General features: G+C 45.2%; 12 protein-coding genes and 2 long non-coding RNA genes across 24 annotated transcripts; 8 read left to right on the top strand and 6 right to left on the bottom strand.

Moving 5' to 3' along the window:
• The first annotated feature begins 1,169 nt into the window (after positions 1–1,169).
• LOC120711313 (BTB/POZ domain-containing protein At1g30440-like) lies at positions 1,170–8,357 on the top strand. The gene is made up of 5 exons (XM_039996787.1): positions 1,170–1,828; positions 1,936–2,322; positions 5,402–5,471; positions 5,582–6,808; positions 7,576–8,357. The coding sequence occupies exons 2-5, from the start codon at positions 2,264–2,266 to the stop codon at positions 8,179–8,181; spliced, it is 1,962 nt and encodes a 653-aa protein (XP_039852721.1). The 5' UTR covers positions 1,170–1,828; positions 1,936–2,263; the 3' UTR covers positions 8,182–8,357.
• A 403-nt stretch (positions 8,358–8,760) lies between these two features.
• LOC120711317 (60S acidic ribosomal protein P0) lies at positions 8,761–11,154 on the top strand. The gene is made up of 4 exons (XM_039996800.1): positions 8,761–9,232; positions 10,028–10,126; positions 10,209–10,601; positions 10,782–11,154. Exons 1-4 carry the CDS (start codon positions 8,906–8,908, stop codon positions 10,920–10,922), a joined length of 960 nt encoding a protein of 319 aa, XP_039852734.1. The 5' UTR covers positions 8,761–8,905; the 3' UTR covers positions 10,923–11,154.
• A 208-nt stretch (positions 11,155–11,362) lies between these two features.
• On the top strand, positions 11,363–14,915 carry LOC120711314 (2-succinylbenzoate--CoA ligase, chloroplastic/peroxisomal-like). The gene is made up of 11 exons (XM_039996789.1): positions 11,363–11,687; positions 11,778–11,850; positions 11,978–12,146; positions 12,273–12,371; positions 12,477–12,574; positions 12,764–12,957; positions 13,029–13,156; positions 13,445–13,812; positions 13,905–14,113; positions 14,267–14,597; positions 14,804–14,915. Exons 1-10 carry the CDS (start codon positions 11,485–11,487, stop codon positions 14,391–14,393), a joined length of 1,668 nt encoding a protein of 555 aa, XP_039852723.1. The 5' UTR covers positions 11,363–11,484; the 3' UTR covers positions 14,394–14,597; positions 14,804–14,915.
• A 924-nt stretch (positions 14,916–15,839) lies between these two features.
• Positions 15,840–21,476, bottom strand: LOC120711315. Of its 7 annotated transcripts, none has more exons than XM_039996794.1 (7): positions 21,232–21,476; positions 20,971–21,122; positions 18,316–19,347; positions 16,698–18,223; positions 16,522–16,624; positions 16,356–16,424; positions 15,840–16,275 (listed from the first exon to the last, which is right to left on the bottom strand). In XM_039996794.1, the coding sequence occupies exon 4, from the start codon at positions 18,220–18,222 to the stop codon at positions 17,098–17,100; it is 1,125 nt and encodes a 374-aa protein (XP_039852728.1). In that variant the 5' UTR covers position 18,223; positions 18,316–19,347; positions 20,971–21,122; positions 21,232–21,476; the 3' UTR covers positions 15,840–16,275; positions 16,356–16,424; positions 16,522–16,624; positions 16,698–17,097. The 7 variants fall into 7 exon arrangements, with proteins under 7 accessions (XP_039852728.1, XP_039852727.1, XP_039852729.1 ...); XM_039996793.1 differs by having other exon boundaries at positions 20,971–21,202; positions 21,299–21,476; XM_039996795.1 differs by having other exon boundaries at positions 21,299–21,476.
• Positions 21,477–21,971: 495 nt separating this feature from the next.
• LOC120711311 (WPP domain-associated protein-like) lies at positions 21,972–31,954 on the top strand. 3 transcript variants are annotated; one of them, XM_039996783.1, is made up of 5 exons: positions 21,972–22,221; positions 22,878–24,585; positions 24,919–25,045; positions 25,246–25,347; positions 31,462–31,954. In XM_039996783.1, exons 1-5 carry the CDS (start codon positions 21,987–21,989, stop codon positions 31,510–31,512), a joined length of 2,223 nt encoding a protein of 740 aa, XP_039852717.1. In that variant the 5' UTR covers positions 21,972–21,986; the 3' UTR covers positions 31,513–31,954. The 3 variants fall into 3 exon arrangements, with proteins under 3 accessions (XP_039852717.1, XP_039852719.1, XP_039852718.1); XM_039996785.1 differs by lacking the exon at positions 21,972–22,221 and adding an exon at positions 22,233–22,306; XM_039996784.1 differs by lacking the exon at positions 21,972–22,221 and adding an exon at positions 22,407–22,561.
• A 285-nt stretch (positions 31,955–32,239) lies between these two features.
• Positions 32,240–37,279, bottom strand: LOC120711316 (N-acetyl-D-glucosamine kinase-like). 2 transcript variants are annotated; one of them, XM_039996799.1, is made up of 7 exons: positions 37,002–37,279; positions 36,130–36,277; positions 35,574–35,765; positions 33,800–33,928; positions 33,231–33,400; positions 32,985–33,115; positions 32,240–32,650 (listed from the first exon to the last, which is right to left on the bottom strand). In XM_039996799.1, the coding sequence occupies exons 1-7, from the start codon at positions 37,195–37,197 to the stop codon at positions 32,573–32,575; spliced, it is 1,044 nt and encodes a 347-aa protein (XP_039852733.1). In that variant the 5' UTR covers positions 37,198–37,279; the 3' UTR covers positions 32,240–32,572. The 2 variants fall into 2 exon arrangements, with proteins under 2 accessions (XP_039852733.1, XP_039852732.1); XM_039996798.1 differs by having other exon boundaries at positions 32,253–32,650; positions 32,985–33,118.
• Positions 37,280–42,931: 5,652 nt separating this feature from the next.
• LOC120711312 lies at positions 42,932–47,498 on the top strand. Its single transcript, XM_039996786.1, has 6 exons — positions 42,932–43,137; positions 43,242–43,617; positions 44,919–45,131; positions 45,360–45,508; positions 45,579–45,647; positions 45,852–47,498. Exons 2-6 carry the CDS (start codon positions 43,318–43,320, stop codon positions 47,182–47,184), a joined length of 2,064 nt encoding a protein of 687 aa, XP_039852720.1. The 5' UTR covers positions 42,932–43,137; positions 43,242–43,317; the 3' UTR covers positions 47,185–47,498.
• Positions 47,499–48,860: 1,362 nt separating this feature from the next.
• LOC120711318 lies at positions 48,861–50,175 on the bottom strand. Its single transcript, XR_005690237.1, has 2 exons — positions 50,054–50,175; positions 48,861–49,103 (listed from the first exon to the last, which is right to left on the bottom strand). It is a non-coding gene; the product is annotated as an uncharacterized LOC120711318 (long non-coding RNA).
• A 37,040-nt stretch (positions 50,176–87,215) lies between these two features.
• Positions 87,216–89,905, top strand: LOC120711310 (protein LOL4-like). The gene is made up of 7 exons (XM_039996782.1): positions 87,216–87,346; positions 88,013–88,126; positions 88,222–88,335; positions 88,484–88,593; positions 88,721–88,759; positions 89,193–89,255; positions 89,606–89,905. Exons 2-7 carry the CDS (start codon positions 88,015–88,017, stop codon positions 89,645–89,647), a joined length of 480 nt encoding a protein of 159 aa, XP_039852716.1. The 5' UTR covers positions 87,216–87,346; positions 88,013–88,014; the 3' UTR covers positions 89,648–89,905.
• A 3,251-nt stretch (positions 89,906–93,156) lies between these two features.
• LOC120711308 (zinc transport protein ZntB-like) lies at positions 93,157–95,791 on the top strand. The gene is made up of 4 exons (XM_039996778.1): positions 93,157–94,015; positions 94,678–94,757; positions 94,911–95,175; positions 95,276–95,791. Exons 1-4 carry the CDS (start codon positions 93,172–93,174, stop codon positions 95,527–95,529), a joined length of 1,443 nt encoding a protein of 480 aa, XP_039852712.1. The 5' UTR covers positions 93,157–93,171; the 3' UTR covers positions 95,530–95,791.
• Positions 95,792–96,271: 480 nt separating this feature from the next.
• Positions 96,272–98,470, bottom strand: LOC120711309. 2 transcript variants are annotated; one of them, XM_039996780.1, is made up of 4 exons: positions 98,196–98,470; positions 97,012–97,188; positions 96,888–96,938; positions 96,272–96,573 (listed from the first exon to the last, which is right to left on the bottom strand). In XM_039996780.1, the coding sequence occupies exons 1-3, from the start codon at positions 98,446–98,448 to the stop codon at positions 96,901–96,903; spliced, it is 468 nt and encodes a 155-aa protein (XP_039852714.1). In that variant the 5' UTR covers positions 98,449–98,470; the 3' UTR covers positions 96,272–96,573; positions 96,888–96,900. The 2 variants fall into 2 exon arrangements, with proteins under 2 accessions (XP_039852714.1, XP_039852715.1); XM_039996781.1 differs by having other exon boundaries at positions 97,024–97,188.
• Positions 98,471–101,182: 2,712 nt separating this feature from the next.
• LOC120711307 (putative receptor protein kinase CRINKLY4) lies at positions 101,183–104,880 on the top strand. The gene is made up of 2 exons (XM_039996777.1): positions 101,183–101,539; positions 101,799–104,880. The coding sequence occupies exon 2, from the start codon at positions 101,812–101,814 to the stop codon at positions 104,533–104,535; it is 2,724 nt and encodes a 907-aa protein (XP_039852711.1). The 5' UTR covers positions 101,183–101,539; positions 101,799–101,811; the 3' UTR covers positions 104,536–104,880.
• Positions 104,881–107,125: 2,245 nt separating this feature from the next.
• LOC120711306 lies at positions 107,126–108,882 on the bottom strand. Its single transcript, XR_005690236.1, has 2 exons — positions 108,676–108,882; positions 107,126–107,479 (listed from the first exon to the last, which is right to left on the bottom strand). It is a non-coding gene; the product is annotated as an uncharacterized LOC120711306 (long non-coding RNA).
• A 1,191-nt stretch (positions 108,883–110,073) lies between these two features.
• LOC120711305 (WD repeat-containing protein 26 homolog) lies at positions 110,074–115,493 on the bottom strand. The gene is made up of 5 exons (XM_039996776.1): positions 115,271–115,493; positions 113,368–114,265; positions 112,763–112,864; positions 111,381–112,010; positions 110,074–110,568 (listed from the first exon to the last, which is right to left on the bottom strand). Exons 2-5 carry the CDS (start codon positions 114,160–114,162, stop codon positions 110,305–110,307), a joined length of 1,791 nt encoding a protein of 596 aa, XP_039852710.1. The 5' UTR covers positions 114,163–114,265; positions 115,271–115,493; the 3' UTR covers positions 110,074–110,304.
• Between the last annotated feature and the right edge of the window lie 3,603 nt (positions 115,494–119,096).

Genomic DNA, 119,096 nt, shown 5'->3' with positions numbered 1-119,096 from the left:
TTTTGTCTAGATTTAATACTTCATATGCATATAAGATTTTCGTTCGATGGGATAGTTTTGAAATTTTGAAATTTGCATCTAAATAAAGGGTCAGTCCAGTGGGCGGTGGCCAAGGGTTCTAATTTCCAGCAATACAATTTCAACGTTAGGCATGCTCAATTGCTCGCTGCTTTGATAGTTTGATTGTCGAGTTCGGATTTTAAATCTGGAAATGCGTTTTTCTCCTAAAGATTTCCCGATTGTTTTTGTGGAACTGGCCGATAAAGCCGAGGAACATTCTACGCCTAATCGCTGGACTGGTCCACGATCAAGGAGACCACAAGTCCACAGCCAAAAGAAAGTCCATGGCTGTGTTTAGTTCAAAAAACTCACCCCCAAACTCCAAATTTTCCATCACATCTCCATCACATCAAAACATTAAATATAGCGAATGACTCATGCATGGAGTACTAAATGTAGTTAAATAAAAAAACTAATTACATAGTTTTGATGTACGTTGCGAGACGAATCTTTTGAGCCTAGTTAGGTCATGATAGGACAATATTTGCCACAAACAAACGAAACGTGCTACAGTGCGCTACAGTGACTGATGTGACTTTTCGCATCCACTTTTTACACTCTTTTTACACATCTAAACACACCCCATAACAGCAGCCAGCAGCAACTGATCACAACCTGACCGGGAGGGGGTGTTGGATTGGGTTGGGTGACAGGCAGGCACAGGGCGCGTTTAGTTTTCAAAAATTTTCATCTCGAAATTTGTGACTTTTCTTTTAGATACATGTATGAAGGACTAAATTTAATTAAATAACAAAACTAATTACACAGTTTGGATGTACATGACGAGATGAATCTTTTGAGCCCAATTAGTGTATGATTATCCATAAGTGCTACAGTAACCCACATGTGCTAATGATGCGGTCAAAGGTCTCAAAAGATTCGTTTCGTGGTTTTCAAGTGAGTTCTGAAATTAATTTTTTAATTAGTGTCCGAAAAACCCTCTCGACATCTGTTCAAACCGTTGACGTGACTCCAAATTTTTTTGTTTGGAACTAAACGGCCCCACCTTCCTTTCTCCGTCGTCTTCTCCATGGCTGCCGCCTGTCACATGAATGGATGGAGAGAATCCGTAATTAAAGAGGGAGGGAGCACAGCGACCAAAGTGGATTGGGCCCGCTGGTCCCGGGCCCACACGAACACCTCCTCTAGTCCTCTCTCTCCTCCCTCCTCACCTTCCATCCCTCGTCGGCTCCTCGCCGGGGCCAGGCAGGGAACAGTGGATCGATCCCCCCCCCACTCGAGAGTTGAGCTCCAGCCTCCAGCTCTTGCTCCTTCCATTCCAATCCGCCCCCTGTCCGTTGCGTTTCTTTCCCATAGAAAACCGCGAAGCTCCCCCACCCGGGCCAGTCCACCACCGCGCCGCACCACGCCAGAACAGAATGTTCTTGGATGCTCCTGCGGCCACAACATTCCCTTCCCTCCCCTGTACCCGTCGTCCCTTCCTCCGTAAACAACAGAGGAAAGGAAGGCCTCGCCCTCCCCTTCCCTAATCCGGGCCCCTAATCCTCCTCCTCCTCCTCTCCTGCAGCGTCCCGGGTTCTTGGGCTCCCAGGGGTTTCTGGTTTCTCCCTCCTCTTCCTCCTCTCTGGGTGCTGCTGGCTGGGGTTTACGGGGCGCCGCGCCGCGCCGGCCTCTTGCCTTCTTTCCTTTCCGGTTCCCGCGCAAAGTTTGGATCTTGCCGGGTCAATTGGAGCCGCCGCCGCAAGAGGAGGCGAGAGAGGGCTCTTGGGACGTCGATGGTCTGAACAGGGATTCTGCTTCGGCTCAGGTATGCCACGATTTTTCCCCTCTCTCTCTTTCCCTCACAGAAGGTCACTTTTTTTTTGACGCTCGAGTTTCTCAAGTTTTCTGCTATTTCTTCTTCTTCTGAATCAGAACTGTAGATGTGCAACTTCGTGTGGCTCTTCCGCGTAATCTTGCGGATCTTCAGGGTTGCCTTGTGACGCTCCACCTCGTGGTCTTCACTTCACCGCGGCCAGCGGCCGCACCGCTGGATTGAGCGTCTTCTCGTGGGGGAAAGCTACCCGCGCCCTTCGTCAGTGTTCTTCTGTAGAGTTCGGCTCAAGCACGTGGAGGATAAAAAAATAGGCAAAAAAAAGCTGCAACCTTGCTGCCTTTGATCTCAAGGAACCCGGCGGCCGGCTCATTGATGTAGTGTGGCGTCCTTTGTACTGGGCATTGTAGCAGCAGCTACCGCTCCGGGATGGCCTGCCAGAAGCTGGGATCCAGAGCAGATGTGTTCAGGAAGCAAGGGCAGGAATGGTATGTGCTGCTCCACACTTTCCCCACCATCACCATGTTGCCCTGCCATGCCTAATCTGTGCAATCATGCATTTCTTTTAGACTTGGCCTACATTCTATTTTGTGCGATGCTTGTAATTGACTAATTCGTTGATACAATTATTATACCTACTACCACAATAGACTACTAGTATTTGTCTATGGGCCGAACGAAAGGCGCCATGCATGATTCTAGAAGCTGCCGAACATCCGCTGCCAAACCGCTTCCTGTTGGCTTCATCTGGGGCTCTCATTATAATATGCTAATTAATTCCGGAGAGATGGCTTTAGTCAAGAGATGGGAGCCAGCTTTAAGACTACAACTTTGTTGTTTGTTTTTAGCTTATACACATTTGAAATTTCTGGACGGCATTACGAAGTAAACATAGCCTGTTAATATGAATATGCTAAGATTTCCATTTGATGCGCTCTATGCACAGCAAAATTCAATCTATTTTTGTAGGCCTACATTTTTGTTGTACTGCTCTTTTGAAGTTATTGAGGTAAAGGCATTGGTGGGTAAATAGGACTTGTACTGTGCAGAAAATCTTGTCCTAGATTTAGTATTCACAGCTGCATTTTCCCCTTTCGTGTGCAACAATTGTTTCCCTTGACTTTTGTGGCACGGATTATGTTCATATTTGTAAGTTTGTTTGCACATGGTGAGCACTAAATGAACCAAATTTAGTCCTTCACACTCTGCCATGTGCCCATGTTACCACATTATATTGATTACTCCGCGGTAGATACTGCCATACTGGCCCTGCAGTGTGTGAATATACTACTGCAAACCTGCTACTTGAGACAACTTTTTTCTCGGAAAACGCAGGAGAGCTGCGCATCATTATATATTTATATTAAGAACTAAGAAGAAGGAGGGGGTAAGAAACCCCAGGTGATACAGTTTAGGGCCTGTACCAAACCCAAACAAAGGACCCTGATTGCTATTACAAAATAAACTAACAAGATGGGGCCTGACCAAACAGAGCTAAAAACTAGAACTTATGTCACATGAGATCCAAGGGCGAGGAGCTGTGACACTCCTCAAGCCCCGGCAAAAGACCATTGATGCAGTTCTTCCTTGATACCCAAAATAACACAAGAGATATTGGGTGTAGTTCCATCGAAGACGCAGCGGTTGCGGTGCTTCCAGATGGTCCATGCTCCCAAAATAATGATGGAGTCCAATCCTTTTTTTCTGGTCTGGTTAAAAAAAAAGCTACTTGAGATAACTTATCGCAGTAGCTAGCATAAACCTTTAAGAATGATTTTTGGTTGGACAAATCTATTGTTCAGAACTGACTATTTGGAGGAGGAAAAAAAAGAGCTGGTGTGACCATTGCCTTATCAATTAATCAAGCATCCTGTTTTTCATCTTTTTTTTTATTTTCTCTTGGTAAAGTCTTCGGTTTATTCTCTCTGAAAGAGAGTAGCTGACTTTCATAGCTTAATGCTGTTCAATAATCTCTACACTTAAAACAGTATTTAATGTTTCCTAATAGCAACTGTATGTATATCAACTAAGGTGTCCACTGCCTCGACGACTCCCAACTCATTTCAATTTTATCAATTAATCCAACACCCTCTTTTTTTATCTTTTAAGTACTCTCTTGGTAAATTACTAAGTATATTATCTCTGAAATAGCTTACTTTGATAGCTTCATGCTGCTCGATGATGTCTAAACTTAAACGAGAGCATATCTAGTGCAAACCAAGGTACCTGTGCAAACTTGCAAACTATGGATCAAGGCCACAAAATTCTCATCTGATGGCTCCCTTTAGAGGTGGGTTCATTTAGCACTTAACCCCCCACCATTAGCTTTACTAATCATAGTTTTCTAGAAAATCCCTTCCCCCCTAATCCCCTTATCCCTAATCGCCTGCCCAAGCCACCTCGTCCAGGCGCCATGGACTCCGCCAGGCACGATTGTGCTGCTGTCTCGGCGATGCGCCCCATGGAGTGCTCCTCCACCGTCCGCAGGAACACCTCGTCCTTCCTGGCCAAGAACAGCTCCGTGCGCACGGGCCCCAGTTGTGCTGCTATCTGCTCAGTCCATGGCGTCGCTGGCGGAGTCCATGATGGTGGGCTTCATGGCGCCTGGACGAGGGGGCTTCACGGCGTGCTTCATGGCGGAGTCCATGGCAGCGTCCATGGCGGCGCCGGCGTTGGCTCCATGGCGGCGCCAGCGGTGTCCATGGCGGCGTCGGCGGAGTCCATGACGGCGGGCTTCATGGTGCTTGGACGAGGGGGCTTGGGTAGGCGATTAGGGATTATGGGGACTAGGGGGAGGGGGTTTTCCAGAAAACTGTGATTAGCAAAGCTAATCGTGGGGGGTTAAGGCCATTCCCAATCCATAGTGTCTATAGATGACGTCTAAAGGAAAAAAAAAGAGTAAGAAACTACTCCTAGACACAACCTCCCCAATGCATAGTTTCTATGATAAAAGGAGAAAATAGATCACATCCAATCCTCTCCTTTCTCTCTCCTTGCCTCATCCAATCACTCTTCTCCCTTTCTTGGTTCTTGTGTAGACATAGTGTCTTGCATGAGAAACCATGTCTATCTTTTTCCTCATTAACTCACTTGCCATGTCACCAAATTGCTTATATGGCATACTTATTAATGCTATGGAAACCATCCTAGTAGAAGGGTTGGGACTGGTCTAAGTGCTAAATGAACTCACCTCTAAAGGGAGCCATCAAATGAGAATCCTGTGGCCTTGATCCAGGTGCCTTGGTTTGCACTAGATAGTAGGGCAACTTAAACAGTATTTAATGTTTCCAAGTAGCAACTGTGCTACATATCAGCTAACTCAAGGTTCAAAATTTACAACTCTATCAATGTTTCCATGTCCAGGGACCAGGGATACCTCGACATGATGCCTATTGTGGATCCTTTTTAGGATTGCTGCAAGAAAATTATCTTTTATGGTTTTACGAAATGAGTGCTCTACTTATTTTCATGCATGCCTGTCTGTTAGAGTTGTCCAGATACATGTCTTACTAGAAATTGAGTTATCCAAGGAGAAAATTACTGATGACAGGTATGTCCATTGTGCAGGTATTGCACATCTGGTCTTCCTAGTGATATAACTGTGGTAGTTGGGGAGCAGTCTTTCCATCTTCACAAGGTAAAATTTCACCAGAATGAGTCACGCAGCTGTTTCTTTGTTTCACACCATTTTTTTAGCATTCATGGAACTGGCGTATTAATTCCTTTGAATTTGGGTGGCTATTTCAGTTTCCTCTATTATCAAAAAGTGGCTTGTTGGAGAGGCGTATCAGAGAGAAAATTGATAAGGGGGAAGATAGTTGGGTTGTTGATCTATCTGATATCCATGGTGGAGCAAAGGCTTTTGAACTAGCTGCTAAGTTTTGCTATGGTGTAAAGTTTGAAATGACTGCATCCAATGTCGTACACCTTCGTTGTGCTTCTGATTATCTTGAAATGACAGAAGAGATATCTGAGGGAAATTTGATCACCCAGACAGAGAACTTCCTTACCCAAACAGTGCTCAGGAGCTGGAAAGACTCGATCAAGGCGCTTCAAACTTGTGATGACGTCCTTGATATTGCCGAAAGATTGCAAATTGTAAAGAGGTGTGTAGACTCCATTGCAACTAGATCATGCAGTGATCCTGATTTATTCGGTTGGCCAGTAGCCCAGTATGGAGGCCCCATGCAGAGTCCTGGAGGGAGCCTCTTGTGGAATGGTATTAGCACTGGAGCAAGGCTCAGAAATAGCAGCCCAGATTGGTGGTATGATGACATCTCATGCTTAAGCCTTCCCTTATACAAAAAACTCATCTCAGCCATGGAGTATCGGGGCATCAGTCAGGAGATTATCGTTGGATCCCTTAACCACTACGCAAAAAGGCGTTTGCCTGGTTTGAATCGGCGTAAAAGCATCAGTGATGTCAGTAACTGTCTTTCTATAACAAGTTTAACATCCATCCCCTCTGAAGATGACCAGAAGTATCTTCTTGAGGAGATCGATAGACTACTACCTTTCCAAAGGGGTGTTACATCTTGCAAGCTACTGTTTGGCCTTCTGCGCACAGCGATTTTTCTGAAAGCCAGCCCCTCCTGCTTGTCCAATTTGGAGAGAAGGATAGGTATGCAGCTTGATAAGGCCAGTCTGGAAGATCTTTTGATACCGAACATCTCCGAGTCTGTAGAAACACTATATGATGTGGATTGTGTGCAGAGGATTGTAGATCATTTCTTGGCAATGGACCAAGAAACTGGTGGGGCCTCCCCTGGCCTTGGTGAAGATGGGCAAATCTTAGCTTCACCATCTTTAATGCCGATAACAATGGTTGCTAAGTTGATTGATGGTTATCTGGCTGAAGTTGCACCAGATGAGAACTTGAAGCTGACAAAATTCCGGTCTTTGGCAGCTGCTATACCGGAGTATGCCCGTCCAATAGATGACGGACTTTATCGTGCTATTGACATATATCTTAAGGTAACAATATTTCATTGCCGCTCTTTCTCTCCGTGAACACAGTCATACCCTCAAATGTCAAATTTTTCATATGCCGTGAGATGACAAATTGTATACATGTATTGTTTTCGATTATTGTTGTACTGCACATGCATTTCACAGTTGATCTTATCCTTCAATATGGTATCACTGCTATAATATGGTGGATATTGTTCTGACTGCCCGCTGTTCCAAAAGTCTGTCAAACTAACTGTATGAATGATGCTATACATCTGACGGAGTCATATGACTCATGTCCGACCACAGGTGCAAAGCAGGAGTATGGTCCCACAGGCCACCTGCTCTTTCACATGAGGGTTGTAACGTAGTCTGACACTCCAGAGGTTTACTGTAGTCCTAAAGCTCTGTCCCCTGAGGGATTAGTCTGCCATCAGTGGTAGACTGGGAACTTTCTCCAAATTGTATTGGTTAATGAATCAATTGTTTTTACTGCACTGTGATGTTGCTTATTGCATACTATTGTATCACTGATCAGCTACATATAGCAGCTAATGCTAGCAACAGACATATTCTGACATATAATTGATTTGAGCCTGTTTGACAAAAAAATGCTTTGGTTTGTATTACTGATGCATGTATGTTGGCTGCTAACTATTTTTATATCCCATAGGAATCAATGAAGATCTCAAGCTAAATGTAATTAGTACTATTAATGTGCCATCTTCTTGCAATAAACTGACCATGATTATGTTGAAATTGCTCATAGTTTACTTTGTTTTTGTTGCTAGGCGCATCCATATCTGTCTGAGTCGGACAAAGAAGACCTCTGCCGGGTGATGGACTGCCAGAAGCTGTCCCTGGAAGCATGCACCCACGCGGCTCAGAATGAGCGCCTCCCGCTCCGTGTCATCGTGCAGGTGCTCTTCTTCGAGCAGCTCCAGCTGCGGAGCTCCATCGCGGAATGCCTCATGATCTCCGAGCCCCTTGATGGTGGTGTCTCGCGGCAGCTAGGCGGCCAACCCGTCTCTGGCGAGCACCACCGCGGTGGCGCCGGCTGGCCCCTGGCCGCCAGGGAAAACCAGACCCTGCGTGAAGGCATGGACAGCATGAAGCAGCGGGTGGCCGAGCTGGAGAAGGAGTGCACCGCCATGCGGCAGGACATCGAGCGGCTCGGCCGCAGCCGGAGCGCCGGCAAGAGCAGGTTCCGGTTCGCGCTCGCCGCCAAGCCGCAGGTTTGCAGCACCAAGGACAAGGATGCCGCTCCGGAGACGTCAAAGACAGCGGCGGCGGCGGAGAGTGAGGACAAGGTGGCCGTGGTGAAGGGTGGTGCCGGCGGTGAGGGCGCGCCGCAGCTGAAGCTCAGGAAGCACAAGATGAAGCTGCCAACCTGTTAGCTTTTCTGCATACATTTCCTAGTACATACCCCAGATGAACTTGGCGCCTGATGGAAATATCATCTTATGCTAAAGTTTTTTTTTTGACATTTGCTAAGTGAAAAATGCATAGCACAATCAGCATCCTTTGTTCTATCTTTACAGCCATTGGATTTGCCTGCCAGCCGTTTTCAGTTTCTCATCCATCACGCACAAGTGCTCCAGTACTACTCGGTTGCCTCATTGAAAGAGATTTGTCCATGAACTTCAAAATAATTTACCAGCAGTATCCTTCGAGATTCCTGTGAAATTTCTATTCTAATTTCCAAACAAAACTATTAGTCAGGAAAAGTGTCTGAAACACTACCCTTTGAATTATTTTTTTTTCTTAACATAAACAGGGTATACAGTATTTCACTATTTTTGTTCCCGGATTATTCAAACAGCGTCCAACTTGAGGCCCAACCCGGTTGCTTCGCGAAGAACAGACGAAGAAGCCCAGCCCAATATAAAACGGGCCGTGGCCCACGGGCCCCCTAGCGCGGCCCACCCAGCCTCCTCCCTCCCTCCCTCCCCTATAGAAACCCACGGCGAGCCGCCTCTCATCCGCTAGGCTAAAGCGACGCCGCCGCCGCCGCCGTCCGCCTTGCCCTTCCTCTTCCCCGAAGGCCTGGTCCTCCTCCTACTCCTCCCACCTCCACTGACCTTCCGCTAGCTAGGGCTAGGCATCCCCCCCGCAGGAGCGATGGCGATCAAGCGGACCAAGGCGGAGAAGAAGCAGGCGTACGACCGCAAGCTGTGCAGCCTGCTGGACGAGTACACCAAGGTGCTCATCGCCCTCGCCGACAACGTCGGCTCCAAGCAGCTCCAGGACATCCGCCGCGGCCTCCGGGGCGACTCGGTGGTGCTCATGGGGAAGAACACGCTCATCCGGCGCTGCATCAAGGCCTACGCCGACAAGACCGGGAACCACACCTTCGACCCGCTCATGGACCTCCTCGTCGGCAACGTCGGGCTCATCTTCACCAAGGGCGACCTCAAGGAGGTCCGCGAGGAGGTCGCCAAGTACAAGGTGGGTTTCTGCTTCGTCGCATCTGCTTGTTACCCGCCGATGTAGTGTGATTTGGTACTGGTCAATTCAGTTTTGTTGTTCTGAATATATGGGTTGGACGATTCGGAAACTGCGCGATTTTCTATTGTTCCATGCGCTATTTGTCTCTCGTACAATGCTTGTGGATTAGTGTCACATGGCAGGTCCAAATTCACATTGAGCTGTATTGTATCAACCTATTTTTCTTTTATATGCTGCAGTTCATAGTTCCATCTGTGGTACCCGTGCCTGGTAAATTAAGGTGCACCATTATGTGTTGTAGATCTGTAGTAGTTTTTGATGATGGAGGTAGGGCTGTTGCTTTGTATGTGATAAGCCTGTACATGTGAATTGTTTTTTTTTTTTTTGGGGGGGGGGGGGGGAGGTGTTACAGATTGAGAATATTTTCTTGTTATAAGGTGCTTGCTATTCTTTTTGTGAATTTGGGTAGTTATCTTCTTTGAAACAGGTTAGCAATAATAAAAAAATAATGTTCTGCAATCTGTTGCATTGCTTTATCACTGATGCTTAGGCTTTGTGGTACCTGCCCGTGTTGGGCTGTCTGTTATTACATTGAAAATAACAGTTTTAGCATTAAAATAAAATATTCAGCAGAGGCATGTCAAGTGACATTCTAGGTTACCTGTTAAGTGTTTTCTTGTCTTAGATAGAGACAGAATCGCTATATGGCCAAAGCTTAATCAGAACATCAGTAATTACTTATAGAATACAGTATATCAATTCATTTTAATCGTGTTTTATTTTGGCTTGATACAGGTTGGCGCTCCTGCTCGTGTTGGACTGGTCGCTCCTGTTGATGTCGTTGTCCCCCCTGGCAACACTGGCCTGGATCCCTCCCAGACCTCTTTCTTCCAGGTGAGCATTGGAGGAAACACATCTCTTTAACAGTATGTTTGAAGTACCAACAGCAGAACTTCAAACCTATTGAATGTTTCAGGTGCTCAACATCCCAACCAAGATTAACAAGGGTACCGTTGAAATCATCACCCCTGTGGAGCTCATCAAGAAGGGTGACAAGGTGGGCTCATCCGAGTCTGCCTTGCTCGCTAAGCTTGGTATCCGCCCCTTCTCGTACGGTCTTCAGATCACCGATGTCTACGAGGATGGGTCGGTCTTCAGCCCTGAGGTGCTCGACCTGACTGAGGAGGACCTGATTGAGAAGTTCGCCGCTGGTGTCTCCATGGTTGCCTCTCTGTCCCTAGCGCTCTCGTACCCTACCCTTGCCGCTGCGCCCCACATGTTCATCAATGGGTACAAGAACGTGCTTGCCGTTGCTGTGGAGACGGACTACTCGTACCCGCATGCTGACAAGATCAAGGAGTACCTCAAGGTAAGCTTGCGTACGCTCAGAGATCGTTTGAGCAAGTGGATTCAAACAACTGGGAGATTGTTCTGTAATGATTTTATTTCCTTGCGCATAACCTCTCTTGCACGCCAAAGAGAGTACTATAGTGATTAATTGCAAGTGATGTTTTAACTGGTACTAATGTGTGATGTTTTTGGTTTGCAGGACCCAAGCAAGTTCGCCATCGCTGCCCCTGTCGCCGCTGCAGACTCTGGTGCCGCTGCTGCTCCCAAGGAAGAAGAGAAGGCACCTGAGCCCGCAGAGGAGTCGGACGAGGAGATGGGCTTCAGCCTGTTCGACGACTAGAGCTGCTCTAGCATAGCCCGTGCTGCTGCAAGTTTTTGGCTTTCGCTTATGATGAGACACCACAGTACTGTCACCCTATTATTTAGCGTACCTTGTTTTTAGTAGACAAAGAACTAAGTTGTGTCCCTACCTAGTGTGTAATCGACGATGGTAATGGTGATCTGGTTATGTTAAGCCTTTGGGTCTTACTGCTCGTGTCAAGAGAGATCAAATGCTCCAAAGTTATCATCTGCATCACATTTTTTAAATTGGCAAGCTTGCCAGTCAAAGCAGCATGCCTGTGTGCCTTATATAATGTTTCTTGGTCCAAGTGTGACAAATCTTTTTGTCTGTGAGCTCAAGGTGTCTGTCAGGAAGCTCCATGTTTTATATTCCAAAAATCAAAATCGCCTGGCCCTGGTTATCAGCAACATGACAGCATGGCGTCTCTCCCTATCCTGCTATCTGCCGTCTGTGGCCGCAACAGCTCTTCTCCTTGCCGCGTCTGCAAAGTCGTGTCAAACCTGCGTACAAGTACCACCGTCTGAGCTTCGCTCGCGGTCGACGGACGGAGGCGACGGCGATGGCGCGGCATTGCCAGGGTCACATCGCGCACTGCCTCGGCGGCCTCCTCACCCGCCGCGGCGGTGCCACCGTCGCTGCGGACTCAGGCGGTCGCAGCATCACCGGCGCGGAGTTCGTCGACGGCGTGCACAGGCTGGCCGTGGGGCTCATCGGCAGCGGGGTGCGCCCCGGCAACGTCGTCGCCACCGTCGCCTTCAACAGGTACGTGCAGAGAACTAGAGCGGCGGAGCTGGTTTCACTCAACATCGTTTCTGAAAATTTAGTTTCACCGTGCCATCCTCTGGCACGCAGCATCGAGTACGTCGAGCTGTTCCTCGCCGTGGCACACGTCGGAGCAATCATCGCCCCTCTCAACTACCGCTGGGTAACGAGCTTCTCCTTCTCCGGCAGCCGTTTGGAACGGCGATTGATTCGTAGTAATCTTCAGTTTCAGCAGCTACTGCTACTTATCTGCACAAGTTGAAACTGCGATTAATTTTCTTGCGAGCCAGAGCTTTGAGGAGGCGGCGCAGGCGCTGGAGCTCGTGGAGCCGATGGCGTTCATCTTTGACGGCGTCTTCAGCTCTTGGGCCCTCCGGCTGACGGACAGCAACAAGTATTCGTCCATTGGCCTCTACATCATTCTGGGGGACGCTTGCAGCACAGGCCATGCTGCAAACTGTAAGATTTTGGCTGGAGCTGGAACCTGTTGTTCATGTTGGGTTCTGTATTGAAACTTAAAAAGAAACTGCGTGATATCTAGCATATATAAAATGTCCATGTTCCGTCTTCAACATGTTTTTTCAGTTGGATCAGTTGATCACATCAAGAGAAGCGTGAGAGGACCTATAGCGACAGAGCCCATATCCGCTCCAAGGGATGTTGCTTTGATATGCTTCACATCTGGTAAATCTCCAAATTTTGTGGCTGATTTCCTACTTCAATCTGTGCCCAGTTTGAAATGAAACTGGGTTCCTAATTGATGCGACGTGGCAAGCTATTTTGATTCAGGTACTACTGGGCGACCAAAGGGTGTAGCGATAAGCCATACATCTTTGATCATTCAATCCCTAGCAAAGATCGCCATTGTTGGCTACGGTGAGGATGATGTATGCTATCAGAATCCAAGTACTCTGTGTTACAGCTTTATACCCTGAAAATTGCATTGACCTGTAGCTGGGGTTGACAATTTCATAAATCACCAAAAAGAAACTTTTGCCATGTTAATGTAATTCGGTTTCATTTCAGAATAAACATTAGTTGTATGAACTTTAATGTTTTCCCTTGTTGATCTGCAGGTCTACCTGCATACAGCACCTCTGTGCCATATCGGTGGGATCTCCTCATGCATGGCCATCCTGATGGCTGGAGGCTGTCATGTCCTGATACCGAAATTTGACGCCCAATCAGCTTTCGATGCCATCAAGGAACATGGAGTAACTTCTTTCATCACTGTCCCCGCGATCATGGCTGATCTACTGTCTTATGCTCGGTTCGTGAAAGTGCTCAAATTTTCTGAAAGCCTAGGAATGCATAATTTATTGGTGGGACTTTCTCAACCAGAAAGGAGAGGATATCAGGCCCAGTGATGACAGTGACCAAGATTCTAAATGGTGGTGGTGGATTGTCAGAGGAATTGATGGATGGAGCTTCTCAATTATTTCCTCGTGCTGCTATTTTCTCTGCTTATGGTATATCTTCTTACCAACCACTACACTGGACTTCCTTAACTGTTACTATTTGCAAGCATGAAGTAACACCTTGTCATACCTTATCCTCATCAACTCCGAAATTCTGTTGCTAATAGCTCTTCACATTTACCTACTGGGTTAAACACTTTCGGAAAGGACTAATAGAGCTAGCATCTTATTCTTATCTCATTTATGTAATGTCACTAGCATAAAAACTTGGTATGCTTATTCCTTAAAATTATATAGCAGTGCTCCTCCTGTTAAAAAAGTGTGCCTTATTTTAAACAGGGATGACTGAGGCCTGCTCATCTCTGACATTCATGGCTCTCAACAAACCAAAGCTCCAAGAACCCAACCAACCAGGCAACCATTCTGGGGGCATTTGTGTTGGTAAACCAGCACCTCATGTCGAGATAGAAATTGGCATGGATGGTAATAACCCTAGTTCTTCGCTAACTGGAAACATCTTAACCAGAGGCTTGCATACCATGGTTGGGTACTGGGCAAACAACAAGGTGGATTCATCAGATTGTGTCAGGAATGGATGGCTGGACACTGGCGACACTGGATGGATGGATAGTGCCGGTAATCTATGGCTTATTGGGCGGAAAAAGGGTCGCATCAAAACGGGAGGTGAAAATGTTTTCCCAGAAGAGGTACTTTTCCATAACAAATCAAAATTCGACATGTTCTTCAATCTTTAACTGTAAACATATGATTTGAGAATATATCACCTGAAATTGTTCAGGTTGAACTGGTGCTGTCCCAGCACCCTGGAGTAGCTAGAGTTGTGGTAGTTGGTATACCAGATAGTCGTCTTGGTGAGAAAGTTATTGCTTGTGTTAGCATCAAGGATGGCTGGAAGTGGACTGATGCAAGAGCTGAGCACCAAGGTGAAAGCAAAGAAGTCTCTCCTCAGAACCTTCATGACCACTGCAGGATGAAAAAATTGAGCAGGTGATATTGTCATGTATTCCCCAGAAATATAGTACCGTTTTGAAACAGAATGCGCAACCATTTGAATATTTTTTCCCCAAACAAAGTTCGAGAACAAATTAATTACCAATGAAGCTACCACCAGTTTACTATTGTTCTCAATTTGTGCAACAGATTTAAGGTACCAAGGTCGTATTATCAGTGGAGGCAGCCGTTCCCAGTGACCAGTACAGGCAAAATCAGAAGAGAGGAGCTCAAGAGGGAAATCTTAGCAACAATGCAAATACCCAGCAACTTGTAGTTTTTTTGAGGCAAAGATCGGTTGTATTATGAACCAAATTGTGGCTCAATTTGCTTCGAATTTAAGTCTTGGGTTTATCTGGTGTCTCAATGACGTGCTCTTTTTCTTTTTATCTTGGGAACATATCAGGTGCAAATCAACCTCTCCGTGCAAACTATGGAAACTTCAATCTAGGCCACAACTTTTTGAGTTGTGGTTGATCAGGTTAGACTTTGAGATGCTAGACAGAGAGAGAGAGAGAACATGCAAATGTGAGCGACTTTGACAACTGAAATAATATCATTTCTGAGCGCTGGTAGATAATTTTTGCAGGAGTAAATTCCCTATATATAGCACCAGAAAAAACATAATTCCCTATATAGCACTAGAAAATTTTGTCTTCCCTAACTTTTTGTTTCTCGAACACGCAGGAGAGCTGCGTATCTTTGCATTAAGAAGAAGAGATTGGCCAATTTACATCCGATCACCCACCTTGGGCCAAAATGGGTTTTGGTTAAATAGAACTCATAGAAGACTCTTACACAAAAAGATAGAAGGTAGGACCTGACCAAAACACCCTAATGGCGTCTTCACTCTACCTGTCCTACACACAGGGCCCTCAGCCCCTTAGCCCCAGCAGCTGCCCAAAGCTGCAGTTCGTCCTTATAAGCTCGCAAAGCAGCTTGGAGGCAAGGAGCTGATCCATCAAAGACACATGCATTACGGTGTTTCCAAATGATTCAAGCTCCCAGCATGACCAGAGAATTAAACCCTTTTTTTGTGCATTTTAGGGACCTTTCTCCAAGCTCTCAACCACCAATCAGCCAAAGAAACAGTTCTTCGGCTTGGGACTAATGCGACCAAATTCAAGGGCTGCAAAACAGCGAACCAGAATTGTCTAGCAAATACACATGTCGTGAGGATGTGTTGTACTGTTTCATCTTCTTGGTCGCAGAGGGGGCAGTGATCCGGGTGAGGGAGTCCTCTTTTCTGTAACCGGTCAGCTACCCTAACTGACACTGCAATTTTTATTCGATTCCTCTCTTAGCACTTCAGTTAATTGGGCTGTTATACCTAACTAACCTGAAAAGACACTTTTACCCCTCATCTTGTCTACTGAAATATTATAAGTGAATTCCCTATATAGCAACGGAAAAAACATAATTCCCTATATAGCAGTAGCACTAGAAAATTTTGTCCCTGACACTAGAATTTTTATTCGGTTCCTTTCTTAGCACTTCCGTTAACTGGACTGTTACACCTAACTTCCCTTGGAGCCAAACATAGTGTTTCATATTCTATTACTTTATGTTCAAACATGAAAGGTGCATAAATATTCAATGGCCAAAAAAATAATGATTATTGTCCTCCAATCTAATAATCCAATAGATCCAAGTTTAGGCAATTAATAAAAAAACAGATATACTCTAACATGACAATGCATATAGTAAATTCCAACACAAATAATTCATACATAGTGATAGGTTCAATCATTACAATAGGTTCAGATATGAACAAGGTTCAATCAGTGCAATAGGTTCCCATGAACAATTGAAACTTACATCAGGTTCACATGCATATCTTACAATCATGTTCATAGATACACACAACCAAGCCAATATTACAGCAGGGTCACATCCATTACATTTGATTCAAAAGTAAGCCATGTGCAATCATAAACTAAGTCTTCTTTTACTTCTTATGCCCATTGCAGGGCTAGCAGGGCCTCCCACTTTTTTGCTTCTTGTGCCCATTGCTGGGCTGTCAGATGAGAGCATAAGATTTTTTTCCTTGTTTTTTAGCTGGTTGCTTCCTTTTCTTTTTGGCCTTTGCATTCAAAGGTACAATTGTTTGCTCACTACACACAGGAATGGGATTATGCTGATTTGAGCCACTACTTGACCTACAAATATGCAGAAATAATTTAGCAAGCTAAAGTACACATGTTACATTACTAGTGCACAATAGATGTCCAAATATTACCTTTCGGATCCTGCAGATTCTGATTTGGCACTTTTTCCCTTTGTCGCAGTTGCAGATTCCAAACCTTGACTACAAAGAGAAGGAATACACTTAGAAAATGAACACAGCAAGCTATCATATCTATATACAATCATGAGAATACAACTTGTCATATAAAACTGATAACCTAGGCGGGAAAGACAGATGACACTGGTAATTCATCACCCTCAAAAGGCACAATGTTTGTCTGAGATGATTTGATGGTCTTTCTCTTCTTATTTGCTGGCCCTCTGCAGGAGCAATAATAAGATAGTGAGCATATAAAAATGATGCAATAAATAGTAGAAATAAACAAGTCATTACCTCACAGCCATTAGGGTTGAAATGTCCTCAGGGTTACCCTTCTTGCACTTGCGCCAGTGATGGCCATAATCTTTACAAATAGGGGATTTGTGCTTCCCTTCATTCCCTTTCTTCTCAGTACAACCTTTGTACCTTTCAGATTTTGGCCCACCAGCGGTGGCTTTTAAAAGTGGTGGATGCATGAAAAATCCATGATCAGATTTAGGCCACTGGGACTTGTCAACCATAGCAGGAATTACTTGGCTATAAGCTGCTCTAAACTTCTCAATAGAGTAATACATGTCCACATAGTTCTCTAGAGGTGCATTAGCGAGCGATGTGATGAATGATATAGCATGTTTGCATGGAACTCCAGAAACCTGCCATTTTCTACACGAACATGTCCTCTCCTGCAAGTTCACTACAAATCTAAAGCCGCTGCCCCCAATTCAGTAACTTCTGCAATTTTTTCAGAGCACTCGGCCACTTCCAACTCTAAATTTCTGCTGTCTTCATTCATCTTTTTGATTATGTGGGGCAAAATCAAGCCTTGCAGCTTCCTCGCAATCTTTCTCCTCAGGTTCCACTTGATCATAAGTACTTGTCTAAGCTTGTCCATTAAATCATCCAAGTTCATTGACTTGTGAGGTTCAATCCACTTGTTGAAACAATCTGCCAAGTTATTGGTTACATAGTCCACCTTGCAGATAGTGGAGAATTGACTCCTAGTCCACAACCTAGTGTGCCACTTCCTAAGATATGCGGTTCCTACGGGCTCTTCTTTCTCCATTGCAACCCAATGTTTCTCAAACAAATATGGGTTCTCTGAGTAAGCAGCAGCCCAAAGATGTTCATCAAACACCTTCAACTTTCCACGATGTGTCTTCTTGAAGTTGGTCACCAAGTTATTCATGCATTCCCTATGTTCTACTTCTGGAAACACTTCTTCTACCCCTGTCATAACTGCTTGCCCAGTATCAGTGCAAATTGCTAACCCTCTTGGTGAGCCTATGGCCTCTCTAAGATTTTGCATGAACCAGATCCAATTCTCATTAGTTTCAGAATCAAAAACACCAAAGCAAACTGGATACATCCAACTATGCCCATCAATAGCCGTTGCACTAGCCAATTGTCCCTTGAACTTGCCTGTCAAGAATGTGCTATCTACTGCTAAATACGGTCTGCAACCATTGAGAAACCCGTCTATGCAAGGCTTTAAAGCAAAGAATAGTCTTCTAAATCTGACCTTACTATTTATTGTATGATGATCAATAACCACTAAACTGCCAGGACAACAGCTCTCAATTTGTGCCTTAAATCGATACAAGTTGTCAAAACTACTATCACAATCATCATAGTACTGAATATGAGGAACCTCCTTGTAACCCGGCGGGCACTGGCCCACCATTGATTCAACAAAATCCTTAAAATTTGTCATGTCACAATCAACAAACTTCTCAAAGGAAAAACATCCGACATCCTTTCCAGCATTTTCTGGGTTGCCAAGATGTTTAATTTTCAATAAATAGCATGAGTTTGGATCCATCCTGTGAGTGAAAATAGCACTACTTGAGCATGAGCAATAGCCTGGCACTACTGTTTAACAACCAGAACTGATGCATTAAGATGGAAAACTAACCCTTGAAGGCATGCTGCAGACAGTCGTTCCTGTGCTTCATCGTCATTCCCCTCCGTTGGCCCCCGCTGCTGCAGCCAATCGCGCCTTGCCCGCCGCTCGAGCGGCCGCCTGCCCGCCACCGCTGCCGCGGGTCCCCGTCAAAATGTGTAGCCCCCTGCGCCTAGTTCGAGCCTGTGTCGTCCGGGGCCCTGCCTCCTGTCAGCCGCCGCTGCTGTAGATCTAGCGTTGGGGAGAGAACAAGGAGGGAGGCAGGGAGGGGGGAGCGGGGACTGGAACTGGAAGTTCAAGGTATATGCCACTGAAAATTATAACCATCCCTTATATGCCATTGGCCCCACATGTCATAGACACAAAAAAAATCCCCCACATGCCATTCAGTGGCATACAAGGGATGAGTTATATTTTTCAATGGCATTTAGGGAATTAACTCAAGTTCAAGGGAGGTCGGAGGGAGAGGGTTGTGAGGAAGGGAGGGGTAGTTTCGTCCATTGATCAAATTTCAATATGATACTGGAAACCTGGCGCGGCTTTTCCGCGCCCTCGGTGTGGCTTAGCCAGTGTTATGCGGTGGTAAAATATTAAGCATCATAGTACATATTACATATGTTATAGGGCAAACAACTGTTATTTCAAAGACATAATCACAATAGCTTGGGGAACCCAGTTAGTGGGCCCTCGGCCCCAGACACACTGATTTTTAAAACAGTTTCTTAGAAGTCGAAACTCTCTGATGATGGATTGAAAACCACCTGATCACCACAATCCAAGTTGTGTCCAGAGTGCTCAGGGCCAACTCCCATCAAGTCAAGATAGTATTGGTAATGAGATACCATAGTTGTGATTCTTAGTGAACATCAACAAGCGGATCCAAGATTATCAACAAAGTGACATATCAGTCTGACCTGTAAACAGGAATAGCGCCTCTGCCATAGTACTCATTGCAATCATGAAAGAAGCTCTGACTCGGGCTCAATTCATGGTTGTAGCAAAGCCCCCAAGCCATTGCACCACCATGTGATTCACTATATCCATCTGATAGAAGACATAGTTACAGTACTTATCAGCTATGATACGCGGATACTTCGCAAAACTCACGTACCGGTATCGGATACCATATCGGATACCCGTACTCCACGGATACTCCCGGATACGTATCCCGTAAGTATCGGACTATTTAGGTATTTTCAAATAATAAAAATAAATCGGATACTCGTGGGATACCTGTGGATACATGTCCGATACCTTCAAACCCTAACAACACCACTCAATCGCTTCGTATAAAGGTTCTCCGTTCAGCTGTGCCACCCTCTCATCCCCACTCGCGCAGCCGCAGGCCCGCAGCAGCCTCGCATGGCTCCCTTGCTGTCACCGCCGCTCGGCCACCCGCCCACGCCTCCTCCTGCTCCTTCCCCGCTGCTCATCGCTCCCTTGCCGTCACCGCCGCTCGGCCACCCGCCCGTGCCTCCTCCTGCTCCTTCCCCATCGCTCGTTGCTCCCTTGCCGTCACCTCCGCCCGCCCACCCGTCCGTGCCTCCTACTGCTCCAGCGACTGCACGGCCTGTCCAGACAGAGGCCCGCACATCTGTTAAAGCACTATTTAGGGTGGTGCTGCGCTGCCGGAGCTCGCCGCTGGCGGGCCGCCACGGCCGCCGGAGCGCGCCTCTGGACGGCCCGCGAGGCCGCTAGAGAGGGAGAGGATGAGCCGCGGCCTCCGGAGAGGGAGAGGAGGAGCCGCGGCCGCCGGAGTTGGCCGCTACACAGAGAAAGAGAGAGAGAGTGCCGGAGGTTGGGGAAGAAGATGACCCCATTCGTGGAACAGACGAACAGGTAAGATAAAGTTGGTTCTTTTTTCCTTTACCCCTTCTCTTTTTCTAATAATTATAGAACATATGAATATATGAGTTTATGACGCATTATAGTCCCTAGAACTTCTATTTTCTCACATTCTAGTTCCTGAAACTTTTATTTATTTTTATTTTTTATATATATTGGCGTATCCCCGTATCCTTATTTTTGGAAAAATGGCGTATCGGAGTATCCCCGTATCGCGTACCGGTATCCGTATCCGCGTATCCGGGCAACATAGCTTATCAGAAGCTACTTGGCAAAAAATCAGATTAATGTGCAGAATATTCCAAATTAGGCGTCGTGGCTATTTCTTTCTGAGATTTATGGAATCGGGTGATAGATTGCTGGGTATCAGGAAACTGTTCGGAGGGAAGTTTCTATAGCTAATGATAAATTTCTATAGCTAATATGATGATTTGGGAAATCTGTTAGCTTAGAATAATTAGAGACAATTTCAAATTAGATATGGTACCACTTAAATTATTTTTTTTCAATTAAATGACAGCCGAATAAGATCTTGTGGAGATTTATGACTGAATGGGCAATAGAACAAACCTAGCAAAGTAAAAAATGTGTGTTGTATTGACATTTCATCAAATAGTAAATAAGCATGGAAGCAGATGAGGAGTTTGGCACTTCAATCAATATGGGTTGATTACATAGATGAAATGAAATTTAGCTAACATATAAGTACTACTTGCAGAATGGGGTTCACTACACCAATTTCAGCATACAGTTTTCTATACTAGATAGCATTTTGGATCATAGTTTGGGGGAGAAGAAGCAATATGGTTTAGAAAGGCATACCTGTTACAGGAAGCTGGGATCACTTCGGATCTCGGTAAGTGGCCGGCGGAGAGGCGTGAACGGGTCGCCGGTCGGCACAACAATGTGAAGGTTGGCGTCGCCAGTCCCGTCGACGAAGACGGCGGGGTTGGCGTGGCCGTCGGCTGCGTCACCTGCGATGAGATCAAACGTCTGGGCCCTCGTGTTTCTCTTTGTATTGTATACCAGATCGAGCGTATGGGGGAAGGAACTTCTGTGTGAATTCAAGAAGTTGTGCGTTACATGTGCGGTCTTGTGGAAGGCGAAGTGTATCTGAGATTTGTGGAAGAACTGTGGTGGACAAGGATACCGGAGCAACGGAAGATATTTAGCTTGTGTTCCGGCTTGCCGTCGGCACGGCTCCTCCTCCGCTCGGGAAGTTTCTAGCGATTCAGAAGAGGAAGCGTTGCGAATTTCCTTGTTGGAGTACTAAGCACGTTCAGGAAGATTCTTGTCTCCAATACGTGCGTTCAGGAAGCTAACCTATATACGCTTGCTTTTCTCCAGCCGTTGCTTGAGAATCCAAGGGACCAAAATTGTTGTAGACGTGGCGCTACATGGGATCGATTTTCACCCAAGTGCAGGGTCAAGTTTCGTCTATTAATAAAAGATGGGCATGAGGGGAAGTGAAAATTTTCAGTGTTATATAGAGAATTATGTTCTTTTTCCGGTGGTATATAGGGAATACTCTCAAATTTAAGTCTTTGGGTTTACCTGGTGTCTCAATAACGTGTTATTTTTCTTTTTATTTTAATTTTTTTAAGTTGTGGCTGATCAGGTTAGACTTTGAGATGTTAGACAGAGAGAGAACATGCAAATGTGAGCGACTTTGACAACTGAAATAATATCATTTCTGAGCGCTGGTAGATAATTTTTGCAAGTTTCACCACAAACCTTAAAACAATTACTTTTGATAGACTTGAACGAAAACTGGAACAATTTGATTAATGAAAATTAATACATGAGTCCTGAGTCCTGACAAAAAAAACGAGAACAAAATGGAATATTGGGCCGCCAGAGCGAAAAGGGAATTTGGGCCAAAACCATGGGCCAGGGTGGAAACTATAGGGGAGGTCAGCGGATCAGCGGCGGCAACCTGCCCAGCACCACCACGACAGCGAAAGCAGGCAGTACGGAACGGCGGCGGAGGGGAAAGGTGGAGGAGGAGGAGAAAGGCGGTTGCTTTCGCTGTCACCCCACCACTGGCGGCACTGACGGCGGCAGGCGAGAAAGGTAAAGCATGTTCGTCCCCGCACCATCTTCTTTCCCCCCTTCTGCTGTTGTATTTTCGGGCAGTATTCCTTGCGTCGCCTTTTCGGTAACTGCTTCTTGCTCTATGGATTAATGGACGTAGCTCTGTTCTTGGTGATTGGGGAGGGGGAGGGGGGGGGGGCGTCGATCTCCGTTTCTCGATTCGAGCTTGGCTTGACCTCCTCTCGGAGTCAGTCTCGGGATTGGGTAGCTGGGAGTTTGGTCTTGTTTGTTTGCCTATGTCAGCTGTACTAATCTGCGCTGGTGTATGCCGCTTTCGGTCTTTGGACTGCAGTACATGTCCCTTTCATGACCCTTCATGGTTAGCTTAGCCAGATGTCCTATTCTGTTGTTTTGGACTGGGCGACTGGTTCACATGCCATTATTAGGCGTGCATATTGTGGTAGCTGATTCCAGAAATTTGTAGCCTTTGATCAGCTTGTAAACGTAGGATTTGGCTCAGAGACATGCTGCTAGAAACTTGTCATGATGTAGTTAATGTCTTGCTTATTCTTGATTTAGTTAAAATACATGTAATTAATTTCACGCTTATGCTTGTTGAGAAACTATTAGCAATCTGCTTTGCCTACATGAGGCATGATTTTAATGCACCTTTTCGTGCCTTTCTATATATGCAGTTGTGGTGACACTCAAAAGTCACACTCAGCCAGGCATGGCAGACATCTCAGATGTGTGGCCTAATGATGCCCATGGAAGTGCTGCAGTTCACTGTGAGCCTTCGTCTAATGAGAATGTGTCGTTCCTCGATGACATAGACTCGTTCTGGGAAGATGTCAATGCCAGGTTTCATGTTTCAAGGTTTGTGACTGACACAGTCATGAAGGGGATTTTAACTGATGTGCATGAAGAAGCAGCTCGGCAGATTGCTTCTAAGGATGAAGAGATAGCATCACTGAACCAAAAGCTTCAGCAGGTCGAAGATAGCAGCTTAATTTCACATGAGGGCAGGGATAAAAGATATGATGAATTTTATTATCTCCGTGAGCAACTTGATACCATTTCAAAGTCACTATTGAGTTCTGAATGGGGGTTTTTGGGATCACAGCTTAACTCAGAAGATTCAGAAGATGCTAGCAAGCAGAGGAGTGAGGAAAAATCTAGAAATGGTGTGGCAAAGAAAATATGTTCTGAAGAAGAGGTTTTTGCTGATCCAAAACTGCTGAAGCACATGAACACTGATGCTTTGATATCCTATTTTACTAAATCGATGAATGAGATGAAAAGGCAGCATGATTCAACTGTGCATGAGCAGACAGAGCAGATATTCAAACTAAAGCGCGAGCTCCTAAAAAGGGAAGGACCTAATCCTTGGCATTTACGGAACAACAAAGAACTTGACCACATGAGGAAGGAAATTGGGGAAGTCCTGTCGAAGTTGGATGTGCTCCTCTTGGAGAATAAAAGAACCTTTGTTCGCAGCAAGGCAGACACATTTCCTGGTCAACATGACAAGAGCAATGTAGTAGATTCCGATGTCATGCAGCTACAAGGTGGTGCAACTAATAACGAAGAACGTTGGTCTCTTCCAACTCAGGCTCCGCATTTTGCATCTTTAGAGGCAGATCATAAAAAGCATATTATAAGGCTCGAATCTGACATTGAAGATGCCAGTACTGCAGCCACCATTAGAGAAGAGGTAGAAAAGATTGTCATGAAAGAGTTCTTTAGTGAAATGAAAATAAGATTGCATGGTTATGAGATGGAGCTTGATATGAAGCACGACATTTGCTCAATAATTCAGAATGAGGCTGTTGCCCAAGCAATGCTTGATTCTTTGTTGTTGAAGTGCAAGGAGAAAAAGGATTGTGCTGAAGAGGAATCTAAAGAGAAGCAAAAGATTGAGAAATTGAAACGAATTGTGGATTCTTTCACTGAAATAGTGAGGGAAAAGGAAGAATTTGTGTCGCAGATCGGATTGATGGCAATGGAGGCTCGTGTGGGCTCTCTGTGCCGTGAAATTGATTTGCTAAGAGACAAAGTGGAAAAGCAAGATTCCTACATATCTGAAAAGAACAGGGAGTTTGATATCATTGTGGAAAGGTTGGAGCAAGCTCGGCACCATGTTCAGAACAATGATGCCACTTTGGGTGACTTGAATGATAGATTTAGAACTGTTTCAGCCTCTCTAAAGGAATTGGAGAAACAAAATCAAGTTCTACATAGTATCATTGAAGAAAAAGAGAAGAGATTAACATCTGCTGTTTCCAAAGACAAGGAATTGAAAGAATTCATGGAAAGTATTGTTAAATCTGTGAGAGATTTGGAAAACTTCATGATGGATCAACAAACTATTGTTGCAAATAAAGTCCAGCACAATGAATCAAGGTGCCTGTTTTTTCATTTACCTTGAACTTATTCATTCTAGGCAAATGCTGGTTATATTATTATAAGTTTCATCTTTCTCTCTATTTGGTCTTAATATTACCTCGGTAGTTTTGGGTGCTTACTACCTAGTTACAGAATGTTCTGTGAATAAAGTGGCTAGTGTGCACCTTGTAGATTGATGTGTGTGTGTCTATGATAGGCAAGGATATCCGATGGTCGTTATACTTGTATAAACCAACAAGGTCTTCCTTGCCTGTATAAATGCCTGTACTCTACAGCATCTAATCAATCTACTATTGGTCGCCATAATCTTGCTCACACTTTTTTTCTCAGGTTCCGTGTATTAAAAGAACAATGTAAATGCCTTGTAAAAGAAGGCAATCTTTTAAGGAAGAAGGCACTGCGCTACAAAGAGATATCTGAGACAAGAGGCTCTAATCTTCAGAAAGCTGAGCTCGAGGTATTTTATCTGTGAAGCTTAGCTAAGTAACTAGTAGTGATTTAGCTTCACTCTTCAGAGCTTAACCTGCAAACCATGACAAAGTCATAACCTAAGGAGGTTAAAGTTGATGTAATATGGTTCAGATTTGCATTTGGCTAAGCTAAGGATCCAGGATTTCAGCACAATAACAGAATTAATTAGTTTTATTTGGTGTTCAGGTGGATTTACTTGGTGATGAGGTTGAGGCCTTATCAGATCTTCTTGCAAAAATCTATATCGCACTCGATCATTATTCTCCAGTCCTGCAACACTATACTGGCGTAAGTTTCATTTTTATGCTGTAGCATACTTTCAGCACAATTCCTTCATTTTCTGCTTCTGTTTCTCCTACATGTTTTCTACCTAAAATCTTGGCCATAAACTGCTTCAATTGATATTTATAAACAGATGTTCATGGATATCCTTCTTAGTTAGGTTCACTCTTTAGTTGCAAGAATTAGTATGTTGTCAGTGAAGTACATTTTCCTTGTTTTCCTGCCAAAATATCTAGATTATTTTAGCCCATCTCATGTTCTCAAAAATTTCAGTGAAAAAAAATATGATGTGTGTTAGCAGCTCAATTTTCACTCTCATTGAGCTGAGAGGAGACACTCAAGTTGGGAAAGTTTTCTGGGTTTTTCTTCATTCACACTCACAATGCCATACCATCCAACGGGAGGGGTGGCCACACATATATACAGGCAGCCAAGGGGCTGCTAACTGCCTAGTCTAAGATGCTCCTGCTGTCCTAGAAAAGTAGATGCTAACTGCTGCTGTACTACTAATTGCAGCTGTCCTAGCAAACTGAAAAACAGTCCAAGATGCTGTCCTCTAGGGGCAGCACAAACCCACTGCGTGCTGCAGCAAAAAAAAGGAGATGCTGCAGCCCCACAAAGACCAAGAGTACAAGACTTGTGCGTCGTCTTGTGGGAAAGTTGGACCATCCCGGTCCTGGAGCAAAGCTCAAGGAACTTGATCCTCCCAAGGGGCTTGGTGAGCAGATCCGCAAGCTGATCCTTGGTGTTGATGTAGCTCGCCTTGATGCTTCCTTCCTCCAAGCAGCTTCGGATGAAGTGATACCTCACCCGGATGTGATTGCTCCGTTCGTGGAAAACGGGGTTCTTCGCCAAGACCAGAGCGGACTTGCTGTCCACCCTGAGCTCCACTGCTCCAGTGTCTCTGCCGAGTAGATCACCAAGCAGTCGAGCGAGCCAGAGCGCCTGAGTCGACGCGGTGGAGTCCGCTATGTACTCGGCCTCGCAGCTGGACAAGGCCACCACCTGCTGCTTGACCGACTGCCAGCTAACGAGGCACTTGCCGAGGAAGAAGAGGATCCCGCTCGTGCTCTTGCTGGTGTCGATGTCGCCGGCGTGGTCACTGTCGCTGTACCCGACGAAGTGTGCCGCTCCAGGGCACCTCGGGTAGTGGAGATCGTGGTCGAGAGTCCCCGCAACATAGCGGATGATCCTCTTCACGGCCTGCTGGTGCTCCGTCGTCGGTCGCTGCATGAACCGACTAACGTAGCCGACGGAGAACGCCAAGTCCGGCCGTGTGTGGGCGAGGTAGCGGAGGCTCCCCACAAGGCGCCGGTACTGAGTAGCGTCCACCTCCTCTGCCGTGCTGTCACGGCTCAGCTTCAGCCTCTCCTCCATTGGAGTGAGAGCTGGGTTGCAGTCGGTGAGCCCAGCGAGCTCGACGATGCGCTTGGCGTAGGCGGTCTGTCGAAGTGTGATCCCGGAGTCGTCCTGGTGCACCTCGATCCCCAGGTAGAAGGAGAGAGGCCCCAGGTTGCTCATCTGGAAGGTGGCCTTCATCTCCTCCTTGAACGCCACCACCTCCGCATCCTTGGTGCCGGTGATCACCAAGTCGTCGACGTAGACACCCACCAGCAGGGCATTTCCGCCATTGCCCCGCCGGTAGATGGCCGCCTCGTGCGGGCTTTGCTCGAAGCCCATCCCCTTGAGCGTGGAGTCCAGCTTGGCGTTCCACGCCCTCGGGGCCTGCCGCAAGCCATAGAGGGCCTTGCGCAGGCGTAGCACCTTGACCTCCTTGCCGGGGATCGCAAACCCCGGCGGCTGGTGCACGTAGACCTCCTCCCTCAAGTCGCCGTTGAGAAACGCCGACTTGACGTCCATGTGATGGACGCGCCAGCCCTCCTGGGCAGCCAGCGCAAGGAGAAGTTGCACGGACTCTATCCGTGCCACGGGAGCGAAGGCATCGTCGAAGTCGACCCCCTCCTGCTGCACGAAACCTCATGCCACCAGGCGAGCCTTGTGCTTGACGACGGTGCCGGCTTCATCCCTCTTCAGCTTGAACACCCACTTAAGGGTGATCGCGCGGTGACCACGAGGGAGGTCAGCAAGCTCCCAAGTGCTGTTCTTCTCAACCGCGTCCATCTCCGACTGCATTGCGGCACGCCATGCCACGTGTCCCTCGGCCTCTGCGAAAGACCGAGGCTCGCCGTCGTCGCACGCGAGGTGCAACTGCGCCTCGAGGTCGTGAGGCACCAGTCCCGGCACCGGCTGATCACCGAGAAGGTCCTCCATCGTACGGTACCGCAACGGCTCGCCGTCGTGGTACGCATCGACGCGCTCCTCGTCGTGAGAGAGCGGAGTAGCGAACTCCACCGGACTGTGCTCAGCACGAGCAGGTGTCGAAGTAGACGTGCCCGGAGGAGTGGCTATCGGTGCTGGAGTGCGCGGCGTCGCCGGCTGTGGTGGTGCAGCCGAGGAACTCGGCGCAGCCGGAGTCGTAGCTGAAGGGCGTGGTGCCGCCGGTGTGGCGGGCGCCGGAGTCGGTGGAGGCTCGGGGACCGGGGTAGGCATGCTCGGCGAAGAAGAGCTGCCTACTCCCCCAGCTCCCTCAAAGTGGACGTACTCGACGGTGAAGTCGTCGTACATCGGAGCCGAGCCGTCGTCCACCGCCTTGTCCCATGCCCATCCTCGCCCTTCGTCGAACACAACGTCGCGCGCCGTGCGCACACGCTGTGTCTCCGGGTCGAGAATGTGGTAGGCCTTCGAACCCTCCGCGTAGCCGATGAACACTCCCGGAGTGCTCCTGTCGTCGAGCTTGCCGATGTGGCCAAGCTCCTTGGCGAACGCGAGGCAGCCGAAGACCCGTAGGTGGGAGACCGCCGGCTTACGCCCATGCCAAACCTCATACGGCGTCATGCCGTCGAGTGCCTTGGTGGGCGAGCGGTTGATGATGTAGACGGTCGTCACCACCGCCTCTCCCCAGAAGACAGCCGGCATACCCCTCTGCTTAAGGAGGGCCCGGGTCATCCCCACAACCGTCTGGTTGTGCCGCTCGACGACGCCGTTCTGCTGCGGGCTGTACGGCGCGGAGTAGTGGCGCTGGATGCCCTCATCCGCGCAGTACGCCGTGAACTCGGCCGCCGTGAACTCACCGCTGTTGTCGGTGCGCAGCACGCGCAACTTGCGGCCGCTCTCCGCCTCCGCAGCAGCCTGAGCACGCCTGATGGCGTCCGCAGCCTCTCCCTTGCTGCCGAGGATCATCACCCACATGAAGCGGGAGAGGTCGTCGACAAGCAGCAGGAAGTAGCGCCGTCCTCCTGGTGTGACCGGTGTCACCGGGCCACACAAGTCCCCGTGTACGAGCTCGAGCCTCTCCTTGGCTCGGAAGCTCGCCTGCTGGGGGAAGGAGTGTCGCTTCTGCTTCGTTAGCACGCAGACGTCGCAGAGCTGCTCCACGTGGTCGAGGCATGGGAGGCCTCGCACCATCTCCTTGGCGCCGAGCCGCTTCAGGGCATCAAAGTGGAGGTGCCCAAAGCGCTCGTGCCACTGCCATGCCTCGTCGTCCCTGCGAGCTGCAAGACAAAGAGGCTGGGCCACCCCGACGTGGAGGATGTAGAGGCGGTTTTTCCCTCGAACCACCCTGGCGAGAAGCTGGCGACGGTAGTCCCAGATGCGGAGGACCCCGCTGTCGATCACCACGCGGGAGCCGCTCTCATCGAGCTGCCCAAGGCTGATGATGGAGTTCCGCAGCGCCGGGATGTAGTAGACTCCGGTGAGCATCCTGTGCTCTCCGGACTTGGCGGTGAAGATCACGGAGCCCACGCCCTTGATCTCCACGGTGGAGGAGTCCCCGAACCTGACGGAGCCACCTACGTCGATGTCCAGGTCGGAGAAGAACTCCCGCCGCCCTGTCATGTGCTGCGTGGCGCCGGAGTCGAGGTACCAGCCATCGACCCTGTCGTCGTAGGAGCCGTTGCCGAGGAGGACTCGGGCACGCGGCTCGTCGAGGTGGAGTAGAGCGGTGGCAGGCGGTGCCGTCGGATGCGGCTCCATGTCCCCGTGGAGTAGGAACAGAGCCGGCTCGTCATCCGGCTGGGCCTCCGCGACGTGGGCTTGGCCCCCACGCCTCCGCTGCGGGCAGTCCTTGGCCCAGTGGCCGGGCCTGCCTTGGGCCTATCGGCGGCGCCGCCCTGAGCATCTCAACGGGCGCCACCCTCGGCGCGCCCTCGTGCCCCGGCTTGGGCACCTCCGCGCCCCTTTCGCGGCTTGCCGCGCTTGCGGCCACCAGTCAAGGAAGAGGGCTCCCCCCTCCTCCTGTCACCGCGCCGGGCCTCCCACTGCTCCTGAGTAAGGTGGAGCTTCCCACCGATGGAGATGCCTCCCGAGGGAGGCTGTGGCTCGTCGCTGTCGACGACCTTGAGGCGACCTATCGCCTCCTCGATCGTCATGGTGGAGAGGTCCAGCAGAGACTCGATCGAGCGAGCGGTCTGCATGTACCTCTTGGGGACGCAGCGGAAGAGCTTCTCGACGGCTCTCTCCTCGTCGTAGGTGTCGTCACCGAACTGCACCACCTTCTGTAGCAGAGTGTTGAGACGGAGGGCGAAGTCATCAACATCCTCACCTGTCTTGAAGGCCAGGTTCTCCCACTCCTTGCGAAGTGTCTGGAGAGTGGTCTTGCGGGCGCGGTCGCTACCGATACGTGCCGCAGCGATGGAGTCCCAGGCCTCCTTGGCAGTTCGCTTCTTGGAAAGCGTGAACTGCATCTCGGGCGGGGCTGCTGCGATGAGAGCATCCAGCGCTCGTCGATCCTCATCGTAGTCGACGTCGCCGTACCGGACTGCCTCCCACATATGCCGCACCTGGAGCTTCACCTCCATGACTGCGGCCCACTCGACGTAGTTGGTCTTGGTGAGGGTGGGCCACCCACCGCCAGGACCGACGTCCCTGACCACCGCCTGGAGGCCGTGGTAGCCGGGGGCGCCGCCGCGCGCACCCTAGCCAGGAGCGCCGCCACCGCCATGCGTGCCGCCGCCAGGGGCGCCGCCTCCGCCCTGCGCGCCGCCGCCCAGGCCGCCGCCGAGCGCGCGGGCCCCTGGACCGCCGCCGCCGGGGTGGGTTGCTGCCCACCGCGCGGTCCGCTCCCGCGCTCTCTCCCTCTCCAACTCCTCAAGGTCCCCGTCGGCGGTGGTGTCGCCGGCGATGGAGCCGCTGAGGCTGCCGCGCAAGGTCTCAACCTTGACCTCCGCTGCACGCGCTGCATCCTCCGCCGCTTCTACTTCCACCTCCGCCTTGGCCGCCGCCAGCTCCGCTGCAGCCTGCCTGGCCGCCCTCGCCGCTGCTGCAGCGGCTTGTGCCGTCGCTCGCCTGCGCTCCTCTGCCGCGGCGAGCTCGGCATCTCGCTGACGCCGTGCGCTCGAGGCAACCGAGCGCTGAGACGGTGCGTCGGACATGGCGCGCCTCCAAGGGGCTGCTGCGTGGAGAAGACGCAGCCTCAGACGAGCAGCAGCTCGTCTACTCGGGTGAGGAAGGTGGAAGAGGGGCTGCTGCAGGTGCTGCTGCGCTAACTGTTGCTGCTGCGCTAGCTGTTACTGGTGCTGCAGCAGCTGCTACTGCTGCTTGGGAGGGAGAAGAACAGGAGATATCCAGTCTACAGGAAAGTACGGCCCTGATACCAGATGTTAGCAGCTCAATTTTCACTCATTGAGCTGAGAGGATGACACTCAAGTTGGGGAAGTTTTCTGGGTTTTTCTTCATTCACACAATGCCATACCATCCAACGGGAGGGGTGGCCACACATATATACAGCCAGCCAAGGGGCTGCTAACTGCCTAGTCTAAGATGCTCCTGCTGTCCTAGAAAAGTAGATGCTAACTGATACTGTCCTACTAACTGCAGCTGTCCTAGCAAACTGAAAAACAGTCCAAGATGCTGTCCTCTAGGGGCAGCACAAACCCACTGCGTGCTGCAGCAAAAAAAGGAGATGCTGACTTATTCCCTTCAATGTGACCCAGCACAGATTTTAACAAAAATTTCAGTTACCAGTAATTCTATAACTGCTAGCAATTATACTCACCCAATTTGCATCATGTATCCTTACTAGTCTTTTTGTTCATTATTAACTGTACTATCTCTTCCTTGTAGGTTATGGAGACCTTGACCATGATTAAGAAACATATTAGCATGGCAAAGTGAAATGCTTCTTCCTGTTAACACCAGGTGGTCAATGTTAACAATCATAACCGTGGTATCATTGGCTTGACATCATACTTAACCGTGGTATCCGTGGCTTGGCATTTACTTCCAGTGGTTTGAGAGAACTTTTTGTAGAAGGTTGCTAGCTTTTGTTTCCAAATTCCAACTCTAAGAATTAGGTGATGCAGAGTGGCTTGTTCCCTTTTGCAGGCAAGTAGTCTTGATAGCCTTTGACTACTTTGTAAATGACCCAACCGTAGCTATTAGGTCGAGAAAATAGCTATTAGTTGTGTTTGGCTTTTGGCGCCATGTATTTTGTCACCTGCTTTGCTTGGTTGCAAAGGTGAACTCATGTAACAGTGACCGACTTGAATGAGCAAGAGCTGTAACTGTAATGGATTCTATGTTTGAAGGATGAGTTTCAGATGATTTTACGTTGGTACGATAGTTTGACGGTCTGTGATGGTAACCTGATGAGAAATTTGTGTTCGAAAGATGGATTTTGCTATCATTCGGTCCTAGGCTCCATGCCGTCAAGAATCGACTGATTGAAATGAAGACTATTCAGAATTCCTTTTATCCCTGTCGCAGGAACGGGCATCTCAGCTATCAGAATCCATGCATTTCAATGCAAATTTGTGCAAGCTCTTCCCTTTGACATAATAACAGCAAAAAAGGCTGGCCATTAATCTCAAGTTGAACATTTCAACTAAGTTTAGAGGCCAAGTAAACTGAAGATGTAAAAAACTATCGTACATTTGAAAGATCAATTATCCATGATACACTAATACATGTTCTCCCCTCCAAACGCAAACAGCACACATACAAAGGTCACAAGAGTTAAGATCAAAGGTCTATTTTACAACTCTTTGGACACTCTACCTACTTACATCAGAAATATGTTTTCATCCCTGATCCCTGCCTTAAGTTTGCATCCCATCCAAGATATATTATTTACACAACAGCAGCCTCCATGCTGATGAATGTGTCATTGGGACCAAATGTATCATTAAGTTGGCCAACTCCTCAATGTACAAGTCACATCCTCCCATGCCGGGAATCAACTTCCATTCTCCAACTTCAATCCTTTGCGATGATGGCTCCAGGCTAGTAAGGCGGCACCAATTGCAGGTTCAACCTTGAGTTCCGTGATAAAATTTTGTTAGCTTTGTTAAAGGGGGCAATTTATCCAATTTCAAATAGACTGATGCCTACCCCCACTTTCTTGGGAATTGTTTTGATATTTGGTGGTGTTTTTCAAATTAACTGATTATTTGCTCTCGTGATGGTAGAAATATATGCACCTTTAATCCAGCTATATATGCCTTATATCATCTCAAGTTACTGAGAAAAAAAATGAATACTCCTGAGAATGGCTATATCCTTCTTTTGAATCCTTGGAATGTGTGGCTATGTGCGCAGCAGAGAAATAAAGTTCTGAAGAAGACAGGAGCAAATATACATATACTAACCTCAGGCCAAATAGGATTGGTGCCTGGGAAGACCTTGGAAATGCACTTTATGACCTCACCGCTAATATCCCACTTTTTATTTCCTTCAAGGACCCCTCCAACCAAAACAAGAGGGAATTTGTCCTTTTCATCTGCTAGATTAAAAAAACACAATCAGGTATACAGAGCATGCTTTACTACTGTGAGTTCCAACACAGCATGGTTAGCAACTTAAGAGTATAGTAGAGATCTAGCTGCATTCATTACCTTCACCACATAATCTAAGACGCCGAACAACAGCTATAACGGTATCAGCTAACTCTTGCACTGAATCATGCAAGATTTTGTTAGCTACTTCATCACCATCTTCAGCAGAAGATACCACCACAGGTACAAGTGCTGCAATACGTGCCCAAGAAGGATCTGCATATGTCCACCTGTTTAAGATACATGAGTGACAATCAAGTATAAAATTCCAAATATCAAGCTCTGGATATTAAACCATTATAAAATACTACACCGGTAATCTTTCTAGGAGCTTAAAAATATGAAATATCGAATGCAGGGATCTTACTGCAATACTGAAAAATAAAGTATGAATGCCTAATGGCAAAAGCCTGGTGAAATGATGCAGGACTGGTTAGATTTATCCTTTATGTTGACGAGCCATATTGTACCATAGAATGGTCACAGAAAGTACCGCGTGCATTTTTTTACACGAATAAACTATTGTTATGCAATAACACTAGCATACCATTTTAACATATTAAGCTATCATTCTATATCCAAGGACATATGAACTGTATACAAAAGGACCCAATAGTGTGACAACTTACCCAATGATTTCATCTGGCGAAGAAAGTTCAAGCTTCTTAAGGATATCTTGTGTAAGACTAGTTTGTGGTCCACGGCCATCATGTGCTTTTATTACTGCTGTCAGGGCCTGTGCAGCAATGCCATATCCACTGCATTAATGTACACATATAGTCACCTACAAGTTCCTTTGTCACAAGAAGTGGTAGTGGAGTCACACAATAATAGGTTTCACAAGCATAGAAACAAATTATTTAAACTACAACAGTCAATTAGTGAACAATCAAGATAATGGAGGAGGACCCATTAATTTTTGTGGGAGGCAGGAGCTGCAACACTTGAGTCAAATGGACTGCAGGAAGGAGAAATGGGCAAACTATTCGGCCAACTATTCACTCAATGGTCTCTCTCCCTAATACCACCGAATCACTCACACTGAATCCCAATTCAGTCTGGCAATTCCCCTGGCCATGCCTCCTTAACCGAAGCAAGTGGCATCTACCCAGGGCTGTCCCTGACATCACGGGCCCTGTGACATAGATAAATTTAGGCCCTGAAGAAACAACTCTGGTCATCTAAATAAGGCGCATTTTTTTTGTTAGGATAAGCCTTTGATTAACAATTACTGCATTAATACATCATTTTTGTGACACAAAAATGGTGCTATTAGATTCACATAAAAATATGTACTTATAATTATGATTTTTATTACATAAATGAAGAGTAACTATAGGGATAGCCTTGTTCTAATGAAACAAAATATACCTTGTGAATATGAACAGAGGAGTTATGTGTGTTCTTTAAAGAGTAATCCATATGACAAATGGTAGCAAAATCACATGCATAATTAAAAGCTAAATCCATGTCCTGAAGGTAGATGCTACAGTGACTTTTCATTGTCCATTATTCATTTCTATACCTCATGTGAGTGGTATGGTTATTTCATTGATTAGGATGTATCTTGAGTACAGTGAAGACAAAAATGAGGAAGTAGTGAAAATGTGCTTCATTGTTGTGGGTGTTTTTTTTGTGATGATGTTTTGGGTGAACTTGTATTTGTGTAACTGCATAAAGACTAATTAAACTGAATTTAAGTAGAAGTGGTAATGTTTGAATAACATTTGAGAATCTTGCTTTAGAAAGTTTGCTCACTAGACACTACATTAAGCTCATCTAAAAAAATTTAAGCTACTTTGTTTAAGGTTGGCTGGTTAGGCTTCACTAATATATATTACTTGAGCCATGTGAAATAGTCTTATCAAGACCTTAAGTTTCTCATATAAATATACCAAGCATCTGTCTCCATATGCAATGTTAATTTTTCTCTAAAGCACACGATGACTCCAGGTTAAGATTATGATTACAGGCCCAGAGGCCCTGCATGATGTGGGGCCCTGTGCAAATTACACATGTCTGACACCCCTAGGGACGGTCCTGATCTTCCCAATTCACAGTTCGACAACCCCCGGGACATATAATTAGTCTTTCTGCCATATGCTGGGGACTAAAAGGTGATCCATACAAGGTCTGAAAAGAGTTGTATAATCTCTACTGGGTGCGTGACGAGTGACGAAACGATTGATGCTTGTCAGTTGAACACCCCCTACTTCTATCTGGTTCTCATGTTGCAAATCAGGTATAAACTTTTGAAGAAACAGCCCATGGCAACTGAAAACACATGTATCTATTCTAAAGCCCAAAGAATGATGTTCCAACTATCCAATATCAAAATTCAAACAAGCCATTTGTCTTGAGGATCATTTGAAGTGTCTTGTTCGCATAAATAATATAACTCACCTACCCCAGTCGCCCAAAACAGGCCCAGCACCAGCTGCTCTAGCCACTTTTCCATCTTCCGTGACCCCGTAAGCAATGCTTCCAGTGCCCGCAATCAACACACAGCCATGCAGCTTTCCCATTGTACCACTAGCCAGAGCTGCTACGGAATCATTTTCCACATAAAATTTGGCATTGCCTGGGAACAGATCCCTGGAGAATAAACAAGGTTCACTTAGCAGTAAAATAGAACAAATGTGAGGGATTCCTTATTTGGTTGATAGCATTTAAGGTTGAGTGCAAATGAACAACAAAATGATAATTTTACTATCCATTAGTTGTCAGCTTGTTGTGATTCATAATGATACGCACAAAAGCAGCACCACTAACTCTAATTATCCATAGTGTCACAATGTACAAGACAATTAGCTCGGTTATTTGAGCATCCAGCAAGTATTTGGAGATATCAGCGTGAAAGATATAAAATGAAATCAAGTAGTTTACATGGATCACAACAATGCGATAATTTACGTATTAGGAGAAATAGATTTTAATTAAAGTATAAAGAAAACTATACCGGATCCATTCCAGCATCCTCTGCTGATCTGATGGGTGGTTAACTCCAGATACAGCTAAACAAACTGCACGGACAGCTGAACGATCTGTATTGGCCATTGCTAGAGCCTGTGTCATGACCTGCTCTAGAGTTTCCAATGCAGCGCTTTCTGGCAAATAGAAGACAAAGAGCTCAGTATGTCTTCGAGCAAAGAATTCTACACTATCGTACACATATTACAACATGGCAAGAAAAAAAAATTGCATATCACTGGAAAAACATTCCCATGCTCCAATCGTATACCATGTTACAGCTTACCCAAAGAAAACATATGTGATTTGTGTACAGAACTAAAGATTCTGGTTAAACATTGGGCGCAGTATTCCTTTAGAACCACAGATGAAGTGCTAGCCACAGTAGTATCAGCATGAGGTAAAGTCAATGTGTTCCCATCAGTAAAAATTACTAGACTAGACTATAGGCACCAAGCTTAGTGCGAGTAGTGGTATTATCTCTTCAGCAACTTCATTAAATGATTAACATGTAGGAACCCAAAGAATTCACAGCAAACAGGATGGACATGATAATTGGATAATATTTGAACAAAAGCTTAAAATAAAATAAGGCATACACAATCAGTGTTATGCAAGCAATTCATTTATTTTCCTGAAACTCTCCCTTAATTGCCAAGATCCGATGTTTCCTGTAAGCCTCAAGACACCCGCACGCTACAAATGACCAATAAACCGCGAACACGCAATTATTGTGACATTCACGGACACGAAATCCCCAAAATTTGACACGAAGACCCGCGGCCTATTTCGCAAGATCCGATTTTTCACACGAGGCACGCACCAGACACCCTCTGAACGGGAAGATCCTTTGGCGATTACCTCCGACGGAGTTGCGGTTGGAGCTGCCGGAAACGGCACGGGCGAGCACGGGGACGGCGGCGGGCGACTCCGGCGGCGGCATTGCGGCCGGCAGGCAGACGCAGACGGTGTTGGTGGTACCGCCGTCCACGCCCAGGATAACGCCGTCCTCACCCGCGACGGCCGCCGGGGAGTCGCCGTTCTCGTAGCCGCCCATCTCGCGCCTGGCCCCTTCCTCGCTTCTCGGGCGGCGAGATAGGAGGCGAGGGAGTCAAACCCTGACAAAGATTTTCTTTTCTTTTCGCCCGGATAGAAGAAGGATTCGTTTTGTAGCGTGTGTGCTCTAGAGTAGAGCGGTTCACCAAACCGGTGGTAATCGGTCCGGTTAGATCGCTTACCGGTCAAACCGGTCCGGTCCGATTTCGATTTGGGCCGGTATCAAACTGGCTCAAATTCAAAATTTAAATTTAAATTTGAAAAATGAAAAAAAAATTAAAAAATTTCTAAAAATATTTCAAGGTGCGACGAATCTAATGGTGTCAAATTTTCTCAAAAATTCATTCATTTAGTATAGTTTACGGGGATTTAAAGTTAAATAAAAAAACGTGCATACAAAAATATACAAATACAATGTAAAAGTAGTATAAAAGAGGGTTGGAGGGTTCATTTAGGCTAAAATATGTTATACAAATATTTATTTAGTATACTTTGCGGGCATTTGAATTTAAACCAAAAAAGAAAAAAATTGAATTTGACCTGTTACCGGTCGGCCAGTCAAACCGGCCGGTAAACCGATCAAACCGACCAGTAAGCCGTTCGAAACCGGTTGAACATGCGATTTTGAATTTGATTTTGAATTTGACCGGTTTTCACCGGTTTCCGGTCAAACCGGTCCGGTAAACCGCTACCGGACCGCGCCGGTTTTGATCGGACCGGTCGATTTACTTAACCCTGCTTGAGAGTAGATCATCTTTAAAGTCTCCTTTTTCCTCTCACGAACTTACATCCACCAACTGCCTCAAAAAAAAACTTATATCCAAAACTAATCCATGGCTAGCATGTGTACTAGCATCCAAATGGAAAAGATTTTTTTGGGTGTCTCGGTAGTCCGTACCATTTAGGTTCGTTTTTTTGAAAGCACCAAAATCACAGGGAAGTCATGTAAAATTTTAGGCACCCACACTGACCGAACTCACGACGCTGCCCAAGTAGTCTCGGAACGTGCCATACTAAAACACACGCACACCTCCACACACACATGCACGCACACCCACAGGGGGATCGAATGGCGGGCAGCCTCGCAGCCGCCGCGAGCGCTAACACTGAGCCACTGGCTGGTTCGCTTAGGTTTCTTTAGCATTGGTTCCTTTGCACAAAGGCTTGTAAAAAGTGACCAAACAGTCGCCGAAATTAGACTGAACCATCTACTTTGAGAGTCAGTCCTAAGCCTCTAGATTACATAGCTGCAACTTGGCCAAATAATTGCTACGCATTCTATTTCAAATTGTAAGTCATTTTAATTTTTTTAGAGAATCAAACTATTTTAATATTTGACTAAAATTATAGAAAAGATCACCAAGATTTATAGCACCAAATAGATGTATTAAAAAAGTATTTAGTGAAGAATCTAATAATACCTATTTAATATTATAAATGTTAGTCCTCTATTGTATAAATTTGGTCTAAAAATAGAATGACTTACAATTTACAACAGACAAATAATTAGAAACATTGTTAATAAAATAGGTCACTAAAATAAAGTCTATTTTATGGTCCCCGATTGATATCATTTTCTGTTTGTTCCGCACGACTACGATTGTGTCCCTCGCTCGCACTAGTTACTTCCATAATACTAACCCAAGTTCAAGAACTAATCCAACTTAAACAAATACTTCCTCCGCCCCACAAAGAGGGTATCTCTATCTCTACTAAATCTAAAATAACTAATGATTTCGCGGTTCGTCAATCGGAATCCTAATCAGATAAATCAATCGGATTTCTATCGGTACTAGTAGAGATGTATGTGCCACAGGCACATGTTTAAAGAATAATTATTTAAAAATAATTTGATTGCATCAAGAATTCTAAATTTAATTTATTTATTAGTATATCATATTGACCCAATCTAATCTAAAACTGTCGAATCGACGGACTCATACGAGGTTGCAGACAGTATTTCATTATAGATTTGTCTCCTTTAGAATCCAAGTGTGGTGCGTAGGAAAACTTCTTTAGCTCCTCATCTCGAGCGCTAACCGCAAATTCTGCAAATTTGATTCCATCACACAACATAGGGTCCGTATGTACTATACCAATTCTATCATCTACAACAAAAATAATAATATATATATATAACATAATTAATGATATTATTGAAATCACCTTTTTAGTGCGGATGATTCCCACATGTCTCCTGCAGCATTGCTTAGGAAGATCGAACTGCGTGGTCAGATGCCGCCAAACATCCTAAATGCGTATATGGGTTAAAAATAAATAATCCAGCGGCGTCGCACGTACCGGTCACTGGCACATTGACCGCCGCTGCTCTAGCCATATCTTCGCCCCCTATGCTCTCAGATTGCGCACCAACCACCCTGAAAAAAAAACCGAATGCAGCCTTCCCCATCAGCCACTGCTGGATCAGGATCGCGGCCACCGGAGTGCTGGAGATCAGGAAGATGGAGAAGCAAAGCTGCTCACTCACTCACTCACTCACCCACCAGCCAGACATCGAGGTTGGAATTGGAGCGACGAGTCCACCGGCGATGGAGAGGAGCACGCATCGATTCACTTGCTGGCTTGATGTAGGCGGGCGAGACGATCAATAAAAAGGGAAGGTGAAGGAATGATGCAAGCGTGATTGACGACCAGAATGATCATGGTGTAGGATGGACGTACGCAAGATTTAAATCGGCAACATTGGGTGGGCACGCGAACGTGAGAGATCACATCAAGCAATAGAGAAAGTAATCAGTGCATGAATAGGAAGCAACGCTGTATAAATAGAAATATGCGCGCGTGAGGCAGCCGATTGAGGCGCGTGGATAAATTCCTAGCTAATTGGCTTTCCATATGAGATCAATAGGTGGGTAGGGTGGGAGAGCTATGGTGAGAAAAGTTAGAGGTTTTGAGTGGAAATATTTTAGAAATAGCTGTTTTCATCTAGGCAACGTATGCTATGGAAACCAGCCTGCTGTGAAAACCCGTGCAAACCACGATAAAAAAGTCGTCTAAATTTACCAAAAAAATTACACATGCAGATGATATGATGACACACGATCTTGTAAAATATCTTGTCCAAACTCGACTTCGTTTGTGAGATATAAAAATAACAAATTTCTAACAAATCATCTGACAGCTTTCTGGGTTGAAATTTGTTATTTTTATATCTTACAAACGAAGTCGAGTTTGGACAAAATATTTTACAAGGTTGTGTATCATCATATCATCAGCATGTGTGATTTTTTTGATGAATTTAGACGACCTTTTTGCCGTGGTTTGCACGAGTTTTCACAGTAGGCTGGTTTCCATAGCATACGTTGCCTTTCATCTATTCACCATCTATCCACCATCTTGAGACCTGCGGTGCGGGGCCATCTGTAAGGGGTAAGGGTGGTCCACTTTGGGTGAGAATTGTTTTTAATTGTTTCAACTTTTATAGTATAGACATATCAATCAAAATTCTAATCCAAATCCAAACAAATCAATCCGAATTCCGATCGAAACCAGACAATCAATATATCGCGCGATCACGGTACCATTTGTACAGAGAGTGAAAGAGCACAAAATTAATAATCTCATATAGGTTTGGATTACCCATGGCAACGCCCGGACACTATACTAGTTTCTTAAAAATTCCAGACATACTAGTTATCCAAAGAAATGACTTATCAATAGTGATTGAAAACCGTGTTATTTATTTAATTTTTTAAATACTCAATGAATGCATATGCATTGGATGGGTTTTCCTATGCAATGCTTTCTTGGTATTTGATATTGTTTTAATTAGATGGATCTCATTACAAGTTAAAACTACACTCTTCATGGGTCAAAATTTAAATGCTAAAACTATATTTATTTTGGGACAGAGGTGAAAAATCACTTAGGAAAATAGACCTTCACAATAAAGAACAATATCACAAATACGCCAATTGACCCTTGGACTACATCGATGAGGATGACGCCTTCATTAACAAAGTCCTTTTTGCCGGCTTTATTTTCCAGTTTTCTGTCTTCGCAGCCATCGCCCTTTTGCTGCCGACCATCCGCAACATGTCAAGATCTTGCACATATTTTTTTTTTAACTCCATGGATCTGTGCATGCTGTATTCAGTCCTTTTTGTTACAGTTCTTACTTCACAAAGTAGTACAATTTACAATGAACAAAGTTTGGTAGATACGTATCTTTTTGAACTAATCCACGTATCTTTCCTTTCTTTTTTTCCCTTCACCTTCCTTTCATCTCTCGTGGGCTCAGAAAAAGAAAGGGGGCCGCTCCCAACCATCTCTTTGAAATTTGCCAAACATCAACTTCTCAGTTCCATATTTTGAAGAAATTAGCAGGGAACGATGGGCCTAGGTGACAAACCTACTCCCATGTATCTTTGCCCTGCTGCTCTCTGCTCCCTGGAAAATAACAGACGAATTGAATGCCTTATGCCACCAGCATACAGTTTCTTCTCCTGCATGCCGAACCTGCCCAATGTGCTCATGTTTCCACTAGTACTTTGGCTGTGTTTAGATGCGAAAAATTTGTAAAAAGTGAAGTTGAAAAGCACTGTAGCACTTTTCATTTATATGTAATAAATATTGTCCTACCAGGGGCTAACTAGGCTCAAAAAATTCATCTCGCAAGTACATCCAAACTGTGTAATAAGTTGTTTTGTTTATCTACATTTAGTGTTCTATACATACGTCATTTGCTATATTTAATATTTCGATGTGATTTCGATGTGATGGAAAGTTTGGAGGAACTACAGGCAACCCTTCAGAAAATCACAACCTGCGCGTGACTTCCGTTCTCCGGGAGTCTGCTCTTCTGCTCTGCTCCCTGCCATCTCTGGTAATGGCGACACTGAATGTGCAGTCTGGTATGCAGGGCGTGCGTGCAAAGCTCTGCATTCAATGCGTTCATGCCTCGGGCGTTTTTCAGCACCTTCTTTACTCGTGTCAAAATTTGTGGTACCTTCTTTACTCGTGCCAGATCGTGCAAGGTGAGGCTACAAATCAAATGACCGTGGCGCGTAGTGCTCATCGCACGTCAGTAATTTTTGTTTGAAGAGTAACAGGGTGGTGAAAATAAGCTGCTTGCGCTGCTAATAAAACTTCTATTTTTCAGTTACCATGCACAAATGTTAAACGGGGTGAAAGTGACACGGACAATTTTCTGAACATGAACCAATCCGAAACCATTTGATATAAGACGAGTTTTAGAGATATCCAGACAGGCATAAATTCCGATCTAACCCGTTTTCAATCTACCACCGTAGCTCCGCCAAGTTTCCCCTCTGCACATTCATCACATCTGCCATGAAATGGTTGCGGGCGTGCTTGGTTGGATTAGACAACGGATACATGGGTAGAACGTATGAATTTGATAAGAATCGGTCTGTTCGGATGGCAATAATCGGCTAGGTTGGAGCTGGAATCCGGCTGGGCTGGAGCTGGAGTCGTGGCTGCTCCCAGCCATCCGAACAGGTCGAATATCGCACGGATTTATAAGGGTGAATAATTCAACTCGAATTCGTCCGCGATTGAGAAAAAAACAAATCCTCATTTCAAAAAAATTAGTCCCAACTAGATTAACCGTTTCAGTTCATGCTCTCCATGACTCCATCACAGTTCACACGAAACCCATGAGCAACACTAACTGTGCCAAGTCACCGTTCCTTCCATTCGTGCGCCCACCCTTCGTCCCCGGCGGGGCGTGTCTCCCGTGACGCCGCGACGTCCACGTCAGCATGGGGGCCCCGTGCCCCGTCCACGTCATCCCCCCGTTCGAAATTCAAAACGCTCCCCCACGCGACGCGTGTCCTATAAGACGCCGACGGTTGCTCCGTCCGTTGGGCCGCCCGCCTCGCCTCGTCTCGGGGAGCCGCCTCGCCTCGCCGCGGCGTCGGCGCAAGCAAGCGAGCACGGCGGCTAGGGTTTCGCCGAGGTGAGCGCCTCCCCTCCCCGACGGCGCGCGTACCCCCGCGGAGAGTCACGAGGCTGGATGCTGATCGCCGATCGTCTGATCCGACCCTGGATCCTTGGGTGCAGGTGGTGACGGGCAGCCCGCCGCGCGCTCGCCAGGTGTTCGACGGAAGTCGGGGGCGCCCCGGGACCGGCCCGGCCGATGCCGAGCGGCGGGAGGCGGCTGCCGCCGTGGACGTCGCCGCGGAGCGCGGGGGCGGGGGCGGGGGCGCCGAGGTGGAGCCCCGCTGCTGGCACCCCCGCGGGCGCGGGCGGCCCGGGCTCGGGCTACGGGACGTCTCCCGTGAGCGCGGGGGGCTGCTTCGGCACGCGCGTCACGCCGCCGACGAGCGGGGGAGGGGGCGCGCGCGTGACGCCGCCGTCGGCCCGGGGGTGCTCGTCGCGGCCGCCGAGGCCGCCGCCTTCCCTGGACTCGCCCTACGTGCGGGCAAAGCAGGCGCAGGTAATTCGTGACCGCCGTGCCTCGGGTGCCATTCCTGCCACCGTTTAGGCTCAGAATTGGGTCATTCCGCGCGACAACTTGTGGGCTTAATTATGGCTATACCATAGCCGGAAATTGGTTTAAATCGTTATCTGGACTCACATATGGAACCGGCGACTGTTACTGCTACCACGAAATGGTTTAGGGATTTCTCGTCAACAAGATTGCAGTGATCAGTACCTTGACGTGCAGTCCCTTAACATTCCAATTATATCAATTCTTCTTCTAGCTTGGCAGTGTCCGCGAACACACATTTACCCCGCATTCTGATGGCATTTGGTTTGCTGTGTGTGCAGCAGGCTTATTCTTATATTTGTTTGCAAATGCGAGAGTAACATATCAGGAGATAAGGTGCAGTAGCCTTTAAGGAAAGCTTGGTTGTTTTACACACTAAAATCCCCCATCGTTTTAGGATACAAAAGGCCAGGAAACTGCATTGCACAGATAAAATTGTAGATTAAATGAGCATTAGCATGAAGCCAATACAACAACAACAAGTTTCTTGTAGGTTTCATATCCATTAGAGTGGCATTTTTTATGCTGGTTTGCCAAAACCTAACGCAACCCTCCTCCTTTACCCGGGCTTGGGACCGGCTATGTTGAGACGACTCAGGAGAGAGAGTCTTCCAGTCAGCATAGGCGGAGTTTTTTAGCATGAAGCCAATAAGTGAAACAAAACGTTGCCCCTGTGACTGTACATCATTATACGAAAAATTTGTTGTACGGTTGTACAATAAGATTGGACTGGCACTGTTAAGTCAAGATTTTTATGTGTACTGGGCTACTGGCATCAGCTGTTTCTTTTGATGTGGATGTTCATTTCCATGCTCTTCTGCTTATTTTGCACATAACATACTAATAAATAAGTTTCGCATCTTCTTCAGCTCTTCTATCTTGTAAAGAAAATTGCATTTGCCATAGTGAACATAGGAACTAGGGGTGGAATCGAGCCGAGCCTCGACTTTTTTCGAGCTTTCTTCGAAATCAATATATTCGTATTTATTATAGTCTCCCGCGTTGTTTGATATGCAACTTCAAATCGAGCATAACGAGCCGAGCCGAGCTTGCCAAAATTGACTTTTGTTCCAAATCAACTAATCTTTATTTTAAAAAAAGAACGAACGTAATCGGAGCAATTTTGAAACGAGCCACCGAGCCAGCTTAACGAGCTTTTTTTCCAGCCCTAATAGGAACTACCATAAGCTGAATATGCAAATTTTTTTTGTTTCCTTATGTTGTTTCTAACTTTCTATCCGTTCTAGGTAATTGAAAAGGACCCAAACAAGGCAATTCCATTGTTCTGGGCTGCTATAAACAGTGGTGACCGGATTGAGAGTGCATTGAAAGATATGGCCAACGTACTGAAACAAGCAAATAGGGCTGAAGAAGCCATTGAGGCAATAAGATCCTTTCGTGATCGTTGTCCCTATGAAGCTCAGGAGTCCCTTGACAATATTCTTCTTGACCTGTACAAGGTATGTCTGTCTTTTTTCAAATAAAAAGGTTAATTTTCATAAGCTAAATCTTGCCCCTATAGCTTATGCTCTGAGGTTAGGATATGGAGATAGATATGGAACACGTTTAGAATATTGCATTATCTATTGTGATTGAATCATCTTAAAATAATCAACTATCACATGAATTTTCGATGAAGATGTCACTAATACAATTTCGTGAAACCAATAATTTCCATGTTAAACCAGAAATGTGGTAGGACAGAAGAGCAGATTGAGATGTTGACGATAAAGCTGAGAATTGTTGATGAGGAGCTAGCTTCTGGCCGGTGGAAAACAAAACAGTCTAAATCTCATGGAAGGGTAGTATACCTTTCTCTCAGAGATGAAAAAGCAAGGTACTGAAATTCTTTTTATTCCTGTTCGGAATTTGACTTGTCAGAACTAAGTCCCTTGTTTCTTGTAAAGGTTACTGGGGAACCTTGCATGGGCCTATATGCAGTCTGAAAATTACGAGGAAGCAGAAATGCTCTACAGGTATATTCTGAGTTCATTCTTCTGTTTTTAGATATCATGAACTATCTAAAATGGCATATGTGGATGGACATGGACCTGGCAACTCTCCACAATACTAAGCTCATGTATGGCCATACTCGCATGTGTGCGTGTGGTGTGCTGTGTGCACCTCCCCTATATCTCAAAAGGGAAAACCATCTAATTTTGGCTACTGCTGACTTCCAGGCAAGCTCTTGCTGTAGAAGCTGACTACAACAAAGAGTGTAACTTAGCCATCTGTTTGATGAAGACTGGAAAGTTGGCTGAAGCTAAATACCTGCTCCAAGCTATACCATACAACTGCAACGATGAAAGTCATGTGAAATCTCTTTCCCGGGCCACTGAAATGCTTAGGGAACTTGAGTTGCAATCACTCCCTTCTCCCATAACTCAGATGAAGTCTAAAGAATCACGGATTTTACTTGCTGCTGGTGTGAAGATGCTTGAAGATCCACAGCCACAAATACTATCAACACCTTTGAGTCTACTGAAATGTAAAGAACCACATATTTCAGTTTCAGCAAATGCAGAGGAGCATGAGAATTGCAGTTCATGGCTTCCATCTCCCATAACTCAGTTGAAGCGCGAAGAACCACAAATTTTGGTTATTGCTGAGGCAGAAAAGAATGAAGGCTGTGCAGAGTTCCAAGATCTTTCTCGACTGTTCAATGATGCTGCTACACCTCATTCAATACTTGAGAAACTAAGAAAGCAGCTAGTTAAAGAGGCATCAAAAAATAGCATTCATGATCAGATTCAGACTCCTACAGCAACTGAATGCTTGCCCAACTCTGATGGAAATCAAGATGCTAGTGAGAATCCTGTGCAAGGGGGCAAGCAAATGACTGAAGGGGTTAGAAAAACATGGGCTGACATGGTGGACGAGGAGGAACAGCAATTGGGTGAGGACAAGTCATGGGCTGACACGGTAGCTAAGGATGAACATCAATTGGATGATGACAAGTTAACAGTGGGTGTGGGCACTACTGAGCAAACTGAAAGCAGCAAACATGCAAGTAAGCAGGAGTGCAGAATACCACCATCCTGTCAAGGAAGCAGCACCCTCCACAGACCAGTCTTGGGTGGTCACCAACAAGGCTCTTCAGCAAATTCATGGAGACGCAGCGACTCCAAAATCTCAAGGGATAACAGAGTGAACTGGGATCTTGTCAGGACCGCTCCAACATGGAGCAAGCATAAGTTACAAGATCACAGCGACCGAGTTTGCCAAAGGCCTAACACAGCTCATTTTAACGAGAACACCTCAGGCAGCAAACAAGCACCATGGAGAAGTAGTGCATCTCAGCGTGCGCTTTTTCCTGACTGGAACTCAAAGGGTGAAGGATATAGCCATGGTTGTATGCCGTTTGGTGATAATGAGCACTCTCAGGGTTCTGGTTGTACTGAGGCCTCTCGTCGGTGGCATAATAACGTGGCAGGTACAGTGACATGGAGGCCACAGAACCGTCTGCGGGTCTTCCAGGAAATCACAAATGAGATCAACCAAAATGTTGTGTAACTATATATGTCCAGTGTTCCTTGCTGTTGGTGGAAGTTCTTCTTTCCATTAGCATGTTGTTTGAACTATAGAGGGATTGGTGAAATCTGAAATGGTTCGTTTCTTTTTTGGATTCAGATCTAGAGAATACTCTCGAAATGTCATCACAGCCCATCATTCGTACTCCTAGCTAGTCGACGAATCATACCGCGATCATCATAGCTGTATATATTTTCCTTGTCACTATTGTGGCAAAGCATCTGTAAAAACTGGTGACCTGGTTACCAATTTCTCACAGTAGCCACTGTTTTTAGCGACTGAGAATCTTTTCCTCCGCTGATTTCCCATTGTCTGCACAATGTGTCTCACCATGAAAATTTCTTGGAGCCCTGCCACTACTGTTTAGATGTTAGTACATGGTTCCTTCTGTGGCTGGACATCTCCTGCATAATGGGCTGCTGCAAGATCTGAGTGTGCTCCCTCCTCTGCCCACTGCAGGGACAAGCAATGGCGAGGTCACTGCAGTTTGCAAATGGACGCAGCCGCTGAGCAGCCTCCTGCATCTGCATAGTGCTCATCCCTGTGTCATTTTCCAGCTTGTCTGCACACTGGAGCCTGGCGGATTCCATCGCTGCAGCTGCTCTGGGTGTCCTAACATGGTGGCTGTCCTTCCTCAGGGCCAGCAATGGCTGGCTGGCCGGCTGGCCGGCAGCCTCGAGCTTCATCTGCAGCCTGACCAGCAGCTGGGCCCCCGAGGCCTAGGCGATGCCGCCAGCTCAGCTGTCGTGACGTGTAGCGCTGTGTCGGCACCTCGTCGTGGGCGACAAGGCTGCCGGCGATCCTCGCCGGCGCCAGGGCTTCGCCTTCAATAATTCCGGTGCATGGTTGTTGGCCTCACACATGGAGAAGCTGTCTGCCTGCCTGGTGCTGAACCCTCATCCTGGTCCTTTGTTTATATGCACATGTATCTATATCTGATCCACATTCCTTATGCATGGAAGGTTGTCCATGGTTGGTGCCTTGGTGGTGAGATACTCTTCTTCAAGGGACGCCATGGTAGGCGGCTAGGCGCCGCGCCGACCGGAACTTTTTATCGGTTAACGGATGAATGTGAAGCAACAATATGGATCCCGGATTTGAGAATTTGAAAGGGAGTGGCCATTGCTTCTGCATTTCTCTCTTTACCTGATGATACGCTGAACAAAGATGGTGGGCATTGCCTGGTCAGTATGAGCAGTAACCACTGCACCAATGGATGCATGCGTTTGGAGGTAGGGTTGCACATGGGACGTGAGACCATATGGCACACATCTGAGGTACACACAATTACTGCTATAAACTGTGCGGCCGTCAGAGTGACAGCCGGCTGGGATCGGTGAGTGATGGTACGCCGACCATTACCTGAATCATCTGCGGATGGCTTTTTTCAGGGCGACTACTATATGGGCAACTGTTGGAGTGGCTCAATCATGTTGTGCAGCCATCTTCTTCAGTTAATTTCTTGAGAGAGAGAGAGAGAGAGAGAGAGAGAGAGAGAGAGAGAGAGAGAGGGAGGGAGGGAGGGAGAGGAGACATGGAACAGTGCGGTTTCACGTGCCGATTCTGCGATCGGAGTAGTAATTGGCAAGTTGCAGTTTACAGTCCTTAAGACTGAACCTAATGTCGAGTGATTTGACGGCATTCAGAGTAATTGGCGATTACATTACGAACAAATTTGGAATGAATTCAGACTTCAGTACACTGTTTATATACTGTACATGTATGATTTGCTCGGATATACAGATGTGGAACTAACATCACCAGTGTTCATCTTTTTTTTTTGGCTGACAAAATGAAACAGTTACATTTGAACCACACAGTGAAGATTCAAAACCTCAAGCCATGCAGCTCGTCAAATACGGGATCAACTCCTGAAATGCTGCCGGCTGCCTTTTGGTATCCTGCAGAGTGAAACACTCAAATACAAAATATGCAGCGTAATAGTGATAAAAATTATTTGAATTCATTCTCCATATAACTTGGTACAAATTAAACCCTAAGAATCAAAGCGGTCTTGATCTAATGATGTTCCTCCACCCTTTCAGGACACTTGTGGAAAACTTGCTGGTCACTGTTGGTTATCTGAACCCTGCTCCAAGATAAACTGTTTTGACCAATCCTTCCATTGCTTCCCCTCCTTCCCCTCTTCAGAAATGGTTCCGTTTGCTATGTCCAATTCGCAACACGTGATTGACTAGTAATGAGACAATAGCATTGCAAAGATTTTGAAATAAAATGCCATTGATTTCAGGCCTTGTAGCCGACCCTTATCCATTTCAATACTTATTATCTTCTGCTCGCAATGCAATGCTCCGTACAAATAAAAAAAGAAAAAATAAGTTTACATTTGCACAATATTTCGTTGTGCAGTAAACAATCAAGACTAGCCATGTTTCTATTGATTGGGTAGGTGGGTGTGGGTGAGGAAACATTTGATTGAACTCATGCAAATCTTCTATTGAAATTTCAGTTTAATGCATGAACATCAGAAAACATTCATAAACACTGGAAATTAAAAGGCATTCCTTTGAATGCGGAAGAAAAACAGCCTTCTAGAACACCATGAAAACAACCATCATACATCACCGAAGCCGGAGTCCAATCGCCATTGAGAGAATAATTGTAGTATACACATACACATTATTATCCAAAAACAACAATAAAATGCAACAGAACTAATTCTAAAAGAGGCGAGACGAGAGAACGGATCGAGAAGGAGCTCGGAAATAGAGACATGCTTGGCACCGTGCACGCCATCCATCGTAGGCAACATTAGGAGTCGAGTTGTTGCTCTAGACGAGTGGCATACAGGGAGCCAGGCACATCTCAAACCATCGTAACCTATGCTTACCTGCCAATAGAAGATCTCTCTAGAGCTCCCTTGCAGCTTGAAGCCATGGCATTGCCAATGCAAGCTACCATGTGGAAGAGTCATCTAGGGAACCAAAGCTCTTGTCCTACAGATGAGAGTGCTTGCTGGTGTGGTGAAGGGAGGAGATAGAGGTGCCCGGCCTTTATATAGGCCGTGATAGCCTACCTGATAGGTGGCGGTCTGACGGAAGATTCCGGACATACGAGAAAAATACAAATACAAAAAAATGAAGGCAGTAGACAGGCGATAGGAAGTTAGTTCATGGCCTTCTCAAAACTGCCGTGCAACTTTTACCAGTGGTGATAAAAACAAAGACACACTGTTATTCTACCAGAAGCTAGCTTCGCGCAAATTAAGCGGCCTGGAACGTAAGGCCTAACACTTCGCCTTACACTGGAAAAAGAAGGGGCCTTTTTTTCCCGATCGTTTTCTAGTAAAGAAGCAATGAATCCACTAATTTATCAGAGGGGGAAAAAAGAAGCTGATGACGACTTTTTGCATATGAATCACAAACTGAACCAACACTATCATCATTAACAAAAGTTCATTGTTTCTGAGAACACTCTTAACAATTGGCAAAGTGAGGGGGCCTAAACGATTATGCCATCTTAATGTAGATGGCTTACTGACTTCAAAACTAGCTTATTTTGACTTGCTCCTGAAGAACTCGCCACAAGGGGATAGAGACCTCCTTCACGTCTTCCTTGATGAAAGTTTGTCTTCATTGCCCGCTCCTTTATAAGGAAAAAGTTTGGATTAACTCAAGGTATGCATTATTATCAGAAGCTAAACAATGTACATATGCAAAGATTTTTTTCTGGGCTCTAGGCACGTGAAGGGTTGTAAAGTTGGATGACCAATGTTAGGCCATGTTTGGTTGGGTTGTGAAAAAATTTTGATGAGAGAGAAACGATGCTTTGACCACTAATTTAGGGTATTAAATAAAGTCTAATTACAAAATTACCTCCACAACTATGGTACTGTAGCAGTTGCTCTAGCTAATGAGGCCTTTGACCGCACGATTAGAAGATGATTGAGTGCGGTTACTGTAGCATCACTGTAGCCAATCATGATGAAACTTGGCTCATTAGATTCGTCTCGAAAAGTTACACCCATTCCTAAAAAGGTTTTGCAAATAAACTTCGTTTAGTACTTCATGCATGCATTCGTCTTTTTGTGAAAAAGTTTTGAGGCATTCATCCAAACATGGCCTTACTAATTTGTATACCTGATCCACTCGCAGTGTGTACTTGGTCGGGGTTCGTCGCACCACTATCAACATACCAATTTGTATCGGCTCCATAACCTGTTGATACCGATCAGCCATCTTGTTGTTTGTCTGGCAGAGCCGATCTAAAACATAAACCGCTACTTAAGCATTACATTGTCAGATGTACCAGGCTGTTGACCATGACACTTTGACGGACACCAGAGCGCCGTGTTCGAAAGAGTACTCTTTTTCTTCGCTTCCATGAATAGTTGGTTTGAAAATAAGAGGTGATTTTCCTTCCGCAAAGTCCACGAGAAAGTAGTCATCCATGTGCACAGCTGCCACAAAATACTGCGGGAATCTCCCGGTCGAGCTGACGAAGCTCTCACAGTCACAACAATTCTTGTCAATGAAAGCATAATAGTTCTTCTGAGCAGTGGTGTACCCACACATCTGCATGCTGAAACCGCCTTCTGGTACTTCCAACAAGTCCAGCTCTATGGTTGCCTCAAAACCCTCCCGAAATATAATATAATCAAAAGCCACAGAACCATATGGACCGCTCATAGAGCATCTGGAGAACCTCTCGTAACAAACTTGACCCTCGACGTACTCCATGCATCCATCAGCCAGAGTCTTGTCTTCTGTACCATCATCTCCCAGTGCTTTCACCCTGATATCAACTTAAAAACTCGACCGGCGGGGGAAAGACCGCCCCCACGGCTTTCAATTAAGAAGAGGCTAGTTGACCCCGGCCGAGAAAACCCCCGAAAGCCGGCTTCCGGGCTTGGACTGGCGGCACATTGGCCCTGACCGGTCCGTAACCTTCATGGGCCGGGTTCCGTCGCCCACTGGGCCGGGCCGTAGCCACATGGGCCGGGTTCCGTCGCACAAGAGCCGTGTCGCACAGCCAAGCTCAACGGAAACACAGCGAGGGGTTTTTTTCCCCAGGCGGGGTAAATCCGCCCCGGTGGGGTTCGAACCCCCCACCTGTGGAGTGCCGCCGGTTGCTTCGCACCAACTGGGCTAACAACCTTAGGCCCCTGATATCAACTTCACTCAGGCAATTAAATTTCATGGACATGCCTCTTCTAGGGCTCAACAGGCGAAGATGGCCACCTGTCTGAAAGTTTGTAAGCAAGAATATATAAACATCGTTTCACTTTCACATCTTTGCATGTGGAAATAACTATACATTATGACCTGTACGGTTGAGTTGTACGACCAATGTAATTGTGTGGGTCTAGTAGTCACTACTTTGAACCAATTGTATAGCCGAGCCAAGTGGTACAGTCTAGTCATATGTATAGGAGGGTTGTTTATACAAACAAAATCACCAAAAATTGGTGCTTAATATTGCAACACCCCCTAGATCATAAATAAGTACAGAAGCCTACGCAACATGATTTTTTTTACTACAGCTTGTAGTTTTTCAACTCTAATTGGAAAAGTATTTATAATTTTATGTTTTGAATTAGCGCAATATCCCTAATGTTCTGTAGAGTGTATTTCTAACCTAGTATTTTGAGATAATCTATGAACCCAAAAATCCAACATCCACATAGGAACTAGTAGATTCTATAATGATGTTCATGCAAATTTCTAGCATAATTAAGACCCTTACTTCAAAAGCATCACATCAAACCAAAAGTATAGATTACTTACAAGACTGATATCGAGTGGATTTTCTCGAGATCGGTTGAAAAGATAATTACGACGATAGTCCTCATCATCACGGACAGCAACAATCCCATACACCTCGACTCGACCGGACACATCCGCTAGACATGTTTGGACTTTCACATTGAAAATCTGTAGAATCTGGGTCGGACGATGAAAACAACGTTGCCCAGCACTTGGATCATTGCATTGAGTGTAGCGCATCGATGGCAAGTTAGATATAATGAAAAGGACACATGAAGAGATCAGTACTAGCGAAGTGACCATGCATAATGATGAGGTTTAAAATAAATGATACTGTTATATGGTTGTGAATTAGATTATATTATCATGTAAATCAAGATGTGCTCAATTATACCCTGAATTATGTGTTAGATAACTAGAGCAAACTCCTAGGTGTGAAATTTTTGTCAAAGTTTTGTGAGAAAGGTGTGATTACTTTTTGCACATAGGTGTACTTTTGTCAAATTTACTCTTATGGATAATGTCTGATTATATAAAAAAAATAAACACTCCACCAAAAACTATGTGATATTGTCACAAGAAGAAATAGGCACCTAAATTCAAGTTAAAGAGAACTTGAACCTGGTTTGTGGGGTGTACACCCACACTTCGCACTAACTGCTCATTTCTAGTTATTAGTAATACACCAAGTACTCACCTACTCTAATACCTTACTAATTATAAATGACATTCAAATCAGTAATGAAAATTTAAAGCTTAATAATCTAATATATACAATGTATACCAATAGGTCTAAGAGAAGTGGTAGAACATCTCCAGCAGTGTTATTTGGATGTGGCAATATCATTGTCATGAATTATTGGGGGAGATGTTTTACGGTTCCCTAATAATCTCATCCCAATACAACTTGGGAGAGCAAAATTTCTCCCTTTATTTGACAGGAGTTAAGATGAAATATTAGGACAACCCAATATTATTGGGGAACTACCGGAGCATATTTTTTTCCTCTGTTGATAGTTTATTGGGAAAAGGAAGACGGCTGGAGATGCTCTAAAGTGAAGCAACCTTCTACAACCACCAATTTAAATCATAAAAAAATAATGTAAATAAAGATAAGCTAATATATTGGAATGTATAAGATTGGGAAGTAGACCTAACCTCTGTTCTCAAGGCGGTAAGGCGGATGCCTAGCAAGGTGGGGCGGCTGGACGCCTAGGCGAGCAAGGCGGGCGCCTAGGCGAGCAAGGCGCAAATCGGTGGACGGCGCATGGACGCCTAGGCGTCGCCTAGGCGACGCCTTGAGAACAGAGGACCTAACTTACTTTCTAAAAGTTTATTCATGTGGTAGTACTCATGCCAAACTCAGATCCCCAATATGTCTCTGGTCTCTAGAGCATTCGGGAAGGGCACCAAAGCCATGGTCGAGAAGAGGCTCCAATGGAATGCCAAAAGAAGATTTTATCAAGGTTAGTCTCTCCTCATGTTCCACTGGGCCAAGTTTTTCAATAAATCCTGCCACTGATAGAAAGAAAGCATATATTATCAATTATAATTGAATAATTCATCAATGAATAGGCACTGAAAACTTCCTATCATGCTGAAAGTGTGTAGTCTAGGATTTTTCAAATACCATATGCTTCTTTTAGGCTCTGTTTGAAGCGTGGGACTTTCAAATGAAGCCATTGACACATTTTTATTGTGTAAATAGTACAAACGAAAAAAAAAGAGAGAGACAGATAGCATACGTTCTTGAGCTCTAGGTAGTTCGTAATCAGTATCACTAAGCACGTCATCTTCCTCGTCGAAAAAAAAGATTGAATGTCATCTTCGTGCCCAATGAAAGCAGGCTGAACGGCATCTCCTTCATCGGCGAGGCCAGAGTACTGAAGGGCCATACTAGCAAGGGCCAAGTGAAGCATGTCGATATTCACCAAGATCTTGGACTGCCCTGAAAAGAAACAAGTTAGTGGAACCATGCCAATAGATGATGATGAATCGATTATACTGGAACCATCAAGTCAAACCCCAGCTGAAACACTATAGCAGCAGGCGAAGAGTTGAATCGAGCATCGCACAAACCTTCCGGACCCAAATCAGCCCCCAAAGAAAAGAAAAGAAAAAAGGCGACGGGCGTCGACGGCGTCTAGGGCCTCGCTGCGGGCGAGGAGGTGACGGGCTGTCTAGGAGCGACCGGTCTGACCGGTCTGGAAATTCAAAATTCCAGCCCGACCGGTCTGACCGGTCTGTGCTAGCGGTCAGACCGGTCTGACCCAGCAAAGCTGCTGTTTGGGGAGTTTTTCCGCATTGCTTCCGTTTCTCTTCCTAGGGGTTTTTGCTTAGAGATAGCTAGTCCATAGCTACTCTCTCACCCTAGGTTTGAGGGTTTGTGGTGATTTTCGGGATGTAGGCCGACGGATCGATTTCGAGAGAAATTTTGATCGGCTCCCATTCCGACCACTTACCCGGGTTTCCCGGACCCTCCAAAACCGCGGACCGGAACTTCGTCGACGTGGCGGCATCGCAGCAAAGACTTCGAGTCGAAGAAAGAAATTCCGATGTCGATTGAGTCTGTACAGCGGGCTGCTGCAGACCCGACCGGTCTGACCGGCCTCATGGACCGGTCTGACCGGTCTGGCCACAGCAGCTGGGTATAAATACCCCCACCAGCCCGTGGCTGGGTGAGTCTTTTGAGTCTTTTAGTATTCTCTTCATTTTTCCTTTTCCCTGCCCCTGCTCCAGGTTAGGGCCAAGGACTCCAACGCAAAAGAGGGTTAGGGTTTAGCTAATCTCTCAATTTTAGTGGGTAGGATGATGGGCGGATGGCTCTAGCTTTGTATAGGTGAATTCCTCTTAAATTTATGAATGAAATCTTGTTGAGATCATCTATGTGTGCTGAGTATTCGTTTTCCCCTTCCTTTCTTGTGTTTTGGGTTTGATTTCTCCTCTTTTGGGATGCTTCGTGTTTGGAGGAATCGAGCCCTTGGATTCGTGTTTTGCCGAACTCTTTGTGACGATTCCTATGCATCTAGCCTAGTGCCAAACCCCCTGGAATCGTGAGTTCTCACGAATTAGAATTTTTGCGTCCTTGAGAAAACCCCAATCCACTTTGATCTTCCCCTGAATTCTCAAGATCATTTTATCTTTTGGGAGAGATATCTTGGGGATATGTTCACGGGACAGGTGTGAAGGTATCCTCCACGTTTCGTTGGATGTAGACTTCGTTTGCTCGAGATTTGCCATTTGGAGCTTTGGTTGCGGGCTGTCTGGGAACGACCGGTCTGACCGGTCTGTGTGACCGGTCTGGAAATTCTAATTCCAGCCCGACCGGTCTGACCGGCCTGTGCTATCGGTCAGACCGGTCTGACTCGGCAGAGCTGCTGTTTGGGGAGTTTTTCCGCATTGCTTCCGTTTCTCTTCCTAGGGGTTTTTGCTTAGAGATAGCTAGTCGATAGCTACTCTTTTACCCTAGGTTCGAGGGTTTGTGGTGATTTTCGGGATATAGGCCGATGGATCGATTTCGAGAGAAATTTTGATCGGCTCCCATTCATCTCCCCTCTGGTCGCCAGTTTCGGCCCCTCGTATCCCAATCAAAACGAACAAATCACCTTTCAGAAAAAACCAACAAATTCGAGTTGAAAATCGCGAAAACTAGGTCTCTACAAAAATTCTTGAATTCGGCCAGTTCTCGGAATTCCAGCGACTTTCTTACAAATCGGAGAGCCACGGCCCACAGTGGTGGATCGAGCTGGGCTGAGAATATGGGGCCATAGGCCGATGAAAGCAGCAGGCACCACTGGCTATCCCTCAAAAAAAAAAAAACCACTGGCTCGGGCTCGGCCTTGACCTGATTCAGCCCAACGAGCTGCGGGTTCTATTGCAGCTACGGGAAATTTACTGTGAATAGAACAAGTTATTATTATTATTATTATTATTATTATTATTATTATTATTATTATTATTATTATTTAACTGTTAATACTGAAAACTAGTACTAGACCACTGTTTATAATTTTTTTATTCTCCCATTTTAAAATATAGCAAAAGTTTGTAAAAAATCAGTGTTAGCCTAAACGATAAACACTAATTAAACAGTCGGTCGCCTACCGTTTTGCTATTTATTTGGACTAAATGTCCATTTAAATTGATTAAACCATCATTAAATGCAGTAATTGGCTGATTAAACGGATATGATTAAACCGTGTAGCATTTACATGTGTGTTACATGACTAAACGGCCGTGTAGGCTAACAGCATAAAAAATATCAAACGGACACGTTCATCACGGATGCAACCGCAAATATAGGCAGCGCATGAAGATGCAGAAGCAGGTAAATCTTGTCTGTGCTGCGTGCATGACCTTTCAATTAGCGTTGCAAGAACAAGCTTTTCGCAAAAAAAAAAAGTTGCAAGAACAAGCTAGCACGTTCAATTTGTGTGTAGGCGACCTCGCCGTGTCGCCGGCAGCGTACTATGTGAGAACTGAACTGATGCCATGCTGGCCGGTGGTGCTATATATATGCATGGCCAAGCCTATCGTTTCTGTAACACCCTATTTTCTACTACTAAGATATAAAAAACACTAACTTAGTAAGAATTAGTACTCCATGGAGCCACACTCTATTGAATAATGACCATAAATAATCAGACCGATGGAACATTATTCAAACATTTATTTAAACCTGAAAATTAAAGGATGCTACTATGTACCTATACACACCAAAAAGAAATCACACACACACTGTTTGTGAAATTATCATCGTTGAACCAAACCACGCATTCCTATCCTATCCTATCCTATCCTGTTTGGCTGTTTCTGGTATAGAGTCTGTGTCTGTGGGATGGAATGATGGAGTATGATCCATGCATGCACCTTTCCACCCGTCAAGATCTGATATTTTTTGAAGAGGTCAAGATCTGAGTTTATCTAACATTCTCACAAGAGGGCATGATTCTGTCTCCGAGAGGAAGTTAGATAAAATCAGATCTGATTTTATCTAACATTATCACAAGAGGGCATGATTCTGTCTCCGAGAGGAAGTTAGATAAAATCAGTACATTCTCACAAGAGGGTCGATCAAGATCTGATTTTACCTACGATTCCATCTGCTAGCTCCAGTCATGAGACGATAAGCACATGTTACGTAGCACCCTGCTGCATTTTTGACTGGATGATATGAACGCATGGCACTGACCATTCCGGCCTGCAGGATGGTCAGATACGTAGTATAGTTGCTTCAATGGAGAGGCTACCTGCAGGTGGAAAAACTAGAAATAAAAGAACGAAACTGCCATAAAAAAAACTCCAGTAAAAACCTCCATTGCACATAGACATGATGCGTTAACTCCCGTTTGATTCGATTTTAATTAAGAACCACCTTCAGGTGAACCTGTTTAGTATGAACATCTCGAATTGATTTTGTGATGCTGATTTTGAGTCTGTTATGAACATTTTATATATAGTTGTGTCTTGTGTGATACTAATCTGAATTATAAGGAACTGGATTCAATCTTGTTAATTATACCCAAAAAAATCTACAACAACTATTTTTAATGTTTTTTCTACACAAAAGATCTACATATTTTTTCTTAAAAGATTTTTTATGTATATCTTCTACAAGATGTTGTGATCTGGGGGAATATTTGATTGAATGTAAAGTGACCCTTGCCACGTAACAAGTCTCATCCTTTCCTCTTTTTTGCCATTTGTTTACAACTGATCCTGCTTCTTTTCCAGACCTAATTACGAAAAGCTATTCCAGTTCATGCCACAACGATTCTGAACTTCACAAATTTAATTTTGTTTTTCCTTAGGAGAATCAAATCCAACATATATATAAGTCCATCAAGAGAATATAATATAAGCTTCTGTCGTGGTTTGTGGAGACCCACAACCGGGTGGCGTAGTGCACTCGCCTAATCCCAGAGGGTGAGTACTCGGGGAAGCGCTAAGCGATTCGGCAGGTCTACCTAGGGAGCAAGAACACAAGAACACAATAGGATTTAGAGTGGTTCGGGCCGCCGGAGCGTAATTGTGACACCTCTGGTGTTTATCACTATTTAAACCTGCAATTAATGTGAAATGACAAGTTAACCCCCCCAATTTTCAAATTACTTAAAAGTCAGAAATCCGTTTAATTAAACCAAGAAGTCAACTCTCACACCTTAGCCCAAATGAACTTTTGCCCAAAACAAAAGTTGTAGAGTTTGACAAGGCAAATAACTTTTGTATTCAAGGTTTTTCAAGTTACAACATGAAATTTGGAGAAAACCCCGAAAAACAGTGGGTTTAGGGGGTTTTTCATTTAAACTTGAATTTAAATTTTTTAAACTTGCAAACGAAACCTCAAATGGGAAAATGCCTGAAACAAAAGTTGTAGATTTCGACTTTTTAAACAACTTTCGTATTCAAACTTTTTGGAGTTTCAATACAAAAATTTGAATTATTTTGGAGTCAAACCCGGTTGACCTCTCTCTTTCTCTCTCCACTCTCTTTCTCTCTCCCCTCTATCTCCCTCGCTCTCCCTGCCTTCCCTGCGCGCGCAGGCACTCGAGCGCGCACGCGAGCACCCTCGCTGCGCCGCTGCCGCGCCATCGCTGCGCCACTGCTGCCGAGCGTGGACTTTGGCCGCGCACGCGCTCAGCCTCGACGGCCGCTCAGCGACAACCAAGCAGCGCCGCGCGCCGTTGACCCCGAGCTGGAGCAGGAGCGTGCCGCCGAGCGCCATTCACCCCCACTCGAGCGCGCACACCCGCCCTCGCTGCGCCGTCTGCCCGCCCGCACGCCACCCCGCCATCATCGTCTCGCTGTCGCTGCGTCGCTGCCCCGCTGCTGCCTCGCCGCTCGGCCACGCCAACGCGCCATTAACGCGGAGCGCCACGGCCACCCTCGCCTCCGACGCCCTACTTCCCCCCGCGCGAGCGCCCAGTCCCCTCCTCACGCCCTCACTCCACCCTTTAGCTCGCGCCGCACTTGTGCACACGCGCACGCCTCCCATTCCTCACGCCTGCGCCCCACCCCATCGCCCAGAACGGCCAGCGCCGCTGCGCCACTGCGCAGCGCCGCCGCGCCCCATTCCAGCACCGTCGAACCACGGCTCTCGTGGAGAGCCCAGCTCACCACTCCTCCACCCACACCGAGCTCCCAGCGAGTTTCATTTCACCCCCAGGCAACCCCTAGGCCCGCCCATTTCCACCCGAAGCCTCCCAGTGCCGCGGAACATCGCTGCCGCCATCGTGAACCCCGCTGACCGCTCGCTCACCCCGGAACCCCCTGCTCCGCCCCGCCCCGACCCAAATCAACCCCCACTACAGCTTCCCCGTGGTCCAGTGCATCTCCCCGGCCGGTCCTCACCCTCCCTCCCGCACCGGAGCACCGCCGCCGCCGTTGACACCCGCCGCCGCCCCTACTGCTATGCCGGCAAGCCGCCTCCGGCCACCCCGAGATCAACCCGAGCCGCCCAGGGGTAGAGCTCGCCTCCCTCTTGCTTTTCCCCCACTTTCCCTCGCCGCCGGCGAGCTCCCTCGTCGGGAAACGCCGCCGCCGCCTCCTCCTCTGTTCCAACGCCGGCCAGGGGCATGTCTGTGAACCCCCAAATTGTTCCAGGGGCCTAGATGCATGTTTTTGTTTCCTTTTTCTTTAGTTTTGAAAAACAGCAAACTTGTAAATTCGTTTAAACATCGTAGAAAAATCAGAAAAATGCAAACTCAACTGTTCTGGAATCTTTGCAAAGATATATACAACTTTTGCTACATGCACTTTTTCATTTGCTCAATAGTTTTTGCTTCATTTAAAATACAAAGAAAATATACCTTTTATTAGATATCAAGTTACAAGCCTGAGTTGTTTGCTATTTTTGGTTAGTGGGTTACATGTTAGATGAATAGCCTTGTGTAAAAGTTTCGTGGACAGTTGACATGCCTAGCTGTCAGTTTATTTAAATCTTGGTGTATGCCTAGGATAGATAGTTTTATTTATCCAAGTTGTTATGACATGTTGCATGGGTTCAAACTTTTTGCAGTACCTGTATTTTCGTTCCTAGAGTCTACAGAAAATGTTTGAGAATTTTTAGTTAAATCCAACTGGACCAAAGGATTTTTGGTGAGGATAGATACATTAAATCATGAAAAATAGTTCCTGCACATCAAAAATTATAATAATTTTTCTAGGGGTTAAATTTGAATTTATAACCATGCTTGTAAAAGTTGACGCTCTGGAACTTGCTATAACAGTCTGTGGAATTTGGTTTTGATCCATGCAGCTATACATTGTGCTATTTTTCATGCCTTGTGTAATGATTATTTAAATCTAACATTTTTACAGTAGACTTACCATATGTTTAGGAGCACTCAGTAAAAATTTTAGCATCTTTACTTATAGGATTTGTTCTGTATAAATGAATCTTAATCCTAGCAGTGGTTGTTTAATGCATTTTTAATAATTAGCATGCTCAGTGAAAATAGCTGAAAATTTTATGGCAATTTTACAATTAAGTAATTGACTCTCCATAAAAATTTCATCTTCATAATCTGTACCCATCAGCTGATTTAAATATTCCATGCTTGCACTTGAAAATAACTTTTCTAAAAATAACAAAACCCCCACTTACTTAATAAGAAATAGTTAATCAAGATAATACTCTATAAATGATTGCCCAAGGAGATGTAAAGAAAATATTTTACAACTCTATTATGAATTGAATTAAGATTGTTACCATCACCACAACTCACGCATATGCATTCGTGTAGATTTGACTACTCTCGCCGACGGTACGTACGAGCTGGTGCCGAAGTCCGAGAGTGAGCGGCGTGAAGCTTAAGTTAACCTAACTGAAATCACTGAAGACCTGAACCAGAGTTCAGAAGAGCCCAAGGCTTGCTCCGCTCAGGAAGGCAAGCCCCGTAGCATGTCCTACATATTTTAAACTTATGCAACTATTTATATCCCTATTTTATTTGTCCATTTAAGTTGTAGGAATTGTTTGGAACCTTAGTTGCATGATCCTAGGTACCTATGCTTGAACACTAGTATGTGTAGGTCGCTAGTTGGCTATGCTAATGGTTCGGTAGAAGTCGAGTGATTTCCTATCACTCGCGAGCTCATAGGAGTTGAATGCTTACTACACACTGTAATATAAGGTTTACGGATGGGGTTGTTGTACTTGTGATACCCCGTCTGTTTAGTGAAAATGGATAAGGCTGCGGTGTGTGGTAGTGGTGGTTAAGCTTTTGAACGTACTAACCACATGCCGAGAATATGGTAATCGGTAAGCTTAAGTATCTGATGGAACCGGCCGTGGAACATACTCCCCACTATCTGGTCTTTGGTCACGCACGGGTGCAGGGCACCCTAGGGCGGTGGGCCTGTTCCATGCCCGGGGAAAAAGGGGAAAAGTCGCGTCGGTGATTTCATTCTCATGCGTGTGTTTAGGTCTGCCTGGCCAGGTTAACAAATTCGATTCGAATCGTCCGTCTCTCACGGATATTGAGACTGCTTAACCCTTTTGCCACATAGAGTAAGAAGTGGAACATTGATTATGAGGAATATGATTGAATGATGAAAAGTAATTGTCTTTCACCATGCATGCTATTGGATAGATGCTAATGTGGAATGGTTAATCAAACTAGAACATGAAAGCTAAAATCAGAAAATAAGGACTTACTCTTTATTGTTTTCGGCAAAAACAAACCCCTCAAGCCAAAAGTCTTGCATGTCTAGTTAGAGGGTTAAATATATCCTAGTCGGGTAATGTGACACCCTGGCCTACAGATAGTACATGGGAATTCGAGAATCTCTCAGATGAGGCAGAAGAGTTATGCTATAGTTCCTTTTTCCCGGATTTAAGTAACACCTATCTGGAGTTTTTCTCTCTTCCTTGACCTTACCAATCTGTGTTTCCTCTTTGCCCTAGCTCAGATGTCGGCAGAACAAAAAGGCCTTGGAGACCGTGCAATGGGTGATAGTGTTCATGCAACAGTTTTCGTGAAGCAGCCGATAACGGTACAAGATCAGTTCTCGCAAACAACATACCAATCGAAGAATGGTGAGAAAGCTTGCCCGTGTTGCCAATTCTATGGCGTTCCTTGTCGTCAAGTTCGTGCGACTGAAGATGAAGCCACAACTAGAAGGATCCAGAGGTTGCTCTCCAGTACAAAGAGATAGATGTCTCATCAAGAGCAGCTAGCAGAGGATTCCCTTTTCCTTGACTCTCCATGGGTCGAAGAGCTACAGACCATCCAGAAGAGAAAGGATCCTAAGTGCTCTGATACCACTCTGTAACACCCGGTTTATAAAATGACATAAACCGAGCAATCATATGCGTGCCAGGATCAAGTCACACATATATACAATAGAATGAACAGTATATCACAGCACATATCACGTAAAAAGATATAATAAAGCGAATACGAATGTTATTTATTACAATAATGACAAAATTATCTGATACAGCGGAAGCGAAGTACAAATACGATGAAAGACTCTCCGAAACTGAAGCAGGGCGCCACAGGGACGTCGACTGGGAGACGAACACCTAGAAGTCCTTGTAGTTCTGGTAGCGCTGAGCGAACTCCCTCGTGTCGGCAGGAACTGAGCAGCAGTAGTGTGGCCAAGAGGAAAAAGTAGAGAAGAGGCAAGAGTGAGTACACAACTTGTACTCAACAAGTATAACACAAACTATGAGGCTCTAAGGTTGGCTGACTCAACTGCATTAGCTTTTAAGTGTTGGCAAAATTTTATTAAAGCTATTTACTATGAGTTGATGAATTACCATTAACCCAGTTACATAGTAATTAATCAAAATTAAACATGTTACTATTGAGAACCCAACCAAAACCAAGCCACCAAGGTAACCCCGAGAGGCACCTCCCTCGTCGGAAGGAGACAACCCCACTAATCAAAAGGAGGATCTGGGCCGCTCATGACCGTGAGCACGGCTAGTATACCAGTTTTACACTCTGCAGAGGTTGCACATCTTTACCCACAAGTCGTGAGCTACGCTAGTTGTTCATCACACTTCCTTAGGTGAGATGACTAGCGACTCACTACGAGGCCGTTACAAAGAATCTCGTTGGTAAGGCGTAACGCGAGAGAGTTCGCTTAGCGCTACCAGGACTATGAGGACTTCTAGGCGTTTGTCTCCCGGTCGACGTCCCTGTGGCGCCCTGCTTCAGCTTCGGAGAGTCTTTATCGTATTTTGTACTTCGCTTCCGCTGTATCAGACATTTTGTCATTAATGTAATAAATTACATTCGTATTCGCTTTATTATGTCTTATTCGTGATATGTGCTGTGATATACTATTCATTCTGTTGTATATACGTGTGACTTGATCCTGGCACGTATATGATTGCTCGGTTTATGTCCTTTTATAAACCGGGTGTGACAGAGTGGTATCAGATCCGTATCGACTGTAGGACGAAAGCCTAGATAGAACTGGTCGAGTTTTAAGTCTTCTTCTCTCTCAGCCTTGTCTGCTGAAACTATTTTGCTATTACATTCCTTGAAATTCTAAGATTTTCACTCGTCCTGCCTTGATTTCTTTCTAAAGAATTAGTTTCCGTAGATTCTGGCCTGAAGTAAGTCGACTGACCATCATAGGTATAAGCTAGATGACCCCTTTATAATATCACGATAGAACGTTCTGCGACGTGTTGTGTTAGTCGAGTTGTGTGTTAAACTCGGCTAAAGTGTAGAATTTGTATGCTTGTTATTATGCAAATGTTTGATTTGGATTTTTTGGTTGATTGCATAGTGTAGTTGTTAAACTTGTTCAAATGTAAATCATCTCTTAAGTTAAATTTGAATTAATGAATAAAATGAGTTAGATCGTTGGGGGTAAAACCATCCACTCTATCCTCTCTACCTTATCATGCCTTGGGCTTCTGTCTTGCTTGTTGAGAAGAAGGATAGCGCGAAGAGGGTGTGACATTCCAGGATTCACCGACGTCTGTAAGGGGGTAGGGATGTGACACCCTGGCCTACAGATAGTACAGGAGAATTCGAGAATCTCTCAGATGAGGCAGAAGAGTTATGCTATAGTTCCTTTTTCCTGGATTTATGTAACACCTATCTGGAGTTTTTCTCTCTTCCTTGACCTTACCAATCTGTGTTTCCTCTTTGCCCTAGCTCAGATGTCGGCAGAACAAAAAGGCCTTGGAGACCGCGCAATGGGTGATAGTGTTCATGCAACAGTTTCCGTGAAGCAACCGACAACGGTACAAGATCAGTTCTCGCAAACAACATACCAATCGAAGAATGGTGAGAAAGCTTGCCCGTGTTGCCAATTCTATGGCGTTCCTTGTCGTCAAGTTCGTGCGACTGAAGATGAAGCCACAACTAGAAGGAACCAGAGGTTGCTCTCCAGTACAAAGAGAAAGATGTCTCATCAAGAGCAGCTAGCAGAGGATTCCCTTTTCCTTGACTCTCCATGGGTCGACGAGCTACAGACCATCCAGAAGAGAAAGGATCCTAAGTGCTCTGATACCACTCTGTAACACCCGGTTTATAAAAGGACAAACCGAGCAATCATATACGTGCCAGGATCAAGTCACACGTATATACAACAGAATGAACAGTATATCACAGCACATATCACGTAAAAAGATATAATAAAGCGAATACGAATGTTATTTATTACAATAATGACAAAATTGTCTGATACAGCGGAAGCGAAGTACAAATACGATGAAAGACTCTCCGAAACTGAAGCAGGGCGCCACAGGGACGTCGACTGGGAGACGAACACCTAGAAGTCCTTGTAGTCCTGGTAGCGCTGAGCGAACTCCCTCGTGTCGGCAGGAACTGAGCAGCAGTAGTGTGGCCAAGAGGAAAAAGTAGAGAAGAGGCAAGAGTGAGTACACAACTTGTACTCAACAAGTATAACACAAACTATGAGGCTCTAAGGTTGGCTGACTCAACTGCATTAGCTTTTAAGTGTTGGCAAAATTTTATTAAAGCTATTTACTATGAGTTGATGAATTACCATTAACCCAGTTACATAGTAATTAATCAAAATTAAACATGTTACTATTGAGAACCCAACCAAAACCAAGCCACCAAGGTAACCCCGAGAGGCACCTCCCTCGTCGGAAGGAGACAACCCCACTAATCAAAAGGAGGATCTGGGCCGCTCATGACCGTGAGCACAGCTAGTATACCAGTTTTACACTCTGCAGAGGTTGCACATCTTTACCCACAAGTCGTGAGCTACGCTAGTTGTTCATCACACTTCCTTAGGTGAGATGACTAGCGACTCACTACGAGGCCGTTACAAATAATCTCGTTGGTAAGGCGTAACCGCGAGGGAGTTCGCTCAGCGCTACCAGGACTACGAGGACTTCTAGGCGTTTGTCTCCCGGTCGACGTCCCTATGGCGCCCTGCTTCAGCTTCGGAGAGTCTTTATCGTATTTTGTACTTCGCTTCCGCTGTATCAGACATTTTGTCATTAATGTAATAAATTACATTCGTATTCGCTTTATTATGTCTTATTCGTGATATGTGCTGTGATATACTGTTCATTCTGTTGTATATACGTGTGACTTGATCCTGGCACGTATATGATTGCTCGGTTTATGTCCTTTTATAAACCGGGTGTGACAGGTAAGCCTTGCTGATTATTAGAATAGTCAGCCTTGCTTGTGGCTCCACTTTGTTTTGTTTTCAGGTGATACGTTTGAAGATCATATAGCTAGTTTGACCTGGCCGTGTGTTTTACCTCCTGGTTGGTCGGTGGAGTGGGATACGACTCCAGCTAACGATGACAATGCCGAGTGATGTCATGTACGGGCTTCATCATGACATCTTATATCGTCGTCTAGTACTCGCTTTATTTCCGCTGCAGTGAACTCTGAACTACTTTCAATTTGAACTTCAAGTACCTTTCGGAGATTTCGAACTTGATTTGTAATAATTAAGACTCTGTAATATAATGTATCTGTGAAATGTTGTACTCTCTGGACTCACCTTCGTGTGGGTTGCATGTAAGCTTTGGGTTCGATCGATGCTCAGGTGGATCCTTCGGGACTTTACCCGACAGCCCTGCCGGATTATTCCGTTTGAAGTGCGTGTTAGCCGGGATTACCTTTAAGGTGATGGTTAGCGCACTTGAGCCGGATTAATTTGGGCAGTACTGCCATAGCTGGTATCAGAGCCGAACAAAGCGCACACCTGAGAGTGCGACTAGATTTCAAAAGTTTTCCTTAAAACTTAGCCACACAATCGCGTTTGGAAAATACGTTGGTTCGTTAAGTATCGTGCATAGTACGTAAAGCCCTAGGGAAAAATTATGGGAGTTACTAGGTGGCTATCTAACTTATGGTTTATTTATGACTGACTTCCAGCACATTTCTTTCTGTACTTTAAATTCAGTACTTTAGATTATGTAATGACGCACCCACGCTAAGGTAAGACGGTAAGGATCCTCAGTCAACTGAGAGAGTTTGACCTTCCCGTCGGTGATGCGAGCCGAACGCTGCCCTCAAGCAGTGGCTTACTTGAGGTGCTGCCAATATATCAACTATTAGTTGACTATATTGGGAGTAAAGTATACTCAGTCAGCTGAGAGAGTCTGACCTTCCCGTCGGTGATGCGAACCGAACGCTGCGCTAAAGCAGTGGCCTACTTGAGCTGCTGCCAATATACTGACCATCGGTCGATTATATTGGGAGTAAAAGAAACTGTGAATACGTCGCCCCGGTAGCGTATGAGCACTATCCATGCAGTGTTGGACGCATGGATGCCGCTTCTATAGTGAGCGGTAATGTATGGGAACGCTTTCATGTGTGCTGGCATGAAAGGTTCAATGAATATATATCTGTCAATTTTCTGCAGGTACACTAACCGTGATTACGTAAGTTAAGAACGGTTAAAAACTCGGCTATATATATATATATATATATATATATATATGGAGAGACGTAAATTATGCCATGCCACCGGTGCTAACCCCGTAAGTCCAAAGCTATTTGGCAATTGTTTTCCTTGTGAGGACGATTAGGTCGTGCATGCATCATGCTCATAAATTTGAAAGCCAATGAAAATAGATGTGGGTTAGTCGGGAATGTTAAGGTTTGCACGTGAGCACGGTATCTTCTCTCGATTAAGGTCTATCTAGAAATCTGTCATTTTCTGCTATATCCTGGAAGATGAATTTATTTGACATGGTAGATGACTTTATCTGTTGAAGTTCAAGTGGATAATTTTGCTCCAAAACTTATCTACTAGCTTCTGTTTAAATTTGAGAATTTTTCGATTAGTATACAGTGGGGTACACTAGAAACTTTGACACCCTGTTTTTCTGTCAGCTTGGAGCACTTGGGTTGCATGAATTGTTAGGCCTTCCTAGAAATGTTTTCTGCAGATGTGTTCAACACAAAACTTGTGCAAAATTTACTCACCGAGCTTCTGTAAAAATTTGGTAATTTTTGGCTTAGTTGTTTGTCCTCAGCACCCATTTTACTAGATCTCTGGTCACTAAAAATTCTGGGCAGACAGCAAAGGAAAACTCTAAGAATAGGACCATCTTAGGCTCTGATCTAGCTCTTGAGTTGACTAGAAAAGTTGTGACTAAGAACCTTAGGAATGCTCCTGCAAATTTTGAGAATTTTTAGAGCTCTGTGTTTTCAGTTATACTCATTTTCGTGCACTACCCAAAATCTGTTTTAACCATCACTCACTTGTGCACATCTTTTGTACAGATGGCTGCCCCTGCTCTCCTGGTGTTTGATGAGGATGGGCGTGCACACTCCGAGTGCACACACTGGCAGGGTTTTCCCTCCATTCTTTGGGAAGTGATGCGCGATGCCGGATATCCCAGTCCCCCGCGCTATGTGGGCGAGGAGTTCCATGAGATGGGAGTTGCGCGCTGTCGCGTGCGCATGACTCATGCTCCCCACCCTTTTCCCGCTCACTGGGCTTCCTTGGAGCTGGAGGTAGTTGGCCACCGTCTGGTTGACACTTGGGAAATTGCAGCCATGACAGCGCTCAATAAGTTTTGCGAAAAGAATTATGCAGCTGTCACACTAGCCCCTATTGGCCTCTTCCCAGCAGAGCAGCCCAATGACCCTAACTGGCTTAGTCGGGTCAGACACACTGGGTACCTTCAGCAGAACAGAGCTGCAGAGACTATCTCCATGTCAGTGAAGTGCATGAATGCACTCTACCACTTGCAGACCTTACAGGCCAAAGCCATGGCCCAGATCATTGCTTCTGCACGGACCAGCCATGAGATAGTGATTGCTAAGAACGAGCAGATCAGGGATCTTGATGCCCATGTTGGCCAACTTGAGGGTCTAGTTGAGGAGCGTGATGTTCTCTTGGATGGGAGGGACGCTGACTTTGCACTTCTGGAGCAGCAGTTCACCGCCCAACAGGTTCAGCTGAATGATGCCTTGGATCACATTGAAATGTTGGAGGCTCAGCAGGCCCAGCCCGAGGCCGTGGAGGAGGAGCCCCAGGAGGTTCAGGGTATCTCAGGACTTGACACTACGTCTGGAGTGCCCCTGCCACCACTTCCGGGAGCTCACTCACCAGTGAGGAGCGAGTCTTCAGTCAACAACCTGGACGACTTTTAGATGATGTCTTAAGTAGTCTTTCGCGCATACTCCTCTATAGGGTAGCCTAACTTTTGGATGGTGATGTAATAGGCTAACTAAGAGTTGAGTACCTTGCTTTTGTAATGAGTGCCGCTCATATGTAAAAGTACCTTAATCGCTTAGGCATTGGCTAAGAACTTGATGGATGGTTGTAATGGTTTAATTGCAGTTGAATCTATCGCTGCAGAAACTTGTCTAAATTTGTATCCATGTTTCCTTGCATTTCTGGGCTGTGTGTTGAATACCAAAGTTGTTGTAAATTTCATTATCTAGGTGCTCACAAAAATTCAGTATCATTAGACTTGTGTGCCAAAAGTTATGGTCCGAACAGTGTACCTCGGCATGCTGAAAAGCAGACTGGACAGAGGCAGAAATTGCATTTTTCGGCCACCTTAACTGTCGATTTAGCCTTGGAGTTGAATACCAAAGTTGTAGTATGATAAATTATCTATCTGCTGTAAAAATTTGGTGCATTTCGATGAACAGAGTGCAAGTTATGGATTTTCTTGTAACGAACCGCGTTGCTGTCCCTGTTGTTATCATAATCATTCCAGTTCTACTTTTCCGCGCTTACCCTTCTGTACTTTGGGGAAGTCATATATCACCATACTAATGAGAGAATTTGCTGTTCTAGATGGTGGGAATGACACGTGGCAACCCTGAGGGTTTCGGGAACGCGAATGGTAGCGGATCGCAGCAGCCGCCACCACCGCCACCCAACTTTGCGGAATATCTGGCCGCCCAAACCGAGTTACTCCGTCAACTCGTCCAGGGACAACAACAATAGCAACAGCAGCGGGGTGGACCCAATGTTCATCAACCTCAAGCTGCTGGTTACCCGGAATTCTTGGCAACTCAGCCCTCTCTGTTCAACAAGACAGAAGAGCCACTGGATGCGGATGCTTGGATTCGCACAATCGAGTCCAAGTTTTCACTACTTCTGGTGCCATGCTCAGAGCAAAACAAGGCTCGCTTTGCTGCGCAACAGCTTCGCGGTTCGACGCGTTTTTGGTGGGATAACTACCTTAGCATGCTCCCAGCTGATCACCTTGTCACTTGGGATGAATTCAAGACTACATTCAAGGGTCACCATATTACAGAAGGACTCATGGAAAGGAAGCTGAATGAGTTCCTGGCTCTTACTCAAGAGACTCGCACAGTTATCCAATATGCCCAAGCTTTTAACAATCTCTGTCAGTACGCGGGCTATCGTGCTGACACCGATGCTAAGAAGCGTGATCGTTTTCGTAGAGGATTAAATACCAAGATCAAGGAACGGCTAAACCCCATTAAGGTCGACACATACAATGAGCTGGTTAATCTCGCACTCACTCAAGAAGACTGTATCATGGCTCACCGTGCTGAGAAAAAGAGGAAGGCACCAGCTAGACCCTCTAGTGCGCAGCCACAAAGGTATCACATAGTGCATAATGTTGCACCCCAGATTCCTCAGAAAGCCCCTCAGCCAGGGCGTTGGGTTATCAGGCCCCCACTGCAGCAGAGCGTTGCACGTTTCCATGTTCCTCAGTTAACTGGCCCAAGGCCAACTGCTCCACAGCCAGCCCGTCCCAGTGAGGGAAATCGTTGCTTCAATTGTGGGAGCTCAACTCATTTCGCCCGTGAGTGCCTGCAACCCAAGCGACAAAACCAGGGCCAAGGCTCTAATCAGAACAACAAGAACAAGGGCAGAAGGCAGACTATTCAGGTCAGGCAAGGACGCATCAATTTCACCACCCTTGCAGAACTTCCTGAGGGCGCACCAGTGATGACGGGTACATTCTCTATCCACAACAAGCCTGCAGTTATATTATTTGATTCGGGTGCATCACATAGCTTTATTGGTGCAAAAGTGGGTTTGGATTTTCTTCACATGAAAGGGTCATACATGATATCAACCCCAGGGGGTAAAATTGCTTCAAACCAAATAATACGACTTGTGCCAATCAAGTTGGGTAGCCTAATCATTAACACCGACCTTATACTCCTACCACTTGAGGGTATAGATATCATCTTGGGGATGAATTGGATGGCTCAGCATGGGGTTATAATAGATATTCCCGCCAGAGCTGTTGAACTAAATTCACCAAAACATGGAGCCACTACCCTCTATTTACCATTCCGAGAGTGTATTAATTCTTGTGCATTTGCCATGAGCGCATCCAAACTAGAAAAAATTCCTGTGGTATGCGAGTACACCGATGTTTTCCTGGATGACTTGCCAGGAATGCCACCAGATAGAGAGATTGAGTTTATTATTGAACAACAGCCAGGCACTGCCCCTATTTCAAAGAGACCATACAGAATGCCCCCTAAGGAATTGGCCGAGTTAAAAATTCAACTTCAAGAGCTTCTGGACAAAGGCTTCATTCGTCCTAGTGCATCACCATGGGGTTGTCCAGCTCTCTTTGTAAAGAAAAAGGATGATAGTTTGAGGTTGTGTGTGGACTACCGACCTCTCAATGCGGTGATAATTAAAAACAAATATCCACTTCCCCGCATTGATGTTCTCTTCGATCAACTGGCTGGAGCTAGGATTTTCTCAAAGATTGATCTTCGCTCTGGCTATCATCAGATCAAGATTCGTCCATGTGATATTCCTAAAACCGCCTTCTCCACAAGATATGGACTCTATGAATATTTAGTCATGTCTTTTGGTCTCACAAATGCACCTGCCTACTTCATGTATCTCATGAACTCGGTATTCATGCCTGAGCTTGACAAGTTCGTCGTGGTTTTCATTGATGACATCCTTATTTATTCCAAGAATGAGGAAGACCATGCTAAGCACCTGCGCATTGTTCTCCAATGTCTTCGGGACCATCAGCTCTATGCTAAATTTTCCAAGTGTGAATTCTGGCTAGATAGTGTGAAATTCTTGGGCCACACTATTTCCAGCAAAGGCATAGCTGTGGATCCTAGCAAAGTGCAAGAGGTGATGGACTTGAAACCTCCTACCTCCGTACATCAGATTCGCAGTTTTCTTGGTTTAGCCGGGTATTATCGCCGATTCATTCCGGATTTCTCCAGAATTGCTAAGCCGATGACTGAACTGTTGGAGAAAGGAGTAAAATTTGTGTGGGATGAAAAATGTGAAAAGGCTTTTCACACCCTAAGGGAGCAGTTGACTACAACGCCTCTCTTAGCTCAACATGATAATACCAAGTCTTTTGACGTGTATTGTGACGCGTCGGGTACTGGTCTTGGTTGTGTGCTCATGCAAGACAATAGAGTTATCGCTTATGCGTCACGAGCTCTTCGACCCCATGAACAGAATTATCCTACTCACGACCTTGAATTAGCAGCTGTCATTCACGCTCTCAAGATATGGAGGCATTATCTTATGGGTACTCATTGCAATATCTACACCGATCACAAAGGTCTCAAATATATCTTCACTCAAGCTGACCTGAATATGAGACAAAGACGGTGGCTAGAATTAATCAAGGATTATGACCTTGAGGTGCACTATCACCCAGGCAAGGCTAATATTGTAGCAGATGCACTAAGTCGCAAAGCTCATTGCCATTGCCTATCCGTGGGATCCTATTCTGAAACCCTCTGTCATGAGATGAGGAAGCTCCAGTTGGAAATGATTCCCCAAGGCACCTTAAATCACATCTCAGTTGAACCAACTCTTCATGATAAAATCATTATGGCCCAATTACATGATAAAGGTGTGGGCATCATTAAACAAAAACTCTCTCAAGGGGAAAGGAAGTATAAGTGTTTTCGTCAAGACCATAACGGAATCCTATGGTTTGAAAGTCGTTTAGTTGTTCTGAAAAATCATGATCTTCGGAAGCAAATTCTCGACGAGGCACATCTTTCCAAATTTTCTATTCACCCGGTCAGTACCAAGATGTACCAGGATCTTAGACAAAATTTCTGGTGGACAAGGATGAAAAGAGAAATTGCTAAATATGTCTCGGAATGTGACACCTGCCAGAGAGTAAAAGCCAGCCACTTGAGAGTAGCCGGTTTGCTTCAACCTCTGCCCATCCCATCGTGGAAATGGGAAGACATAAGTATGGACTTCACTGTTGGATTACCCAACACATCCCAGAAGCACGATTCCATTTGGGTTATAGTGGATAGACTCACCAAGACGGCACATTTCATTCCGGTACATACTACTTACACTGCCAAGAAGTATGCTGAGATCTATCTCGATCGCATTGTTTGCTTGCATGGGGTACCCAGGACAATCATTTCTGATCGTGGAACACAGTTCGTTGCACGCTTTTGGGAACAGTTGCAAGCATCTCTTGGGACAAAATTGATTCGAAGCTCAGCTTATCACCCACAAACTGATGGACAAACTGAGAGGGTGAACCAAATCCTGAAGGACATGTTAAGAGCTTGTGTCATTCATTATGACAAGAGTTGGGACAAATGTCTAGCTCTAGCGGAGTTCTCATACAACAATAGTTACCAAGAGAGTTTGAAAATGGCACCATTTGAGGCCTTATATGGTCGACGGTGTCGTACCCCTTTGAGCTGGTCGCAAGTCGGAGAACGAGTGGTATTCGGACACGATCTCGTAACAGAGGCAGAAGAGAAAGTAAGGGTAATACAAGAGAATCTAAAGGCCGCCCAATCTAGACAAAAGAGTTATTTTGATAAAAGGAGAGACCCTTTGCAATTTGAAGTGGGTGATCATGTCTATCTTCGAATCTCGCCAACCAAGGGTGTGCAGAGATTCGGAGTAAAGGGCAAATTAGCTCCCCGATATGTTGGCCCTTATGAAATCACTGAGATTTGTGGACCCGTAGCCTATAGACTGCGACTTCCTCCTCGACTTACAGCAGTACATGATGTTTTCCAAGTTTCTCAACTCAAGAAATATGTTCGAGTTCCCACCGAGATCATTGAACAAACAGAAATATTGGTAGAACCAGATCTCTCTTATGTCGAGTATCCTATCAAGGTTCTTGATCAAAAGGAAAGGGTCACTCGAAGAAAATCAGTTAAAATGTACAAGATTCAATGGAGTCACCATACCGAAGAGGAAGCTACCTGGGAAACTGAAAGCTACCTAAAACAAAATTTCCCCGGTTTTCTGAATTCAACTGGAGATACACCTCTTTTCTGCACTTAGCTTGCTTATCTGAATCTCGGGACGAGATTCTTTTAAGGGGGTAGGTTGTGACACCTCCGGTGTTTATCACTATTTAAACCTGCAATTAATGTGAAATGACAAGTTAACCCCCCCCCCCAATTTTCAAATTACTTAAAAGTCAGAAATCCGTTTAATTAAACCAAAAAGTCAACTCTCACACCTTAGCCCAAATGAACTTTTGCCCAAAACAAAAGTTGTAGAGTTTGACGCCCTACTTCCCTTGTGCGAGCGCCCAGTCCCCTCCTCACTGCTACGCCGGCAAGCCGCCTCCGGCCACCCCCGAGATCAACCCGAGCCGCCCAGGGGTAGAGCTCGCCTCCCTCTTGCCTTTCCCCCACTTTCCCTCGCCGCCGGTGAGCTCCCTCGCCGGGAAACGCCGCCGCCGCCTCCTCCTCAGTTCCAACGCCGGCCAGGGGCATGTCTGTGAACCCCGAAATTGTTCCAGGGGCCTAGATGCAAGTTTCCGTTTCCTTTTTCTTTAGTTTTGAAAAACAGCAAACTTGTAAATTCATTAAAAAATCGTAGAAAAATCAGAAAAATGCAAACTCAACTGTTCTGGAATCTTTGCAAAGAGATATACAACTTTTGCTACATGCACTTTTTCATTTGCTCAATAGTTTTTGCTTCATTTAAAATAAAAATAAAATATACCTTTTATTAGATCTCAAGTTACAAGCCTGATCTGTTAGCCATTTTTGGTTAGTGGGTTACATGTTAGATGAATAGCCTTGTGTAAAAGTTTTGTGGATAGTTGACATGCCTAGCTATCAGTTTATTTAAATCTTGGTGTATGCCTAGGATAGATAGTTTTATTTATCCAAGCTTTTATGACATGTTGCATGGGTTCAAACTTTTGAAGTACCTGTATTTTCGTTCCCAGAGTCTACAAAAAAAGTTTGAGAATTTTTAGTTAAATCAACTGGACCAAAGGATTTTTGGTGAGGATAGATACATTAAATCATGAAAAATAGTTCTTGCACATGAAAAATTCTAATACTTTTCCTAGTGGTTAAATTTTAGTTTATAACCATTCTGGTAAAAGTTGACACTCTGGAACTTGCTATAACAGTCTGTGGAATTTGGTTTTGATCCATGTAGCTATATATTGTGCTATTTTTCATGCCTTTTTTAATGATTATTTAAATCTGAAATTTTTACAGTAGACTTAACATAAGTTTAGGAGAACTCAATAAAAATTTAAGTATCTTTACTTGTAGGATTTATTCTGTATAAATGAATCTTAATCCTAGCAGTGGCTGTTTAATGCATTTTTAATAATTAGCATGCTCAGTGAAAATAGCTGAAAATTTTATGTCAAGTTTTTAATTAAGTAATTGACTCTCCATAAAAATTTCATCTTCAGAAGCTATACCCATCAGCTGATTTAAATATTCCATGCTTGCACTTGAAAATAACTTTTCTAAAAATAACAAAACCCCCACTTACTTAATAAGAAATAGTTAATATAGATAATACTCTATAAATGATTGCCCAAGGAGATGTAAAAATATTTTACAACTCTATAGTGAATTAAATTAAGATTGTTACTATCACCACAACTCACGCATATGCATTCGTGTAGATTTGACTACTCTCGCCGACGGTACGTACGAGCTGGTGCCGGAGTCCGAGAGTGAGCAGCGTGAAGCTCAAGTTAACCTAACTGAAATCACTGAAGACCTGAACTAGAGTTCAGAAGAGCCCAAGGCTAGCTCCGCTCAGGAAGGCAAGCCCCGGAGCATGTCCTACCTATTTTAAACTTATGCAACTGTTTATATCCCTATTTTATTTGTGCATTTAAGTTGTAGAAATTATTTGGAACCTTAGTTGCATGATCCTAGGTACCTATACTTGAACACTAGTATGTGTAGCTCGCTAGTTGGCTATGCTAATGGTTCGGTAGAAGTCGAGTGATTTCCTGTCACTCGCGAGCTCATAGGAGTTGAATGCTTACTACACACTGCAATATAAGGTTTACGGACGGGGTTGTTGTACTTGTGATACCTCGTCTGTTTAGTGAAAATGGATAAGGCTGCGGTGTGTGGTAGTGGTGGTTAAGCTTTTGAACGTACTAACCACATGCCGAGAATATAGTAATCGGTAAGCTTAAGTACCTGATGGAACCGGCCGTGGAACATACTCCCCACTATCTGGTCTTTGGTCACGCACGGGTGCAGGGCACCCTAGGGCGGTGGGCCTGTTCCATGCCCGGGGAAAAAGGGGAAAAGTCGCGTCGGTGATTTCATTCTCATGCGTGTGTTTAGGTCTGCCTGGCCAGGTTAACAAATTCGATTCGAATCGTCCGTCTCTCACGGATATTGAGACTGCTTAATCCTTTTGCCACATAGAGTAAGAAGTGGAACATTGATTATGAGGAATATGGTTGAATGATGAAAAGTAATTGTCTTTCACCATGCATGCTATTGGATAGATGCTAATGTAGAATGGTTAATCAAACTAGAATTTGAAAGCTAAAATTGGAAAATAAGGACTTACTCTTTATTGCTTTTCGGCAAAAAACAAACCCCTCAAGCCAAAAGTCTTGCATGTCTAGTTAGAGGGTTAAATATATCCTAGTCGGGTAAGCCTTGCTGAGTATTAGAATACTCAGCCTTGCTTGTGGCTCCACTTTGTTTTCAGGTGATACGTTTGAAGATCAGATAGCTAGTTTGACCTGGCCGTGTGTTTTACCTCCTGGTTGGTCGGTGGAGTGGGATACAACTCCGGCTAACGATGACAATGCCGAGTGATGTCATATACGGGCTTCATCATGACATCTTATATCGTCGTCTAGTACTCGCTTTATTTCCGCTGCAGTGAACTCTGAACTACTTTCAATTTGAACTTCAAGTATCTTTCGGAGATTTCGAACTTGGTTTGTAATAATTAAGACTCTGTAATGTAATGTATCTGTGAAATGTTGTACTCTCTGGACTCACCTTCGTGTGGGTTGCATGTAAGCTTTGGATTCGATCGACGCTCAGGTGGATTCTTCGGGACTTTACCCGACAGCCCTGCCGGATTACTCCGTTTGAAGTGCGTGTTAGCCGGGATTACTTTTAAGGTGATGGTTGGCGCACTTGAGCCGGATTAATTTGAGCAGTACTGCCACAGTAATACCCTACATCCACTGTGAGTTGTATTGCTCTTGCATATGAATGAATCTCTCCTCTGCCCAGGCTGGGTACTGGCCTCTGCCGGGTCTTCTTCGGCCTGACCTTTCTCTAACGGGTGTCTCTCTTTTATAGCCCAAGGGGACGCGTACACAGGTGTTGAGACCCCGACAGGTGGGTCCAACGCGGATGTATAGTATACTGCGCAGAAGGCATTAATGTTGCTACAGTGGTTGAGAATCTCTCCCAGGATACGCTTCATCGCCCTGTGGACTCTCTGACCGAGGAGTGGATTCAGCTGTCCCGTCGGCGAGGCGCCCGTTGAGATAGTGTAGGTTATGGCGTAGACTGTTGGGTCTACCGCGTAGGCGTCATGATGGGCGAAGGCGAGCCGTCATGTCCAACTGGCGTAGCAGACTGACATGCGTGGCGTGGGCGGCGCCAGCGGCTGCACTGTGTGCCTTGGTAACGCGCGATCAACAGTGCAGCCTGGCAAAAGTCGTCTCGGGCTCTGCTATGGCAGAGCGTACTTACGTCTCCCGTATTGAATGCGGTAGGTGGGCAAGTCTTCCCGAGGAAGCTTCACGGCCACGCGCGTGCCTGCGCCTGCGGACACGTGGCGGCTCCGGACCTGCCCCAGGCGGAGTGTCTGTTCCCTCCCCGCTGAGGGGTCCGGATAGTATATGGGGGTCCGGGACCCCGTGGGAGGTCCGGGGCCCCCGGCTATTTTGGCTGAGCGCTCCCTTCTCCGAGACACGCGGCGTCACCAGACCCTTCCCTAGCAAGGTATGGGCCTGGGGCCGCTGACCAGGTGAGAAGGACTTCGGACCGTGGGAGTCCGGCTGCTCAGGCTTCCAGCGCGTAGTCAATGATAACTACGAGGCTCTCGCCTAGACACAGCAAGAGGGGGTACCTAGACATAGCAAGAGGGGGTACCATAGTCCAGAGGTACCGACACTTCTGCAATAAGTTGTGTCGAAATGTGGTAAGCCGATGCACACAAGTAAAAGTTGCATTGCTTTACTACAATTATGCTCATTTTACACATGGCACCAAATGACCTCTCTCTCTCTCTCATATATGGCGATAGTGCGATGATTAATGAATATTTGGACACGCATCCAAATATAATGCAATTGTTTCAAATCATAAATTGTGCTCCACCATTGCCAAGCTTTGCTAGTATGCTTGTAAACTGTCTATCTTTTGCCATAAAAGTGTGTTGCTTCCATCTGCTGGTTTGCTCACAAACCTAGCAGCTGCCCTCCACCATGGAAGTGTGAGCAATCCCGATCTTGAGCAAGCAATACGACGAAACTAAAGAATTCCAAGTCCGGTTTCTAGCTAGAAAACTGTTGGGTCGATTTTTCCCAAATACCTCTCAACAGATTGGTCAGTTTGCTATCCACACGTTCTATTGTTGCGATGTTTGATCGAATTTTGTGTCAACATCAATGCAACTTTGACTACTTATATAGTAATATGGTAGTATTATTTTTCTCTAAAAAAATACTCCCTTCACAAAAGTTCTTAAAACTGATCGATGACTTTTATGCACGACGACGTTTCACATTTTTCTTATTAAAGAAACTATGTAAGTATAATTTTTTGACTTGTTTTATCAATCATTTGAAGGTACTTTAAGCATGCTTATATTTTCGCATATTTGCACTAAATTTTTAAGCTATATCAATGGTCAGATGCCGGTGTCAGACACTTAGAAAACCAAGGGAATTATACACCACCCTTTTCATTTGTACCCAAACCTAAGTTAAGTATCCGTAAAGTTTGCCTACACATTCTGAACCGTATTGTTTTTTTTAAATGGACGGACAGACCAACTAGCTAGTTAGATTCTCTCACTCTTTTTTTCTTTGGGCAAGAAGCATGTGCAACACACATATTTTCGTCAAAAAGAAAAAGATTACATGCATGACCGACACCCAAGCAACCTATCTAGACTTCAGGGCCTAGCTACTCTTTCAAAGAGTAGCAATTTAAAGCAATCGAGTGAATCAAATCGTGGCTTTCTCCTAGCTATAATATATAAATTAATTGCTCCCATGCATGTATCCCATGCAACAAGTCGCAATTTCTACAGTGTTTGGGATCGTGTTTCACATGCTTGAAAACTTCCATCGCCCAAGGTATTGTATGCTCTTAGCTAGCTTGTTCGATGCCAGGCCCGTGCCCAGGGGCGTGCGGCTGCACAGTGCCCCCATTTTTTTGGGCACCAGAATTTGTAGCAGCCCATTAACTCCATGCATCCTTCCTAGTTAGCCGGTCCTAATGCAAATGGTGAAACGGACGCATGCCACGCCCCTGCCCTGCACAAAACAAAAAGGCCCGCAACACTGAGGAGTCCTGACGCCCGCCGCCCGCCAGCTTAGTTGCCGTGACGTCTTCCTCTAATCCTGTGCCGATTCATCTTCAGTTCTTGTTTTTCACGAGTCACGACACCAAGGGCCGAGCTGTCGAGGCAGATGCCAGACGGCAGGGCAGGCAACACTGTGTCACCGCCGAGGCCATGATCGCGAGTTCGCGACGGCGACGCGGTGCAGCAGCCGGCCGGCGGCCCCAGGGCAGGCGGAGAATTCAGCAATGACAGGTCGGCAATTTCAACTCTTCACACAATTGACTGGTTTAAGGAGAAGGTAAATAGATATTTCTTTTAATTCCCCAACTGTATTGATATACATATATACTTGTATCCTTTGAGTCTTTAATGGATTAATTATAATTTTGTTCTTTCATCTTTTATGTTAGAAAACGATCGATTGAAGCCATATTTTTTGCAAATCGATCTAGAAAATATGATTCTGGCAACCAAAAATATAAGGATGATTAGTCTAGTAGACATCACTTTAGAATTTCGCACAGGCCCCGATTTATGCCGGCACGGCCCTGTTCGATGCGCACTTGTAGCTTGTCTGAATGTCTACTCGTCTGTCAAATTAGGGCACTAATCTTCTCTCTACCTAGTATACCTAGCTCCTATAGACCGTAGAAAATTAAAAGCAAGCAGAGGTTGAGACGACGATGACAGAGAACTTTCAGCTTCTTGATTGATCGAGGTGATTGGATTCCTCAGAGAGAAAGGAATGAAGGAAGTGATTTGGGAATGGGGATGGAATGGCCCTCGATGTTTAGCCTTTCGGCCACTTTGGATCGCGATATCATAATTTTCTCAGATATTGTTGTTGGGATGCAGCATGCAGGTACAATTCATATTCTTTGCTTCTCAGTCACTCATTTCATTTGGCATGCAAGCACCAATCAATCTTGTTCTTTTAAAGTTTCGTCGCAATGTCCATTCCTTGCACAAAATCGTGGCAACTGCAACTATGCAGAGGACATATCAATTTTTTTTGGTCCTTATGGTAGAATCTATCCATCAACATGATGCTTGTATTTTTCTTGATTTATATGGGAATAATTAATGGTGTTATGTTTTTTAGTGGTTGGTAATGTGCCTGTCAACAATGAGACCCTTATGGTGACTTCGTCGGCCTCTTGAAGGCTCATAGCAGGAGTGTGGGTGTGCTTGTTTACACAAGGACTCCAGTCTTTTATCGTCCATGCCATTTTTATGCTGTGAATGCTTAATCAACTTCTAGATATTCGTGTGGGCCTGGGGAGTCAATGAGTTTATGGAGAATGTACATCGAACTTTATGCATAATGTTTTGAATGTTCTATGATTAAAAGGTGCATTTAAAGTATGACATCATGCCAATTTATAGATTTTAAAATTGGAGAACTTGTAATATTTTTTTGGACTATTAAATGACCTCAAATTAAAGTTATCAACTATAAAATTTTAGTTCTCGCCAACCTCTTACAATTTCAGTGTAAAATTTGACTTTATCCGAGATCATATGAATAAGTTATAAATTTATTCGCGTGTGATCGTTTGTAGGGGCTGGTCGTGCTGTCACCCTCCCTGGAAATGCATTTTTAGGGGTGGGTGACGCCATCACCCGCCTCTAGACCTGATCATCCTTCGGGCCGGATTCAGGTCAAGTCAAAAGGAATCAACGGGTCAGATTTTTTGGCCCGGTCCCGACCTAGCACATGGTCGGGTCGGGTCAGATAAAATCTGATTTTTCATGTATAGTTTTGGTCAGGTTGGGTCAGGCTTTTTCAGGTTTTGGGTCAAAAATTTCGGCCTGAACCTGGCCCATCCATTCATCAGGTTAGGACAGGTCGGGTCGAGTTCTTTTTGGGCGGCCCATGATCAGGTCTACTAACCCCTAAAAATGGTGGCCATTTCTAGGGACGGGTGATAGCGTCAGGTGTCACCTGCCCTTAAAAATGGTGGATTTTCATGGATGGGTGACGCCATCACCCACCCCTAAAATGCATTTCCGGATGCGGCTCGGAAGCTACAGTAACCTGTTCATTTTGTAGGAGCGGGTTACCTTTTAGGCCCCCCTAGACAAAAAAGTGGGCGCTCCTAAAAATTATTTTTATAGTAGTGTTATGCACATTATATATCCGAGTACATTGGTCTAGCTTAGTAAGTTGAGGACTAAGATTTTCCGAGGCAGTAAATATTAGTTTGCTCAGATCTCACTAGTGAAATAAGAAGAAAGTGGGGGTGGCATGCACAAAAGTTTTTTTGAAATTCAATCATTCACAACATTCGCATCCCTTGAAATTCTATGTTCTTTTTCTTGGGCAATCTGTGTGCGCGCTTTTCTACTTTAGGCATTAGTATGCTATATGCTAGCCTAGTAGACAGCATATTCCTTTACCTCATAAAGAAAATTGTGGAACATTTGCATATTCTACTAACAAAACCTTAGACATATTTCTCCTTCCACTTGGGTGCATGAGCATATTAATGTAATGCCTGCCTAAAGAAACTAGGGTATTATATTATTAGAGAAACCAAGTGGCGGCTAAGAATGCATCTGTTCAGCTGGCTGTGGCTGGTGGCTGGTGCTGATTTGTTATAACTTATGAGAGAAAAGTACTGCTGTCTGGCTAGTGGCTGATGGCTGGTGCTGATTTGGTGTGAGAGAAAAACACTGCTGGCTGGTTGGCTGACCTCCGGCCGAATAAAGTTATAATGTCATTTCTACCACAGAAAATTGTGAACTGCCAAAGATTATAATTGACATGCATGAACTCTTCATAAACCATCTCTCCGGATGAAAATAAGTAGAGATAATCAATACTACATTTGGTCCGTTTTGCTTTCGTGTAGAGCTGAGTTAGCAAATCAAGTAGTCTTTGGAAGAATCTTTGACCATTATTACTTTTTGTAAGCATACGGTACCCAAAATAAATTAAAGTATAATACCAATTGGAGTATTTTGTTAGGAATCGATCGAGAAGCTCTACCGATACCATTTTGATGTGGCAAAGCTTATATACGTTTATAAAATGGACAAATTAAAGTTTTGACTACACACATGGCACATCCCTATTTTGGGCCAGCAGCGGTATAAATGTCAGCTATGTAGGTCATTTTTTGATTTTATCCAAAGTCAATAAAATATATATTAACATCTACAATATTAAATAAAATGTACTATCAAGAAATATTTCTTGGTGAATTTAATAGAGAATTAATCTAATAATTGTAGATGATGTATTTACTATAAATTTGATAAAAATTAGAGAAGTTTGACTTAGCACAAAACTAAAACGACCTAATTTAAAATAGGATGAGTTGAGATAATGAAAGCTCTATCTACTTCTTTCGCTACAATAAATCCGTTCGAATTAAACGTTCCGTTTGTCTGTCATATAGCAATTATCCTGGCTAGCTAGGTTCATGCATGGCTCGTAAGATGAAATATCTGAACTCTGTGTAGCCAATAATAGATTGCTGCTGTAGCTGGCCTTGTGCAGGAAATGCAGCTAGGGATGGATGTGAGAGATAGCGAGAGAATATCAATAATCTCGAAAGCCAGGGCAGCATGCAATGCAAGCTAGCCAAAGAGCATCAGAGGATAACATTGGCGATAAGAATTGCTACGTGGTGTCCCAACTTCCAACAAAGACGCGTACACGGCTCAGCTTATCCAGTCATCCAGACCAGCATGTACGAATGGCAACTTTATACTTGGATGCATCATGCTGCAGAGAAGACGTATTTTTGCATCTGCTAGGTAGTAGAAAGCTTTTTCTTTGTGAGCCTGTTGGTGTGAGTTTTGGGTCAAAAAATGATCAGATTCACCTGTCCATAGACATGCAGTATCTATCTGTATACACAAGATTCTTGAGGGGAGTGTGAGTGGCGACAAATTATACGGAGGATTTTTTTAAAGAAAAAAAACAGTGACAAATAAAAGATGATGCACCCCAAAAGAATGCAAGTATAGAGAGTGAGTTTGACATGTATGTGATTCCAGGACCCACAAAAGTGAGTGAATCTGATATGCATCATTTTCGAATTGTCGCAAGATTAACTTTATTTGAGATGGCATCTCTCTCTAGCTCTGAACAAGAAACATCAAGATCAATGGGCATTATCGCCCAAAGAATTTATCATGATCAGTTGATCACTTGGGTGGAAAAGGTCATTCTCTATGTATCAAATACTAATTTAATTATCCTAAAAAATACTAATTTAATTGACATTATTGTTGTTAACCTTTTTCTGAGGGAAGCTTATTATCTTAATTTTTTTGTTAATTTGTTTTGACTTTTAGGTTTATCTGCTGTGCAAAGTGATGCTTGCAGCGCCTTGAGCTCTGCCTGTTATTGAAGAGGGGGATGCCGATAGAAAGGCCATGCCATGGCAGCCATCCACGTGCCAGCCTCCTGTAGAAGTATTCCCTTTGACATTGAGCTGATGATTTGACGCGGGACGTGTCAGCCTCCTGTAGAAACGCTGACGTGGCATGACTGTATGAAGCATCACACTTCCACGTGGCGGCTGCTATATACAGCAGTGGTGGTCTGACTAGGAAAGATGCATCAACGGCGACGCCTCCCATGGAGAGAGAATCTGTAACTAACTGGTGCTGTTCAATTCGTTACCAGCACTGCAACGGCCTTTGCCAACATTATTGGTCAGATCTTTTCTTCTTCCTCGCAAGTGATTCGATGGTGTATGGTTGCCACGTCATATGCTCTTATTCATATGGGTGGAACCAATAACTGTTGAGTGAGGTGATTACTGATCACACGACATTCAAGAAGAGAAGATCTGCGTTAAGAATGGAGGTATGTCGAGAATGAAGCATCGGTTAGTTGGATGGTTAGCAGAGACGATGACTGAACCTTTAACCGTTAGGAATGAAATCCTAGTTTGACATTTTGTGTTTCTACCGATACGGTAATTTCTTCGGTGATAAGTGGCGTGCCTATCGATAGCAAGGCGTATGAAATGACTGTCAATCTCGATTTGACCCTTCCAATGTTGACAGGTGTAGTGAGGTAGTGTAGCTCTCTTACTTATGTGAGCTGACTTTAATTTGCTTGAGATTTTGTACAAGGTTTTTTTCACATGGAAGTATAATTGTTCAACTTCATCGAAGCAAATTAAACTCAAGATCTATGCTCAAGGTATACGTTGGAGTGGGCTTTGACCTAGGAAGGTGGAGATGTAGAGTAGGCTGGCTCAAGCTCGGCTTCCTTACCTCCCGCATATATTGGCGTGAAGAGTATGTACGCTAAACCGTAGAGGCCGGAATATTCCATTATCTAAAAAATATATTAGTGTGAAACTTGAAGAGGAGACATAGCGCTCGTGTCATGATCAAACAACGCGGCTTGTATTCATGGTGTTGAATGGCACAACTCAAGTTTTTGTTGTCGACGAGATCAATCTAGACCTGCAACTTGACCATTTGTGGATCAAAAAGCTTGTGATGCTTAATCAAAAGGGGATCTAGGATAGATAACCAGAGCATCTCATCAGGGCTGGCCGCTGGGGACTGGGCTTTATGATCGTACTCCAGATCATCGTCTCCTCTGGAGATAGAAGAAAGATGGCGGTCTGGCAGCAGCACCAAAGGGATCGTCATCCTACAATTATGGGCTGGGGCACCCTAGAGAATGCAAGTATGTGAGAACAAAATTAATGCAGAAGGCACCAAGAACAAGTGAACAACCCATGATAAAGGCATCTACGTGGTAGGAATGTTAGGGCTTAGGGGTACAAGCTATGTTAAGACCATGATGGACAGTGTGCTGTTGGTATTTATTTGAGACGGAATACACTTTTAAAACATGGGCAAGCATTTCAATTCATATTGAGCATCTCACTCTAACAGACTCTCCATATTCCACACTCCAAACCCCCAACAACTACATGCAACTCTCCCTCTGCGCATGTAGGGCCATACCAGCTAATTTGGCTAGCCGGACTGGCTAGCCAAGTTGGCTAGCAAGTGGGCTAATTTAGAGAGACAGATAGCTTGGCTAGTTGGATAGTATTGTGGTGTTTAGTAGCTAAAATTTGTCTAGTGGAGTTATTTGGCTAGTCTCTTGGACAGGTGGAAAACCTTTGTTATCTAATTTTGTAGTTACTAGGCAAACATGCCCATGCGTTGCAACGGCAAAGTTGGTTAAGTATCGAATACGTATAGTAGCCCGTGGGTTAATTCGATCTACGTGATCAAGTCATGGACGTAGGGCTGGTTCGACTCACATATGGGATGGACTATGGCCCACCTGTCAATGACACAAAGTGGACCAAACCAAAAATTTAGACGGATCAAATAAAAAATTTAGGTAAAAACCTTACTCGCTTCGCTTTAGTATAGGTATATAGAAAGATTGAAAATCGAACTTTTACGATAGTTTGAGGATGTAAATTGGACTTACGTAAGTGATGATGACTCTTTCAATCTTAAAGATCTATCTATCCAGTCTCTCAAAATGATCCAGAGAGATACGGAATTACGGATACACATGTGCGACGTGTGTTTACAGTGGTGAGCGAGTACATTTTTTTTAAGAGAGAAGGAAAGAGAGTGGTACGTAGGTACGTGAGATTTGGGCGGTTACGCACGCCTAGGTACGGCTTGCAAAGTTGCAACGGAAAGGCCGGCCGGTCGTCGTCTCCGAAGGTAGTTGGAAGGCGCTCCATGGCGGAACTCAAACCGCAATTCCAAACTGCAATATTACAGGCCAGCACACTTGTCGCCAGCCTTGACAAATCAGAATCGAATCCACCTCCGATCGAATAATAAACAGGTGTTTGCTAAAAGAAAGAATTATTATTGGCGCCAAGCTAAGCAGAGAGAGAGAGAGAGAGAGAGAGAAGATTCGATGGAGGGAGAGAGGGAGGAGGAAGAAGGCCGGCGCGGGAATTCGGCCATATCCGAAAGGCATCCGTCCCACGCATCATCGCCCATCCACTCATCATCGCGCCGACGTCGATTTCTTTGCGCGGATTAATTCCTTCCCCGGCCGGAGCGAATTTATCCCCGGAGAAGAGAATCTCTCCCCTCGCGCCCATCGCCCTTAAATCTTGCCCCACTGGGACGTGGAGCTCCACAGCCCTCATCCATCAAACTCATCTCCCTCCCTCCCTCCCTCTCTCTCTCTCTCCTCCAGCTTCTCACTCTCCAGAGCTTCTTCCCTTGTCTCGTTGCGTTCGACCACATCCTTCTCGATCGGGCTTCTTGCCTTGGTAAATCAATGTTCTTTATTTCATTGGGTTCTTGAGCAACTACGGATAGAATAGATTGTCAATAATGTGTAGGGGGGGGGGGGGGCAATCAATTTGTTGCGGGTTCGTGGCTGTCCGCAAGTTCAATCATGTGGGTGACTAATCCTTGGCGGACGTTGCGGAACAAGCTGTCGATCCCGCAGCTAGCTTGCTTGCGCCTCGCTGGTTCTTCTGGCTGCCAGCTCATGGTGTTGTAGACGGCAGCTCCTTCACCGGTTCACTTTAGCACACTGACCGAGATCTGTGGGTCCCGCGAGCTTGACTAATCTACTCATTTTCTTCCCCATGCATCTCGCCGGAGATAACAAAATCACCGCTCATAACCAGTGCGTCGCCGCCGCCCGCTGGAGCATGGACATTGCCTGCGTGGCCTGATCGACCGGCTCCTGAATTTGCCGGCGAAATGTGTGACCGCCGGCACAAGCCCTTCATTTGCCTTCCAACAGATAAAACCTGGCTTCTCAAATGCAGTACAGCTCGCTGCAGTAGTAGTTCCCTGTTGTTTGAAACAGCTTTCTGTCCTGTGCATATATGCGTATTAGCTAGCCTCTCGGAGCCTGAATTCGAATTTGAAACTTGGAATGAAGCTAGTGGTATGATCCTAACCCAACCAAGTTCCGATTGCAGGTATGCAGGACCAGCTGATCTGCAGCGGCTGCAAGCGTGTTCTTCAGTACCGCAGGGGAGCCACCGGCGTCTGCTGCCCAAGCTGCAGCACTTTTACCGCCGCCAACCCGTCAGGTGCACAGTTCGTACACTGTAGATGTCATTGCTGGCATCGAAATCCACTTCAGTTCTCACAGCAAAAGCTAACAGCCAACGATACATTCCTGCAGGATCAGAGATGTCTGAACTCGTCTGCGGCGGCTGCTTCACCATGCTCGTGTACAACCGCGGCGCCGCCAACATTCGCTGCCCGCACTGCGGCAGGGTCAACTCGACAAGATCAGGTAAAACCTCCTCACTGCCACCCTGCAAAGAACCATCATCTTTCAGGCTTAGAGTGGCCGACGATGCAAACAGTAACAAATTAAACTAACAATAAGCTTCAAATTCAGTCCAACTGACAGAAGGTTTCTGCTCCTGATTGTGAAGCAGCGAACCAGATTGGTCACCTGTCGTGCGGGCATTGCCGGACTACTCTGGCGTACCCACCGGGAGCCTCCACTGTCGGATGCCCAACATGTCGCTGCGTCAATCCTGTCAGGGTACGTTGCAAACCTAGTAATCTTTGCTCATTGCTGAACTGAATCTGTTACACTATACCATCGTCGTTGCGCATGCCGATCGATATATAACGAGACTCATCATGCTCCATTCGCAACATCTCTGCAGAACAACAACTCTGGTGGCTCTGCACGGCCAGCACCATCAGTATGTTCTCCTGGCTTTTCCAAGTTTCAGTGGTCACTGCAATTCTCTTCCGCAATAGGGCAAAATCTAGGGGGGCAATACTGCTTGCATCAAGAAACCTATGGAGCAATCAATGATCGCAACGCAACCTTCCCTTTTTGTTGCGTCAACCAATAGGGTTGTCCTCCCCAAAAGATCACAACATTGGTAGGTTCAGCTTGCTCCATGGTTTCAAAGGAATCAGTTCCTCGGTAGGCAAGTAGCAATGATTAGCACACTGGATGCTCAGATTTTTCGCTCGAAATCCTCTGGACCATGCATGTCTAGTATCGGGATGAAATCGCTGGTCCATTGGGGTTTAAGCATACAGTCTGAATCTAGCTAGACTGATGTCAAATGTTCGACGATGATGGCACGGGCTTTATTCGCTGAACTTTCATGTTCCTGCTTGCAGGATGCTCGGCCCCAGACGGTTCTGGTGGAGAATCCTAAGACGCTGGATGAAAAGGGCAAACTGGTGAGCTTAGGCCCCGTTTAGTTCCCAAAATTTTTGCTACAGTACCCGTCACATCAAATCTTTCGACACATGCATGAAGCATTAAATGTAGTTGAAAAAAATAACTAATTACACAGTCTAACTGATTAGCACGAGATGAATCTTTTAATCCTAATTAGTTCATGATTGGACATTATTTGTCAAGTAACAACGAAACATGCTACAGTAACTTTTCACCCTATTTTTTGCAAACTAAACACGGCCTTATCTCTAACACTCTGACCGTAATTCGTTTTTCTATCTCTATCAAGTCCAGCAAGTGAACCATGAACTATCAACCTGAGTTGACTGTTTTGTTTGTCCTGATGCAGGTGAGCAATGTCGCCGTTGGTGTCACCTCATGGAAAAGATGACCAAGAACTCCTCCGCGGCATCATCCCAGGGATCTACTGATTAAACCCTTGGTGATGGACATGTACAACTATCATCTTCATCAAACTAATGTGAAATCAAGTGTGTTTTGAAGCTTGATATAAAAAAAATTATGTAACAGTTGAGCAGCAAAAGATCTGAAAATGTAAATATGCTAGCCGTGTGTGCTAGCCTATGTACTATTGTACTCCAAGCCAAAAAGGAATGGAAAGGAGCGAAGCATTGTGTTCCCTGAGAAATTTTATTCTTGCCCTACCAAGCTTGGACACGTTGAGTCGGCTTTGCACTCTCTCGCGCGCTTTGTGAATTCCGATTCTTCAGTTGGAAAATGGAGACAACTGCTTTGTGGCAAAAGGATATACTCCCTCCGTCCTAAAATAAGTGTTCATCTCGCATTTCGAGAAGTCAACAAATTTTAAATTTAAAGAGAAATGACTATTTTATAAAGAGCCAGAGGCCAGAGTAGGCCCTGCGTCACTGGACGCGAGGGCACAGAGGCATACCGGTCGGACCGCCCTCCACTACAGTGAAGGCGCGATTATTTTGTTTAGTAGTCAAGCGAGCAATAGACTTTTCCCTTTATTTTATTATTAACAAATATATTAGTTTGTTGCCACACGAGTTTTTGTCACCACAAGGAATATTGTAGTACTCCCATTGCAAGGAAATAATGAAATACATGTCCTTAAAAATGTAATTATCACATGAAAACCATGTTTGAAAAAAAATCGTTATTGGGTAAAACTATATTCCCAATGAGCGCGATTTTTTTGTTACCTTTGCACCTATGCAAAATCAGTAGCTCGGGTTCAAGTATTTCTACCATTTATTACGTCATTATGCCCGACGTCCTTAGTGTAAATAGCAGTTTGGAACCCGCTGATCAATTGAGCACTCTCTCCTGGCCGGGTGCCACTAACCAGAAATCAACATTTTTTATCGATTCATAAATCTGCAAGCAAAATGAAGCCAAAGCATTTCTACGGCTCTACGCGTCCTCCTTTTTTTTAGGGTTAGTTGGATTCATGCCACTACAATTTCTTGAAATTAGATTTCATGTTGAAATCCATGCCATTGAGTGGCATGATTTTCAACATGAAACCCAAATTCACGGAGTTGTGGTGGCATGAATCGAATTTTCCCTTTTTTTAAGAACAACGCGTTGTTTGGTTAGTCCCTGGAGTCTCTGCAACGGACTTTGACCGCTAATTAAGGTGTCAAACAAAATCAGTTTACAAAACTAACTCCAGAACTTCTGCGCTAGGAACACCGACGAAGGCTTTTGACCGCGTGATTAGACGATGGTTATTGTACTATTATTGTAGCCAATCATCGATTAATTACCCTCATTAGATTTGTCGCGAAAAGTTGCACCCATCTTTAAAGAAATTTTACAAATAGACTTCATTTAGTACTTTATACGGTCAAAATTAATTTCTCGGCTTGCGTGTTCCAGAGATTCTAGAACAAATTCAACAAGGCTTCACGACGTACTTGCAGGCCTCTATCTCTAGCAGGCTTGTATATTGTCACCCACGACTAAATGGCCTTACCAGTAATTACAATAGTTTCATCAGTACCTGAGGTACTGGGTTCAACTCTCCGTAAGACTGAATATTCTAGAATTTAATGACATTGCGCTTTTTTAGTGATAGGAGTCATTTCCGTCGACAGCGAGACGTCCATGTGACTTTGTCAATCTCAAAGATTTATTGGCTCAATCTTCGAAGATACTCATTGTGGTAGGGTTTGTGTGCTTACTATCTGAGTATCCGAATTGTATTGTGTAATTAAAAAATAATAATATGGTAGTAATTTTCCTCTCAAAACAAGAAATCTATTATTTCATCCAAAATAATGCTGGAAATCAAACTATGAAACGAAAACAAAAAAAAGATTAAAAGGAATTGAACGAATGATGGATATCTCTATCCCGAAAATATGGTTAGCTCATGTGGCTGCAATTTGTTTAATCCTAGTACAACTAGTTGTTCCATTATTCTCTACTCTCTTCGTTCTAAATTATAATTTATTTAATTTTTTTACCTCAAGTTTGATCACTCGTCTTATTCAAAAATTTATGTAAAATATCACTTTCTTATTAATAATTTTTTTTAATAATGACGTAAAGTTAATTTTGTTTGCACAAATTTTTTACAATAATAGGAGTGGTTAAAATTGAAATTTAAAAAATCAAATAAATTATAATTTGGAACGGAGGAAGTATTTTTTTTCCCTGTCGCAAGCAGGACTGACTGGACTCAGCATGCATATATGAATCAAACAGGAGTAAGGGGGCGTTTAGTTTGTTAGAGTGAAAATTTTTGGGTGTCACGTCAATGTTTGACTAGATGTCGGGAGTATTTTTCGAACACTAATTTAAAAACTAATTTCAGAACCCGCTTGGAAACCGCGAGACGAATCTTTTGAGGCCTTTGACCGCACCATTAGCACACGTGGGTTACTGTAGCGCTTATGGCTAATCATGCACTAATTAGGCTCAAAAGATTCGTCTCGTCGTGTACATCCAAACTGTGTAATTAGTTTTGTTATTTAATTAAATTTAGTGCTTCATATATGTATTCAAAGGGGAGGTGAAAAATTTTGGGTGAAAATTTTTGGGAATTAAACGGGCCCTAAAAAAAATGTTACTTTATTGGGCATTTGTTAATAATGAATTGACAGCACCTGCGCATCGCGATGGCTTGATTCCATCCGGCCCAAAACCAGAGAGATTCCCAAATTAGTCAAACCCATGCAAAGAGTACCCACCGTACCCTCTTCTTCCCAGATCAATACACCAGCTCTGAGAAAAAAATAATGTATTTTAATTGCCTGGTACCAGCCCTAACTTAAAGTTTTTATACAAAATAACTTAGGTCCTGTTTAGTTCCCACTCCGTAAACGCAAAAAAATCGTAAACACAAAATTTTGCGAAGAAATTTTGCTAATTTGAAGTACTAAATGAAGTCTATTTATAAAAATTTTTACATGGATGAGCTGTAAATCACGAGACGAATCTAATGAACCTACTTAATCCATGATTTGCAACAGCGATGCTACAATATCATCCGCTAATTATTGATTAATCATAGATTAATTAGCACCATTAGATTCGTCTCGCGATTTACAACTCATCTGTGCAAAAAATTTTGTAAATAGACTTCATTTAGTACTTCAAATTAGCAAGATTCCTTCGAAAAATTTTTTTGCGTTTACATGTAAAAAGAACTAAACATGGCCATAATTATACTAAGACCATATTATTGTCTCTCTCTAAAGTTTTCAGAATTCCTGTTAACCTGGTTACAAAAATAAAAATTATTGTATTAGCAACTAACCTCCCCGGGTTACGCTTAACACCCTTACCAGCAACACCCGGGGAACGAAGGGTCAGGATAATTTTGCAGAAAGGTCCAGTCACGTTTCGTAAATTTACGTTCGCGTCCCTGCGGCTTCCGCGAATTGCGATATAAACCGTTCACGTGGCATTCCGCGGGCGCTCATGCCAATGCCAATGCCAATGGCGGCCGGCGCCGGCGACCCTTCCCCGCGCGCGGAGGCGGCCGGCTTCGGCTCCAACCACCTGCGGCCGCGTCGTGGCCCGCCGCCCCCGTCCCCGTCCCCCGCGGTCGGCAAGCCGCTGCCGTCCGGCGCGGTGCCGCGGCACTCGTACGTGTTCGACGGCGAGGGCGGGTTCGCCGAGGCGCCCTGGGGCCTGGCCGCGCCGGGAAAGGCGGCGCGGCCGGGGGAGTTCACGTGGCACCACGTCGAGCTCCCCCGCGCGGCCCCCGGCGGCGCGGGCGCGGCGGCGAAGCCGCTCCACCACGCGCAGGCGCTGATCGAGCTCCTCTGCCCGCCGCTCACGCTGCAGGAGATCCTCGCGTTCGTCGGCACGGGCGCGCACTGCGCCTCCGCCGGCGACGGCGCGCTCCTGCTCCGCGTCAGCTCGCCGGGGCCCGTCGGCAGCGCGTACGCGCTCCGCCTCGCCGCGCGCGTCGCCGAGAGCTCCGTCGTCACCGTCTCCGTCGGCGGCGTCCCGCGCCTCGCGTTCGGGGCCACGGCGGCGTCGCTCCTCTCCGAGGTGCCGCTCGGCGTGGCGGCCTCGCTCTCCGACGAGGGCCACGGCGGGGGCCGCGCCGTCGACGGCGGCGTCGTGATCGAGGAGCGGCTGCTCGAGTCGCTGCTGGCCATGAACCACGCCGACGGCGCGCACACCGACAACCCGGTGCCCACGACGGTGTCCAACCTCCTCGTGCACGTCCTCGGCACGCACGTCGACCATGTCCACGACATTGTCACGCGCCTCGAGATGGACCTCGACGCCGTCGAGCTGCAGCTCGACAGAGGTAGGCGGTCGGGGGTTGCTTTGCTTTCTTGGTCGGCAATTGCGTAAAGCTTCCATTCCATTCATTCCTCACCTGGATAAAAGTATTCGCTTGCTGCCAACCTACGCCTCTGTGGTTGGTGGCGACCAAAATGTGTTGACCTCTTGATGCAATGCTGCAGGAACTCAGATCCTAATTAGATTGGTCATTGGTGGGATCCTCATCCTCTTAATTAGTGTTCAGTAATTGAGAGATTGATGCATATGACGATATTCTGTCAAAAAAAATTGGCAAGATTTGTTCAATTGTTTGTGGAATACGTCAGAATTTGCATCAGAGCGACCAATTAGATAGACATTTTCGAATGGTTGAATGCAACTCCTGAACTGACTGTAACATTGACAATGACTCTATTTCCCTGAAATGCCATGAATTATGATGATCCTAGTGGTAGTAGTGCTTGCTGATTAGACCCATTTCACATGATCATGAGCTCCAAGTTTCCAACCTCCTACTACACTACAATGCGGTGTGACCTATGCCTAGTAATTGCTGTCTGCTTCAGAAAAGACTTGTTCACCTTTTGCCTGCGTTGTAGTACTCCGACCATTTCGCATTTTCACCTTTTTCTCTCTACTAAATACTTTGAATTTTATTTCATGATCGGTGAATCTTGCTTGCAGGTGGACACTTTATGAGGAAACTCTTGCTGGATGGCAGGAGATTCCCAAAAATGCATCTTGATTTACAGCGCCTGCTTCAGGTATATTCTGCGTTCTTTCTCAAGTTTCTGGGAAATATGTTGGGATCCTGGGATGCTATGTTATAATTTACACTGTTTGATTTGTAGTAAAAAAAATTGCAATGAGCCCATTTGACATCAATGCTATCCTGCTGTGTTCGTTTGTTTGTGTAGGTTGTTTCTCACGGTGAACAAGTGTTCCCCCGTGTGAAGGAAAAATGTGCCAGCAAGAGTTGGTTCTCATCCGGAGACATTGCCGCCCTTGAAGATCTGATAGGTCGCCTTAGGAGGCTCAAAGAAAACCTAGGATTCATAACAAATAGAGTGACAACGCTCCAGGCTAGTCTGGACAGTTGGCAGTCAGAGCAGATAAACAAAAGCTTGTACTACCTTTCATTTCTCTCCATAGTATTCCTTCCTCTATCCATTGTCACAGGAGGTAAGTTCTTCGTGCCGGTGCTCATTCATGTGTACTTCCCCCCAATTCATTTCTTTGTTTGAGTGCTCTGACTTACCTGATTTTTGCACAATTTGTCTAGTTTTCGGGATGAATGTTGGCGGTGTGCCATGGACTGAGCAGAACAAGAACCCTAAAAACCGAGACGGCTTCATGAATGTAATGCTAATATGTGTTGTGATCCTGCTGCTTCTGTTGCTCTGTTTCTTGTTTCCTTCATTGTATTCACATGTGACTACATGGAGAACCCGCCGTGAACTGAAGCGGAGCAATTCTCAGAACAAAAGGCACCTGAAACTCTTCAAAGGTCACAAAGAAGGTTACATGCGCCTATGACAATACAGTTGCAAACTGCGGTGCTCATCTCAGCAGTAAGGTTATTGACAGTGATGTTGTAAAATTAGAGGAAAAAGGTCCTAGATAGTCAACACATGTACAGGATTGAAGAAGAACCTCCACTGGAGGTTCATATGCTGTTCATTGCTTAGTTAATTTTTGTTGTAGTCTTTGTTCTGTTGGGGAAGCCTATAAAGCTCATGTCTGTCACTGTAACATTATTTTTTCTGAAGACTTGCATTTTTCCCATGATGCTTGGCCATTGTTCTTCCAGGCTGCTGTTTCTCCAGTTGTGCTAATCCTGTCGTGTTGGTGTTTTTGTCACTTTTGTTGCACGCCAGCACGATTGCACATACCTAGCAAATTTCTTTTAGCGACCGTGCCTAAGCACTCTCGTGATCACGGAGTGTTTGTTCTACATACCTAGCAATTGACAATGCCGGCAGAACATAAGTCTTTGCTTTATTTTCTCTCAAGTTGATTGTGGGAGCAACGAAAGTTGCAAGTAGTTTACATCCAGAAGTGCCGACCAGAATATGCAAGTGTGCTGATTGGATCCACGAGTAAACAAGTTGCCGCAGGCGAATGTTGACATATCACATTTGGAGCCTGGCTAGAAGACACCATCAGACCTGCCCAGAAGGAACCTTCAGATATAATAAAGTGCATGGCGCATTTGGCATCTACCAACATTTCTGGTAGGAAAAAAACACTACGGATTCCAGTTTTTGACAACTTCAAGAAGCACGAATAGAATGCATTGATCAAATCGCTAAAAGGCAACAATATGATAATATGATTTCCCCATAATATTCAGGTACAAGGGAAAATATAAAAAGCTAAAAGCACCTTCATTTCTCTCCAAAAAAGAAATGGAGTGGTACAATGATACACCTCTAGTAGAAATAGAAATTATGAGATCTCATTTCTATGCACAACCCCGTATGATTTCACTTTGATCTGAAGCCTGCACCCGAATGATGACTCTACCACACAGAAATGGTGGATAATTGATGGCCACCGCTGGAACTCCTCTTCTAGAGCCTGTAATGAAGAGCAACAGTGTAAGGATGCAAGTAAGCAAACAAGCGTGCAAGTGTAGAAAAGAAAAGGAGATTTGCTCTTATGCTGTTTACAAGTATTTAACTGTTTCCAGCAGATGTAGGAAAACCTCACCTCTATGGATTTAATTTTATTTCTCATGAAGTGTTAGCCAAAAAAAAAAAGAAACTATCCATCTACAGAAGTACTGGCATAATACTAGAAAGCCAATGCACTTGATGTCTGTTTGTTTAGGTTTATCAAGACTCCGGCACAGATAAATGGGCAATAACACAAAGAAAAACTAAGTTGTCCACCTTAGATTCAACTTCACTTCAGGCTTTGAAACTGTACAGGGGATGAATGCTCTGCAAACACAAAGCCATGTGTTCATCATAATGATTCATCCACAGACAAAGAATCAGAAGATAACATTATTACCATGAGCAGTACCACTTGTCAAACCAGTCGAAATAATTCTATCAATGTTATCAATGCGACGCTGTATAGACTTAAGTAGCATGTTCAGCGCTGAAATTCTTTTGCGGATAGTGGAAATCCTTGCTGAATGTTGCATTATTACCAGTGAGGGAGCATTCTCTAATAGCTTGTCCAGTTCTGCAAAAACATTAGGCTCAGTTCCAGGGGCACATAAATATTGCTCAACAAAAAAATGTCTAGCGCATTGATATAAGAAAAATTCGAAGAGAATCACAGGGGGGGGGGAGAACATAAATAGAAAATGTTAAAAAAAAAAGAGAGTACTCCAAAGAATAGTCAGGTAAAAGTATAGCTCAAAGATGAACTTGAACTTTATTGTTTCTTGGGCAAACTGGTCCAGACCCTGAGTTGCTCAAATTATTGATAATGTTTGCATATATTAACTGCTAGCATTTACAAATTGATCAATTGATTCATTAACTCAGAAGCATTATAGCCACAAAATGAGCATCCGATAGCCTAAGTCAGCAAGAGTAACTAAGAACAGCAGAAGTTCAGTCAGTAAATCTCCTGCAATCATATATTCACAGCACACTGCCTCCTCTTTATCTAGGATGTATTAGAATTTGAAGTCAAACTTTGTAGCCTGTGACATTCACATATATTTACTACCATATTTATTTTTGTTTTTAACCATTGGTAATATACAGGATAAAAGGAGAGAAATTAATGGTCAAAGCTTACTTCCGAAACCTTCTCAAATCCAAATACCCCATATATAAAGAAGAAGAAAAATCTACACAGGATGGTTCAAATGAGGTTCATATATACCTCAATATATAAGCAATATTGCACAAGAGAGACCATAGCGCAGCAGCTTAATTTCCGTGGTTACTAATTACAAATTTTGACTTCACCTTGTGCATGGTTACGATCCCAAAGTGGCAAAGTGCAAACACAGATAAACTCACTCGGTACTCGATTTAAATCCCATTAAATCCTCATTTCGCATCATCATGAACCTAAGCTATAACTAAACCATTAATGAGGCAAAATGTAATGCATCACAAGTTTCAGAACCCTAAACCACAACACGCCCACCACGCACGCGAACGCAGCAGCAGCAGCGAGCGAGTAGAAGGGACTGAGAAGGCGAGAGAGGGAGCGGCGGGGACTTCACCGACCTCCGTTGAGGCGGTCGACGGCGGCGGCGACCTCGTCCTGGCTCCGGGCGGTGGCGGCCGCCCGCGCCTCGTGCTCCCGCAGCGCGCCGCCCAGCACCCACGCGATCGCCGCGGCCAGCGCCTCGCACCGCTCCGGCGGGGGCGCGGCCCGCTCGCCATCCGCGCCGCTGCCGTCCCCCGCGCCCTCCGGACGCCTGTCGCCGGCGGCGGCGGTGGGGGAGGAGGAGGGCGAGGGGAGATCTGCGCCGTCCATTTTCGAGTGGTGGACCCATCGAGTGGGCTCGGCCGCTCGAGACTGTGTGTGTGGTGGAGGCTAGTGAAGCGGGCCGCAGATGGGCCAAAAGTTGGGCCCACGTCGCCGAAACCTCCTCTCCTGGGCTTTCCTGGACTTCCGGGCGGCCCGACGGCCCACGTAAGAAAGCACGTAGAAAACTTCACAAAAAAGTCATTTCTGCCTCCCTCAACTTTGGACCGAATCCGCTTTTCCTCTCTAGACCACAAAACCGGTTATTTAGACTCGTGCGACCTCCTTTGAGCGGTTTCAGGGTGACGTGGCAGCTGTTTTCTCTTTTTCTTTTATATTTATTTTGACTGAATATTTAAAAAATCATATTAAATCACAAAAAAATCATAAAATAGAAAATCCAATTTTGTTAGACTCCACATGAGTAGATCTACACAGTGAACATATTATATGGTATACTTTAGTATAAATTTTTTGCTGTAATTTTATATATATACTTTTCTGTAATTAATTTATAGATACAGTTTCCGTTGTCCAATTATGGTAAAATTTTTATAGTGGGCTAATCATTATATAGTGGAGCTGTAGTAAAAATTTTATAATTATGGGATCATGTATGACTGAGATATAGATTTATCTATAGATAAATCTATATCTCAGTCATACATGATCCTATAATCATAAAATTTTTACTACAGCTCCACCATATAAAGATTAGCCCACCATAAAAAATTCACCATAATTAGAACAAAGAAAAATATATCTATAAATTAATTACAGAAAAGTATATATATATATAATTACAGCAAAAAAAATTATACTAAAGTATACTATATAATATATTCACTGCATAGATCTACTCATGTGGAGTCCAACAAAATTGGATTTTCTATTTTATGATTTTTTTAAAAAATCAGTCAAAATAAATATAAAAGAAAAAGAGAAAACCGCTGACACGTCACCCTGAAACCGTTCAAAGGAGGTCGCGCGAATGGTTTCGTAAGTTCGAGGAGTCTAAATAACCGGTTTTGTCGTATAGGGAGGAAAAACGAATTCGGTCCAAAGTTGAGGGAGGCAGAAATGACTTCACGGAGACCGGCCTTCCATATCGTGCAAAAATCTAGTTCGACATCAAGATCTTTTTTTCCCTTTTTGTACATGTGTATTTTCAAATTTAAACCTTACATGTTACAAATATTTTTGTTAGAATTTTTCATGCACTTACTTGACCAATTTTTATGTCCAAACTCAGAAAAAGATTGGTAACCTTAGAGCGTCTCCAAAAAACTAGCCAAATCTCACTTTTATATTTCCATTTAGCTATCTAATTAGCTAAAGTTCCCTCTCTATATTCCAGTACAGTCCTAGCCAAACCACTCTCTATATTTCCATCACTACCGAGCTCCATCTTCCCCCTCTTCTGCCTCCTGGTGCCATCACACTGTGGCGTAGCCAGTGGGTCTGTGGGTGGCACCAGTATGGTGTGGGCCACTGCAGGTGGGACTGCGACGCGTCCAAGGCGGCTCGGCGAGGAGCGGCCAGGGTGGCGGGTCTATGGCAGCGCGGCCGGGGCAGCGAGTCCGCGGCGACGCGACGGGGAGCGGTCAGGGTGGCCGATCCATAGCGGCGCGGTGAGGAGCGGCCAGGGAGGAAGAGCGCGCGACGGCATGGCCAGCCAGAGGTGCGGCACGTGGCGGCCGGACATGGGCGACGGCGGGCGAACCAAGAATGGATGTAGGGTGCCACGGCGGTGGATGGGGGAGAAAATTTGCTTCTCTAATTTGTCTTTCTTGTTGGAGAACGGTAAATTTTGGATGGGGATTTTTTTCCCTGTGCATGATCCAAATCAGATAATAGATTTCCTATTTGGGATCTCATCGTAGGAGACAGTCTTACAGAGCTTGTTAGATCCAATTTTTAGGGATGTTTCTTTTTAAGCTATCCAAATCAGAATATTTAGGCTCTTGGAGACGCTACCGATAATATGGTAAAGCTCTAAGCTTGCAGTGTAAATTTTTTGAAATAAAATCTTTACATATTTGAAGTATTAAATATAGACTAATCATAACATTGATTACTGAACTCGTCCATAAACTACAAGATAAATTTATTAAGACTAATTAATCCATCATTAGCACATATTTACTGTAACTTTATTGTAGCAATTTATTATCTAATCATGGCCTAATTAAGCTCGTAATTTAAAAGTAAACTATGCAATTAATTTTTTTATTTTATTCAGATTTAATTCTCAATGCATGTTCCGCAAGATAGTTTTGATTGCATCTAAATAAGGCTGTAATTGAAATCTCAAGTTTGTAATTTTTTAAGCAAATTATTTTTTAATAAAATTTGGAGAAATAAAAAAAAATAAATCTCACTTTCTGAGAAATCAAATAATTTTAAGTTTGACCAAATTTATATAAAATAATATTAATATCTGTATTATAATATAAATATCTTTAGATTAATCATGTAATATATTTCTATACTACATCTATTTGGAGACACAAATGTTAATGATTTTTTAAAAAAAATTATTTAAAATTAAAATAGTTTGACTTCTCAAGAAATAAGATTTATATTTTTTTTTTGAGACGGAGGGAGTAGTACATGCAGCCATGCAGTGCTGACAATGGCAGACATACGACGCGTTGGTGGTGGCATTGCATTGAATTCGCTAATACACGCTCCACCTACGCCACCTAGGAGCATTCAATGCCGCCCTTTCCCTCCTCCCCCACCCCTCCTCCGCCGCCGCTCTCGCTCCCACCACTCCCATCGAGCCCTGCGAGCAGACAGCGCACGCGCGGCCGCCGCTCCGCAATCCTGCTCGCCGCCGCCCCCCTCTCGCTGCGCCGCAGTTGCCGCCGGGGGCGTGGTGCCCGCTCGACCTCCGCCATCAGGGGCACGACCGGACCGCAGGGGAGCCGCGGTCCGTGGAGGCAGGGGCCGGAGGGCGCAGGCAACGGCGGGCGGCGGGCTGCCGGCTGCTGGCGGAGGCCAGGCGCCTGAGGCGTGCGGCGCCGCGGCGGCGGCGAGCCGGCGGCCAGGAGCAGCAGGGTGCAGGGAGCAGGAGTGAGGGACAAAACTAACTGAGGTTAGTGAAAATTTTAAATTTATCCATTTTCCCCTGAAAACTATCATTGCAATTTACAAAATTAATGAACAATTCACAACAATGCAGTATGATAATGAGGGAAATATTTTTGAATCTCAATTGCTTGTAATGTGTAGGTTTGAACCATGAATCACAAAAGTTTTTTGCACTACTTGAAATTTTGAATACTCATGTTCCAAATCCTGGGCCCGCCACTGGTGCCTGTTGGTACTAAGAACAAAATCTGTAATTCTTGCAGGGATCTTCTCAGCATGAGCGCCCGACCCAAGTTTCAAGAAATGGGACATGTGCTGGTTCTAGCCGCGTGCTTCCTAGCCTTGCTGCCCAGTTGGGCCTGCGGCCTTGGCTCCATGTCATCCATTGCAGTGTCTTATGGGGAGGATGGTCCGGTGTTCTGTGGCCTCAGCTCCGACGGCTCCCACCTGGTCGCCTGCTTTGGTGCGGACGCCTCTGTTCTGTATGGTGCGCCGCCCAACATCCCGTTCCTTGGTGTTACAGCGGGGGACGGGTTTGTGTGTGGCCTCTTGCTTGACACCAGGCAGCCTTACTGCTGGGGGAGCAACTCCTATGTCAAGAGCGGGGTGCCACAGCCGATGATCGAGGGCGCAAAGTACTCTGAGCTCAGTGCTGGGGACAACCACCTCTGCGCACTGCGAGCGGCTGCGGATGGGATTCATGGCGCTAATGATGGTGCGTCATTGATCGACTGCTGGGGATACAATATGACTGCCACGCATGTTCTCGCTGAAGCTGTGTCGACCATTTCAGCTGGTTCGGTGTTCAATTGCGGCTTGTTTGCACGGAACAGGACGGTGTTCTGCTGGGGTGATGAAACGGTGAGTGGTGTTGTTGGCCTGGCACCAAGGGATCTGCGCTTCCAGTCTATAGGAGCAGGCGGTTACCATGTTTGTGGGGTGTTGGAGAATGCACAGGTGTTCTGCTGGGGCAGGAGCTTGGAAATGCAGCAGGTGGCACCATCCAGCGCTATTGGTAATGGCGATGTGAACATAGTGCCAATGGATGCGATGATCTCAGTGGTTGGTGGAAGGTTCCATGCTTGTGGCATCAAGAGCCTTGATCACCAAGCAGCTTGCTGGGGTTTCACACTTCATAACAGTACAGCGCCACCAAAAGGGCTCAAGATGTATGTGCTCGTGGCTGGGGACTACTTTACTTGTGGAGTACCTGCTGAGACATCACTGATGCCAAGGTGCTGGGGCAACAGTGGGCCACTGGCATTACCAATGGCGGCATCCCCTGGGATTTGTGTACCTAATGTATGCAGCCATGGGTACTATGAGTTTGTGAACCATGGTGAAATTGGCAGTAGCAAGATGTGTAAGCCTGCAAATTCTAGACTCTGTTTGCCCTGTAGTACAGGTTGTCCAGAAGACTCGTTGGAGTCATCCCCTTGCAATGCGACAGCTGACCGTGTTTGCCAGTTTGATTGCTTGAGGTGTGTCACAGATGAGTGCATGTCATTCTGCTTATCACAGAAGCAGACCAAGAGCAGGAAGTTGATGGCTTTTCAGATGCGTATCTTTGTAGCAGAGATTGTATTTGCCGTCATCTTGGTACTCAGCGTATCAGTAATCACTTGCCTATATGTCCGGTACAAACTTCGACATTGCCAATGTTCAAATAGCGAGCTGAGACTGGCAAAGAACACAGCATACTCTTTCCGGAAGGACAACATGAGGATCCAGCCTGATGTGGAGGATTTGAAGGTCAGGAGAGCTCAGGAATTCTCCTATGAAGAGTTAGAGAAAGCAACAGGTGGCTTCTCAGAGGATTCACAAGTCGGCAAAGGCAGCTTTTCATGTGTATTCAAGGGCATATTGAGAGATGGGACAGTGGTTGCTGTGAAGCGTGCAATAAAAGCATCAGATGTGAAGAAGAGCTCAAAGGAGTTCCATAATGAACTTGACCTCCTCTCCAGGCTCAACCATGCACATTTGCTCAACCTGCTTGGTTACTGTGAGGATGGCAGTGAGAGGCTCCTGGTTTATGAATTCATGGCTCATGGATCTATGTACCAGCATCTGCATGGTAACGATCCATACTTGAAAAGGCGACTGAATTGGGCCAGGCGGGTCACCATTGCTGTCCAGGCTGCTAGGGGAATTGAGTACTTGCATGGCTATGCTTGCCCTCCAGTAATTCACCGGGACATCAAGTCATCAAACATATTGATTGATGAGGATCACAATGCGCGTGTTGCTGACTTTGGTCTATCTATATTGGGTCCTGCAGATAGCGGTACCCCACTATCTGAGCTGCCAGCAGGGACACTTGGCTACCTTGACCCTGAGTACTACCGTCTCCATTACTTGACTACAAAGTCCGATGTCTACAGCTTCGGAGTTTTTCTCTTGGAGATATTAAGTGGCAGGAAAGCAATCGACATGCAATACGAGGAAGGGAACATTGTTGAATGGGCAGTATCACTGATCAAAGCTGGGGACATTTTTGCCATCCTTGATCCAGTCTTATCTCCACCCTCCGACCTTGAGGCTCTCAAGAAGATTGCTTCTGTGGCCTGCAAATGTGTCAGAATGCGAGGGAAAGATCGGCCTTCCATGGATAAGGTGACAACAGCTCTGGAGCATGCTCTTGCTCTGCTGATGGGCAGTCCGTGTGTCGAGCAGCCCATCCTACCAACCGAGGTGATTCTCGGAAGCAACCGGATGCCCAAGGTATCACAGATGTCCTCTAACCACTCTTGCTCAGAGAACGAGCTTGCCGACGGGGAGGATCAGCGGATTGAGTACAGGGCGCCATCCTGGATAACTTTCCCTAGCGTGACCTCATCACAGAGGAGGAAATCATCTGCATCGGAAGCTGACATCACTGGCCGAACGACCACAGAAGGTAGGAATGTCGGGAGCAGTATAGGTGATGGACTGCGGTCGCTGGAGGAAGAGATCAGCCCGGCCTCACCGCAGGAGAACTTGTACCTGCAGCACAACTTCTGAAGAAATGTCAGGAGCCGCAGAATTTAATGCAGTAACTCTCTGCCATTGCTGGGCAGCATTTTAAATTCAGACTTTGCGCCCTGTTGCTATATGGCAGTGCATTATAGTGTTTATGCATCCTATATAGTTGCAGGCCATTTAAAAACAAAGAGAGCTAATTAGTAGTGTACTGTAAGAAAAATTTAGCATCCAGGGGCATTTCTTTGTAGATTCATATGGCCTATTCTTTTCTTTCCCTGATGGAATTTGTCCGTTGGTGGCTACAATTGATGAATTATCTTGTGTCTTTCGTTTACAAAATTGTGTAGTTTCCTTAATCCTTTGGATCATCTCATTGGTTCGTGATGCTCGTTTTGCTAGGAATTGTGATGCCAAATGCTTTATAAACATACGTTCTTCTGTAAGGTTTCTTCTGTTACTTGATATATGTGATTCTCAGTAACAGGTTGATTGGCCCAGTTTTCTCATCAGAAACAGGTCAGATGCGATTCTCAAGGATCTGCCTCTGGAATGGTTGCTGCCATGTGTCAGCACTGGTGAAAGCTGCATAAGTTGCGATTCAAACAAAACAAGGTCTTGTTTAGATGCATAAAGTTTTGAATGAAAAGTATTGTAGCACTTTCGTTTGTAATTATTGTCCCGCCATGGATTAACTAGGCTCAAAAGATTCGCCTCGCAAATTATAGATAAACTGTGTAATTAGTTATTTTATTTAGTTACATTTAATACTTCATGCATGCGTTGAAGTTTTAGAATTTTGAAGGGAACAAGAAATGACAAGGAATAAATAAGGATGCTTTTTAAGATATCCAATACATAACGCCGATATTTGAGTACTAAAAAATAAATATGCATCTTTTAGGACCGAAAAATAATTCCTAATAAGGGGTCTAATGCAAGATTTATTTTAATTCACATCTCGATAACGCATCATGACGTTTCATCTCAAAAGAGCTTCAGCTGAAGCTCACAGATGCTACAGCATTATGCTGCTCCACTCAAGCAGTGCATCATCTGAACAAAGCTCGTAACAAAGATGGAGATTAATAGCACCACATGTTCAGGAAAACATCACAGAACAAAACTACTGAGGCACCTTCAGCCTCATGCTCAGGATAAGTCGCAGCAGTGCAATACACCACGGGTCTGTTTGGTTAGTTGGCTAGTTCTAGCCTGACTAGAAAACTAAACCAGGCTAGATTTCACCAGGCTTAACTAGTACATTCATCCGTGTTTGGTTTGAGTGGCTACTGATAGCATGCATAGTCTAGCATGTGTTTGGTTGCCTGTAGAAATTGGTAGGATGACCATGTATTGGATATTGGTGAAGTTACCGTCTCTCTTCCTCCCATCCAAGGTGACTGCCGGCGGCGCAGGGGACATGGTGTGGAGAGGTACGGCGGCGAACACATCACGGAGGCCACATCCGGCATGGACTGGAGGAGCTCCAAGTGGCCTCCCGCCAAAGCGGGGGTCGTCCTCGTGCGATAGGCCATCGGAGTTGGGCAAGAAGCAGAGGAGCGGCGAAACGGCAAAACAGAACTCCGCCTCAGCTAATTGGGCCATGGTGCGGCCGAATCGAGCTCCGCCACCAGCGAAGCCCTTGTCTAGATCTCAAACATCCCTATACATGGCAAATTGAGCTCCGGGAGCTTGGGGATGGGCAGCAGCTCTCGCCATCACCTCCGAGAAGCTAGCAGCAACAATAGCACTTACCGAGCAAGCTAGCAGCAACAACAACACTTACCGAGCAAGCTAGCAATCAGAGCAGCCCCCAGCGCTGCATTTCATCTCTGCTTCTCTTTCCCTTTGCTCAACCTTCAATCGTCAAAGCCAGCTTTTTCCCTGCTCTGAATTTCCCCCCAATCCAAGCAGCTTGCGCTCCTCCCCCCTCACTTTCTTTCTCAATCCTGTGCTACTCCCCCACCAATCCAAGCACGAGAGTTTCAAAATCTTCTATCTGGCCCTTCATTGGCTCCTTGCTTGAGCACGAGCAGAGCAGCACACCACAACAAAATCCACCACCAAATCACCTCCACCAGCAATGGCGGTCTGAGGATGTGGAGTGCACGAACTGGGAGCTGCGGCAGCTGCCCTAGCCGTGCGTGGCTGCTCCGCCGGCCCGCTGGGAAGGTGCCCCGGCCGCAGGGATGCGCCGCTGCCTCGCAGGGAAGCCGCCCAGCCCAGCCACTCCGCCGTCGCACGCCTCGCAGGGAAGCCGCCCAGCCCAGCCACTCCGCCGTCGCACCCCGGCCGCAGGAATGCGCCGCTGCCTGGCAGGGAAGCCGCCCAGCCCAGCCACTCCGCCGTCGCACGCCTCGCAGGGAAGCCGCCCAGCCCAGCCACTCCGCGTCGCACGTGGCTGCTCCGGCAGCCGCGTGGGTGCTGCCCGACTACGCCAACACGTCCCCGCTGCCGTGCACGCTAGAGGGCGCTGCTCCGCTGCAGCAAGCAGCAGGAGGAGGTGATGGAAGCACGGGAGGTGATTTGATACGAGAGCGCTGAAGCATCTGTTGCAATGACTTCAATCAACAGCAATCAACCACAAAGCTCGACCCTTACGGAGAACCATTAAAACACATATGAAAGAAAATCGCAAAATGAACAGCACCAGAATTATTTAATTGGTAGGTAGATATTAGCAGCAAACAAAGCTCCATAACAGGTCCACAAAACAGACTGATTTATCTCAGTGCAAAACTCTTGATATAACTAGAACGACAATAACAGGCCTACTGAAGCGCAGGTTTCCAAGGCAAGCCATTCAACAGATGATAAACAGTGACACCATTCCTAGTAGGCATCTCTCCATGAGGCTATCGCATCCGAAGATATGCATACAGTCATGCCATCACCACAACCATCCATCTCTATCAGCTTACTTAGATCTCTGCCTCATCTTTCGGCGCTTCCTCTTCAGCCTCCTCATGCGCTTCTTCTTCCACTGAAAGTTGGTACACATGAGAATGTGTCAGCAAACAGAGCTAATTCTTTATCAGGAACTAATTGCATGCACAGCAGAGAACACAACAAATCCAAGTAATGAGCAAACAAATGCGGAAGAGTAGTATTTTAGTTTAACAATGGACAAACAATATTCAAGGCAATTCAAAAGAGGTTGCTTTGTCTAATAGAAAATTTGGAAAACTACACACGTGGGCCTACCTGCTTGTTAATGCTGCATGCTTCACGCTCGTGATACTGGGTCAGTGACTAACAAAGTGGAAGAAGCTAACAAATCCAGGTGGGTGAAGGTAAACAACAAATCAATCATCATTAGGGTGCTAGTACAGTAACTGGCTCAGAAGTAGCTCCAGGTGAGTAGGTGACAGCTTGACTAATGCTGAGATACACACTAGAAGCTTATTCTAGCATAATTAACACAGGAATAAAATGTTTCCAAAATTTGTCATAAGTGTTACATCAACAGGCAGCAAGACCCTAGTTCATATGCCACTGGAAAAGAGCAACTAGCATTGCACACTAAACACAAACATACTGTAGGAAGATGGCAACTTAATTCCAGTTTCAGATCCACTACTATGCAAGCAAATGAAGTAACAACGGACCAGGTCTTTGGACACACCCAACACTGAAAGATCAAAAGTTATCATCAGATGCTGCTAATCTAGAAGTATAATTCTTAACTAAATTGCGCCAATCCAGGGGGCTCATATCAAGTGTATGCGATAAAGAAACCTTCACCGTGGCAGGGGGAGAGCGCTACCAGGCGGCGCACACCATACGGGCGCGCCACACCTCCAGACCGCAGCGGCAGGACGCGGAACGGGACCATGGCGCACGAGATACCAAGCCCGCGCGACAGATCGATCTCAGCTCGGCTGGGCTCGGCTCATGTTAAACCAAACAGGCGGCACCCCGCGCCCCATGCTATCTACCCCAGACCGCTCGCCCTGCCGCCGCGGCGAGGGGAGCGCGCGCGCACGGCGCGATCCGCCGGCCCGGCAACGGCCTCTCCCCCAGAATTCCGCCACTCGAGCCTCTCTCTTTGTAATCACAGCCCCAGGACACAGCGCGGATCGAGCGGAGCACTACTCATGGCGAGGAGTTGCTGCGCCACGAGGATCTACGCAACGAGAGCTAGGTAGGAGGGCGAGCGAAGAGGAGGATGGAGGATACCTTGGCCCTCATGGTCGCCTCCTCGCGGACTCTCCTCCTTGGCGCGTCTCCTCCTGCGGAGTCGGCGGCGGCGGCGGGGTGGCGATGGGGAAAGGGGAATGGGAGAGCGGCGGCGGCTGAAGGTATATATAGGTGGAGAGGGAAGCGGAACCCTAGGAGTGATCAGGTGGCTTCGGGGAACGTGGGCTTGGGCCTTAGGTGGGCCGGGTTCCCACGAAGGGGAAGCAAACGTGAGCCCATGGTCTGTATACTCTCAAAAAAGTTATAATACATATTATTATCTCAGAAAACATAGCTAGTACTAGACTATTAATTACTCTTGTCTAACAACATTATTTCAGAATTTCAATCTTTATGATTCTTTAAGAAACATGATACAAAATGCTTGTGCTCACAAACACGCACGCACACGCCCTATGAATACACACGACTTCATTATAGGTGTCTCGCTGTTTATGGGCACATCTCCTGCCACTGAAAGAACAGTGCCAGTTAAATTTCAAAATAAATCTAGAAAAACGAGCACTCATGCCGAGGCGGGCATTCAAACCCCGGCGGGCAAGTCCCACCACAAAAACATTATCTCTGAGCTACGTCTCAGTTCGCAATTTTTATAACCTAGTAGTCCCTCCATTCTCAAATATACGACGTTTAGGACAAGTTATTTAGTTCAAACGTCGTATATTTGAGAATGGAGGGAGTACTAGATTTTTTTTTAGAAAAATGGGGTACATTGAATCTAACCCAGTTAACCAATCCTTCGAAATTCATGCGACGATCCCTTCCAGCCCTGCCTATATATATCTGTAATGTCTCAAAATTAGTTTAGTAAAATGGAATTTGTAGCCCCATTTTCTCCACCAACGCAAGTATTTCATCATTTTCCCTATGATGTTTCTCTTCGACTGTTCTCTTGCCAATTATCTACATTCTTTTTTTTTCTTGCCAATAATTATCCTCAATTGTCTACATTCTGAACATGACCTTTGTGAATTTATCCTTTCCTTTTGCAGCTGCTCAATACCAACGCGGAATTCAACTCTTTGCCTTTGGGCTTTGGGGGTACATATATTAGTTGTTTAGTTCTCATTATCATTTTTTACACCATTTACACTATACGTGATTACTAGAAAAAACCATGGTGATCAATCAAACCATTCAATCCCCCTAACCAAAACAAATGGATTGAACGCAAAGTTATGATCAGATGCTGTGTCCCATTCCTTAGACCGACATCCAATGGCAGCATGTCTCTTCTCAAGGCAAAAGTCCATTTGTTCTGTAGGCAGTAAGAGGATTTTTTTTTTCTTCTTTGATAATTGGCAATAGCGAAATTAACCACCATCACCACCGAAAGGCACTTAGAATCAATCAGAGGGTAAATCAAGAGATCAAAGATGCCAATTAATATCATAATTCTATTCCAGCTTGAATTAAGAAATAAATGTGACAACAGTCATGATGGAACAAGGGAAAGATGGCGCCCGGAACCCAGCTGGTTTCCCCACACTTTGTGCTGCAGCTTTGTTTTTTTAGTTTTTTTTTTCGTTTTCTTTACTATGGAGGCCGCAATTCTTCCGGGAGGAAAGTAAAGGAAAGGGGGATTTACAGATAGCAGTCAACCATCCATCATTTGGTGCTGTTCCCATTGCACTGGTGAACGAAACCGTTGCCATGGGTGTTGCCATTTGCGTGGATCCCATTGCTGCTGCTCCCGACATCCTTGCGCTTCAGACTGACCTTCTTTGCACCCCATATACGAATGGTGTGATCGTCGCTCGCCGATGCAAGCATGTGGGGATTTGCAGGATTCCAGCTTACACAGTTGACTGTGCCTGAGTGACCAGCCAGAGTCTCGATGAGATCCCCGGTGGCTCTATGCCATATGTAGACCTGAAAATATAACAGGTTTTGCGCAAGATTACTTCAGGGCCACTTGCTGGGTAAGAGAAAGCATGCAACGAACTGCGTGGCTGGACCAACCAACTGCTAGACAGTGCAAAGGCCAAGTCTTTCTGTTTTCCACAACAATTTTTAAGAGATCTAAAAAGTTTTTATTTTTTAACTGTAATGCAAGGCAGCATAATTTCTACTGCCTACCCGAAGGATGGATGCCATCACTACATGCCTCCATTATACCCACTAAAGTTATAGTTCAGCAGAAAAGGCATATCAATCGAAAGAAACAGATAAATCCAACATATCTCTAACGTTCATAATGGTATTTCCTACCCTAAAAACAAAATAGCAGCATGATTCAAGTCATGAGACATGTGGTACAAGTGACAATGAATATGCCGCAGACTGAATTATAGAAGAAAACTTACGGAAACTGATATGTGCACTGACAGATATACACATGCCTATTAAATTATAATGAATCTGAAGAATAGGCTAGACATAAGTGCCAATTGGCAATTGCAACAGCATACGGAGTTAAATAAAGATTTCTAGATCTCATGATGTTTGAATGTTTTGTCATATACAAAAGAATAACATGATGCATTGATGATGGTCAAAATGACAAATATATTCTCTGCATTTTCAATTAGATTTGACTCATCAGATGACAAATATAATTGTCTAAAATAGCATCTGTCTGGGAGTAGTGTAAATAATAGAAATGGAACACCAAGACAACAAATTTTTAAGTGCACCCACAATATATGAGTTCTATATAGGTGGTCAGAAGGCCATCATCATACCTGTGAATCTTCACTCCCACTAGCAATGAATGCCTGCTCAGACCCGCCAAAACAAGACCTTATCACAAACCGGGTGTGCTTATGGCCACTGTACCGATTGGCTCGGATTGGACCATTTCGTATGTTCCACAAATGAATCACCTCATTTATGAGATTTACAAGCAAGAAGTCACCATCTTCCGATAGAGAAAATGAAGTAATTGTATGATCCTCTTCAATTAGCCTCTCCTGCTTTGTCTCCCTATCAAACAGAAGAATTGTGTTCTCCCTATTCATGCTTATTATAAGCTTTCCATCTTTTCCTACAGCAAAATCAAGTGTTTTTGTTGATCTCTGCCCTTTCCAGCAATCTACTTCCTTACCATCTAAATCCCAGATGCAGAAGTGTTCATCAGTTAGACCAGACAATATTTGCTTTCCATCTGGAAACCAAGCACATGATACAAAACCAACGCCAGGTTTTTCATAAACATGAAGACATTTGCCAGATTCAACATCCCAGCGCCGGATGGTTTCTTCCACTCCACATGTGAGAAGCTGGCAATCATCAGGGCTCCATGCAACCATCATCACCGACTTCTCATGACCATTCAATTTGTGCTTCAGTAATAGCTCCCCATCTTCATCAGCCTACAAAATGCAAAGATTACTGCATGAAAAGATAACTGAAAAAAAGAGGGAAAGGAAACTTCACTCCAGATCACAACACAAGACAAAACAGACTTAAGTAAAAGTTTAAAGTACAGCTGCTCTTTCAGTGAGAAATTAGTTTTTCTACCTATTATAAACGGCTATCCTATCCCCCCAACACCCCCGCGCGCACCCACAAAAACGCCCTTTTCAATCCATAAATAGTTTAATGGTTAGAAAGCTGTGGCATGTGGTATAATAAGGGAGCTGACCTTTGAAGATGACATGCTTTAAATCCTATATCTATTAAGAATGGTCCAAAATTGTGTAAATAACATAAACCCCTCAAACATAAAAACACAAGAACACCCAGATCCACTACTTTGTGTGATTCTAAGATATGTAATGTAACAGGAGAACAGAGGGGGACACACACTTTCAAGATCAACAATAACTTGGCAAACATCTCCATTAAATTTCCTTTGTTACAGAAGCTAACACGATGTAAGTAGTAGGTTGAGGAAAAAGGTCATATGAAATGGCAAGCTTCTGTCTTCTGCTTGAAAATAACCAAGATTCAAAATCTAACTTTTGTAAAGACGTAAATAGCAGGGGGTGAAAAGCGCTAGTAAGAATGGACAAGTTCAGTTCTTGGTATGAGGTGTAAAATAAGAAACTAAGGGAAAAGCCACCGAGTTTCTACACAGATCATGAAAATAGAAGACGTTAGGAGAATAGATTCCCAAGTTTACCTCCCAGATCATTGCGGATTTATCATTTGATGCTGAGGCTAAATACTTTCCATTGTTTGAAAATTGGATAAACCACACCTCATCATGATGCGCACGCAAAACCTGCAACAAAATACTTGTTGATTAGAACAAAAAAAACGTGAGGATATGCAGCTAGTAGAAGAGATTAATCTTGATAATCAAATTATCTAACTTCAAAGCCAGTTTCAACCAAAAATAAAGTATGACAAAATGTGAGCTGCATGTTTCTATTTATGTTTTATTCGGAGTGAAAGGTTCCTTGACATGATGGAGCAAGCTAGAAGAAAGCTTAAGGTCTTTATGCTATAAAGCTTGATCGTGCCTTCAAATTTGCAAACTACAACACCAAAGTTGGGAGTTCCATTGCAATCTTATTGTCATACTTATAGTCCAAAATATAGACGATGGCAGTGAAATACAATTATACAGAAGAAAAAAGAACCATCGAGCGGTGTTTTAAATAATGTCCAAAGGACGAATCAAGACAGTACATGAGCACGGCACCAGACACAGCAATGGTGCTTATGTAGGAAAACTAGTGCTCCAAGCAAACAATGAAGCAGGCACTAGCATTAATTTTTTACCTGTAGCGTGCGAGATGGTATCTGATCTTTTCCACAGTGATGATCAATGTAGAGTGACAACCCATCCATAGAATTATGGAAATAGCAAGCATCTCGTTGCACAGTAAGTGCTTGCTCAACTAAATTCTCTAACCTCCTCTCTGGTACCATAACAGTTGGAGGGAGCACCTTTTCCAATTCTTCTAGGAGCTTCAACCGTGACGTAGAAGAATCAATGCCAAGCTTTGAAAAACCAAGGAATAACTGTTGTGGAGAACAGGAAATCATACAACTCGATAGTTCGTGCACTCTTTTCCTATTAACACCAAGGGGTGTGATTTCACTTCGTAAAGTCTTCATAGCACCCATGACATTGTCGTCTCTCAGAAGTTCGAAGAATTTTTGCTCCAATATCAAAAATGCAGCAGATTTCACAATGTTCTCATCCAGGAGGCCCATCTTATTCAACGTAACCATTGCATTATCCCATTTCCCATCAATCACCTGCTCTCTGAAAAGATCCACCATTGGATTATGCAAAGTTATCCCTGATTCTTCCTCCAGAACTGCTCCGCTTTTTTCATATCCAAGACTATACAGAGTTTTTGTAATTATCCTGACAAACTCCTCCTTCTTAATGACACCCTTAGAACCAACCATAACTTCTTTCCCTTGGGAAGGCAAAGGTCTAGCCATTGTACTTCCCAAAGGATTGGCAGACTTCGAAAACGGGAAACAATCTGGCAAACTTGCAGATTCTACTGAGGATGCTCTTGCGCGTTTTGAGGGTGGTTCATCATCTTCAAAACCTCCCATGAAATGCCAAAATCAGCCCATATATTTTTCACTTCAGGGAAGGTGATGTTATTCAAGCTCCAAATAAAATGTTCCAAAGAGTTACTAAAACAGATGGAGATTTCTACAGAGAAGCAGCAATTAAAAAGTGTGAGTCATGAATCATCAAACAAGGCCAAGATTCTAGCTCAGCCTTCGTACAGAAATGCAAGGAACACATTGCAGTGAGAACAAAGTGACAAACCAATCCTATTAGCCATACTACATACCATACGTGACAAGGACCATCTGCCCAACCAACAACAGCAGAAAAGATTACTCACTACTACTTGAACAGAAAATTGTCAAGATGACCTGCTTTACTCTAGTTAATCATGCTAAAAGGAATGTGCATACTGAACAATTGATATACCAAACAGTATCAGTAAACCTTCCAAGGAGCCACAAGCTCTACACCAATTCTACTAGCAACGCCTTCAAAGGGTAAAGTCGCCGCAAGCACATTCGACATCAATATGCATAAGTTGCAGTCAGTTCAAATAACAAGTATACTGCTAGAGTCACATGTTTGGCTGATCCAAAAGCTCTCTTGCATACCAGTATACCACTCACTCCTATTTTTTATCCATATCAGTAGAAGATGGGGCGCACAGCCTCTACTGCCACGCAACATCAGCAATCCTCTTGGCTCTTGGCCTCGCAACGCTACTTTTCCACATAGCATTCCTTCTACCCCAAACATTCCCCACACACAGAGCACGCATCCCCCTTCCTAACCAAAAAATCATACCAAATGGATAAGCACAGAGTCATTAACGCCAACAGGTAGACTCCCGTCTGCAATTATTAGTTAGTTACTGCTTAATTAACCACCATGAGCTAGCGCCCCGCCGCAACCTACTCCGCCGCATCCCACAAGGGAACTCAACATACGCCGCCCTGACGCGAACCGATCATCGAATCCCACCCACCCAGCACGGCAGCACCCAGTTCTCGAGCAAGTTCATCCGTTCACCGCACCTAGACGCGCCGCCCGCGACCGGAAACCGGAGCGCCAGGCGTCCAAACCCACGCCCCACGCGGCGGGCACCAAGCAGCGAGCTTTAGCGATCAGAAGGGGGGGCCTGACCTCCCGGGAGCTCGATCCCCGCCGATTCGCCGTGGAACGCCGAGAGGAGCCCCGAATCCGCGCCGAATCGCGCGGAATCTCCGGGGAATCGCCCACCCCGGCGGTGAGGAGGCGGGCCGGCGGGCGGATTGGGTGGGGAAAGCGGCGAGGGGGAGAGGAGGCGAGGAGAGAGAGGGAGGTGAGGAGGGGGAGGGGTGGTGGTGTTTGGCTTGGGGGAGAGGGGAACCGACTGAATAGAAAAGGGCAGGAGGGGGATGCAGAGAGGGACACACCGGCACAGCACCAGGAGAGAGAAACAAAGGGTAGACTAAAGTTTTTTTTGAAAGAACATCTCTATATTTAAAGTATTAAACATAGACTAATTATAAAAATAATTACATAACTCATTTGTAAATCGAGAGACGAATCTAATGAACCTAATTAATCTGTCATTAGAGGTTGTTACTGTAGTATTACTGTAGCAACTTAGCGTCTAATTACAGTTTAATTAGGTTCATTAGATTCATCTCACGATTTACAGGCAGCAGTCGCAATGCGTTTTTTATTTCGTCTAAATTTAGGTCTCTATGCATGTGCCGGAATTTTTTTTTTGGAATTTTGATTTTTGTAACTAAACACGGCGTAGAGAGAGAAGAGGGAGTACCTTCCTTGTGGATTTCTCTCCCTCCAATTTTTCACAGATCCTCCTCTCTCTGATCTCTTTGCTCTGTTGATGGTGTTTCTTGTTTGGAGAGGTCTTCTGAGTCACAATTTAGGTATGAGAATTATTGTTTTAGAATGGTGGTATCCTTTAGATATAAAAGTGGTGTTTCCATGACAGATAGAGTGCACGATTTTTAGATAAGGAAATATATTAATCATATTTCAGCCTCTGTATCGATTGATACATATGACTGTTCGAAAACACAACTATACTGCACAACATGTCCGAAAGAAACCAAATAGAGTAGCAAAAAAAGAGAGACTAAAATGTGATTAAACATAGGCAATCCGATTACTAAATGGCCATCCATTCGACGCGAAGACTTCCATGACAAGTCATTCAAGTGCGTGACACCCCTCTAATACCGGCGGCCTTTCCTCTTCTTTTTGCAGCAGCGCCCAAAACCGGATCCAATATATTCCTCTGAACAGCACCTGCAGAGACGAAGAAACTCGCGCACAGTTAAAAGTAATGTCATTTCGAGTTAGCCAAATCGCTCATAAGATGGCACACGCTCCCACTAAAGTCTGATGCTTGCGTTGTTTCCTCAGCCCATTCAACCAGTGAGTAAACATATGGTTTACATTTAACGGCATAGACAAATTAAAAACAACACTTATCAGTCTCCACAAAAACTTAGCATTTTGGCAATTGAAAAAAAAGTATTGTATTGTATTGTTTCATTAAGATTGCAACAACAACATTTTAAACTCCCTTTCCATCACCGTCTAGCTAAATTGTCTTTAGTGAGAATAACCCCTTTAATCAAGTACCACATAAAAATCTTAATCTTAAGTGGCAATTTTAGTTTCCAGATAATGTGATTATGTGGTATTATATTAGTGGCAGTTATTGCCCTATACATGGATCGCACTGAAAATAGCACATTCTGTTGTAGAGACCACACAAAACTGTCACTTTGATCTTGTAGCTGAATATCCATTACTCTAGCCACCAGCTGGTGTCACGAGAGTAAGTTATTAGCCACCAAAGACCTTCGAAAAGAGACATTTAGTGGAATCGAGCTTAGAACAGAGCTGACTAAAGCTGACTTTTTCCTAACTATGTTATACAGAGCCAGGTATTGATTTTTTAAAGGTTCATTGCCTAGCCAAGTGTCTACCCAAAATCTGATCAGAGACCCACTACCTAGCTTAAACTTGCCCCATCTTAGGAACTCGGGTTTGGCGTGCATGAGACCTGACCAGAAATGCGAATCTCCAGGCGAGTATTCTACCTGAGTGAGAGATTTGAACCGAAGGTATTTCCTTCTGAGTAACGTTTACCACACCCCTTGCTCATTTATTAACTTGAAAAGTCACTTGTTTAGCAAACATTTATTTTGAGCATCGAGATTTAAGATTCCCAAACCCCGTTGGTCCTTTGAGCAGCAGATGACACTCCATCTCGTAAGCCTACACTTTTTTATATTTATTACTTTGCCAGAAAAATCTAGACTTATAGAAATCTAGCTTTTTCAAAATCTCACGAGGAACTTCAAAGAACGAAAACATAAACAAAGATAGACTACTAAGTACGGAGTTAATAAGGACTAGCTTTCCACCAGCAGAAAGCAACTTCCCTTTCCAGCCGCTTAATCTTTTTTGGAATCTTTCATCTACTCCCTTTCAATCTGAGTTTTTATGTCTTCTGAAATGCATGGGTATTCTTAGGTATCGAAACGGGAACATACTTTGGCCGCAACCAAAGATCTATTCATATTCCGTTTTGAAGACCATGGCCTCCCGAAGCAGAATAATTCGCTTTTATGGAAGTTAATCTTGAGACCAGACAATTGTTCAAACGCACATAGCAAGAGTTATAGAGTGCACGATGGTGTTTTTTTTAAAAAAAAATATGTCAGTGGAATGTCGCCAACTCGCCTAGCGTGTTCAAAGTGCTAGTATCACCGTGGTCTTTGCGAGCAAGACGCTACAATTTGCAGCGTATCTTGGAGTGTGTCACATCGTGTAACCTCAGTGTCGTGGTGTGCAAACCCATAGCCGGGTGGCGTAGTGCACCCGCCTAAACCCAGAGGGTGAGTACTCGGGGGTAGCTAGGATTAATCCAATCTAGATGCAAGAACACGATGAACACAGCAGGTTTAGAGTGGTTCGGGCCGCCGGAGTGTAATACCCTACGTCCACTGTGTGTTGTATTGCTTGTGCTCTCAAGAGATTGAGAACGGGATTGTTCGGAGTGAATCCGAGCTTGTGTTGTGTCTGCCTTGGCTTGGCTTGGCTTTACGTACTCCTCCCTTTTATATCTCAAGGGAGGAGTGTACATAGCCGTTGGGTCCCCGACAGATGGGCCCAGCGATGTATTATCTTACAACGTACGAATCTTCTGACCAGGCATGGTCTTGAGCTGTCCTGTCGGAGTAGAGTCTAGCCTCTACAGCCGCGCGTCGAGATCATGATGAAGCACCGAACTACTGACTCAGTCCATTGTAGCAGCGTGCACTGTTGCTCCAGTCAGTAGCTGGTCATCATGACTCGTCGCCCATGCGCGCGGCGCTGAGTCTTTAATGCTTGCCTTGGTAACTGACGAGCCGCCTCGGTAACTGGTGATCCACAGTGTGGACTGACAAAAGCTGCCCCGTGCCCAGTGGCAGCAGAGCACGCCTCAACCACTCGCACTTAATGCGGGTGGGTGAGAGAGCTTCCAGCGGAAGGCTTGCGCCCGCGCCCGCGTCTGCGTGACACGTGGCGGCTCCGAACCCCTCCCGAGCAGCTAGCTGAGCCGAGAGCTCACGGGGGTCCGGATAGGCACGTGGAGGTCCCGGACCAATCTGCGGGAGTCCGGATGGCACGTGGAGGTCCCGGACCCACCTGCGGGGGTCCGGGTCCGCGGCCACAGGTGCTGAGTATTTCCACCTCTGGGGCACGTGGTGACACCGGACCCGTCCCCGAGCGGGAAGCGGATTCGGGACCGTTGGTCCGGTGAGATGGAGTCGAACCCCAGGGGTCCGGCTGCTCAGCTCCTTAGGGCGTAGTTACGGATAACTACGCGAGTCTTGGCACGGTAGGAGTGGGTACCCAAGTTGCAGGGTACCGACAGAGGTCCCCGGGCCCGTCTCGGGAGAGGTAACGAACCCGCAGGTGGGGCCACTACTGTGAGCAA

This window comes from Panicum virgatum, chromosome 6K, assembly GCF_016808335.1.
Source record: "Panicum virgatum strain AP13 chromosome 6K, P.virgatum_v5, whole genome shotgun sequence".
Classification (NCBI taxonomy): Eukaryota; Viridiplantae; Streptophyta; class Magnoliopsida; order Poales; family Poaceae; genus Panicum; species Panicum virgatum.
Note: the sequence above shows the minus strand (reverse complement) of the source record. Positions and strands in the feature narration are given on the sequence as shown.

What these genes read in the sequence shown, in the direction of transcription:
- LOC120711311 (XM_039996783.1), top strand. Translation starts at nt 21,987, where the DNA reads ATGGAATATTGGGCCGCCAGAGCGAAAAGGGAATTTGGGCCAAAACCA. An exon ending in GTCCAGCACAATGAATCAAG is followed by an intron (nt 24,586 to 24,918) that starts GTGCCTGTTTTT and finishes TTTTTTTCTCAG; the next exon opens with GTTCCGTGTATTAAAAGAAC. An exon ending in TTCAGAAAGCTGAGCTCGAG is followed by an intron (nt 25,046 to 25,245) that starts GTATTTTATCTG and finishes TTTGGTGTTCAG; the next exon opens with GTGGATTTACTTGGTGATGA.
- LOC120711314 (XM_039996789.1), top strand. Translation starts at nt 11,485, where the DNA reads ATGGCGCGGCATTGCCAGGGTCACATCGCGCACTGCCTCGGCGGCCTC. An exon ending in GCCACCGTCGCCTTCAACAG is followed by an intron (nt 11,688 to 11,777) that starts GTACGTGCAGAG and finishes TCTGGCACGCAG; the next exon opens with CATCGAGTACGTCGAGCTGT. An exon ending in AGGATGAAAAAATTGAGCAG is followed by an intron (nt 14,114 to 14,266) that starts GTGATATTGTCA and finishes TTTGTGCAACAG; the next exon opens with ATTTAAGGTACCAAGGTCGT.
- LOC120711305 (XM_039996776.1), bottom strand. Translation starts at nt 114,162, where the DNA reads ATGGGAGGTTTTGAAGATGATGAACCACCCTCAAAACGCGCAAGAGCA. An exon ending in AATCCGCAATGATCTGGGAG is followed by an intron (nt 112,011 to 112,762) that starts GTAAACTTGGGA and finishes TGCATTTTGTAG; the next exon opens with GCTGATGAAGATGGGGAGCT. An exon ending in GTGGGAGTGAAGATTCACAG is followed by an intron (nt 110,569 to 111,380) that starts GTATGATGATGG and finishes TTATATTTTCAG; the next exon opens with GTCTACATATGGCATAGAGC.
- LOC120711315 (XM_039996791.1), bottom strand. Translation starts at nt 18,222, where the DNA reads ATGGATCCAAACTCATGCTATTTATTGAAAATTAAACATCTTGGCAAC.
- LOC120711313 (XM_039996787.1), top strand. Translation starts at nt 2,264, where the DNA reads ATGGCCTGCCAGAAGCTGGGATCCAGAGCAGATGTGTTCAGGAAGCAA. An exon ending in AGGAAGCAAGGGCAGGAATG is followed by an intron (nt 2,323 to 5,401) that starts GTATGTGCTGCT and finishes TCCATTGTGCAG; the next exon opens with GTATTGCACATCTGGTCTTC. An exon ending in AGTCTTTCCATCTTCACAAG is followed by an intron (nt 5,472 to 5,581) that starts GTAAAATTTCAC and finishes TGGCTATTTCAG; the next exon opens with TTTCCTCTATTATCAAAAAG.
- LOC120711316 (XM_039996798.1), bottom strand. Translation starts at nt 37,197, where the DNA reads ATGGGCGGCTACGAGAACGGCGACTCCCCGGCGGCCGTCGCGGGTGAG. An exon ending in AGGATGCTGGAATGGATCCG is followed by an intron (nt 35,766 to 36,129) that starts GTATAGTTTTCT and finishes TTTATTCTCCAG; the next exon opens with GGATCTGTTCCCAGGCAATG. An exon ending in TCTTAGATTATGTGGTGAAG is followed by an intron (nt 33,119 to 33,230) that starts GTAATGAATGCA and finishes TTTTTAATCTAG; the next exon opens with CAGATGAAAAGGACAAATTC.
- LOC120711309 (XM_039996780.1), bottom strand. Translation starts at nt 98,448, where the DNA reads ATGGACGGCGCAGATCTCCCCTCGCCCTCCTCCTCCCCCACCGCCGCC. An exon ending in CGTCGACCGCCTCAACGGAG is followed by an intron (nt 97,189 to 98,195) that starts GTCGGTGAAGTC and finishes ATGTTTTTGCAG; the next exon opens with AACTGGACAAGCTATTAGAG. An exon ending in GACAAGTGGTACTGCTCATG is followed by an intron (nt 96,939 to 97,011) that starts GTAATAATGTTA and finishes TTGTGTTTGCAG; the next exon opens with AGCATTCATCCCCTGTACAG.
- LOC120711310 (XM_039996782.1), top strand. Translation starts at nt 88,015, where the DNA reads ATGCAGGACCAGCTGATCTGCAGCGGCTGCAAGCGTGTTCTTCAGTAC. An exon ending in TACCGCCGCCAACCCGTCAG is followed by an intron (nt 88,127 to 88,221) that starts GTGCACAGTTCG and finishes ACATTCCTGCAG; the next exon opens with GATCAGAGATGTCTGAACTC. An exon ending in GGTCAACTCGACAAGATCAG is followed by an intron (nt 88,336 to 88,483) that starts GTAAAACCTCCT and finishes ATTGTGAAGCAG; the next exon opens with CGAACCAGATTGGTCACCTG.
- LOC120711312 (XM_039996786.1), top strand. Translation starts at nt 43,318, where the DNA reads ATGCCGAGCGGCGGGAGGCGGCTGCCGCCGTGGACGTCGCCGCGGAGC. An exon ending in TTCTTCTTGACCTGTACAAG is followed by an intron (nt 45,132 to 45,359) that starts GTATGTCTGTCT and finishes ATGTTAAACCAG; the next exon opens with AAATGTGGTAGGACAGAAGA. An exon ending in CTCAGAGATGAAAAAGCAAG is followed by an intron (nt 45,509 to 45,578) that starts GTACTGAAATTC and finishes TTTCTTGTAAAG; the next exon opens with GTTACTGGGGAACCTTGCAT.
- LOC120711308 (XM_039996778.1), top strand. Translation starts at nt 93,172, where the DNA reads ATGCCAATGCCAATGCCAATGGCGGCCGGCGCCGGCGACCCTTCCCCG. An exon ending in CGAGCTGCAGCTCGACAGAG is followed by an intron (nt 94,016 to 94,677) that starts GTAGGCGGTCGG and finishes TCTTGCTTGCAG; the next exon opens with GTGGACACTTTATGAGGAAA. An exon ending in TCTATCCATTGTCACAGGAG is followed by an intron (nt 95,176 to 95,275) that starts GTAAGTTCTTCG and finishes CAATTTGTCTAG; the next exon opens with TTTTCGGGATGAATGTTGGC.
- LOC120711307 (XM_039996777.1), top strand. Translation starts at nt 101,812, where the DNA reads ATGAGCGCCCGACCCAAGTTTCAAGAAATGGGACATGTGCTGGTTCTA.
- LOC120711317 (XM_039996800.1), top strand. Translation starts at nt 8,906, where the DNA reads ATGGCGATCAAGCGGACCAAGGCGGAGAAGAAGCAGGCGTACGACCGC. An exon ending in CCCAGACCTCTTTCTTCCAG is followed by an intron (nt 10,127 to 10,208) that starts GTGAGCATTGGA and finishes TGAATGTTTCAG; the next exon opens with GTGCTCAACATCCCAACCAA. An exon ending in AGATCAAGGAGTACCTCAAG is followed by an intron (nt 10,602 to 10,781) that starts GTAAGCTTGCGT and finishes TTTGGTTTGCAG; the next exon opens with GACCCAAGCAAGTTCGCCAT.